General features: G+C 46.0%; 6 protein-coding genes and 1 long non-coding RNA gene across 13 annotated transcripts; 5 read left to right on the top strand and 2 right to left on the bottom strand.

Moving 5' to 3' along the window:
• Nucleotides 1-2,751: 2,751 nt before the first annotated feature.
• UXT (ubiquitously expressed prefoldin like chaperone) lies at nt 2,752-9,579 on the top strand. The gene is made up of 7 exons (XM_012748270.3): nt 2,752-2,894; nt 3,074-3,180; nt 4,144-4,225; nt 4,360-4,427; nt 4,707-4,814; nt 9,232-9,295; nt 9,480-9,579. The coding sequence occupies exons 2-7, from the start codon at nt 3,080-3,082 to the stop codon at nt 9,531-9,533; spliced, it is 477 nt and encodes a 158-aa protein (XP_012603724.1). The 5' UTR covers nt 2,752-2,894; nt 3,074-3,079; the 3' UTR covers nt 9,534-9,579.
• A 1,119-nt stretch (nt 9,580-10,698) lies between these two features.
• On the top strand, nt 10,699-25,324 carry ELK1 (ETS transcription factor ELK1). 2 transcript variants are annotated; one of them, XM_012748287.2, is made up of 7 exons: nt 10,706-10,889; nt 13,009-13,081; nt 18,423-18,666; nt 21,501-21,950; nt 22,654-23,085; nt 23,747-23,848; nt 23,936-25,324. In XM_012748287.2, the coding sequence occupies exons 3-7, from the start codon at nt 18,457-18,459 to the stop codon at nt 24,032-24,034; spliced, it is 1,293 nt and encodes a 430-aa protein (XP_012603741.1). In that variant the 5' UTR covers nt 10,706-10,889; nt 13,009-13,081; nt 18,423-18,456; the 3' UTR covers nt 24,035-25,324. The 2 variants fall into 2 exon arrangements, with proteins under 2 accessions (XP_012603731.1, XP_012603741.1); XM_012748277.2 differs by lacking the exon at nt 13,009-13,081 and having other exon boundaries at nt 10,699-10,889.
• Nucleotides 25,325-29,632: 4,308 nt separating this feature from the next.
• On the top strand, nt 29,633-35,085 carry CFP (complement factor properdin). The gene is made up of 9 exons (XM_012748298.3): nt 29,633-29,797; nt 29,900-30,047; nt 31,289-31,464; nt 31,898-32,068; nt 32,205-32,396; nt 32,583-32,756; nt 33,009-33,200; nt 33,356-33,467; nt 34,858-35,085. The coding sequence occupies exons 1-9, from the start codon at nt 29,719-29,721 to the stop codon at nt 35,021-35,023; spliced, it is 1,410 nt and encodes a 469-aa protein (XP_012603752.1). The 5' UTR covers nt 29,633-29,718; the 3' UTR covers nt 35,024-35,085.
• A 4,327-nt stretch (nt 35,086-39,412) lies between these two features.
• SYN1 (synapsin I) lies at nt 39,413-83,594 on the top strand. 2 transcript variants are annotated; one of them, XM_012748324.2, is made up of 13 exons: nt 39,413-39,927; nt 49,353-49,410; nt 49,513-49,604; nt 50,881-51,037; nt 51,196-51,285; nt 77,830-77,892; nt 78,662-78,804; nt 78,896-78,970; nt 79,066-79,168; nt 80,326-80,472; nt 80,804-80,891; nt 80,984-81,563; nt 82,531-83,594. In XM_012748324.2, the coding sequence occupies exons 1-13, from the start codon at nt 39,551-39,553 to the stop codon at nt 82,556-82,558; spliced, it is 2,001 nt and encodes a 666-aa protein (XP_012603778.1). In that variant the 5' UTR covers nt 39,413-39,550; the 3' UTR covers nt 82,559-83,594. The 2 variants fall into 2 exon arrangements, with proteins under 2 accessions (XP_012603778.1, XP_012603767.1); XM_012748313.2 differs by having other exon boundaries at nt 82,493-83,594.
• TIMP1 (TIMP metallopeptidase inhibitor 1) lies at nt 69,374-73,611 on the bottom strand. Of its 2 annotated transcripts, XM_012748378.2 has the most exons (6): nt 73,456-73,611; nt 72,451-72,579; nt 71,143-71,222; nt 70,858-70,984; nt 70,495-70,619; nt 69,374-69,640 (listed from the first exon to the last, which is right to left on the bottom strand). In XM_012748378.2, exons 1-6 carry the CDS (start codon nt 73,586-73,588, stop codon nt 69,470-69,472), a joined length of 765 nt encoding a protein of 254 aa, XP_012603832.1. In that variant the 5' UTR covers nt 73,589-73,611; the 3' UTR covers nt 69,374-69,469. The 2 variants fall into 2 exon arrangements, with proteins under 2 accessions (XP_012603832.1, XP_075855746.1); XM_075999631.1 differs by lacking the exon at nt 72,451-72,579 and having other exon boundaries at nt 73,456-73,603.
• On the bottom strand, nt 83,587-95,230 carry ARAF (A-Raf proto-oncogene, serine/threonine kinase). 4 transcript variants are annotated; one of them, XM_012748339.3, is made up of 16 exons: nt 95,144-95,230; nt 93,078-93,232; nt 92,811-92,914; nt 91,266-91,368; nt 91,025-91,182; nt 90,814-90,912; nt 89,368-89,524; nt 89,238-89,265; nt 89,008-89,153; nt 88,706-88,908; nt 86,403-86,579; nt 86,265-86,311; nt 85,630-85,748; nt 85,292-85,423; nt 84,390-84,524; nt 83,587-84,157 (listed from the first exon to the last, which is right to left on the bottom strand). In XM_012748339.3, exons 2-16 carry the CDS (start codon nt 93,171-93,173, stop codon nt 84,023-84,025), a joined length of 1,839 nt encoding a protein of 612 aa, XP_012603793.1. In that variant the 5' UTR covers nt 93,174-93,232; nt 95,144-95,230; the 3' UTR covers nt 83,587-84,022. The 4 variants fall into 4 exon arrangements, with proteins under 4 accessions (XP_012603793.1, XP_012603814.1, XP_012603804.1 ...); XM_012748360.3 differs by having other exon boundaries at nt 89,368-89,509; nt 95,144-95,229; XM_012748350.3 differs by having other exon boundaries at nt 91,025-91,179; nt 95,144-95,229.
• A 114-nt stretch (nt 95,231-95,344) lies between these two features.
• On the top strand, nt 95,345-114,007 carry LOC105862206 (uncharacterized). Its single transcript, XR_001149950.2, has 3 exons — nt 95,345-95,834; nt 96,862-96,963; nt 113,076-114,007. It is a non-coding gene; the product is annotated as an uncharacterized LOC105862206 (long non-coding RNA).
• The last annotated feature ends 26,437 nt before the right edge of the window (nt 114,008-140,444 follow it).

Below are 140,444 nucleotides of genomic sequence, written 5' to 3'. Positions count from 1 at the left end.
TAGACTGGGAAAAAAGATTCACAAACCAGACATCTTACAAAGAACTCATATGTACAGTATGTAAGGAACTCTCAAAACTGAACAGTTAAAAAAGCAAACAATCTATTAGGAAAATGAGCAAAGAATGTGAAGACATTTCACCAAAAAAGATATACAGATGACAAATAAGCACATAACAAGATGTCTATAACATTAGCTATTGGAGAAATACAGACTCACCTGGGCCTCAACCATTTCTTGCTCTTCTTAGGAAAACGCAAAGACAGAGATATGTAAGTCAGAGCAGGGGGAGGTATGAGGTAAGAAGTTGGATGGGAGGGAGAGAAGATACAAATGGACATATGAGAGACAGAGTCCATTTCATATCTCAGGCTGAGGCTAGGGACGGGTTGACTGTGTTTCTCATATCTTCCTGTAGCACCAGCCTGAAAAGAGCCACCCATAAGCCAGGTAAGGGGTCACCAGTGGAAACTAGGGAGGCCACGTGGTTATAGCCCCAACATTAGTATTGGTGATTGACATTGTGTAGAGTTGGAATTGGCAAATCTTTTCTGTAAAAGGCCAGATAGTAAATACCTTAGGATTTCCAGGCCATATGGTCTCTTTGGCAACTACTCAACTCTGCCATTGTGGTGTGAAAGCAGTCACAGACAATATGCAAATGAGTAAATGAATGTATGGCTGTGTTCCAATAAAACTTTATTACTGGACACTGAAATGTGAATTTCACATAAGGTTTACATGTCACAAAATATTTTTTCTTGTTTTTACTTTTTTCAAGCACTTAAAAAATATGAATGGTATTCCTAGCTCACAGGCCATAAGAAAACATCAAGGGTCAGCAAACCAGTGGCCATAACTTGCTGATCCCTGATGTAGAGCTTAGATGAGGAGGTTTGTTATTGGGAGTATGTGTACAATTCTCACTTAATACTTGATCTACAATGAAGTGACTTCCCTTAGATCCATAAATTCTACTTATAGGAATTTATCACAAGGAAATAATCATGATTGTGCATAAAAATTTGAAAGCAAAGACTGTTATCCCATCCTGGATTATAACAATGAAAAAAACTGGACATATTCAAACATCCAATAACATACGAGTGGCTCAAAAAATCTGAGTTCATCCAAAGGATAGAATGCTATGCATCCATGTCAACAACTATCCCATGGTCTGGAAAGACAGAAAGCAAATGTGGTCAAATATTAATGGTGAATCTAAGTGCAGGATATACCGGTATTCACTGTCAGCTTTTCTGTAGGTTTGAAAGATAAAAATAAAGTTAGAAATATATTTTTTAAAGTAAAAATTTTTTGTGAAATGTAAGTTAATAGACTTACACAGATCCACCTCTAGCCCATCAGAACTATGTTCTTCCTGTTAAATAAAGATAAGTGTTTTCTCTCTTTTCACAGGAAAATGGTATAGATTAACTAGGTAATATTTATCTACCTAGTGTCTGTTTCAATCACACTAAATGTAATTTTAACTATATGTACCATGAGATTTACAAAAATATGTTTTTAAAACATCAATGTTTCCTTTACAATCATCTTGTTCTAAGCGCAAAGAAAAGCTTAACTTGCTTCAGTTTTGAGCATTTTAAAAAACAAACTTGCTTTCAGGGCCCGGGGCCAGGTGTGGTGGCTTATGCCTATAATCCTAGCACTTCAGGAGGCCAAGGTGGAGGATGCTTGAATTTGATACCAGCCTGGACGACATACTTATTTTTTTCTCAACAAAAAATTAAAAATTAGCCAGGCATAGTGGTGCTGACCTGTAATCCTAGCTACTTCAGAGGCTGCGGCAAGAGGATTGCTTGAGCCCAGGAGTTCCAGGATACAGTAAGCTATGACTGTAACCACTGCACTCCAGCCTGGGCAACAGAGTGAGATCCTGTCTCTTAAAAAAAAAAAAAAAAAAAAAAAAAAAAAAAAACAAAGCCTGCTTTTACACATGAAACACGCAAGTCATCTGGGAAGACTTCCCTGGTAGGGGTACGTAGATGCTCTCTAGGTTCTACAGGTGGAAACAGCGTTTGGAGGATCCCGGCATCTGAGTTCTCCTCCAGGCTCAGGCCTGGACTTGCTGGGTTAGATGCTCTTGTTTGAAAATCTAACATGGGAAATAAATTCACTCAGTTACTGAAGTACATAAAAATAAATTCACAAAAAAGCTTACACATTTAAATAAAAACATAGGAATTATTCCTAACTACAGGATAGCCAATCTTTGGCAGAAGACTTCAGGGACTCTCCATTTGACTATTAAATGAGGTGATTAAACAACAGCGCGTAGTCAATCTCCGCTAGAGCCTCAGTTATGCATTGCGGGCCAGAGAGCTGGAGTCATCAAAGAATTTTAGAAAATCTGTTTAAAAATGTTTAAATGCTCACATCATTCCCATTACCAAGAGTGAAATCCAAACCTCCCATGTGAAAAATCAATATCTAGGCAGACAGATCACACGGGATATAATCCCTTCCTCACAGACCAGAACCATAATCAATTCTTGCCCATCTGCTTCCGAGGCCCTACCTTTTAAATACTCTACCTCTACCAGAGGGTCTCGCCTGCCCCAGAACCCGCCAAATCCCATTAAACCCCACCCCCACTAGCCATGCACGGTCCTCATAGGCTCGGCGCGCCGCTTTCCCAGTCCCCCATTGGCTATTTATTGCCAGATGCTCCTACAGTCCGCTGTCTTCCGCGATCTCCTGGAATTCCGTAAAGTCACGCCTTCTCTTCTCCCCTTTGGCCCGTCTTCTTTCATTCAGGATTGCCCCTCCCCACCTGGCTATTGGGTTGGCCAGTGCGCTTGCTTACGTCATTCGTCCGCGCCACCCGGAAGCCGCAATTGATACCAACCGTTCTTTTTGCCGGCTCTAAGGTAAGGGCCGAGTTTGGGTGTCCCTGGGTGGCCAGGTCCCCGAGTTGGGAGGGGTGGAAAGCTGAACCCCCATCGTGAGCCAGATGAGCCCATTTCCAACGTTGAGAAAGTGGAGATGAACTGTACATGAGGGCAGTATTGGAGTGGTCAACGTGGTCTTCCCCTTCCCCACTTCCCAGGAGCCCATGATGGCGACGCCCCCTAAACGGCGGGCGGTGGAGGCCACGGGGGAGAAAGTGCTGCGCTACGAGACCTTCATCAGTGATGTGCTGCAGCGGGACTTGCGGTTAGTGACAGCGCAGGGGGCGGGACGTTTGGAACATTCACATGACGGGTGGAGTGTTCGGAGTCAGGCCAAACCTTCGGATTGGTGGGCGAGTTCAGAGTCCAGCCCAGTGTTCGAGCGTGAAGTTGCCATCTGCCCTGCGATTTGGCTGAGACGTGGCGTTGGTAGCAGAGGGTGTGTCCGCGCATGCGCGGCCTAGATGTTTAACCGAGTAGAGCTAGGTGTCTAAAGCATTGGTTCTTGGGTTCGCATCCTGCCTCGGCCACTTCGCCATCCTTGTGAACACATTGTACCTCGCCTGACCTTTCTGTGCCTTATAAATTTATTTGTGAGATGGGGGTGTTTATGGAACCTTCCTCATGTGGTGGTTTTTGAGTTTTCAACGTGTTAAATTTAGCATGTACAGAATTTAGGATGGATGCCTGAAACATACTAGAGGCTCAATGAGTATGAAGAGCTATTATTATTATCATTATTAATCCAAGCAGAAAGTAAGGTGTTCAGAACTAAGACTATTCTAAAAGGGATAGAAGATTTTTCTAGGGTGAGGATGGAACATTCTGACTGGAGGGAGGCATTGGGAATAGAGTGTAATAATAGTAATAAACAATAACTAACACATATATGGAGAGTTTACCATTTGGCAGGCATTATTCTAAGTGCTTTGTAGTAAGTGTTTATATAATCCTAAGGACTCTATGAGGTAATATTGTCATTCCTGTTTTATAGTTGTGGAAACTGAGTCCCAAAGAGGTTATTTATTTTCTAAAGTCACACAGCTAGTAAAAGGTAGAGTCCAGATTCAAAGCCAGGCAGTCTGACCTAGAGTCCAAAATTTTAACTTCTGTACTTACATGCCTTTTTAGGGCATGATGACATGCAGGTCTCAGAGGGTCATAATGTGAGGTATCCCAGGAGGGACAGGGCTGCCTATTGGTCACCATTGTACTTTCATCCTATCAGAAAGGTGCTGGACCATCGAGACAAGGTATATGAGCAGCTGGCCAAATACCTTCAACTGAGAAATGTCATTGAGCGACTCCAGGTAAAGACTTCAGGGTTGAGTACCCTTTTTGTGTGGGCAAGGGAGGGAGGTGGGAACAGAACCCAGACCAAAACCTGTCACCTGACCTAAAAGTTGAACACTGACCCCCTACCTCTTTTTCCCTGGCCCCACAGGAAGCTAAGCACTCGGAGTTATATATGCAGGTGGATTTGGGCTGTAACTTCTTCGTTGACACAATGGTGTGAGTGTCTACCCACCCCTCTGAGCCCATAGGGTTCGGCTTCCTCCTTCCTTCATGCAACAAATATTTTTTTTTAGTATCTCTTATGTACCAGACACATATCCCAGTAGGATTTATAAGCTAAGTGCTGGGGATATGACAGTGAATAAAATAGGCAAAAATCCCTGCCCTCCCAGAGCCTTAATTTGGGGAAGGGGGTTGTAAAAAAAACTTAAACTATATGGTATGCTAAACAGTGATAAGGACTATCGCCACTTCCTCTAACCTCTCTTTCCTCAGCCCAGATACTTCACGCATCTACGTGGCCCTGGGATATGGTTTTTTCCTGGAGTTGACGCTGGCAGAAGCTCTTAAGTTCATTGATCGTAAGAGCTCTCTCCTCACAGAGTAAGTCCATTCCATGAGGATAGTGTCTTTAAAACACCACCATTTTCAACACTCTTCTCCCTACTCCCAGTGTTGCCTGGGAAGATACTTAGAGATCCATCTCCCTCCTCAGACCTGGGGCTAAAGAAGTGGAGAGGCAGTACTCAGCCCCCAGTGTAGCACATAATAAGCACCCGAGTGGTCTTTGTATTGTTGATTCACACAGACATTTTGGGGGCATCTTTTGCATGCCAGGCACTGTGCTTGGTGATGGGTGTGCAGCAGTGAACAATACAGAAGAGTTCCTTGAAGGCTTACAAACCTAGAGGGACTGTAGTGTTAGACACAAATATAATTATGACCAGATCAGTGCAGTCTCATCCTGGAAATCAGTAATAATAAAACAAGTTACCTCTGACTTCACCTCCAGCTAGGTTTCCTGTTGATTCACTGTTCTCACCACACTGACCTTCACATGCTTCTTTCAAAACCCCAGGAATGGGCCGGGCGCGGTGGCTCACGCCTGTTATCCTAGCACTCTGGGAGGCAGAGGCGGGCGGATTGCTCAAGGTCAGGAGTTCAAAACCAGCCTGAGCGAGACCCCGTCTCTACCATAAAAATAGAAAGAAATTAATTGGCCAACTAATATATATATATATAAAAATCAGCCGGGCATGGTGGCGAATGCCTGTAGTCCCAGCTACTCGGGAGGCTGAGGCAGGAGGTTCGCTTGAGCCCAGGAGTTTGAGGTTGCTGTGAGCTAGGCTGACGCCACAGCACTCACTCTAGCCTAGGCAACAAAGCGAGACTCTGTCTCAAAAAAAAAACCCAGGAATGGTCCCCCTCAGGGCAATTGCAGTGGCTGTTCTCCCTGTAGTGCTTTTTCCCCCCCAGTACTCACTTGACTTCCTTTCTCCTTGCTCATTGTCCTGCTTAAATGTCACTTCCTCAATAAGGCCTTCTGTAACCTAACTTTAAAATTGCTCCCCCTGGCACTCTGAGTGCCATGGTGTCAGCCTAGCTCAGCAACCTCAAACTCCTGGGCTCAAGCGATCCTTCTGCCTCAGCCTCCCAAGTAGCTGGGACTACAGGCATGCACCACCATGCCCGGCTAATTTTTGTATATATATTTTTAGTTGGCCAATTAATTTCTTTCTATTTTAAGTAGAGATAGGTTCTTACTCTTGCTCAAGCTGGTTTCGAACTGACCTTGAGCGATCCTCTGCCTGGGCCTCCCAGAGAGCTAGGATTACAGGCGTGAGCCACTGCACCCAGCGCCCCCCTGGCACTCTTGATTCCCTTCTTCGGCTTTTTCTTTTTTTCTCTAGCACTTATCACCCCCTAATATTTACTGTGTAATTTATTTCTTTCTCATATTCATTATCTCCTCCAATTAGGATATAAGTTTTACCATGACACTCTGTGTTTGTTGAATGAATCTCAAATGGTATGCTGGAAGAAAATTGAAGTGGATTAAAGCAGATCTGTTTTGGTGGTGATGGGAGGGAAAGTGGGCTGCATTTGAGTTGAAGGTTTTGTGCAGAGAAGGGCAATTGGGAGTGTAGATGTGAGGTTTGACATTTGAGCCATTTGATTGAGTGAACAAGCCATGGGGCTATCTGGGGAAGAGCCTTCCTCACAGGGGAAACAGTGCCAGGCATACTAGAGAAACTGCCAAGATAGGCGAGCATGGCACAGGTGGAATGAGTGTAGAGGCACTGAACAATACAATTAGATTAACATCTCACAAGTGTGAATACCACTGATCTAAACTTCCTTCTTGGTTATGTTTATGTTTATTCATACTTTTCATTTCTTCCAAAGTTGCCTCCTTTAAGGCTTCAGTAATTTTTCTGTCTTCAAACCTGTCCAGGGTCTCAGTGTTAGTAGACCCAAAAGAACCTCATACCTACTGAGATTTCTAAATCTTGGTATATAAACCAATTAGCAAATAGTTTGATTGAAGGGCATGCTTTCATGGTCAACACAATTCTGAAATGGTGGGGATTTAGACCAAGTTCAGTTTTTAGAAGAAAGCTTTTCTTTTTGTTCTAATTTTTTATATTTTTTCTCCAAAATTCATATGTTGAAAAAAAGCTTTTCTTATGTCACAGGATTCCTGGGACTTTCAAATAGATTTTAACTTGTTGAGACTGATGTCTTTCCCCAAAATGAATGTTTTTAAAAGTCAGGCCAGGCACAGTGGCTCACCCCTGTAATCCTAGCACTCTGGGAGGCTGAAGCAGGAGGATCACTTGAGCTCAGGAGTTTGAGACCAGCCTGAGCAAGAGCGAGACCCCATCTCTACTAAAAGAGAAAAAATTAGCCAGGCATGCTGGTGTGAGCCTGTAGTCCCAGCTACTTGGGAGGCTGAGGCAGGAGGATTGCTTGCACCCAGGAGTTTGAGGTTGCTGTGAGCTAGGCTGATGCCACGGTACTCTAGCCCAGGCAACAGAGTGAGACTCTGTCTCAAAAAAAACCAAAAAAATATTGTCAGTGCCTGCCCCCTTGCCTGGTCTTTTGGATAGATTGACCTGGTCTATTAATGTGATGAAAATGTGGTTGACTTATATTGCTTCTTTATAATTAGTAGGACTGTCTAGAAGTTTAATCTTTCTAGGAGATGAGGATTTGAGTCTGTGTAGCTGGCTCTCCAGCTCTCCTCTTTAAAATACTTGGTTAATTGGGACACACTTTGAACTAACTTTCCAGTCGTATTTTTTTAGAGACAGAGTCTCGCTCTGTTACCCAGGCTGGAGTGCAGTGGCCCAGTCATGGCTTACTCTAACCTTGAATTCCTAGGCTCAAGCTAGCCTCCTGCCTCAGCTTCCTGAGTAGGCCACTGCACTCCAGCCTGGTAACAGAGTAAGACTACACCTCAAAAAATAAATAAATAAAAGATAAAAATAAATAAATTGCCCCTTAGGAACTGATTGGAGTTCATTCTTCTGTTCTTTGAGCACTATCCCAGAATATTCTTAAATGTATTCTTGATTTCTGGCAACACCACCATGTTTCATTAATTTCCTATCCCTAAACATAGATTAAACCATCTTTTGATGACTTCCTTGGAGTGGAGTAGTCGTTCACTTATTCATTCCGACTCTGTGCCATACACTGCTGTGGTTCCTGGGGATACAGCAGGGAACAAAATGACCAAATCTCAGCCCTCACTCAGCTGACATTCTAGTCAGCGGAGACAAACAATAAACAAGTGAATAAATAATGTAGTATGTCAGGTGTTGCCAGTGCTGTGGAGAAACAGTATATAATAGAGATCAGCAGCATTGCTTGGGGTGGAGTAGTTATGGTTTTAAATAGAAATGCTGATTGGATGTGAAGTGTGAGAAAAAGGAGTCCAGGTTGTTGGCTGAGCAACTGGAAGGATGGAGTTGCCATTATCTGAGATGGAGAAGATGGGGGAGAGCAGATTGGGAGGGGAAGATCAGGAGTTTCGTCTGGAACCTGTTAAGTATGAGGACCTTATTAAACACTGAAGTAGATTTTTTGAAGATGTAATTAAAACTCCCAAGTCAAGGTCAGGAGAGAGTTCTGAGCTAAAAATACAAATTTTGAAGATGTAGTTGTATACATGGGTTCATGCTACTTTTTTTTCCAATTTAGCATCCTGTCTTGTTGCCATCTCCTTTTCACATAGTACTTAGTTTCATTTACCCCTCAGGCTGACTTCTACAATGACAGCTCAGCACAAAAACTCCAAATTCTCTGTCATGATATCAAGATCTGTGTATATTGAGGGACAACTGTACTTAACCATCTGACATACCATATCTTTTACTCCACTTTTACGCCATCATTTTTTTGTCTGTCTTTTTTTTTTTTTTGAGACAGAGTCTCACTTTGTTGCCTAGGCTAGAGTGAGTGCCGTGGCGTCAGCCTAGCTCACAGCAACCTCAAACTCCTGGGCTCAAACAATCCTTCTGCCTCAGCCTCCCAAGTAGCTGGGACTACAGGCATGCGCCACCATGCCCGGCTAATTTTTTCTATATATATTAGTTGGCCAATTAATTTCTTTCTATTTATAGTAGAGACAGGGTCTCGCTCTTGCTCAGGCTGGTTTCGAACTCCTGACCTCGAGCAATCCGCCCGCCTCGGCCTCCCAGAGAGCTAGGATTACAGGCGAGAGCCACCGCGCCCGGCCTTTTTGTCTGTCTCTTAACATGAATTTGAGCTCCATGAGACTTGGATTTTTGTTATACTTGCTGCTATCTCCCCAGTGCCTAAAACTGCCTGGCATATAGTAGGCAATCAGTAATCTTTGAATCAGTGAAGTCCAGGTGGTGACTAGGCTTCTCCCCACAGGAGCAAGTGGGTGGAGGTCATCAAAGATGTTGGTAGTTATTGAAGTGATGAGAAAGGGTCATCCTTGTAATCATAAGTGGGGCCCACTTTGCCCTTTCTTGTTTCTTTTCTCCAGGCTCAGCAACAGCCTCACCAAGGACTCCATGAATATCAAAGCCCATATCCACATGTTGCTAGAGGTGAGAGCAGCTCACCCTACTCCCAGATTCTGTGTTTGGGGTGATGACCTGAAATGGGGAGATAGCCAAAGAAGGGAAGAACCATTTTTCCCTCTAAAGTGGAGCTAAGGGAGGGAGGTCAAAGCAAGCCTGGGGCATGGCCTGGACCCAGTTTTTGTTCAGTCTCTTCTGTCTTCTTTTTCAGGGGCTTAGAGAACTACAAGGCCTACAGAATTTCCCAGAGAAGCCTCACCACTGACTTCTTCCCTCCATTCTCCAACATTAAAGAGCCTGAATGCCTTTGAGTCACATGGCCCTTCTTTTCCCCTATAATCCCTGTTTCTAGAGCACAAAGCTACTGGGAAACTGAGAGATCCAGTCTGTGTGGAACCTCTAAAGCACCCCAGAAGTCCTTTCTCCAGCCTGTTATCTGGCAGCCACTTGACTTTATGCTCTGCGCTCTCCTGTCACCTTGGCAACCTGGGCTCCCACCTCACTCTTCCTTACATTTCTTTTCCTGGACACCACCATTTGAATTGCCATAGAAAATGGGCCACTTCATGGTGGAAATTTGTTCCCATGGCAATCAGCATTTCATTCTTGCCCCTAAGGTTTACTCCAACCATTCCTCAAGTACCCTAAAGTACGCCCACGCCCGTCTCAGGCCAACCTTGGCGTCGCCTCTGTTTCTAAATGGTTCCAGCTTCCACCAATAGGCGCAGAGCTGGATCCCGCCCTCCCTGGTCGGGCCCCTAGTCTAGGTTAAGTCCAACTGTGTCCAATCAAAGCAGAGCCAGGTTCCGCCCCTTTATAACTGGCCGCAGCTCAACCCAGCCCTTGTAGGCATTTAGTTTCTGTCACTCAACGCTCCTTTGCGTGTCTGGCAGCCATCCTGCCCTTCTACCTCCGCTCCGTTCTAAATTCGTCTTTTCCAGCCAATCACCATAGAGTTACCCTGACAGCCTACGCAGAGCCCGGCCCGACCGCCTCCCAGCCCGCTGCTACGCCCATTTCTATATAAGTCCTGCTTCCGCTGAGCAGCATGGCGTGCAGCACCGCCCCCTTGGTGTTTTGGCAGCAGTCTAGGAGTCCCTCATCCGCCAGTCAGGAAAACAGGACCACCCGCCCCCATTTTTGGAGGCAGTCTGTCTTCCATCAATCCCATTTAAGCCAATCAGCCGAACCTTGTCTATTGCCCACTGTCTAGCTATCCTCCTTGAGCCAATCAGCGTGCAGCACCGGCGAGGCCAAGCACGTCTCCTTAGGACTTGAGTGGCCGTCCGCGGTCCATCATTTCCCTTTGGGCCAATCATGGCATAGTTCTGTGGGGCAGAGCCCGCCCCGCCAACCCCTCAAAGCCGTACAGTCGATCCATGGCACTGTGGCCAATCAACGAGCGGTGGGACGCTCGACTCCTCCTCCATGGGCCCACGTGAGCGGTGGGGAAACGCAGGGGCGGCTTCTAGGTGCTGCTGCCGCTGCCGCTGCCGCTGCTGTCGCTACCACCGCCGCCGCCGCCTCGGAACCCGGGCCTGGGGGGCGGTGGGGCCGCGTATGGAGCCCCCGCCCCCCGGAGCTGCCAAAATTGCCAACGCTGCCGCCGCGCTACGCACAGGTGAGCCCAGGGCCTGGAGGGTGGAGGGCCCAGTCCGTGACCCCACGTATCCTTCCCGCCCCCGCGCGGGGGATGTGGCTTGGCCGGTGGCCTGCTGGTGTTCAACTCCCCACCGCCACCACCACGGCTAGTGGACCTGCGTGTGGCAATGCCCACTTCCTTCGCCCCCGGTTAATGGATCTGACCGTGGCCTAACCTCCTCCTACCGTTGTGTAATGGATCGGTCTGCGTGTTTATATTTCTCCCCACCCCAACTTACAGTGGACTCGTCCATGGTCTTGCCCCCATCCCACTTATAGGGCACCAGTCTGTGTCAGTGTCCAACCCCTTTAATAGTAGATGCATCTAAATACAAATAGGAGAATTTGTATTCTCCTAGCCTCAACTTTCAGGGGACCCGTGTGTGGCCTTGTTTATTCCACCCCTCCTGTTCCTTGTAGGCAATCAATTCGTGGCGCCGTACCCCTCCACACACACACACACCTCTTTAACAGTGAGTGATTCTGAGATTGTATTCCTGCCTCCTCCTGTCCCCCAATGCATCAGTCCGTGGCTTTATCAACCCCTGCCCATTTTACAGTGGATCAGTCTACATGTTTGGATTCACATCCCCCTAGTTATCAGTCCATTGCCCTATCTCGCCTCCCTTTTTTTATAGACTGTCCAGACCTTGAGCTTCTCCCTTTTGATAGTGGGTCAGTTTAGTGCTTTATATCTCCCTATTTTCAATAGCTCAGTTCATGGCCTTGTCCCTCTCTCCTTTAAATCAGACTATGTGATGTCTTTTCTCCCCCTTCACTATGGTGCAGGAGTCAAGAAGCTTTTCTGTTCCCCTTCCCTCGAGTACATGAGCCTTATCCCCACTCCCTTTGTAGTAGATCTGTTCATTGGCCTTCCTGCTAGCCGCATGCTTGCATTCACACCCCCACACACATGCCTTCCTGTAAGTCCAGTGCTTTATGACCCCCTCCCCCAGGAGGATCAGCCTGTGCACTTTTATTCTTGTCCTGTTTTTCTAATGGTGGATCAGTCCATGTCCTTCCTGTCCCCGACCTCTTAATAGTGGGTCAGCTTGTGTGCTTGTTGAACCAAGGGCTTTTTAACTCTAGAATACACTCCCTCATACACTTTTAACCACCAAGACATCCTCCCTCACTACAATAAGCGAATATATTAATGCTAGTGATGATGGTAATGCCAATAGGACCTAACACTTATTGAGCACGTGCTGTATAGGAGGCAAAGTGTTTTATATTAATGAGCTTGTTTAATTCTCACCACAACCCTATGACACAGGTACTGAGGAAACTGGAGCATAGGGAGGTTAAATACCTTACTCAAAGGTGGCCCAGTCAGTACTCAGGGCACGGGATAATTTTTGAGGCTCTCCCACTTAGCCTGTATCCCACTCCACGTGAGGTTGTACTCCTTAAAAAACAAATTTTAGGATCAGATATAGTAGCTCATGCCTGTAATCCCAGCACTTTGGGAGTGTGAGACAAGAGGATCGCTTGCACCCACAAGTTCGAGATCAGCCTGAGCAACATAGTGAGACCCTGCCTCTACAAAATAAATAAATAAATGAATGAATGAATGAATGAATGAATGAATGAGAGAGAGAGAGAGAGAGAGAAAGAGAGAAAGAAAGAAAGAAAAATAGAAAAATTAGCCGGGCATGGTGGTGTCTGTAGTCCCAGCTACTGGAAAGGCTGAGGCAGAAGGGTTGCTTTAACCCAGGAGTTTGAGGCCAGCCTGGGCAACATAGTAAGACCCACATCCCTTAAAAAAAAAACACAAAACTGCCGTATGTAATACACTCTCCTAAAGGCAAGGTATAAAAAATGTCTCTAAGAGTGCTTTAATTTCATTGCACCTGGGTAGTGCTATTTCAGTAAAGAATGTGTTTGTCAAACTGTGATGCTTGGAATATGCTATGCAATGGCACATGTATAAAAAATGTTTCCAAGAATGCTATTTGTAAAAACAAAAGTTACCCCCTCTCTGATCCCCTGAACCTGCACACCTCACAGGGCTCAGGCCCCTACCCTGCGTTGTTTGTCCCTCTGCCCTTTGTCACTGATGCGAGTTTACTTGTTTATTGTCTTCCTCTCTCCATTAGAATGGGAGTCCCATGAGTACTCAGTTTTTGTCTGCTTATTCACTGCTGTCTCCAGCACCTGATAATATACCAGGTATACAGTAGATACGTAATAAGAATTTATTGCATTAATAAATGGGAAAAAATGTCGTTTCAGATGTCAGTGTAGGGGACCAATGGTGAAGATGAAAGGCTGTGAGAGCTAGTTAAGAGGCTAGTTAGTTGGGCCTATTGCTTCTGAAAACCTTTAATGAGCTCCTAGTGAACACCAGGCACTGTTCTAGGTGCTAGGGGATCTGGAAGGGAACAAAACAGGCAGGAATACCTGTCCTTGTGGAGCAGATGTTTATTAAAAGTGGGGGAGATGGATTACATGAAAAAAACAAGTAAAGTTAGATAGTATGTTAAACAAGTGCTAAGGAGAAAAAATGAAGTAGGACAAGTAGGAGTAAAGTGTTGGGGTGGTTAAAATCTTAGGCATCAGGCAGGCAGGCCACACTTGTGACTTTTGAATGAAGAGCCAGAAGGAAGTGAGGGAGAGAGCCATAATGTCTAGGGAAAGAGTGCACCAGGCAGAAAGAACAGCGAGTACAAAGGCCCTGAGGTGGGATTGTGCCTGCCATGTTCAAGGAACATCAGGGGGCCAGTGTGGCTGGAGCAGGATGGTGGTAGAAGGTGGGGTCAGAGAGGTGATGGGAGCCAGGTGGTGTAGGTAGGCCATGGTCACACACAGGCTTGAGGCGGGGGGAGGATGACACATTAGCTGATGGCTAACATTTGCTGAGTGTCTGCCATGTGCCAGAGACGCTTTCCTAAGTCCTTTACGTATATTGACACCCTTAACCCTCACAGAAGCCTTTGAGGGTAGTTGTATTTGTGAGAATATTTGATTTTGAGAGTAAAAATGTTCCCATTTTACAGATGAGGAAACAAGCAGAGGGAAGTTGAGTAACTTGCTCAAGGTCACACAGCCAGAACAGGGGCAGAGTTGTATAAGGCTGAAGACTCAGAGAGAAGAACAGATTTGCAAGGGCAAACAGGTTATTCAGCGCATCGGATCACACTGGGCTAGAGTGCTGGGGTTACTGGGAACTTGATGATTGTGTAATAAAGAATCTTTCATGTGAGAGAAAAGCTCTCCTGGCAGGGAGAACCGTATGAGCATACCTTCAGAGGTAGGGACTGTCCTGGGAACCATAGATAGTTCAGGGTGGCTGCCTCAGAGCCTTTGTATGTGTTGTTCCCTCTGCCTGATATCAGCATGACTTGCTATCTCCTCTCCTTCAGCTCAGATGTCACCTAGGGAAGACCTCCCTGCTCACCCTGTACACAGTAGCATTCCTGTCACCCTCTAAGATCTTACCCTGTTTCTCTCTTCCTAGAGAAGTGGTATAAGGTGGCTAGCATTGCTGACTGGAGCCAGACCGCTTAGGTTTGAAACCTGGCTCTCCCAACTTCCAGCTGTGACCTTCAGCAAGTTAACTTCTACTGTACCACTGTTGCCTCATCTGGAAAATGGGGAATAATAAGATCTACCCTTTAGTGTTGATTTGAGGATTAAATGAGTTAAATGATTCAAACAGGGTGCAGCATACGGTAAAGGCTCTATGCCTTGTTTGTGTTTTTTCAATTACTATTCATAGCACACGTGTAAGTGTCCAACAGGCCTAAGAAGTTGACCATCTCAAAACTGGCCTCCTGATCACCCCTCGAAAGTTCTCCCATCTCAGTTGATCACAACACCATCCTTCCAGGTGATCAAGCCACAAACCTAGTATCACCCTTAGCTTCCCTCTCTCATCTCCCCATATTATCTGTCAGCAAGTCCTCTTCTGTCTTCAGACTTTATCCAGAACTGAAACACCTCTCACCAGTTCCACTGCCACCGCCATCTCCTGTCACCTGGACTATTGTGGTAGCCTCTTCAACCCCAAAGTCTGTTCTCTCAACACCCAGAGGGATCCTATTAAAATCCACCACCCAGGCTGGGCCGGGTACGGTGGTTCATGCCTGTAATCCTAGCACTCTGGAAGGCTGAGATGGGAGGATTGCTTGAGCTCAGGAGTTCAAGACCAGCCTGAGCAAGAGCGAGACTCCGTCTCTACTAAAAATAGAAAGAAATTAGCTAGACAACTAAAAATACATAGAAAAAATTAGCCGGGCATGGTGGCGCATGCCTGTAGTCCCAGCTACTCGGGAGGCTGAGGCAGGATTGCTTGAGCCCAGGAGTTTGAGGTTGCTGTGAGCTAGGCTGACGCCACAGCACTCTAGCCCAGGCAACAGAGTGAGACTCTGTCTCAAAAAAAAAAAAAAAATTCATGTCCCAGCCTGTCACCCTTCTGTTCAAAATCCTCCCGTGGCTCCTGTCTCAGTCAAAGTCCTGACAGTGCCCAAAAATGCTTCGCTCAGTCTGGCCCCTCTTTTCTCCCTCTCACCTGCCAGGCACTCTAGTCTCAAGAGTCTCTCACACCACCTGATCCCGTGGCCTGGCTCACTGCTCTCAGATACTCACAATCTCCATTCCTTGACCTTCTTTAGGTCTTGCTCAGTTGTCACATCCTCAGTGACTACCCCCACCCTGACTACCCTTGTAAAAATAACAGCGTCTTCTCTGCTTTTTTTCCCATAGCCCTTATCACCATCTAACATGTTCTATACGTGTCTGCTTTGTTTCTTGTCTGTCTGCACTAAATGTGAATTCCGCAGGAGCAGGGATTTTTGTCGGGTTTTTTTCAGGGCTATATCCCCAGCACCTGGCCCTCAGTAAGCACTCAATAAATGCTTGCTAAATGAGTGAGCTGAAAGAAGTAAACACATCCAAGTAAGGCAGATTATTAGAACTCTTATTAGGGGTCAAGTGGGAGAAGTGGTAATAAACAAAATACAAAACACCCTGTGTGCTGTTGAAGCTAGAAGCCAACCATCAGATTTCTCTTAGTTGATAGGTTCTGTTGCAGCTGAGAAAGGAGCTGGTACAATTGCCTATCTTCGCCACCAGGAGTCACACTGAACTCTTTGGGTCTCTGAAACAAGCCTGCCTTCAAAATAAACTCAGTGAGGTCTCTCATGACAGGACCCTCTAACAGACATTTCATGGCACTGTGACTTGTATAATAGCCTGAAACCGTGTCTGCTGGATTAACTTTGAAGCAGCTCAGTCATGAGAGGATCATACTGTGTATTTCATTGCAGATGAAAGAATCAAGCCATAAATAATAGAGGTTCTTCAAAACCTTTCGATTTAGGTTTTAGTCTTAACCCAAGGATCCCAGCCAGGTGAACAGTTGCTTGATTAAGGTTCATTCCCTTAAGGAACAGGAAGCCCGTGTTTATTTCCATTCTTCCCTCAGAAAAGAGCAATTATGGGGCAAGAGGGAGGATTCTGTTCTCTGAGGGACATGCTGAGAGAGAGCACATCACTGTGAGGGCCAGTTTGGCCTAATGGTTAAAAGCTTCGACAGCTGGAACCTGACTGCCTGGGTCCAAATGCTGGCTCTGCCACTTACAGCTATGTGGCCTGTGGAAATTACTTAGACATTTTGTGCCTCAGCTTCCTCATCTATAAATTGGTGATAATGAGAATGCCTACTTCCCAGAGTCGTGCTGAGGGATAAATGAGTCAGTGCCTATAAAAGCAACAGTACAGGTGTATATGTCCTTATCCAAAACCCCTGGGGCCAGATATGTTTCAGAATTTTGAATTTTTCAGATTTTAGAAAGGTAACATGGTGCACATACGACGTGTTACATAACAGCCTTAGTAAGCTCTATAATCAGCTACGTTCGTATTTCTGCAGCAAAATGTTTGAACATTCACACTAAGTGAGAATCAATAAAGACCAGAAAGGGCCTTGTTTCATTTCAAAGCAGGTTTTGCTGCCAAAAATGTTACAAAGAAGCTTTCTGTTTTTAGAGCTTTTTGGATTTTGGAATAGCAGATAAGGAATTACAAACAAATCAGAAACTAATATTTATTTAGAGCTTATCATACCCCAGGTATATTATATTTAATCCACACAAAAGCTCTATGAACTAGGTATTATTGTCCCTATTTTATAGATGGGCATGCCATTATCCCTTTTTTATAGGTGAGAAAATTGAGACACAAAGAGGTTAAAGAATATGGCCAGGGTCACAGCTAATACACGGCAGAACCAGGATTCAAATCCTGGCAGTCTGGCTCTAGAGCCTGAGTGGTTGTCCAGCAGGCCATATTGCCTCTCTGCTTAAAATAGTGCCTGGCATGTATTAAGCAGATAATAGATGTTAGTTATTACTGTTACCAAGAAGGAGAACGTTCAGGGACAGTAACAGGGCAGAGAGAGCAGGCCTTCAGTTTCAGGAAGGTGTCATAAAGGAAAGGACCTTTGGGCTGGGACTTGAAAGGAGGAAGGCTGCTGGGCAGAAGAAGGGAGCCCGTGGTGACTGAACAGGCTTTGCAAGGGTTTGACAAAAGGAATCTCCAGAAAAAAATGACACTGATTTGGTAGAAGATACAGATGATAACATTCGGATGATGAGGATTGCTCTAGTATTCTACTCCTGCTGTAATTATCACAAACTCGGCTGCTTAAAACAAATTTATTATCTATATATTTATCTATTTTATTATTTATTATTATTATCTATATATTAACTATAGTTCTGTAGGTCAGAAGTTCAACACTGGTCTCACTGGGCTGAAATCAAGGTGTTGACAGGGTCATAACAGTCCTTCTGGAGGTTCTAGGGGAGAATCTGTTTCCTGCTCATTTAGGTTGGCAGAATTCAGTTCCTTCAATTTGTAGGACTGAGGTCCCTATTTCCCTACTGGCTGTCAGCTGAGGGCCATCCCCAGTTTTAAGAGGCTGCCAGCAGTCCTTGGCTCACAGCCCCCTTCATCTACAAAGCCAGCAATAGCAGGTCAAGTACCTCTCATACTTTGAATTTCTCCTGACTCTTCTCTCATCACATCTCTGAGCTACCTTTCAGTCTCCTGATCTGCTTTTAAGAGCTCCTATGATTAGATTGAGCTCACTGGAATAATCCAGAACAGTCTCCCTATCTTGAAGTCTGTAACTTGAATATCATCTGCAAAGTTTCTTTTTGCTATAGCATAACATACAGGTTCCAGGCATTAGGGTGTGGACATCTTTGGGGCAGGGGTGGCATTATTCTGCCTACCACGGTCTGCCTTCTGACCCCCAAAATTCACATTTGTCCCACATGCAAAATACATTCATCTCATCCTAAGATCTCCACAAGTCTCATGCTATTACAGGGGGCATTCAAAGCTAGATTGGAGTATAGAAGTTAGTCTGAGGATGTTTGGGGAATGATGGTGAGGTTTGGGGACAGAGGTCGAGGCAAGATGACGAGAAAGGAATCCTCCTTCTGTTGACCTCTGCTCCCTCCTATATCCGAAGCCTCTCAGCTCTGAGCTATATGCCCTCCAGGTTCCCCTGGGATGACGTGAACGCTCCCCCAGCAATGGACCCATCTGTGACGCTGTGGCAGTTTCTGCTGCAGCTGCTGAGAGAGCAAGGCAATGGCCACATCATCTCCTGGACCTCACGGGATGGTGGTGAGTTCAAGTTGGTGGATGCAGAGGAGGTGGCCCGGCTGTGGGGGCTGCGCAAGAACAAGACCAACATGAATTACGACAAGCTCAGCCGGGCCTTGCGGTACTACTATGACAAGGTATGGCCTCGAGGACCCGGGACCCCCTGACATTTATATCAAAAATGTCATTTGCTTGTTTTAGTTGCTATAGCTATAACTTTGAAAACAGTATTAAAATTTATTAACCCATCCTCTTGGTACCCTCAGATCAATGGTGGGCCCCCAAACATTTATCTCACTTTATTTTCTTGTCTGACTGCCTCAGCTAAAATATTCATTGCATTATTAATTCTGACTCTTCCTCACTGCAATCTCTGAGATCCCCAAAGTGATACTGGCCTGCCGTGCCCCACATAACATTTCATTTTTGTGCCTTATTTCTATAGCCAAAACTTTGAAAACACTGTTAATAATGACTGGTCCTCATTCTGTCCTCTGGAAGCCCTGAAGATTATTTCATAATCTTCTCTTATTCTATAGTATTTCATATTCTTATTCCTATAATCAAAACCTCCCTGCCATTATTATACTAACCTTTGCTTACTTCATCCTCTGTGACCCCCGACATGTATTGCTTCTTTATTTTTTTATTTATTTTTTTTAAGAGACACAGAGTCGGCCAGGTGCAGTGGCTCACGCCTGTAATCCTAGCTCTCTGGGAGGCCGAGGCGGGCGGATCATTTGAGTCCAGGAGTTCGAAACTAACCTGAGCAAGAGCGAGACCCCGTCTCTACTATAAATAGGAAGAAATTAATTGGCCAACTAATATAGAGAGAAAAAATTAGCCAGGCATGTGGCGCATGCCTGTAGTCCCAGCTACTTGGGAGGCTGAGGCAACAGGATCACTTAAGCCCAGAAGTTTGAGGTTGCTGTGAGCTAGGCTGACACCACGGCACTCACTCTAGCCTGGGCAACAAAGTGAGACTCTGTCTCAAAAAAAAAAGAGAGACACAGAGTCTTACTCTGTAGCCCAGGCTGGAGTGCAGTGGCACAATCATAGCTCAGTGCAGCCTCAAATTCCTGGGCTCTAGCGATCCTCCTGCCTCAGCCTTCTGAGTAGTTGGGACTACAGGCACATGCCACCATGCCCGGCTAATTTTTATTTTTTGTAGAGAAGGGGTTCTCACTTTTGTTGCCCAGGTTGGTCTCAAACTCTTCCCCAACATTTTTTATCAATTACTTTCTTTTCTTCTCTTATTCCTTTAGCTACAAACAACGTGTTTAATGCCAGTTCCACACCCCATCCTCTTGGATTCCCAGAGTAGCACTGGTCTACCCCAATGTTTATACCAGTTGTTTTATTTCATCGTCTTACTCCCATAGCTAAAATTTAAAATTTTCCTCATCCTATCCTCTCAGACTCCCAGACCAGCACTGGACTTTCCCTCCTTCTCAGTAGTTATACCAGTCATTTATTTCTTTAGCTGAAACTTCCAAAACAATATTAATGACTGTTCTTTTTCATTCCTCTTCTGAGAAACACAAGCCCATCCTGTAACATACCTGACCAGCAGTAAGACCTCCCAAGAATGCCCTAGTGCTCCCCCAGACACCTCTTGCCCCCCAGAACAGCCCTATACCTGTGCTGCACACCCTTAATAATTTATGGCATTTATTCCATTTTCATATTTTATTCGTTTAGCCTAAACCTCTAAAACAATAATGAGGCCACCTCACTCTGCCCTCTGAGGCCACCAGAACATCCCTGAGACCCTCCAGACCACCTATCCTGGAATACTCCAAACATGCTCTGTGACCCACCCAAGCCAGCCTTGAGATCTTTATACCAGTATTTTAATGTTCTTGTCTAACTGCTGTCAGTTACTTCATTTTCTTGTTGCTTCAGCTTAAACCTCCACATCAGTATTAAGGACACTATAGAGGACAGGCCTTTCACCCTGTCCTCTATAGTGACCTTGCCCTGTTCCACTTCTATGTCAATAGCTTTAAATAATCCTCTATATTAATTCATCTACCCCATTCGTCTACATTAATTTAATCTCTTCCAGTATTTATATCAGTTACTTCATTTTCTTGTCCTATTGAATTAGCTAGTCTCCAAAACTGTGTCCTGGTGGCCACCCCCAAGGCCTGACCTTGTTAACCCTGGTTCTTGGAGCCAGGAAGAAAACCTGCTCCTGTGCCTACTTCCTTTGATGGCCTCTATTGTAAAGAGGAGCAGTGGGGGTGGGAGAATCACACAGATGGAAATGAAGAGTGACAGGGAGGGAGATGGATGGGAAGGAGACTAAAGAAGGAATTGTGGGCCAGGCGCAGTGGCTCAAGCCTGTAATCCTAGCACTCTGGGAGGCCGAGGCGGGCGGATTGCTCAAGGTCAGGAGTTCGAAACCAGCCTGAGCAAGAGCAAGACCCCGGTCTCTACTATAAATAGAAAGAAATTAATTGGCCCATATATATATAAAATTAGCCGGGCGTGGTGGCACATGCCTGTAGTCCCAGCTACTCGGGAGGCTGAGGCAGAAGGATTGCTTGAGCCCAGGAGTTTGAGGTTGCTGTGAGCTAGGCTGACGCCACGGCACTCACTCTAGCCTGTGCAACAAAGTGAGACTCTGTCTCAAAAAAAAAAAAAAAAAAAGAAGAAGGAATTGTGGAGGGGAGAATAGAGAAAGGGGAGAAGCTGGGGAGGGATACAGAGAGGGGAGTCTAGGGAGGGGAAGGAAAGAGGTAGAAATTGACAGGAAAAGGATGGAGCCCACAAAATGATAAAGAGATAGGTGAAATGGGCTGGGAGGGGTAACCACATGGAGGAGGGACAGTGTATATGTTAAAAGACAGACGGGTAAGGGGGAAGAAAGCTGCTAGGAGAAGAGAAACACTCCACCCTACTCCTCTCCCATCAGCACCCTGCCCCTTTCCTCTAAGGCCCTCTGTTCCATCTCCTCCTTTCCCAGAATATCATCCGCAAGGTGAGTGGCCAGAAGTTCGTCTACAAGTTTGTGTCCTACCCCGAGGTCGCAGGGTGTTCCACTGAGGACTGCCCACCCCAGCCCGAGGTGTCTGTCACCTCCACCGTGGCAAATGTGGCCCCTGCTGCTGTACATGCTACCCTGGGAGACACTGCCTCTGGAAAGCCAGGCACACCCAAGGGTGCAGGAATGGCAGGGCCAGGCGGTTTGGCACGCAGCAGCCGTAACGAGTACATGCGCTCGGGCCTCTATTCTACCTTCACCATCCAGTCCCTGCAGCCACAGCCACAGCCACCCCCTCATCCTCGGCCTGCCTCGGTGCTCCCCAACACTGCTCCTGCAGGAGCAGCAGCACCCCCCTCGGGGAGCAGGAGCACCAGTCCAAGCCCCTTGGAGGCCTGCCTGGAGGCTGAGGAGGCTGGCCTGCCTCTGCAGGTAAGGACTGGAGTATAGAAATTCAGTAAGAGGAGGGGAAGAACAGGAGGGATGGGGAGAGGGGCTGGTAGGAGAAGAGACATAGCAGTCCTTTTAAAGGAGATAATGGTGGAAGGAGGGAATAAAGTCCCCTTGGAGAAAGGGTTGGGGAGGAGAGCTGTGCAAATCCTAAGAAGGGGGAGAATAAGTGTGCTATGATTAGTAGTTACCCAACATACAGTAAGTGCCCTGAATGTGTCTGTTCAACGCACTGGTTCTCACACTTTAGTGCTCATCAGAATCAGCTGGAGGGCTTGTTGAATACAGATTGCTGGGGCCCACTCCAGAGTTTCTCATTATGTGGGTCTGGGGAGGGACCCAAGAATTTGCATTTTTAACAAGTTTCCAAATAAGGCAGCTGCTGCTGGTCCCTAAAGTAAATTTTTGAGAACCACAGTTTTAATGAATGAGGGTGGTTTCCCCTAGAGTCCCACACCCATCAGGTTGTTGCACCCTAGGTCTCCTGCCCTATTTGGAGGACATGCCCTAGAAGAAGCCTCACTTTCTTGAAGAAGTCCCATGTCCTGTTGGAAGACCTGCCCTGATGTGCAGTCGTGCCCACAATACCAAGTGCCACTTCCCAGGGGACTCATTGGGTGGCCTGCAGGAGGAAGCATTTCTGCCCTAACAGTCCTTACCCTCTGTGTACCCTCTCCTCTCCCAGGTCATCCTGACCCCACCTGAGACCCAGAACCTGAAATCAGAAGAGCTGAATGTGGAGCCAGGTTTGGGCCGCCCATTACCTCCAGAAGTGAAAGTGGAAGAGCCCAAGGAAGAGTTGGACGTTACGGCAGAGGCGGGGTTTGTGCCGGAAGCTGTTAAGACTGAGCCGGAAGTCCCTCCTGCGGAGGACGTCCCAGCCCGGCTGCCTGCCGTCGTGATGGAGGCTGCTGCGCAGGTGGGGGGCCTTGGGGCTTCCGGCACTGAGGTCGCCCAGCCACAGAAAGGCCGAAAGCCCCGGGACCTGGAGCTTCCACTCAGCCCGAGCCTACTGGGTGGGCCAGGACCCGAACGGACTCCAGGGTCAGGAACTGGCTCCAGTCTGCAGGCGCCTGGGCCGGCACTGACGCCATCCTTACTGCCTACACACACGTTGGTGAGTGCCTACGCAGGGGCGGGGCTGGCAGCCAGGACTAATGGGTTTGGCGCGTGGCAAGTGACTGACAGGAATTAGATAAGGGCGAATGTGTCTGTCAGTGAAGACGGTGGAGCCTTCTGGTGTGATTGGCTGTTCTGAGGCTTGGACTGGAGGGATGGGGCTGGATTGATGAAGGACAGGTCTGGGGACTTTTGTGGGTGGAACTGAGGGGCTGAGAGGTTTTCTGTGGGACTGTTTCTGGGTTAGGGCGTGGCTTAGGAATCTGAGCAGGGCTTCTTGGTCTGGGATTAGCTTATTGGATTTCCTGTGAGGTACAAGGATGGGACGTAAGAGTTGGGGGCTGACCATGAGCTATTGGGATGGTGACTTGAGAGGTTTGAGAGAAGCATGTGAATAGGGTCTTGTGGGTGGTCTTGACCAATGAGGTCCCAGCACCAGCACCTGGGAGTAGACTCGGGAGTTGGGAAGGGGGGTGTCTATAGAATTTGAGAGAGATTGAGGGCATGGCCTTGGTAGTTATGGTCTGGGTCTGTGAACTTTGGGGGAGCAACCTTGGGGGTCTTGAGTGGGAAATCTGGTAGGGCTGGGACCAAGTTCCTTCTCTTTTCCCATACCTGCCCTCTGCTCACTTGAGCTCCACCCACCCCTTCGCCCTCAGACCCCGGTGCTGCTGACGCCCAGCTCGCTGCCTCCCAGCATTCACTTCTGGAGCACCCTGAGTCCCATTGCACCCCGTAGTCCAGCCAAGCTCTCCTTCCAGGTAGGATCTCCTTCCCCCATCTCAGAGAGGGCAAGAAACCCTCTAGCATGGCCCCCATGTGTGACCTCTCCCTATTTCTGCTTCCAGTTTCCGTCCAGCGGCAGCGCCCAGGTGCACATCCCTTCCATCAGTGTGGATGGCCTCTCGACCCCCGTGGTGCTCTCCCCAGGGCCCCAGAAGCCATGACTACCACCACCATCCCCTTCTGGGGTCACTCCATCCATGCCCCTGAACTTCTCTCCAGCCAGCCATCTCAAGGAGAAACATAGTTCAACTGACAGACTCATGCTCTGGTTGTGGTGGGGTGAGGATTCTTGGAAAGAAGAATCTCTCAATAACTCCTCATGGAAAACACACAACTTCTGTCTTCTTCATCAGTCCCCCAGTGGCCGCCTTCACACGTCTCCTACTTGAGTGGTAGGGGCGGTTTATTTATTTATTTTTTGAAGGCCACTGGGAGGAGCCTGGCCCAACCCTTTTAGGGGGGGCTGGTTAGGATATCTCCCCCATCTCCCTACTTTTTCCCCAAGACAAGACAATCTGGGTCTGGCTTGAGAAGGATTTTTCTTTATTTATTTCTCAGCCTGCCCTTGGGGAGATGAGGTAGCCCTTTCTTCCATTTGGGGATGTGGGTAGAAGAGCTAGTTTGTTTCATTTTATTATTCCTGGCCATATCAAGGATTTAGGAGGAATTTGTACCATTTAATGGGTTGGGAGTCTTGGCCAAGGAAGAATGACACCCTTGGAATAGGAATTTCCACCTCCCCAACCTTTCTTTCAGACACTTTGTCCTTCTTTCAATCAACTTTTTGGCCAGGGAGGAATGCTCCTTTGTTCTTCTCCCCCCTGAGAAGCCATTCCTTTGTCTGCCAAACTCCCTGGGGTCCTGCCTGTTACCTCCCAATGGAGGGTTTTCTTGGGGGATGGTCCCCGTCTGGGGGACCCCTCCAACCAGTACTCCAGGTCTCCCTGTCTCTCACCCCCTGCCATTTTGATAGTATAATCTATTTTTAAATGGGGCTTTTCAATAGGGGAGAGGGGGACATCTCTTCCTATATCTGATGGGGTGGGTGGGAAGGAAGGGATTTGGGGGGGAATCTTCCTGCCACCCCCAAGTGTTTATTTTTGATACCAAACATGTATTTTCAGCTCCCTCCCTCCCTCCCAGCCCCCCAATTTCCTGCGGGCGGGTACAAAGGACCCTTTAAGTGTTCCTGGAGTTGGGAGGGAGGAATGGGGACATAAAGCCTGTCCTGTCTCGATTCCAGGCTGGAGAGAGTGGGTTCAGAAGACTCCTGGACACACCTCCTGTCAGCACTGGCCCAGCCCAGGCCTGGGGACCTAGGGGTTGGTGATTTGGGGGACGGTGCTACACTCGTCTCCACCATTTGTTTTACTTCCCCAAAATGGACCTTTTTTTTCTAAGAGTCCAAGAGAATGGGGAATTGTTCCTGTAAATATATATTTTTAAAGGTGGTGCTGGAGTGGCATTTTTTTTCCTCCTGTTGTCAGGACTAGCTGAGTGTGACAGGCATGGCTGTGTGTGAAGGGCAGTGAGAGCGTGAGGCAGAGGTTGATTGTGAGAGAAATAGTGTGATGCTGTGTGTCAGAAACAGTGATAGAGACTGCAGATCAGTGACCGTGTGTGTGAGAGAGAGAGAAACTGCAAATGTGTGTGTACACTCTTTCGAGCACAGAAATTGTGATCACAGACTTTTGACAGGGTGGCTATGTGAGAAATTGTGGCTGTTTCAGAAAATCACTGAGACTGAGTGGTTAAGATATGGTACAAGAACCTGCAATGGTGTGTATGAAATAATTACGAAAAGGAAACAGGGACTGCAACTCTGTCACTGTTTGACAAGCTGATGGTGAGCAGGACAGACCAAGTGACCAAAACCACATGTGAGAGACTGCGTGGGCACAAAACTGTGGTAGTTTTTATCAGGGATTGTGGTGGGGATTGTGTGAGAAACCTCACTGTAGGTGACTCAGTGTTTGAGAAATGGATTGTGTGTGAAACTTTATGTGAAGCTGTAGCATCAACTAAAGTCTTGGGAGTGTGTGTGAGAGAAGTTTTTGTCGTGTCTGAAAACAGGTCATGAGAGACTGTAGTGAAGGAACAGAATGAAGGGCTGGGCCTGGGAGAGCGTGAAAGGCTGTACGTGTGTGAACCCAAGACTAATAGCAGATCGATTGATAGGTACTACAGTCTGTCCCACAGTTTCAGGGCCTGTGAGAAAGTGTGAGAGAAAGTGGTGGTGAGGCGGCAACTGAAATGATGGGAGAGACCACCTGACCAGGGTTGGGAGGGAGAAACTAGCAGGAGCAATAACTGGAAGTCAGCAACTTTGGGAGACAAACTTAACAACCAAGCAGCTTCCAGGGGTGGGGGTGTCTGAAATATAAGACACTGTAAGTCAGGGACTGTATGTTTGTGGAAAAGCTGTGCAAATGAGATGCTGAGCGATCCCATGGTGTGGCATGTGAGAAACTTGCAAGGCTGTAATTGTGCATGTGACTGTGTGAACAAAATGACAGTGTGCACAACAAAGATGGGCATGCAAGACTGACTGTGACTTATCAAGGGCCTAGTAGCCATTGTGACTTAGTGACCACATAGGTTAGAAGTAGACTGAAGGACAATGATGGTGAGGCTGAGTGGGCAACTGTGTGCCTGTGTGTAAAACTCTTTGCAAGAGACTTTATTAAAGGATGTAAATCAAGGACTGGGTGTGTTGGAAGCTGGTTGAGAAGAAATGTGAGACTAGATGACAAAGACAATGTCTGCAATATGGTGTAGTTGTGTATGCATGTGAAACTCTTCAGAGGAGACCATAGGAGAGGCTATAATTGGGGACCATGGGTATGTGAAAAAGTGGCTTGAGTGTGAAGGGGTAGGAGAGGTGGTGATTTTGTGTGTGTGTGAGAAACTTCATGAGAGACTAGCTAGCGAAGTGACTATAAATCAGTGACTATTTGAGTATGCAAGGAAATGACAGGCCAAATGAGTGGCTGAAAGGTTCTGAGACGAGATGGTGTATTGTGTGTGTGCACGCATGTGTCTGTGAGAAACTGGTGAGGAAATACTGGCGATGTTGACTAAGACAGGCTGTAAGATGTGACTGTATGTGAAACTGTAGGAGGCTGGGGATCAATGACAGAAAATGAGTGACAGAATGTCTGATGTCAGAGCTGTGTGATTATGTATGTGAACCTGTTTGTGAGAGACTATAATAGAGGCTGTGAATCCGGAGCTCTGTGTGTCTAGGTAAAAAATAATAAAATGTGAGAGAAAAAGACCAAATGAGACACTGTATGAGAAACCACAGATTGTTCCAGGCCTAGGAGAAAAACCCTATTGTGTTTGTCCTCTTGCTCTGTGGACACTTCCTGCTCAGTCCCCTGGGCTGGCTCTTCCTAGTTCTCCAAAACCCGAAATGCTGGGATTCCCCGGGGCTTTGTCTGGGGCTCTTCTCACACATCTTCTCTAGGTGATCTTACCCAGTTCTAAGACTTGAAATACTACTTAGCCCCCAGGTGATGCCCAAATTTTTATCTCCAACTCAGACTGTTTCTCTTAGCACTATCCAGAATCTCCACAAAGTTTTGTTTATTTCCTATATTGATTCATTCAGCAGGTGTTTATTGAGCATGTGCTGTTTGCTGGTGCCCATCTAATGCTCCGCAGATCCGGCAGTTAACAAACCAGACAAAACTCCCTGCCCTTACGGGGCTGATAGTGAAGATGACAAGAAATAAGTACACACTTGGCCGGGCACGGTGGCTCGCGCCTATAATCCTAGCACTCTAGGAGGCGGAGGCAGGCGGATTGCTTGAGGTCAGGAGTTCAAAACCAGCCTGAGCAAGAGCGAGGCCCCGTCTCTACTATAAATAGAAAGAAATTAATTGCCCAACTAATATATAGAAAAAAAAATTAGCTGGGCATGGTGGTGCATGCCTGTAGTGTAGTCCCAGCTACTCAGGAGGCTGAGGCAGAAGGATCTCTTGAGCCCAGGAGTTTGAGGTTGCTGTGAGCTAGGCTGATGCCACAGCACTCACTCTAGCCTGGGCAACAAAGTGAGACTCTGTCTCAAAAAAAAAAAAAAAAAGAAAGAAAGAAAGAAAAAAACAAGTACATAGTATCAAGTAGAGATGTAATAATTAAAACAGACAAGAGTCTCTCACTCTGTTTAAATAAAGAATCTGCAGACTCATTTGATTGCCTTAAATGTGTGTGGGAGAAGATGAACATGCTGACAGTTCTCTTCCACAGGGAATCCTAGGAGTATTTATGCAGTTTAGGAACAAAGGAAATACAGATTATGACATTATTACCAAGGCAACAGGTGATTAAATAAAGCAGTCAGCCAGAATCGCAGGTTTGGGGGGGGGGTTTCACAGGATAAGGCAACACTGATGTCTGAAGTCTTAGAATCTTAATAAGACCCTTTGTTCAAAGCACACTTTCAAAGACAGGCTTGTATTACCAGAGAACAGAGTACATTTGGAATGGTTACAAATATTAACACACACCTAATTGCCCATAAACAAAACCAGTATTCTTGAAGTACTTCTGTTTTAACACCTGACCAAATTCTTTTATCTTGTTTAAATTTGCAGGATGGTATTTCTCCCTCCCTGAATGCAAGGGAAATAGGGCATTGCCTTCCTTTCTTTCTTAGGCTCCTTTTTGTTAATTAAAAAAACATTCCTGTTTTTGAAGTGGGCTCTGGAGTTTTGCTAGGGTTTCTTAAAAAGAAAAATAAAGGAGAAGAAAAGAAAATAGGTTTGAGAGCCATTGGGCTAGAGAGTGACAGGGATGCCAGATAAGAAAAGTAGCTCAGAAAGGCCTCTGTGGGGCAGGGGGTAGGGGGAGTGACATTTATTGTTTATCTCTTCCTTTAGAACATAAGTCCCTTGAGGGCTGAGATTTTTGTCCTGTTCTCTAATGCTGAGAACCACATCTGGCATCCAGTAAGTGCTCAGTAAACATTGAATATATTTATTTAACAAACAGAGCACCTACTGTATGCCAAACACCGTTCTAAGAACTTTAAGAAAGCTAAATCCCAATCTCTGCAAAAAAGCCTACTTATGTTGTAAGTGCTGTCTGTGAGCACATTTTACAGAGGAGGAAACAAGCTGGGGGAGGGGGGTGTTACCTGCCGAGAGTGGGGGTTCTCTGGTGGAATATGGGCAAGCTGGTTCCCTCCTAACTGTGCCCAGGCTCCTCCCACTTCTCTTTCTCACTTCCCCTGTGCTGAGCAGCCCCCATGCTGACCGCAGGGAACCTAGCTTTCAGGAAAGAGGAGGGTGGAGGTCAAGTCAGGATGGAGGATGAAGCAATTACCTCGATGCCCCCTCCACCCCATGAGAAAGGACACACTGAGCACACCACACTCATTTCACCCTTGTTCAACACCCCTATGAGGTTGACCTTGTCATTGTGGTAGAGATTATGCATTTTACAGATAGGGAAACTGAGGCTCAGAGGTATAAGTGAACTTGCCCAAGGTCACACAGCTAGGAAGTTGCTGCAAACTCCTATGTTCCATTTCCCTTCACTGAGAATTTGTCCAAGGAGTGTTGACTGAGCACTGAAAAGTTGCTGCGGGGAGTGTGAGGGGGTGGGGATATGGTGACAAAACAGGACCAAGGGTGAAACAGGAAATCAGGAGGGAGAGTAGAGGAGGAGGCAGAAAGGACAGGGGAGAGGTCAGAGCTGAAGAGGCCTGCAGGATGCCCTCTCCTCTCCCCCCGCCCTTCGCCCTCCCAGTTCCTCTTTCTCTGCTGACTCGAGGAACAGGTCAACCCACATAAAGCTGGGCTTCTTCCTCTTGGCACTGGGGCAGGAGACAGTGCTCAACATGACTGCTTGTGCACAAGCCCCTCAGTGGTTGCTGCTGCTGCTGCTGCTGCTGCCATTGCTCACCCTGCCAGCCACAGGTGAGCGGGTGAGGGCTCAGCTGGCCCCCAGGGGTGCTCAGGCCCACCCCATTCCTGACCATGCCTTACCCACCCACCCACCCATCCCTGGCCGCATTACAGGTTCAGACCCCGTGCTCTGCTTCGCCCAGTATGAGGAATCCTCTGGCAAGTGCAAGGACCTCCTGGGAAGTGTCAAGGTAGAAGACTGCTGTCTCAACGCTGCCTTTGCTTTCCAGGAAGATGGCAGCAAGATCTGTCAGATATGCAGGTTAGGGGGAACTTGGAGTGGGGGGAGGCAAAAAGGACTGTCTGTGGGGTGACCCAGAACTGGGCGTTTTCCTTCTCTGGGATTTCCAAGGACGGTCCTCAGGCCTTGATCATGACCATAGCTCAGGGTTTCTTAACCTTGGCCCTATTAACATTTGGGGCTGGAAAATTCTTTGTTGGGGTAGGGGGTGCTGACCTATGTATTGTGGGACATTTTATAACATTCCTGGCCTTCCACTAGATACCAGTAACAACTCCCCTCATCAATTGTGACAACCAAAAATGTTTCCAGACATTGCCAAATGTCCCCTGGGGGACAAAATCACCTCTGGTTGAGAACCACTGCCGTGGCTCACATATGTTGACCTCTTCCTGCATACTGGAAGTGTTGCAGGTAGGCTGCAGCTCAGGTGCTTCTGAAGGTAACTCTGGTGTCCTAATTGTGATGACAGCTCCTATTTATTGAGTGCTTACTATATACGGACATACTGTGGGTGGAAGAGTTTGGGGAATTCTGAGAGCAGCTCCAGGCCCCTAATTATGATACTTCACATCCATTGAGCACTTCCTGCATAAGAGATACATTGCAGGGGTAGGAGGGCTCAGCTTGAGAATTTCTGAGGGTAGCTCTAGTCTCCTAATCATGATTTCCAGGTCACACATATTGATCCCTTACTGTATTCCAGATGTTTTTTCTAATTGCTTATGGTACATTCTGGATATGCTGTGGGCCTGGGGAGCTTGGGGATTTTTGAGGGCAGCTCTGGGCTCCTAGTCACGTCAACAGTTCGCATCTATTGACAGCATACCCAGTGCTATGCAGGAGCTTGGGGTAGATCTGGGGGATTTCTGAGGAGGCCTCTGAGCTTGTTGGGATGATGGCTCCTGTTTATTAAGCACTTCCTGTTTGCCTGCTACTGTGCAGGGTGGTGACCTGGTGATTTTGTCACAACAGCTCCAGGCCCCTAGTCCTTACATTTGCTTCCTGCATCCCTGCTTGTCCTTGGGGGCCTTCCAACTCCAGGTCCCTGATCATGAAGGTAAATGACATTAATCAAGCCCTTACTGTATGCCCACCTCTTCCCATTCAATCCCCTAACATCCCTAAGAGGTTGGTGCTCATCAGTCCATCCCACACACATTCAGCCAGCGCCCCCTTGTGTGCCTGCTTACACTCCGGAGTCCCGAATGCCATCCTTGACAGCCCGCAGCAGGATGGGACACCTATGCTCTTCTCTACAGGTTCCCACGATGGTCACCCTGGTCCACATGGACCCCCTGCTCGGCAAAATGCTCTGAGGGATCCCAGCTGCGGCATCGGCGCTGCGTAGGCCGGGATGGGAAGTGCTCTGAGAAGGCAGTGCCTGGGACCCTCGAGTGGCAGCTACAGGCCTGTGAAGACCAGCCGTGCTGTCCTGGTGAGGAGGACAGCAAGGCGGGCAAGCATTCCCTGCTAACCAGCACTGGGATAATCAGTGCAGGGACACTGAGGGCAGGCCTGTGCCTGATGTTTGTGAGGACCAAAGGAACAGAGTGGTGGGAGGATAGGTCAGAAAGGTGAGGGAGGCCTGATTCTTAGGGGCCATGGTGAGGACGTTGCCTTTTAGTGTAAGTCATCTGTACTGTGGGCAGGGGAGAAATGTGATCTGACTTGGGTTGGGAGGAGGACAGACTGTATATGAGGGACCAATGTGAAGGCTGCTGTGGTCGTCCAAGGGAGCAGTGATGGTGGGTCAAGTGTGGTGGCAGAGGATATGAGGACAGGATTAGCTAATGTGGGGCACACAGGGAAGCAAGGAGCCCTGAATGATACCCTACCTACATCCCATCCCTCTTTCTTCTCTCCCACAGAAATGGGTGGCTGGTCTGACTGGGGACCCTGGAAACCTTGCTCTGTCACCTGCTCCAAAGGGATCCAGATCCGCGAGCGAGCTTGTAATCATCCTGCCCCCAAGTGTGGAGGCCACTGCCCAGGAGAGACACAGGAGTCACAGGACTGTGACTCCAAGCAAGTCTGCCCCAGTGAGTGAGGGCAGCCACAGGACACCAATGGGGGCATCCAGGGTGGGTCTGTGGGGTTACACAGGGAACTGCCAGGGTGAGAAGACTTCAGCACATATAACCACACTTGTATCTCCCTACCCACACCCCGCCACAGCACATGGGGCCTGGGCCACCTGGGGCCCCTGGAGCCCCTGCTCAGGCTCCTGCCACGGGGGATCCCATGCACCTATGGAAACACGAAGCCGCACATGTTCTGCACCTGAGCCCTCCCAGAAGCCTCCTGGGAAGACCTGCCCAGGGCCAGCCTATGAGCAGCGGAGCTGCCCTGGTCTGCTGCCCTGCCCAGGTACGTGGGTATGAGGCATGGGCCTCTTGATTCAGGACACAGATTCTCTGCCATTTCAGCAGGTAGAGTTCCTATACCATGTGACCATGGAGCCCTTCATCTGGAGACAGTCTGCCTCAAGGGTCTAGGGGCAGAGGGGAGGGATTAAGGTGACCTTTCTCCTCACTCCCTTTCCTCCTTCAACAGTGGCTGGGGGCTGGGGTCCATGGGGCCCTGTGAGCCCCTGCCCTGTGACCTGTGGCCTGGGCCAGACCATGGAACAACGGACATGTGATCACCCTGTGCCCCAGCATGGGGGCCCCTTCTGTGCTGGTGATGCCACCCGGACCCACATCTGCAACACAGCCGTGCCCTGCCCTGGTCAGCACCTCAGGATACACCATTTCCATGCCTAAGTCCCCCTGCCCATCTCTGTTGCCCAGTTCCTGATGCTGAGGCCTTGTCCCTGTCTCTGATTCCTCCTTTCCTGGCCCTAATGCCTTAGTTCCACCTCTGATCCTCCACTCCCACATCTGATTGCCCCCACTCCCTCCTGAAGTCCTCACTCCTTCCTCTGAGCCCCCTTGCTGGTTCCCAGCTTTGGTCTGAGCCCCTGTTGCCCTGGCTCTGCAGTGGATGGAGAGTGGGAGGCCTGGGGGCAGTGGAACACCTGCACCCGCCCGAACATAAAGTCCATCAGCTGTAAGGAAATCCCGGGCCAGCAGACACGCTTAAGGACCTGCAAGGGCCGCAAGTTTAATGGACAGCGATGTGCCGGCCAATACCAAGATATCCGGCACTGCTACAACATCGAGGGCTGCGTCTGTGAGTGCCCACAGACTGTGCTGTGAGGGTGGGGCAACCCATGCAGGGACGAGGGTTTTCCAACTCTGCTATGGACCCCATGCCCCTGCAGCCTCTCTCTCACCTTCCCACTGAGCTCTCCAATTCTGACTCTGTGATCCCCACCCCTATTGCAGGGAAAGGTTCATGGGCAGAGTGGAGTACCTGGGGGCTGTGCATGCCTCCGTGTGGACCCGAGCCCACCCGTGTCCGTCGTCGCCTCTGCACAGCCTTGCTCCCCAAGTACCCGTGAGTGAGGGGGCAGAGTGTGCCTGGGAGGTAGTCAGGATACCAAAGGCGGGAGAAATGGCTACCTCAGGCAACTAGGGCTTCCACCACTGGGTCTAAGGTGTCTGCCTTGCCAGGTGCCATCTACTAGCTGTGGGAAGTGGGGAGAAACTAAAGGAAATGATAAAGAAGCTACTGGGGGAGAATTCTTAGCCTCTGTACCCTTCAGTCAGTCACTCAGCCATTCTCCCATTCCCTCGGTCCTTCATGTGTCATTGACTCTGACCTCTCAGTTGCCCATTCTTTGAGTTGCTCAGTCTCTCAGGCCTCCATTCACTTGCCCCTGCAGTCGCCTACACCTCTGTTCACTCACTTGCCATCTCACTGCCCCAAGGCACTCCAAGGCCTTTTCAGCAACAGTTGTAAACATCCAGAACCCAGATCCTATGAATCCACCAAGGGACTTAGCAGGGCCCTGACACAAGGCATGTGAAGAGCGACTGGTGTGTGGAAGAGACACTGCCACCTCAGCCTAGGTCCAGGAAGCTGATCAGGCCTCCCAGGGCATGTAGGGATCAGGAAAGGAATGCCTGACATTAAGACTTTGATCAGAATCCTGAACACAAGTGATTGGCCACCAAAAGTGTTTCCCAGAGACAGAGTGGCCTAGGTATTAGAGGAGGTTCAAATATTCACCCCTTCTTTCCTTCCACATACATCAAGTTACCAGATTAAGTGCACTGTCCCCAGATCGTGAAGACCTGTGATCTGGGAAGGAATCTCCTAGCTATAGGGTTTAGAGTGGGTCCTGAAGATGAGTTAGAGGTGTTGAATGGAGGCGCAAAGGACTTGAATGAGTGAGAAACTGAATGGGGAAGGACTAATCGAGAGAACTGGGGTGAGAGTCAATGAAGAGCTTGCCTAGTGGGAGACGGAACCCAGGCAAAGACCTTTCTGGACATGAGATTGAGTTTGAATAAAAGAGAGAGAGATTGGCATGGGGCAGGGATTGGGTCCAACAAAAAGGCCTTGAATGTCAGGACAAGGCACTTGATTTTTTGCTGGGGGCAGTGGGGAGAGATATAAAGGGTTTAGGAGGTAAGAAAAGGTAGCTCATGTCAACAAGAAACAATCACCAGCATTTATTGAGCACTTACTGTGTGTCAGGCACTGCTCTGAGCACTTTACCTGAATTAACTTATTTATCCTCACTCATCCCCATGAGGTGGGTATTAATAGTATTCCTATTATTCTCATTTTGCAGACGAGGGAAACTAAGGCACAGGGAAGATAAATTGCCCAAAATCTCACAGCTAAAAAGTAGTGTTCAGCACAAGTAGGCACCCGAGAGTCTGTCGAATGCATTCTTGCCTTCCCTAAGTTTCTCCCCTCCATTTCCCCAATGCCCCAGGCCCACCATTTCCATGGTCGAAGGTCAGGGTGAGAAGAATGTGACCTTCTGGGGGACACCACGGGCACTGTGCGACATGCTGCAGGGGCAGAGACTGGTGGTGGAGGAGAAACGGCCATGTCTACTCGTGCCTGCCTGCAAAGACCCTGAGGACGAGAAGCTCTAACACCTTTCCCTTCCACTCTGACCCTCTGATCTCCCAAACCTCAATAAACCAGCCTCTTCGGACTCTTCTAAGATTCCTTAAAGGGGGAAAAGCAACCTATCCCCTTCCCAAGAAGTGGGGGCAATAGCATCCCCTCACAGCACGGGCAAAGTCGCAGCGGCCTGTGTGGAAAGACAGTATTTCCACTGTGGCTGCAGTTTGGCAGGAGGGGAAGTAAGTGTCCAGCCTCAGCCTCCCTTCGCCACCGCTGTTGTGACCCCAATATCTGGGCCCCAGACCCCGCCAGTGCCCTGGGGCCGCCGGACACGTCACTCTGAAGAGCTCCGCGGTACGGGTTTCCTGATTGGCTACTCGTCCAGGCAGACACTTCTTGATTGGCCGGCATGCTCGTTGCCGTCTCCCCGCCTCCTGAAGCTCCCTAGGTGCCCGCCCGCCCGAGCGTCTGCTGACGGATTTGCGGCAGTTGACCGTGAAAGGCAGCAGAGGCGTGGCCGGGGTTGGCGCCCGAGCACCTGCACCCACCCACTCTCAACAAGCTTGCTCCAATGCCGCAATTACGGGCGACAAATAGCTCGGAGGGGGAGGGGGGGAGGGGCGGGTAGAGGAAGTGCCTATGATGTGCTCTGAGCTGGGGCTGGGGCAAAACGAAGCATCTGCCTGGAGGAGCCCCCAAGACAAACCCAGACATACATTCCTCTAGAACTTGTTCATTCATTCAACACTTATTAGCGTTTACTGTATACTAAAGCTAAGTCTGGGCATCTGGGGTGGAGGAGGGCTGGTAGAAGGAGAGGACATCTGAGCGAGGGAACAGACTCAGAATAGTTATTCCTTTCTTTTGAACATCTATTCGACACTTAACGCCTACTGTATACTAACAATAGTGCTGGACATCATGGAGGATAAGGAAGAAGAGGAATCAGAATGGTATGTGTCTCCACAGTGAAGGGGACAAACCCTGATACCAGTGCTCTTAGCATTTGCTCATTCATTCACCACTTACCAAATGCCAGGCCCCTTGTAAGGAGACACATTATAAGAATCATCATCATAATTATGGTAATAGCTAATGCTTAGAAAAAACTGCCTAGTAGTGTCTACTATGATGCCTAGTAGTGTCTTAAGGCTTTCCATAGCATGAACTCATTTAATCTGCAAACAACCTATGAGGGTCAGTATAATTATCCTGATTTTACAAAAGAGGAAACAAGCACAGAAAGGTAGCAGGCTGGACATTTTTGAAGCACCATGGATTATGGTGAGGCAGAAGCAGTGTTCAAGACTTCAAGCTTTGGTGAAGGGGGGACCCCTCTGTGTGGGAAGGTTCGGGTGGGAGGTTTGTGACACCTGAACTCTGCTGGCGCACTCACTTGACTTCTCTGGGTTGCTTTCCCTTTATGTAAAATGGGCCAGTTGATGGGTGGGTAATTACTTGGTCATCTTGGAAGGACTGAGTAGTAAGGGGTTCTGGTTGCCACTACAGAGTATAAGAGGTTTGTGTTTACAAGAAAGTTCGGCTGTGTGTGTGCATTATGAGGTGCATACATATCTTTGTGTGTGTGATATGCAGACCCGTGGGGCTGTGCAAGAATTAAGGATGTATTGAATGTATGTGGAGTGTGTGTGAGGTTACAACTGTGTGTGCGCCACAACAATGTGTGAGTCATGTGTGTCTGTGCACACACATTAAGGGGACATGGATATGTATTTATGTGTTATAGGCATGGGTACAATACTGAATGTGAGCATGTATGTGTGTGTGAGACTTGTTGCTCACCAATGCACAACAAAATCCTTCTTGGAGCCCCTTTTGTACACCCATTCCTGGTGATGAAGATGGAGACAGTGAAGAGTAGTCTTACCTCTGCCTAGGTGAGTTAAGATACTCCTAGAAGAAATCTTCATGCCTCTATAAAACAAGCCACAAAAAAATTAATTTCTGGAAATTGAGCCACCTGGAAAAAGGGAATGGTGCTGGGAGCCACAAGTACTAGGAGCCTGGGAACAGGGCCCCTAGAAAGAGGCACAGTCTGGATCAGATTCCTGAGGAACATGAATTCAGGCCCAGAGTAGCCAGAAAGACCTGCAGCTGCTCCTGTCCCCCAGAGAAGGTACCACGCCCTGCATAGCTTGTTTACTTCTGTTAATGAGCAAAAAACTAAGGAGCACATACTTCAAAATGTTGGAAAATATCTCATTTGTGGCAAGTCCCCATTTGGAATGCCAGAGAGGGCATCTTGGAGGGAGGGGAAGGAATGGCCAAAACAAAGGCTTGGAGGTGGGACAGAAGCTGGCTGGGTTGGAGGAGGGAGTAGAGGATGGTTGGGGAAGTATTTTAACTTGGGGATTATGGGAGCCTAGTGGAAGTGGAGATGGAATCTGAGACCTGGAGATGGGGGACTTCCTGGATACAGTGGCCAAAGACAACCCTTGAGAAAGGGAGGGAGAGGGCATTCCTGGCAGAAGTTACAGCGCATGCAAAGATACAGAGGTTGCCCCTCCACAACCTCACTCCTTAGAGGTGAGTCAGAGGTATACTCTTTTTACACATGAGGAAACCAAATCTTAGAAGGATTAAGTCACTTTCCCAAGGGTATGGTGGAGGCCCGATTTGAACCCAGGCACTGTGACTCCAGACCCCACATCATTACTGCCTCGTTTAAACTAGCCAATGATCTCATGAATGAAGAATGAACAAATGAGTAAGTGGATGATTCACGTGAAAATCCTGCAGGCAAAAAAGACCCCCTACTTCTTGCTAATCTTCAGCCACCTCACCTGGTCCACCATCATCACTCACTATGGCCAAAGTCCTACCCAATCTGGCCCCTGCTAACCTCTGACCCCATCTCCTACACAAGCCCCTCACTTTGTTCCAGCCACACTGGCATTGGCTATTTGTTCTCTCCTCCTGGCACATTCTTAAAAGAAAAAACATATGTATGGAACACAAAGTGAACATAACCCTTTAGGAATGGAGTTCTCAGATTCTCTCATCTATAAAATGGAAATTATGTTATCCGCCCTATAGGATTGTTGTGAAGGTTGGATGAAATGATACATGTAAACAGCTTAGCTAAATGTTGGTTACAAATGATTATTTATGAGTTTGTGCTTTTATTGTCAGGATCTTATAGGTTTGACAGAATGGCTTCCACATCCCACCTCTGCCTGGACTACCTCACTTGCCAATAGTGTAAACACTATTTGGCACCTACTGTATATGCACCCTGCTATGGGCCTGCCTCTGTCTGTGGAAAGTTCTAAGGTGCAGGGGGAGACATCTATGGGCATTGATGACACCAGGCGGTTATTTGTGGGTTTTGGCTGTATCCAGAGCAAAGGAATGGGACATATACACCAAGTGTGTTGTGGTTAGTGGGGAGGATAGACATGCATCAGGGTTAGAGCTGCAGGGAATGTGTATTGCAGATCTGTGTTTTTCCATGATCATCTGTGAGAATGTATTTTGTCTCGGTGTGCATGCTTATGTGAGTTTCCCTGGGTCTGTGTGTGTCAGTGTGTTGCCTGTGTGTGTGTAAGTGTATGCATGCTCTTGTGTGTTGCCCTAGGCTTGCATGTCTGTATATACACCTAGATTGGTGTCTGTTTTCTGTCTGTACATGTTCCTATGTGTTTCCTTAGTTTTTTTTGTGTGTATATATGTATCTCCGTGTGTGTCATTCGCTGTATGCCTCCAGGCCTCCCGACACCCTGGGCAAGAGTGTGTACACCGCTCAAGTGTCCACCTCCGCTCGTCTGATGCTGTCTATGCCACCCCCACTCTCTCTGCCTAGCTGAGCTTGTGTGGACGTAGGAGACTGATTTCCCCGCGGGGCACTGCGTGTGACCCCACCCCTAGCAGCGAGGAGGTTACTTCTCTAGTTTTGTGTCTCTGAGTGTGCTTCCACCCCCACCCCCACCCCCACCCACAAAATACCTTCTGTGGTGAGTATCAACACTGGAAGCCGAGTGTCCGCGGAGAGCCCTGTGTATGGGTACGAGTGGGTATGAGGACCAGGATGAGGCGGGCTGGTGGGTGGCCTGCCTTACTACCGACCCTGACCCTCCAGAAAAGCACCCCACCCCCACTCCCCAAATTGCGCATCCCCTATCAGAGCGGGGGAGGGGAACCAGGATGCGGCGTGGCGCGTGCGCACTTCCAGCTTCAGCACCGCGGACAGCGCCTTCGCCCCCGCCCGCCGGCGCGCGCCACCGCCGCCCCAGCACTGAAGGCGCGCTGACGTCACTGACCGTTTCTCCTCAAACTCCCCTTCCTGGCCGCCTTGGTCGCGTCCGCGCCACCGCCGGCCCGACCGGACTGCACCACGCGAGGCGCGAGATAGGGGGGTACGGGCGCGACCATCCGCTCTGCGGCGGCGGCGACCAAGCGCTGCCTCAGTCTGCGGCGGGCAGCGGAGGAGTCGCGTCGTGCCTGAGAGCGCGGCTGTGCTCCTGGGCCCCGCGCGGTCCGCCCCCGCGGCTCTGGCCAGAGTGTCCCTAGGATCCCTGCCCCAAGCCGCAGCCATGAACTACCTGCGGCGCCGCCTGTCAGACAGCAACTTTATGGCCAATCTGCCGAATGGGTACATGACAGACCTGCAGCGCCCGCAGCCGCCCCCGCCGCCGCCCGCTGGCCCCAGTCCCGGAGCCACGCCTGGTCCTGTGACCGGCACTGCCGAGAGGTCCTCTGCGACTGCCCCCGTGGCCTCTCCAGCTGCCCCTAGCCCCGGGTCCTCAGGGGGCGGTGGCTTCTTCTCGTCGCTGTCCAACGCGGTCAAGCAGACGACGGCGGCCGCGGCCGCCACCTTCAGCGAGCAGGTGGGCGGCGGCTCTGGGGGCGCAGGCCGCGGGGGCGCCGCCGCCAGGGTGCTGCTGGTCATCGACGAACCGCACACCGACTGGTAAGCCACTGCCGCGGACGTCTCCCCGCGGGCCTGGGCCCCCAGATCGTTTGGCGGCGAATGAGCAATTATCGAGCGCTGTTTGTGTGCCTGGCACCTGGCCCTCTCACCCAAGTTCTTTCCCTTTAAATTATTATGCTGAGCGCTTCCTGTGTGCCCCACCCTTGTCCCCCCAAAAACCTTCTCAATGGATACAAGGAGCAGTTATTGGGCATCTGCTGTGTACCTCTTTTCCAGACCCCCTCTCCAAAAGCCTTTGGCTTCAATATATCCTGTGATCCGAATATGCCCTGCCTACTCCCTCAACCCTCGCCCCAAAGACCTGGTCCTCTGATGGATCTTGTGAGCACTTATCAAATACTTGCTGTATGCCTCATCCAAGAGCCCTTCCCCAAAGCCTTTGGCTTCAATGAGTTTTGTGCGCATTTTTTGAGAGCCTGATGTGTGCCTTGTTCTCCTCAACCCTTGCCCCAAGGCCTTCTCTCTAATGGATCTTATGAGCATGTATCCAGTCAGTGCTATGCGTCCCACCCCAGCCCCTTCCTCAAAGACCTTTTAAACTATTCAGTAAACATTGATTGAGTGCTGGCTGTGTATTCCACCCCAGCTTCTTGCCAAAAGCTTTGCCTTTAATGGATCTCGTGATTGAATGTATTCTTGACTGAATGCCTTCTGTGTACCCCAACGCCAGGCCCTCTCTCCGAGGACCTTTTTCTCCAAAGGATCTAGGAAGCATTTATTAAGTGTCTGATATGGGCCCCATCCCCAAGCCCCTTCTCAAGCAAATCGTTTTCCTCCAGTGAGTTCCGTGAGCATTTTTGAGCCTTCTGTGTGTGACTCATCTTCAGCCTCTCCTCAAAGACCTTTTCCTACAATGGATCTAGAAAGCATTTATTAAGTGCCTCCTGTATCCCCTGTTCTCAAGCTACTTCTTCAAAGACGTTTCCTTTGGTGAATCTATCTAGCATTTATCAACTGCCTACAGTGTGAGCCTTCTCTGAAGGTTCTTTCCTCCAATATTTTTAGCAAGCATGTGTTGAGTGCCTGCTGTATACCTCACCCCCAAACCCTTTCCTCAATGCCTTTTCCTCCAGTGGCTTCAGTCTGCATGTATTGAGCACTTTTTGCATGACCCAACCTTAGACCTCTCCACAAAGGCCCATGCCTCAAGTTAGTCCAGTGCTCAGATATCTAGCACTTGCTGTGTGCACCATTTCACTCTTTCCAAAGACCTTTTCTTTTAAATACTCCTTGGAGTATTTATGGAGCACCTAATGTTTGGCTGATTCTGTGCCTTCTCCACAAAAGCTTTTCTTCCCATGGATGAAGAATCAAGCTTACATAGATCAAGTATCTGCATCCTCATTTCCCCTCCCTGAAGGGCTTCTCCTGCAAGGATCCAGTGAGCATTTATCAAGTGATTGTATGCCCATCCCTAACCCCCCTCCCCAAAGGCCTTTTATTTTATGAATCCAGTGAGCATTTATTCTTTTTCTGCCAAGTTACTCCATTCTAATCACCATCCCCTAAAGACCTTTCTCTCCAGTGGCTGCCATGATCATTTATGGCATGCCTTCTGTGTGTTCTGTGTATTCACACCACCTCCCCATAGTCCCTGTCTTCCAGCGCATGCAGTGAGTACATGCGCAGTGCCTGTTATATGTAGGGAGTACATTCCCCTTCATTACCCCTAAGAGAACCTTCCCCAATCACAAGGCCTTGCCCCAAGATCCTTTCCTTTGATAAATTCAGAGTGCAATTTATAAGGATTACCCTTTTCTCACACCCTTCAGTCACCCTAGGATTCGCTCTCCCAACCTTAAGTCTATACCCCAAAGGGCCTTTAGTCTATTTAAGCTGGTAAACAACTTCCTCTTTCCAAGTCTCTGGAAGTTCCTGCCCCTGCCTCAAGAACTCTCCAGGGGTCTACTTCAGCCTAAATTTGTCAGTACCAGCTATTTACTGCTTAGATTACTCATTCCCCCCCTTCGAGGGGCCCTTGCCCAGCAGCCTTTTTCTCTATTCAGAACCATTTATTCATTCTCTATATATATTTATTGCAGACTTTGCATGTGTCAGAGTGTGGGAGGCATTTATTAAACACCACTATATACTAGGAAGAACCCTCCTTCAATTTCCCTTCCTTCTAATGCCAACCACCAGCTGGCCTCACTATACCTTTTCCTCCATTCAACCCCACAATCATTTAATGAGCACTTATTGTATACTACTAAGAACCCTATATCCAATGCCTCTTCTCCCCATAGGTAGTCTTAATTGCCCCTTCAACAGTCTCCATCCTGGCTTTCACACTACGCAATCCCGAAAGCTCATAACATGTACTCTTTTCCATTTATTCTGAGTAGGCCCCTTCCCCCACTTAGTGGCCATCTTCCCAGCTGTCCTTTCCTCGCCCAATTAATCCAGAAAACACTTATTAATCTCTTACTGTATTCTGTTCTCATCCTTGCAGCAGGCTTCTCCACTCTTTTCTCCATCAATCCATAAAGCATTTATTGAGCATGTGCTATAATTCCTTCACCAATGTCCACTCACCGTGGTGCTATCTTCCTGGTTAAATTTGCTCCATTGAAGTCAACAAATGTTACTGAGGCCCCTGCTGGATATTGGTAACCACCCTCCTTTACACTTCCCTTCTCCACTTCCACCCTCCAGGCAGGTTCTTTGCTGCTTTTTCCTTGTTCCATCAAGCATTTATTATCTACACAACACTGAGAAGTCCCTTCCCCTCCCCATAACTGCACCTCCAATGTTTTCCATTTTTTCTTCTAATCTGTCCACCAAGCATTTATTGAGCACCTGCTGAATTAAGTGAAAGATCTGTCCCTTCTGGCACCCCAGAAGCCCCCCTTTATCCCAGCAGCCCCTCTAGTCTTCTCCTCCAGTCAATCTAGCAAATATTTATTTAGTGTCTACTACATGTGGGGTGGGGTGGATAAAAGGAGAGAGCCTGTGTACATCACTCTCAGCATGAGGAGCAGAGACCTGCTTCACCAACTTACAGACCTTCAGAACCATGCAAGCTTTAGGGATTTCAGCCAGGAATGGAATAGGAGTTGTGCAAAGTCTGTAATGCAACCTACACTAAGTACAGCCTGATGCCTTTCCAACCAGACCTCACCACTCTCATTTCTTCTTAGGTCTCAATCCCTCCATGGTTTAAAGTTGCAAACTCCGAGTTGAGACTCATCTCCCCCTTTTAGAGCTAATTTAGTCTGGTGTTTTTCAAACTGTGGGTCACCTATTGGCTTATGACCAGCATTTCACTTTCTTCATGAAGTTGGATAAATAAAAATATAAAATAGCAATATACTGCACATAGTAAGTGGAATCATTGTTTAACAAAACTGTTATTCCAATAAAACATATGATCTGTAATGTATATTATACATGGTATAGACTATATAATACATGTGTTATGTTATGGCTTTATAGTATATAATATGTTTTTCTTCATGAAATGGAATAAAATAGAATAGGAAATATCAGACTGCATTGCACATAGTAAAGATAATTATTTACTGAAACTTTCTTTCCAATATGTATGTATACATTCTATACATTCTAGATATATATATACATAATATGTAATATATAACATTTATATGTTACATATTATATAAGACATATTCTATATTCTCTTATATTTGTTGAATGTCTTATATAATATATATTACATATATAGGATGGGTTATATACATATGTATGTAGTGGGTTATATAAACTATATTTCTTATTGTGGCTTCTTTTTTGAGATAGATTTCCCTGGAAGCAGACCCTGAGACTGAGATTTGCATTCAGGAGATTTATTGGGGAGAGCTCTTGAAAACAACACCTGTGGGGGAGGTGGTGTGGAAGGGAGGACTGGGCAGAGGGAAAAGTTGAGCTATGATGAAACTACAACAGAGGCCTCAGCCAGTCCTCTTGGAAGTTCTGGTGCTGGGATGGCCCTTTAGAGTTGTCCCAGCTGAGGAGGCCACCAGGCTTTGGTATTTCTGCGTCAGTCATTGACCATCGGCTGGCCCCTGGGAGGAGGCATAGCTTTGGGTGAGGCAAATCCCGGCTGCAGAGGCCAATTCCCAGTGAGGGACATGCCTGTGAACTGTCAGCGGCAGATATCCTAGAAGCTGGGGGCTAGATGTAAAGGCCTGAAGTGGTGAGGTAAGGATCTGGGGGGAGCATATAGTCCGCCCTTTGTACTACTGCTCAGATCCACTTGCTTCTCAAAGTAAGTTCACCCTTTCAGGGAACAGCATTTCCAGAATGCTAACATTTTGTTTTCTGGGGAAAACTTGAAAGGGCAGAGCAGTGGGATGAAGCACAGCCTCTGCTGCTACAGTTGATTTCAAGGCCATAAATGATATTCATTGTCTCCTCCTGTCATACATTCTAGATTCCCCTCACCCCCAGCTAGCACCTCTGTTGATCTCAATGACTCACCTCATCCTTGAGGGATCCTTGAGCCTTAAGTCCCGTGCCCTTGTCAGGCTGTGGTTGCTGTGCAGAACCCCACACTGTCTGCTTACTGTCAAAGGTGAGCAAGGAATATCAGCAGATGCCCAGGTGGATCACCCAGGTGCCAAACATACTCCTCCCTGCCCCCACTGTGCACCAGCAGCTCTACCTCCTCCTGATGACCCAGGTCAGCAATGTCCCCTGCCAAGACAGAGTGACTCCTCTTCATGTCCCTCGACATGAGAAACCTGAAGTGCCCAGGTGGCAATCATGGCTTAGCATTTAATGGGATTCTTGCTGTATCCTCTGGTAGCAGTGTTCCCCCTTGGAGAACCAGGACCTCTAACCTTGCAGAGCCCTGAGGGAACAGGAAGCACAAATTCCAAAAATGGATCACTGGGATTGCTGGTAAGCTGGGCCACTCCTACTTTAACCTCTGTGTTTCCAGACCCATGTATTCTACCTGTTAGGAACACAGCACCTGCAATGGTCATTGATTTAGGGTTTATACTGTGTTTTGAAGGATGGTGTTCCCATTCTTGCATGTTATCACCTCCAGGCTGGGGTCTTAGCTATGGCTGCAACAAATTGCTCCATCAGGCCAGCAGCTTCTGGGCAGTGTGGTATGTAATGCTATTAGTCGATTCGACGGTCATGAGCCCACTTTCGCACCTCCTTTACTTTGCTGTAAAGTGCATCTTTTGGTTTGAGCCAGTGTTATGTGGGGTCCCATGCTGGTGGATCAAACATTGTGTAAGCCCTTGGACCACGATGATGGCTAAGGTCCTGCATTTAGAAAAGGCAAACCAATACGTGGAATATTCTAGTCAAAATAGATCACTACACTTTGCAGGGTGAAAGGGGCCAAATGTAGTCAGTGTGCTACCAAGGGTTTGGTTGGTCTTCTTGAGGGACGGTGTCATATCAGGGATTCAGTGTTGATCTCTGTTGCTGACAGGTTGGACATTCAGTACTGTCCAGCATCTCACTGCTGCTATTGCCACTTCATTCATGTGCCCATCTGCTAGCACTGTGGTGGCTGGTCAGAGAGTCTGGCTGACATCATCAGGCTGACTCATCCTGTCTACCTGGCTGCCTGGTACCACTTCCATGGTGAATGATGTCTTGTAGGTGTTAACACACAATACAGAGATCTCCACTCCTCACTTTTTGCCCACTCCTGTATGCCCACCTACATTTCTGTATCCCAGCCTTTCCTGTCCTGCTTTTCTAATCTTCCAGGCCCCTGACCACCCAGCCAAGCCATTCACCACTGCCCATACGTGAAAAAAGAAAATTATATATATATATATATATATATATATATATATATATATATTCTAATCTTAAACCACTTCTCTTTTGACACAAAGTAGATGATGAGGTGCATAGTCCGAAGCTCTGCCCACTAGGAGCTCTGCCACTGTCTTTCAAGGTCATCCTGAGTGGGGCTACAGTGGAGCCATTGGCTACTTTTTGGCTTCCATCCACATACCAAGACAATCCATTTGTTAACCAAGCTTAGGCTTTTTCCTCTTTCATCCGCTCATTGTAACAAGCCCCCTTATCTGAGGGACAGGCACTAACTAGCACGTCAGTGGTGGAAGACATGGAGATCTGCGTTAGCTGCTCATGCACCTTGCTTGGTCCTATCTGGGCTCAATTGTGTCTGCTGGGCCTGTCTGACTTTATTACTTGGTGGGTCTGGCAAGACCCAGCTCATAATGAGAGGTTCTGGATGCGTGGTCACTTGGTACCCCGTGGTCTAGCATTCTGTCTCTGTCAGGACCCTGTACTGCAGTGATATTTGTTTCTCAAAAGGCGTATGATTCTCTGCTGCAAATGGCATGGCCTTGCTCCAGAACCCTGAGGGCCTCCCACTCAGGCATCCCATAAGCTCCACATGGCATCTTTCCCTACTGCTGACACCTCTAGTGTCATAGGATCTGCTGGATCATATGGCCTAAGTGGCTGGACTGCTCGTACCACATAGACTGGACCTGCTACAGAGCCCTTTTCTGCTCTGGTCCTCGCTCAAAGCTGGTAGCTTTACATGTCACCTAGAATTTGGGTTAGGGCAGTGTCTACAGGTATGGAATATGCTGCCCCCAGAATGTGAAAAGGCCTACCAGGTGGTGTGCTTTTCTCTTCACGGCAGAAGGTGTGAGATGTAGCACTGTCCCCTATTCTTTGGAGGAGCTGTCGTAGCATATCCTGGACCACTGGATTCCTAAAAATTTTGCTAATGTGGTAGGCCCCTGAGTCTTTGTACCCTGTGGAGTGCATGTGTCTTCTCAAGGCAATGTGTTAATCATCTCTGGCTAGTCTTGCACAATGCCTGATGTAATCGATACAGTGGTCCAGTGTGATATTCTGTAGGATGTCCAGATGGCCCAGGTTCCTTTGGACTATATTATGATGCAGACTGAGAGAGTTAACATAGCCCTATGGCAAGACCATCAACAAATATTATTGTCAGTCCCATGTGAGCATGAACTATTTCTTTTTATTTTTTTATTTTTTTTTGAGACAGAGTCTCACTTTGTTGCCCAGGCTAGAGTGAGTGCCATGGCGTCAGCCTAGCTCACAGCAACCTCAAACTCCTGGGCTCAAGCAATCCTGCTGCCTCAGCCTCCCAAGTGGCTGGGACTATAGGCATGTGCCACCATGCCCAGCTGATTTTTTCTAGATATATTAGTTGGCCAATTAATTTCTTTCTATTTATAGTAGAGACGGGGTCTCACTCTTGCTCAGGCTGGTTTTGAACTCTTGACCTTGAGCAATCCACCTGCCTCGGCCTCCCAGAGTGCTAGGATTACAGGTGTGAGCCACCGCTCCCAGCATTTAAGGAATAGTCACTCAAGTCTGGTTACCATTTCCCTCACACCTGTCAGGTGCCAGGGACATTTCATCAGCCAGTATCTTCCCTTCCACCAGAAACGCATCACAGCCACCATCAGGAAAAGGCACTGCTGCACCCAAACCTCAGGGGCCTGTGCTGTACTCTCCCACGAGAGAGGAGAAGCCCCACACGGCACCTTTCCCCACTGCTGACACCTCCAATGTCATAGGATCTACCAGATCATATGGCCTAAGTGGCATCCCGCTTGCACCACAGCCTGGGCCTGCTGCAGAGCCCTTTGCGTTGCTCCAGCACGTCAGGGACTGTCTGTGCCCTGCCTCTCACCGCTGGGGGATCTTCACTGCCATCTGGCTACTGGGTGACACAGCCCCAGAACTGCATTAGTGTCTTTGTAGGCTGACTTCTGTGGTCCACTGTTTCAGGTTGGGTTCCCTGGAAACAGACTTTGAGGCAGAGATCTGCATGCAGAACGTGTACTGGGGATGTCTTTGGGCTCGACACCTGTGAGGAGGGTAGGGGCGAGCGGAGGGAGAGGCTGGTCCATTATGTGGTTGCATCAGAGGCCTCAGCTGATTCTTGGGGGAGCTCTGGACTTGGATGGTCCTTCAGAGCCAGCCAGGATCGAGGCGAGCAGGCCTTTCTGCCCCCCAGAGACCAGATATAAGCCATGGGCTGCCCTCACGAAGTAGGTGTCACCTTGGCCAAGGCAGTTCCCTGTGACAGAAGATAGTTCTCAGTGGGGGAACAACCATGAGCTGTCAAGCAGCTGATATTCAAGGTACATTGGCCCTGAAGAGGAGAGCTGAGCAGAACACCATAGTATCCATTCCACTTACGGTTGGAAAAGTTTTAAAAACAGTGATATGCACTCATCATCCTCACTCATCAGTTTATAGATGAAAAATGTACAAGTTGGTGAGAGATTCCCTTCTGACACTTGTGAGGGGACGGTGTCAGTGATGGGGTGTGCGTGTGTGTGTGTGTGTGTGTGTGTGTGTGTGTGTGTGTGTGAGAGAGAGAGAGAGACAGAGACAGAGACAGAGACAGAGACAGAGACAGAGACAGACAGACCAAGACAGAGGGGAAAAGGAAATAGCTGAACTTCAGGTCTCTTACACATGTCAGTCAAGTCACCAAGGTCCATTTGTGTGGTGAGGATGTGTCAGAGCCCCCCAGTGTGTGCATATCAATGACCAGTGGCGCTGTGAGTGTCTCGTCCCCTCATCTCCCTTCCATGAGAAACATGACTGAGGATGAGATTCCATCTGTGGAGAAGCCTGTTGGGTAGAAATCCCGGGCCTGGAGGAGGAGGCCACAGGAAACTAAGCCCAGCTGGGGATGGGCCTGGGGACAATGACATAGCAGTTCCTGAGCAGTTCATGATGTGCCTACTGCTGCTCCTACTCCTTTTCCCTCTTATGGCTTTCCCTCATCCTCAGCTGTGCTCCCCCACCCCCATCATTGCCAGCGACACTGGCTTCTTTAGAACCTTCCAGCCTGCACCCCTCAACCCGTTTGTCCTTTTAGGATGCAGCCGCCCACCCACGGCTGTGTCCCTCACAGCACGCAACCACTCATGGTGATGAATGTGCTCCTCCTTGTGGAAGGGCCAGAGAGCAGAGAGATGCTTCAGGCCACACAAAACAGACACAAGCACTAAGACAGACACGGGAACACCTCATAGACACGTATTTTCCAAGGTCCTTTGCCACTTACAAACTTCCTTGCAATTTCAAAGTGTGTTCTAATTTACGTACCCCTACTCATTTTGCAAAGCTTTTCAAAAACATTTACAACAGCAGTGTGAGGAGCAGACTATACTTTGGGAAATGCCTACTCTCTGTGGTTTAAGGAGAATTTATGCTTTGCAATGTCCTTTAACATTTATGCACCTCCATTAGGATTACAACAGACTTTATTGTTCACAAAGCACTGTTGATTTTTTCAAAGTATTGCAACACTTATAAAGCACTTTATGGTTTCTCTAGTAGCACTAAAAGGGAAAGAGGTCAAGGGACTGGCCTGGGTTTTGTCTTCCATCCTGAGATTTGAGCATTAACACATGTGCTCTGTTTTTCCTCTCCAGGGCAAAATACTTCAAAGGGAAAAAGATCCATGGAGAAATTGACATTAAAGTAGAACAAGTAAGTTGGGGCAGGTGGACCTGGAAGCCAACTGTCCAGACTGCAAACTGAGCGATCCTTTTTGTTGATGTGTTCGAATCACCAATTTTCTCTCCTTCCCAGGCTGAATTCTCTGATCTCAACCTCGTGGCTCACGCCAATGGTGGCTTCTCTGTGGACATGGAAGTTCTTCGGAATGGGGTGAAGGTCGTGCGGTGAGTATGAAAAGAGTACCTTGGTGTTGTGGGAGAGACATAAGGACTCCCTGAGAGCTGGGGGAGAGTCCTTACCTCCCCACCCATCCTTCTGTGATCAAGAACTTAGATGCAGAATATAAAAAGAAAGCTTTTCTTTCTTTCTTTTTTTTTTTTTTTTTTTTTTTTGAGACAGAGTCTCGCTTTGTTGCCCAGGCTACAGTGAGTGCCGTGGCGTCAGCCTAGCTCACAGCAACCTCAAACTCCTGGGCTCAAGCGATCCTCCTGCCTCAGCCTCCCGAGTAGCTGGGACTACAGGCAGGCACCACCCTGTCTGGCTGATTTTTTCTATATATATTAGTTGGCCAATTAATTTCTTTCTATTTATAGTAGAGATGGCATCTCGCTCTTGCTCAGGCTGGTTTTGAACTCGTGACCTCGAGCAATCCGCCCGCCTCAGCCTCCCAGAGTGCTAGGATTACAGGTGTGAGCCACTGTGCCCGGCCGAGAAAGCTTTTCTAAAGAAGAAGAGCCAAGGACTCCAGCAGACTACAAGCCAAACTTTTCAATTATTAATTAAACAAACATTTGTTAAGCATCTAACTGCATGCCCGGTGCTGCTTTCAGCACTTTCCATTCAACAAATATTTACTGAGCACCAACTCTGTGCCGGGAGCTATTCTACATGCCGAAAGACAAGAAAACCTTGCCTTTATGAAGCTTACATTCTACTGTGGGATATACACAATAAACAAATAAATTTTAAAATGCAAGAGAGCTAAGAAAAATATAGTAGTAAAGCTGATGTAGGGATTGTTAGATGGTGGTGGGGTCTTCAGTTTGGATAGGGTGGCCCGGTAGCATGAGAGACATTTGAAGAAAGACCTGAAGGAGGTGAAGGAGTGATCCATGAAGACATCTAGCAGGGAGGTGCTGAAGGAGCAGCCCTTGTAGAGGCCCTGAGGTTAGAATTTATTCTGGGCAGTGCACTTTGAAGACAGTTGGTAGTCTGAGAGATTGTGACCAGGGAGCTGTCAGAGCTGAGTGGGTAAGCTGCAGGCTGACCATGGTGAGGAGGGGAACAGGTAGGAAAGGCTTAAAGGGGGTGACCAGGTCGGGAAAGGGTAGAAGGGGTGCATGAGGCAGACGGAACAGCTTGAGCTTGTACACAGAGGTTAAGAAACCATTTTGCAATTTCTAGGAGCTCTGAATATTTAGAGACTTGGTCTTTGCTCCAAGGGTGGTAGGGAGCTTCAGGGGGCGGGCACCTTCAACACTCCTACTCCTGCCACCCCAGGTCTCTGAAGCCAGACTTCGTGCTGATCCGCCAGCACGCCTTCAGCATGGCGCGCAATGGAGACTACCGCAGTTTGGTCATCGGGCTGCAATATGCTGGAATCCCCAGTGTTAACTCCTTACATTCTGTCTACAACTTCTGTGACAAGCCCTGGGTGGTGAGTGACAGAAAGGGTGCCACTGGCATAGGGAATAGCTTGTGTATGCATGTGGGAGCCTGAAACCACTCTGATTTGGGGAAAGTGAGGACGTCCAGATGCTTAGAGACTCCTTCCAGGTGAAGGACTAACGGACCTGTCTCTCCTGGTTCTCATAGTTTGCCCAGATGGTTCGACTGCACAAGAAGCTGGGGACAGAGGAATTCCCTCTAATCGATCAGACCTTCTACCCCAATCACAAAGAAATGGTGAGTTTGGAGGAAATAGAGTGGGAAGGAGGGAAAAGAGTTATAAGTACTGCAATAACATTACTGATGTGTGTGTTACCAATGGTGTGATATAGGAGAGCACAGCCACTGTGTGAACGTGGAGGCATGAAGTTGCTTTGTGATGAATTTCCTTACAGTTACAAGTGTGAATTAAATCATCAATCCCAATATTTATCAGATCCTATTGCTCATATTATCTATTTTTGCCAGTATTAAAAATCAATTTCTAAATTAACAGAATTAATATAATGAATCAGATTATATTACATATAGAAGAAATCAAATAATTGTTACTAAGAGTATCAAATATTCCTCCTGTTAGAAATTTTACCCATATTTCTAGCCAGGCATGGTGGCACACACCTGTAGTCCCAAGTACTTGGGAGGTTGAAGGAGGAAGCTCGCTTGAGCCCAGGAGTTTGAGGCTGCAGTGAGCCATAATGACACAACTGCACTCTAGCCTGGGCAACAGATCAAGACCTTGTCTCAAAAACAAAGAAAATAAAAAGTTGTTTTAAAAAGGAAATCTTACTTGTATTTCAAATTAAGATTGCCAATATAAATTATCAGTAGAAATGTTATAAATTGTTTACAAATAGAAATTAAATTGTTAGTTACTATATCATAAAATATAATCACTAATATTACAAATTGTCACCAATACTGCAATTATTACTGATGTAAATTATGAATACCTGTTATGAATTAAATTATAGTTCCTAATAGAAATCAAATAATCATTACTAGTATCATCAAAGATTATATTTTACAGGCCGGGCGCTGTGGCTCACGCCTGTAATCCTAGCTCTTGGGAGGCCGAGGCGGGCGGATTGCTCAAGGTCAGGAGTTCGAAACCAGCCTGAGCAAGAGTGAGACCCCGTCTCTACTATAAATAGAAAGAAATTAATTGGCCAACTGATATATATATATAAAAAATTAGCCGGGCATGGTGGTGCATGCCTGTAGTCCCAGCTACCCGGGAGGCTGAGGCAGAAGGATCACTCGAGCCCAGGAGTTTGAGGTTGCTGTGAGCTAGGCTGACGCCACGGCACTCACTCTAGCCTGGGCAACAAAGCGAGACTCTGTCTCAAAAAAAAAAAAAAAAAAAAAGATTATATTTTACAAATGATTATTGACATTACAAATTATGCTCTAATATAAATTGTAAGTGTCTGTTTTGAATGATATTATACTTAGAAATTGAACTATTACTAATATCATCAAATGTAACAACTAATATTACAATTGATTACCAGTGTTACAAATTAAGTTTACTAGTATAAATAATTAGTACCTACATTGTGAATTAAGTTATAATTACTAAAAGAATTAAACTATTAATACAAACACTATAAAATATTCTTACAGATGCAAATTATTACCAACTATACAAATTAAGACTACTAATATAAATTATGAGTACCAGTTTTTAATCAGATTTTAGTTACAAGTAGAAATTGAGTAGTTTACATTAGTTATTAGAAATTAGAATTTAGTCATTAGAAATTTAGTTACAAGTAGAATTGAGTCATTGTTAATGCCATCAAATTTTACAACTAATTTTGCAAATTTTTACTAACATGACAAATTATGTTTATTTATGCAAATAACCACCAATTTTGTAACTAAAATTATAATTAAATATCAATACTAACCCAATATTACTAACTTCATTAAATAAACATTGATATTAATGTTATAAACTCTCATCAGTATTACAAATTATGGTCACTGATATGTTAACAGTATTATGAATTAAGTTTACTTACAGATAAAGATTGAATCATTAGTTCTAAGGAAACCCAATTTGTTTATCATTATTTTTATCCCACATTCTTGGAGAGACAGTAGAGCAGAATGTGAGTAAGAGCATGGACTCTGTAGCCAGAATTTCTGTATAGTAATCCTAGCCCCACGACTTATTAGCTGCCTAACATAGGAAAAGTTACTAAACACTCTGTACATACTTCCATAGAACTAGTGTAACAATGAGGTTACTTAATAAATGTAAAGTGGTTAGAACGATGCATCTAGCATATATTAACTTCTACCTAAGTGTTGATGAAGTCCTCCTTCTATTCCTAGTTAGTTGAGTGTTTTTATCATGAAAGGATGTTAGATGTTGTCAAATGCTGCTTTTGTGTTTATTGACATGATCATGTGGGTTTTGTGCTTTATTCTACGAATATAGAATACATTAATTACATTACATTAATTGTATTACATTAATTTTTATTTAACGTATATAATTGTATAATGACATTGAGTTTACATTATTACATTAATTACATTACATTAATTGAGTTTTATGCAAGTTGATAAGTTCATAAGTTTGTTTACGGTACGTCTAGGTGTAGACACCTGCATTCTTTTTTTATGAGACAGGGTTTTGCTCGGTCACCTAGGCTACAATGCAGTGGCATCATCATAGCTCACTGCAACCTCAAACTCCTGGGTTCAAGCTATCCTCCTGCCTCAGCCTCCCAAATAGCTGGGACTACAGGCATGCACCACCATGCCTGGCTAATTTTTTTATTTTTTGTAGAGACGGGCTCTCGATTTTGCTCAGGCTGGTCTCGAACTCCTGACCTCAAGCAATCCTCCTGCCTCAGCCTCCCAAAGCGCTAGGAGTGCAGGCGTGAGCAACTGGACCCAGTGCAACTTTCATTCTTGGGCTAAATTTCACTTGGTCATGGTGTAAATCTTTTTTATATGTTGTGGGATTTGGTTTGTTAGTATTTTTTGAGGACTATTATATCTATATTCATAAGGGACATGGGTCTGTAGTTTCTTATGTCTTTGGTTTGGGTATCAGGGTAGTACTGGTCTCATAGAATGAGTTGGACAGCGTTTCCTCCTCTTGTATTTCTGGGAAGATTTTGTGAAGATTGGTGTTTAATCTTTTTGAACATTAAATCTTTTTAAACATTGGTGTTAAATCTTTTGAACGTGAATTCATCAGTGAAGACATCTGGTCCTGGGCATTTCTTTGTAAGAGTTTTTTTTTATTGTTATTCCTAATTCGATCTCTTCACTTGTTATAGGTCTATGCAGATTTTCCATTTCTTCTTGAGTCAGTTTCGGTAGTTTGTGTCTTTCTAGGAATTTGTCCATTTTGTATGGGTTTTCTAATTTATTGGCATACAATTGTTCATAGTACTCTCTTATAATCCTTTTTATTTCTGTAAGGTCAGTAGTAATGTCTCCTCTTTCATTCCTGATTTTAGTAATTAGAGTTTTCTGTCATTCTTTCTTAGTCTAAAGGTTTGTCAATGTTGTTGATCTTTTGAACAAACCAATTTTTGTTTCATTAGTTTCTCTGTTGTGTTTCTATTCTCCATGTTATTTACTTACACTCTACTCTTTATTACTTCTTTCTTTCTGCTTGCTTTGGCCTTAGTTTGCTGTTCTTTTTCTAATTTCTCAAGATGAAAGATTAGGTTATTGATTTTCATATCTTTCTTCATTTTACATACAGATATTTACAATTATGAATTTCCCACCAAGGACAATTTTAGCTGCATCCCTTAAATTTTGGTCTGTTGTGTTTTCATTTTCATTCATCTCAAAGTATCTGCTAATTTCCCTTGTGATTTCTTCATTGACCCATTGGTTATTTAGAAGTGCATCGGCTGGGCATGGTGGCTCACGCTTGTAATCCTAGCACTATGGGCAGCCGAGGCGGGCGGATCGCTCAAGGTCAGGAGTTCAAAACCAGCCTGAGCAAGAGTGAGACCCCGACTCTCCTATAAAATAGAAAGAAATTAATTGGCCGACTAAAAATATATAGAAAAAATTAGCTGGGCATGGTGGCGCATGCCTGTAGTCCCAGCTACTTGGGAGGCTGAGGCAGCAGGATTGCTTGAGCCCAGGAGTTTGAGGTTGCTGTGAGCTAGGCTGACGCCACGGCACTCACTCTAGCCTGGACAACAAAGCGAGACTCTGTCTCAAAAAAAAAAGTGCATCATTTACTTTCCACATATTTGTGAATTTCCAAAATTTCCTTTTGTTATTAATGTCTAATTTCATTCTATTGTGGTCAGAGAACATACTTTGTATGTATTTCGATCCTTTTACATTTATTGAGATTGATTTTCTGGCTTAACATATAGTCCTGGAGAATGTTCCATGTGCACTTGAGAGGAATGTGCATTCTGCCATGGTTAAGTTATTCTATAGATGTCCATTAGGTCTAGTTGGTTTATAGTGTTGTTCAAGTTTTGGGGTGTTTTTGTTTGTTTGGTTGGTTGGTTGATCCTCTGTCTAGTTGTCTTATCTATTTCATTAAGTGGGATATTGAAGTCTTCAACTATTATTGTTGAATTGTCTATTTCTCCCTTCAATTCTGCCTGGTATTTTGGGGCTCTGTTGTTAGGTGCTTATATGTTAATCATTGTTATATCTTTTTGATGGATTGACCCTTCTATCATTATGAAATACCCTTCTTTATCACTAGTAACAATTTCTGGGTTGTCTTTCTTCGTTTGTTTGTTTTGTTTTGTTTTGTTTTGTTTTGAGACAGAGTCTCACTTTGTTGCCTGGGCTAGAGTGCCGTGGCATCAGCCTAGCTCACAGAAACTTCAAATTCCTGGGCTCAAGCAATCCTTCTGCCTCAGCCTCCTGAGTAGCTGGGACTACAGGCATGCACCACCATGCCCGGCTAATTTTTTTCTCTATATTTTTAGTTGGCCAATTAATTTCTTTCTAGTTTTAGTAGAGTCGGGGTCTCGCTCTTGCTCAGGCTGGTTTCAAACTCCTGACCTTAAGCGATCCACCCACCTCGGCCTCCCGAGTAGCTGGGACTACAGGCATGTGCCACCATGCCTGGCTAATTTTTTATTTAATTGTCCAGCTAATTTCTTTCTATTTTTAGTAGAGACAGGGTCTCACCTTCCCTCTGGCTGGTCTCGAACTCCTAAGCTCAAATGATCCTCCCACCTTCGACTCCCAGAGTGTAGGATTACAGGCATGAGCCATCGCGCCTAGCCAACAATTTCTGTTTTAAAGTCTATTTTATCTGATATTATTGCCATTCTAGCTCTCCTTTGGCTACAGTTTGCATAGTAAATCTTTTTCTATCCATTTACTTTCAATTTATTTGTGTCTTTTTTTTTTTTTTTTTTTTTTGAGACAGAGTCTCACTTTTTGCCCAGGCTAGAGTGAGTGCCATGGCGTCAGCCTGGTTCACAGCAACCTCAAACTCTTGGGCTCAAGCAATCCATCTGCCTCAGCCTCCCGAGTAGCTGGGACTACAGGCATGCGCCACCATGCCCGGCTAATTTTTTCTATATATATTAGTTGGCCAATTAATTTGTTTCTACTTATAGTAGAGACAGGTCTCGCTCTTGCGAGAGGTTGGTTTCGAACTCCTGAGCGCCAACAATCCGCCCCCATTGGCCTCCCAGAGAGCTAAGATTACAGGCATGAGCCACCACACCTGGCCTTTCCTATGTATTTTTTAAAAATTATTTTCTTAGTGGTTTCCCTGGTGGTTACAATTAACATCATAATTTATACCACTCTAGTTAAAATTAATATCAAATTAATTTCAATATTATAAAAACTTTGCCTGTATATAAGCATTTCTTCACCCCTCCTTGTGCTGTTACTGTCAAACAAATTACATCTTTACACATTTTCATGCCTATAATCCTAGCATTCTTGGGCCAAGGCAGGAGAATCGCTCGTGATCAGGAGTTCAAGACAAGTCTGAGCAAGAGTGAGACCTTATCTCTACTAAAAATAGAAAAATTAGCCAAGCATGGTGGCGCATGCCTGTAGTCCCAGCTACTCAGGAGGCTGAGGCAGGAGGATGCCTTGAGCCCAGGAGTTTGAGGTTGCTGTGAGCTAAGCTGACAACATGGCATTCTAGCCCAGGCCACAGAGTGAGACTCTGTCTCAAAAAAAAAAAAAAACAACAACAACAACAAAAAAAACACATTGTGTGTCCATGAACATAGACTTATAGTTATTGCTTTATGCAGTTGTCTTTTGATTCAGATAGGAGGAAAAAATGCTATAAATTTTAAAATGCATTTATACTGTCTTTTACATTTATTTATGTAGTTATGTTTACAGGTGCTCTTTATTTCTTCATGTAGATTTGAGTTACTGTCTAGTGTCATTTCATTTCAGCCTGAAGGACTCCCTTTAGTATTTCTTGTAGGAGAAGCATGTTAGTGATGAATTATCTCAGTTTTTATTTATCTGTGAATATCTTAATTTCTTCTTTATTTTTGAAAGATAATTTTGCTGGCTGTAGAATTCATGGTTGACAGTCCTTTTCTTTCAGCCTTTTGACTATGTTGTCCTACTGCCTTTTGACGTTGGGGTTTTTAATGAGAAATCAGCTGCCAATCTTATTGAGGATCTCTTGTACATGATGAGTCACTTCTCTCTTACATCTTCCAAGATTCTCTCTTTGTCTTTGTCTCTCATATCTCTTTGAATTCATCCTACTTAGAATTTAATGAGCTTCTTGAATGCATAGGTTAATGTTTTTCATGAAATTTGAGGAGTTTTTAGCCATTTTTCCTTCAAATATTCTTTCTTGCACCTTCTTTTCTCTCTCCCCTCTCCTTCTGGGATTCCCATTTTGTGCATGTTTATATGCTTGATAGTGTTCCACAGGCCTTTAGAGCTCTGTTCATTTTGTTTATTTTTTTCTTTCTCTTCTTCAGATTGGATTATCTCAACTGACTTATCTTTAAAATTCACTGATTCTTTTTGTGTGTGTGTGACAGAGTCTCACTCTGCTGCCTGGGCTATAGTGTCATGGCATCAACCTAGCTCAGAGCAACCTCAAACTCCTGGGCTCCAACGATCCTCCTGCCTCAGTCTCCCTGAGTAGTTGGAACTACAGGCGCTCACCAAAATGTCTGGCTAATTTTTTGTTTCTACTATTAGTTGGCCTGCTAATTTTTTCTATTTTTGGTAGAGACAAAAGTCTCACTCTTGCTGAGGCTGGTCTCGAACTTCTGATCTCAAGCAGTCCTCCTGCCTTGGCCTCTCAGAGTGCTAGGATTACAGGCGTGAGCTACCATACCTGGCCAAAATTCACTGATTCTTTATTCTGTCAGCTCAAAGGTACTATTGAAACCCCTCTAGTGAATTTTTTATTTCAGTTATCATGCTTTTATCTCCAAAATTTCTTTTTTTCTTTTCTTTTCTTTTTTTTTTTTTTGAGGCAGAGTCTGTTGCCCCGGCTAGAGTGCCGTAGCATCAGCCTAACTCACAGCAACCTCAAACTCCTGGGCTCAAGCAATCCTGCTGCCTCAGCCTCTCAAGTATCTGGGACTACAGGCATGCACCACCATACCCGGCTAATTTTTTATATATATTTTTACTTGGCCAATTAATTTCTTTCTATTTTATAAGTAGAGCCGGGGTCTCGCTCTTGCTCAGGCTGGTTTTGAACTCCTGACCTTGAGCGATCCGCCCACCTCGGCTTCCCAGAGTGCTAGGATTACAGGTGTGAGCTACCATGCCTGGCCAAAATTCACTGATTCTTTTTTCTGGTAACTCAAAGCTACTATTGAAACCCCTCTAGTGAATTTATTTCAGTTATGATGCTTTTATCTCCAGAATTTCTTTTTTACATAATTTCTCTTTATTGATAGTCTCTATTTATTAGGACATTTTCATAATTTCCTTTATTTCTTTAGACATGATTTCCTTTAGTTCTTTGAAAATATTAAAAATCACTGATTTATAATCTTTGTCTATTAAGTGTAAAATCTGGGCTTCCTCAGGGACAGTGTTTGCTTTTTTCCCTGTTTTGGGGCCACACTTTTTGTTTCTTTGCATCTTTCACACATTTTTGTTGAAAACTGAACATTTTGTTAATATAATGTGGCAACTCTAGAAATCAGATTCTTCCCCCTCTCCAGGGTTTGTTTTTGCTGCTTTTTGTTTGTTTTTTAGTGCCTTTCTTGAACTAATTCTGTAAAGTCTGTACTCTTTGTCATGTGTGGCCACTGAAGTCTTGGCCCCATTAACTTAGTGATCAGCTAATGATTGGACAGATATTTCTGTAAACACCTGAAGCCAGTAAGTTTTCCAGCCTTTGCTGATTAGCTCTGTGTAGATATTGGAGTGCACCTTTAATGCTCAAGCAGACTGTTTACAAATTGGCCTTAGCCTTCACTTCCTGCTTGTGCAGAGCTTTGAGGTCAGCCAGGGATCTTAGCCATGCACACAGCCCATGCATATTTGTGGCTTTCTAGATTCCTACAAATATGTCAGAGCTTTTCAAGGCTCCTATTGACATCTTACAACCTAGATTTTCATTTTAAGTTTTTTGGTCAGCTTGTTATTTGTCCTAAATGTTATCTGTTTTGTGAAAGGGCCATATATGCAAAGTGACCCCCAGACACAGAAGGAGCTGAGAAACCAAAGAAAAAGACAGACAAATCCAGTTTGTCAGTGGAGGGTGATTTATTCGGGAACTTGTGGATAGATACGTGGTCTTGGGCAGCAGCAAGACAGCTAGATCTTTGCACTGTTAACCCGAGACCCAAGGCTTATATACTATAGGAAAAGAGTATACATGCTCTATAGGGAAGGTACAGAACAATTAAAACCAACCTTCCAGGAAAAGACAAGAATGAAAACAAAAACAAACCCCAGAGAGGGGGAAGAATCTGATTCCTAGAGTTGCCACATTATATTATCAAAGTGTTCAGTTTTCAACAAAAATTTATGAGACATGCAAAGAAACAAAAAGTGTGGCCCAAAACAGAAAGAAAAAAGCAAACACTGTCTCTGAGGAAGCTCAGATTTATGTATGTCATAGCCTGTAATTTGTACCACGATAACATCAGGTTGTTTTGACCTATGGGCAGGAGTTATGATAAACATGTGCCCTTACACAAAGAAAAGCAGATAAAGTGGCAATCTTAGGGGAATTCCTGGATCTGGGAGTTATCTAGAAGTCAACAGAGCAGATTAGCATCTAAGGTGGAGTTACTTTAACCTCCACATTATCACTGCCTCAAGCAGCTGTTAATGTCAAATAATTGTTGCTGGTTGTTTCTGAAAGGCACCCCCAAGAGAAAGTTGCTTGTACCAGATTAGCCCTGTGGGGATTTTCCAGAAAAGTGCCAGACAGGTCAAATAAAGATAGTTCTTTGGGAATGGGGTCTTGGGAGGAATTCCAACCCTGTTCTGCCTCCTCCAGTGGTTGAAGCTGCTGGTTTGCACTGGGTTTGCAGAGCTGTTGGTTTCCAGGGCTCCTGCAGAGGTGGGGAGAAGAGGGTGGGTACAGGGAAAATTCAAATGCCACAAAGCTTACTATTCTTCCCAAGATTCAGCCATTTTTCTTGAATAAATGCTTCCTGAATTGTAAACTTTGGTCAATTTCCAGAGTTCTGACAAAGTTGGTTTAGACAATTTTTGCCAGCGTTCTCATTGCTTTTATGGAGGAAAGGATGTTCCTAGGCTCTTACACTGACATTTCCACTGACATTACCTCCAGACATAGCTTGCTCTTTCCCAGCTCCAGCCCTATTTAATAGTATTTTAAGCCAACATCTGGGAGCTAGATGTACTCAAAGCTTCTGGAATATCCTTGTTTCTAGGCTCTCTCATTGTACAGAGCTAGGAAATTTCACATCTATCTATCTATCTATCTATCTATCTATCTATCTATCTATCTATGTGTTGTCCTCTAATTCAGTTCAATTCTGACATAATCTACCTGCTAGAGGTAGTGTCAGATCACACAGGTTAAGGATGCAGATCCACAAGACTAAGCTATCCTTCCAATGCCAGTTGCAAGCTGCAGGTTGTTTTACTTGTGTTTTTGACCAGCTGGCTATAAATCAGTGTCCACAACCTCCTCCTGGGGTGTCACAATGTGTGTGTGTGTGTGTGTGTGTGTGTATATATGTATATATATAATGTCATATATGTATGTGTGTGTATATATAATTTCATGTGTATAGTTTTATATATTATATATACATATATAATGTGTTCATACTGATACCTCTAGTTCTAATCGAACACATCATAGAGTTCATTCTGGCCTCCCCCCATTCTATATTCATATTTCCCTTTGTTAACAGCAAGAACCCTAACCTCCAGCATCTTCAATATATTCAGTCATTTGCTCAATCCTACAATACACAGGAAGATTTTTAGAATGGCAACACCTATATCACTAGGGAAAGCAAACTCACTAAGCTAAAGCTTGAGATTTGTTTGTCCTTTTCATGTCTTTAGACTGAGGGCATGCAGTCAAAGTACTGGATTCAAAAGTTACTTGGTTTAGTTCACTTAGTTCACTTTATTTCTCATTCAGCATGGTTATGTTATTCATTTTATTTCAGATGCAGTTTGTTTCTCTTAGTATTAAATTTTAGTTTTTTCCCTATCTATGCTGATTTATATTTTTTAATGTAAGACATTAGCATGGTTCTAAAAGTCAAAATATAAAAAAGCACAAACAGATAAAATTGAAAGCCTAGATGAAAATGCATAATTTCCTGGGGAAACACAGTTTACCAAAATTTACCACATTAGAACTTCACAGCCTAATTTCCGTAAAAGAAAGAGAAAGTTATTAAGGAACTATCCCCTAAGAAGGATCAAGCCCAGATAATTTCACAGGGGAATTCTACTGAACTGTTAGAGACCAGTTAATCTCAATGCCACATAAATTATTCCAGAGAATAAAAAACAAAGAGAAACTTCCCCATTATTTTTTCTTAAGCAATTGTAACATTAATAGCACAAAACCAGGCTGGACACAGTGGCTCATGTCTGTAATCCCAGCACTTTGGGAGGCTGAGGCAAGAGGATCACTTGAAGCCAGGAGTCCAAGACTGGCAACATTAGTGAGACCCTGTCTCTACAAATTTATTTATTTTTTTTTTTTTAATTTTTTTTTTTTTTTTTTTTGAGACAGAGTCTCGCTTTGTTGTCCAGGCTAGAGTGAGTGCCGTGGCGTCAGCCTAGCTCACAGCAACCTCAAACTCCTGGGCTCGAGCGATCCTTCTGCCTCAGCCTCCTGAGTAGCTGGGACTACAGGCATGCGCCACCATGCCCGGCTAATTTTTTATATATATATATATATCAGTTGGCCAATTAATTTCTTTCTATTTATAGTAGAGACGGGGTCTCGCTCTTGCTCAGGCTGGTTTTGAACTCCTGACCTTGAGCAATCCGCCCACCTCGGCCTCCCAAGAGCTAGGATTACAGGCTACAAATTTATTTTTTTAAAGCCAGGCATGGTGATGCTCACCTGTAGTGAGGTGGGAGGCTGAGGTAGGAGGATCACTTGAGCCCACTAGTTTCAGGTTGCTGTGAGTTCTGATGATGCCACTGCACTCCAGCCTGAGCAACAGAGCAAGACCTTGTCTCAAAAAAAAATTCAGGAAAAAAATTATGTCTGTACCAAACATGCACAGAACATTGGATTAGGTATTATAACTAATCTAGAGGTGATTAAAGTACACGGGAGGATGTGTGTTGGTTATATGCAAATACTACGGGTGTTTCTTATCAGGGACTTGAGCATCTGGGGAGTTTGGTATCCATAGGAGGTCTTGGAACCAAGCCCCCTGGAGATACAGAGGAACAACTGTATAGCATGACCAAATGAATTTCCTTCTGAGAATGCAAGACTGGCTCATTCTAAGTAATGCATTAATATAGTATAATTTATTAAATAATCGAAGGAGAAAAATCATATGATTATTTCCATAGACATTTAGAAAGCCTTTAACAAAACTCAACACCCATTCTGATAAAGGTATCCAAAAATAGAAATCAACTGATACCTTCTTACCATGATAAAAGTTTGTATACCTCAACCCTTAAGTTATCATCTTAACTTAATGGGACAATGCTGAAGGCATAGCCACTAAGATCAGGAAATAGCAAAGTGTGCACCATCTGCACTTCTTTTCAACATTGTACTGGAGTTATTGAACCAATGCAATTAGACTAACAAAAATAATTGTAGGTGTAAGAATGGGTAAAGAAGATGTAAAAACATCTCTATTTATAGATGATATGACAGTATACCTGGAAATTCCCCCAGAGAACCAATAATAAAGCTAATTCAAACAATAAAAGAATTCAGTAACAGCAAAATATAAAATCAACATACAGAAATCAGTAGTTTTCATATATACCAATAACTGGATGGAAGATATAATGGAAGACAAAACATCATTTACAAAAACAACAAAAGAAGATAAAATACATGGGGATAAAGTGAGCAAGGGATGTGCAAACTTGTATGAGGAAAAGTTTAGAACACTCCTGAAAGACACACAGGTAGACTTAGGCAAATGGAAAGACAGTCCTTGTTCTTGGATAGAATGAATCAACATCTTAAAGATGTCAGTTTGCCTTCTCAGGTCTTTAATTTATAAATTTAGTGCTGGGTAAGATGGCTCACACCTGTAACCCTAGCACTCTGGGAGGCCAAGGTGGCAGGATTGCTTGAGCTCAGGAGTTCAAGACCAACCTGAACAAGAGTGAGACCCCATCTCTACTAAAAATAGAAAAAAGCTAGCCAGGCGTGGTGGCACATGCCTGTAGTCCCAGGCTGAGGCAGGAGGATCGCTTGAGCCCAGGAGTTTGAGGTTGCTGTAAGCTAGGCTGACGCCACATCACTGTAGCCCAGGTGACAAGCAAGAATGTCTCAAAAAAAATTATAAGTTTAATGCAATCCCCCCAAATATACTTAAAAACTTATATCTAGAAGTGGACAAGTTGATAAGTAAAGTTCTTATGGAAAGGCAAACATGCAAGAAAAACCAGGAAAACCCTGAAAAATAAGAGCAAAGGGGGGGGGACTGAACCTCACAGACCGTAGGGAGTGTGACACCTCTGCCACCAGGCATATTATGAAGCTTTTATTGTTTAAACAGTCTGATGCTGACTCATGAACAGACACACTGACAGATTAAAGGAAGAAAAATTAAAAGCCCAGGTATAAATCCATGTACATATAGAATTTTCATATATGGTAAAAGTAGTGACTCAAGACACTAGGGCAAAAAGGGACATTTTATTAATAGTAAATCTTTGTTTTTGACACTTAAATTCTTCATTCATCTGAAATTGATTTTCATATACAATGTGAGGTAGGTAGGGATCCAGATCATCTTTTTCCTTATAGGTCACTCTTTCTCCCCACTGAGCCGGTATGCCACCACTGTCGTACACTGAAATTTCATAGACGCATGAGCAGCTTCTAGACTCTCTGTTCTATTTTATTAGCCACTTTCTCTCTGCCTGTACCAGTGCCACACTATCTTAATACCTACATTTTCTCATTAATTCCTGATGTCTGGAATTAATGTTGTACCTCCTGGCTATTCTGTAGCTGTGTAGAGGCTATTTTTGTCAGGGGACAGAACAGGACTTTGGAGGCCAGGAAGAAGGCAGAGTTAATAATGGTGGGTAAGGGAGGAGCAGGTGGCAGAGGCCTTGGACTCCCTGCAGGCCGGCTTGCCACCGCTTTTTCCCCTTTTGTCCTCCATCCCCACCCCCACTGTGTGGCACAAAGGGGCAAAAGTGAGGCTTGGATTAGCAGGAGCAGCACTGTGAAGCCCTGGTGGGAAGGTTGTGGTGGGAGACACATATCAGGACTCTGGCACCGAAGCTCCAGCTATTCCCTTCTAGGTCGCAGGCTGCCTGAAATCCCCTCAGAGCTGCTCAGCTCAACTGCATCTAAATAGCCACCACTGAGCATGGGGCAGACATGGAAGATCCTGCTCACCCCAACTCCCCCAGCCTGGTGGTCTGCCCACGTCGACTTGCTCGTGCAGACCTGGGGGAGGGCTGCCGTGGGAACAGGGAGTCACCCCCCACACTTGCCACCTCCACTCGAGTTATAGTGCAGCAGATATTTATGGAGGGCTCACGCATGATGTGGCAGCTGGAGTCCAAGCCCAAGGCCTTCTCTGGGCCCAGGATTCATGGTCCTTGGGGAGTGGAGAAAGTAAGGGGGCTTTGGGGAGAGAGCAGGGCAGGGCCGTGGGACTTGTGCGAAGGAGCAAGGGCAGGAGTGAGTGAGGAGCTAAAGGGGGGCGCAGGGCAGATGTTAACAGGGTAGGGCGTTTCTTTATTGAGATATAACAACTTCAGAAAAGGGGATAGAGCATGAAAGCACAGCTTGTTGAGTTTTCAAAAAGTGAACATATTCCTGTCGCCTACACCCCCATCAAGAAACAGAGCACGACCAGAACTTCAGCACGGTTAGCAGCTGATGGTCTTCGGGAAGCTTGGGGCTTTGGCTGGGGGCTGTTGAGGAGCTTGCGGAGGTCTGGGAGTTTGAGGAAGGTGGAGAGCCACCAGCTTACTGTGGCCAAGTAGAATTCTGGGCCCGGGGCAGGAGGCTGTTGCGTGTGAAGGTTCAATAGCAGACATCAGGTCACTAGAGAAGGCAGCCAGGTTTGGGGCTTCATGTTCTTCTTGCCAGTGCTCAGAGACGCTCATGTCACCCCACACACAGACATGGACATTGTGCAAGGTTGGGATTTAGGTATGTGGCTTTGCGGGAGGCAGGGAACCCCTGGAGGCGGTCGAGGTGCCGCACCACTTCACATGCTTCTGCCAGTTTCTGCTCCTAGAAGAGAAGGACAATGGAGGCCAGGGCACAGTGACACTATACAGGGGACAGTAAAAGGGAGTCACAAATGGAGAGGAAATGGCTAGAAGCAGAGATGGAGAGTAGGGAACATGCAGAAGGAGCAAGGGACAGGGAACAAGGACTTGGAAGAGGAAGTGGGGAGCAGGAAGAACAGGGACTCCTGGGGAGCCACTCGATGTCCAGTTGCAGCCTTTCCTGTAGAGTCATGAAGGCCCTTCTCTGCTCCACCCTGAGCCCCCTCCAAGGACACACCCCTGCATCTCAGGAAGTGCAGGTTCCCATCCCTCAAAGAGCTTAGAGGGCAGAGGCCATGCCCTGAGGGTCAGTAAAGTGTGACCGTATATCCCTTGACTAGGACATACTGTGATCCCTAGGGAACCAATCCCAAAGATTCAGGACATCATGGGCTGGCTACGAAATTTGCTGTGCTGGGATAAAATTGTTTCCTGGGGTGGGGTCTCTTGTGGGGGCAGAATGCCCCAGAGATGGGGATTCTTTGTTCCAGGGTAGAGGGAGGCCTGGGGGTGAGGAGTCATGCAGGATAGGGACAGGTTGGCTTGTGATGAGGAGCCTGAAGGGGAACCTGTCCTCATGGATGCCAGCACAGTCGTTCTGAGTGGGCACATAGGTGGCTCTAACCACATCACTCTTTATTTTCAGGTGCTTCTAACAACCAGAGGTTCAGGACCCCATTAAGGAGCTTTGATTGTCTGTGAAGGGTAAAATGGAGAGGGACACAGGGCTTTTGCATCTCAGAGACCTACCCCATTCTTTTAGCCAGAGCAGGGTGAAGGGTTTATATTTTGGTGAGAAAACAGGTGTTGGGGGGATAATGGGCATTAAATTGCTGCTACTAATCTTATACATTATCTCTAATATTGTATATTATCTTTCCTAATATCAAACATTGTTTGCAATATTGTAAATAATCACTACTGATAAGAATTATCACTACTAAAGTTATAAATTAAATTATAGCTACCGTAACTACCACTAATAACTAATATCTATAAGTGCTATATGCCTAGAACTGTTAAATGACCTCATTTAATATGTACATTGTCCCTTTGGGGTAGGCATTCTTTTCATCCCTAGTTTTACAGAGGAGCTGAGGGTCAGAAAGGTAATATGATTGCCCCAAGGACACAGAGCTAGGACTTGGAAGGGGCAGGGTTTGAATGTAGATGACCTGGCTGCAGGGTTCATGCTCTTAATGACTATGCAACACTGCCTGTCTAGAAATTAAGTCACTGTTGGTAACATGACACGTTATTATTATGGGAGTTTCATGTGTTTTGCCCCCCCCAAAAAATCCAAGGGGCAAAGACACCCCATAATCATCCTCCAGACCTCTGGAGGATTCTGGATAGGGACTGTGATGCCCATTTTTAGAGAGAAAATGACTGAAGCTCAGGTGAGGGAGTGGCCAGTCCCCAGGTTACCCACCGAGCTAGGCCTCATGCTGCACACCTCACACAGCTGTGACCCCTATGTGATGCCTCTTGGCTGTCAGAATGTCCCAAACAGAGGTTCACACACAGGCACACTGAATGCTGGGGGTGCAGGATACTTACTTTACTTGCTTTAATGGGCTTTCTAGAAGAGTGATAGGGGATATGGGGAGCCCAGGGCTACAATTCCTGCCAGAAGCTCATGGCAGGTGTCTGGGGAGGTAACCTTGTATGCTGTTCTGGACCTTGTGGTGTACCCCAAGATACTGGTGGGCCCTGTCCATGCTGCACGGGGTCCTGGTACAGGGCCCACCTGCATGCAGGTGGACAGGTTGGCAGAATGGCCTCCACACTGGGTTCCATTCTTGCACTGCCACCTGCTACTTCATCTTCCTCCCAGGGATAGAATGGCTGAGGGCTCAGAGATTGTGCCCTGAGGTCAGAGAACAGTTTAAGAGTGTAGGAGCTGATACTAGGGTCTCGTGAATTGCCAGCAGCTGTCAGACTCTTGCAGGCAGCTGAAGGAATAGTGACAAGGTCACTGGGGTCAAACCAGGGCCCAGGCCTTTTCCCTTGCAATTGTGCCCATCAGCAAAGGCTGCTACTTGCCCCTTTTGGTAGACAGGGTCAGACTCTCCTGGGGCATAACCAAGTGTAGACGTTGGCATAGAAATTGTTGCTGAAATGTGCATTCCCTGCCCAGTGGATAAGTACTGGGTATTCCAAATCTGCCCATTCTGATCCAGGAGATAATTTGGGCCCTGGGCAAACCTCCCAGGAGTGAAAAAGGCTCTGGGACAGGACCACAGAGAACCCAGGGGACTGCACTTGGTGACCTAGAATGCCCTGGAGACATGGGTTCTTATTGGTAGGAGCAAGGGGTAGTCTGATCAAAGGCAATCTGAGGCGTCCTTTTCTTCGCCAAAGATACATTGGGGCCTTTTTTAAGCAGGTTCAGGTGAACAGGAAACTTGGATGCTCCACTGAATGTTTGTACCAATCTGAAATTCTGGTTACCAAGGGCCTTACTTGAGTCAGGACGTTTGAAGTGAGCAGGGGCCAGGGAGCAGGAGGGCCTCTCACTCAGCTTTTATGGAGGAAGATGAGCCTGAAAGGTGAGAGTCATGTCTAGAGACCCCAGGTTGGTTGAAAAAACAGCTGGGTGAGGGAGTGTGTGGAAGGTACAGGCTGGCATACTTGGCTTGTCCTGATTTTGAACCCTACTACATTTCATTGCTGTCAATATTTCCTTCAGAGTTGGCCAGAGAACTGAGGGAAGGTGATGCAGGGGAGGGGGGAGGAAGGCAGGGCTTGGGGACTGTGAGGTCATACCTTCTGTTTGTCCCACCTCTCCTATGCTCCAAACAACCCCTTCCAAGGACTCTCCTGCAGGCCATGGGTGGGGAGCCACTGATACCCCATCTTCTGGAGTCCCCAGTGGGGTTATGGGGGACTCTGGGTTCCCTAAAGGTTTCCTTTTCACACAAGTCAGACTCATGATACAAAAACCTAAGGGTGGGGGCAGTAATACCCACAGATTTGGATGAAGCATCCTCATTAGACAACATCAGGATAATGCTTGAGGCAATGAGAACCATTTGCCAATCGATAGGGCATCTGTCAATGAGTTTGTCAGCTGGCAAGATTTGTGAATGGAAAATTCCAGTAAGGCCGTGACTTGTCAGCAGGGGAAAATTTATTAACTAGAGAGCTCTGGGCAAACAGCAATTATAAATTAATATAGAAAAATGTTTTAAAGTATTGACTAGAGCAATTGATTCAACAAGTTGTAATTGATAATGCAGGGTAAGTGGCCATTACCGATGCTGCAGTTCTCCAGTGCTAAGGCCAATGTTGAGAATTACTACCAACACATCAGATTTTATGTAAAATATAACAACCCAACATTTGTCATTTCTCACCCCCTCAGCATTGGTCCCAGGGAGCTTCCACCACGTCATCTGAGACATGGGTTTGTTCCCAGGCACTACACAGAGACAGTGTCTGCTGGTGGCAGTTTTTACTTCATTGTCTAGGAGAAGGATAGGAGAGGGAAAGGGGCAGACACTGTGCAGGCTTCAGCATCCACCGGGGGCAGGATTCAAGCCATTCGGGACCGCAGGGACTGCCAAGTGCACATCCCTGGCTCCCGTGGCAGGCAGGCGAGGTGGCGGCTCTGGAAGCCCTTCTCAGAGCCTTGGAGGAGCTGGTCTGTCCACAAGCAATGAGTGTCACTCTCCAGTTTGCAGGGGATGGATGAACAGGGAAACACCTGGAAGGGAGGGAGGAGGCACATCTCTGAGGGCTTCTTCTCCACCTCCTACCTCTCCTCAGCTATCACCTTGAGCTGCTGTGGAGCTTTGGTGTCAACCCACCGGAGTACATACCCAAGAACATCCCCTCCCAACTGGGGGGGGGGGACAGTCATTGGGTTCTGTGGGGTGACAGTAAACCAGGAAAAGGATCAATGTCTTGGAATGGTGGCTGGGGAACAGTCTCTGGGGGTCAGTCAGCCAAGTCTCCTGGGGAATTGTCCCATAGAACAGGGAACAAACTGCAGTAGCAGGGAATAGTTGGTGGGTGGGGATCTTAAGCATAGGAATAGCCAGTAGGCCTCTGAAACAGTCACTGGGGTCAGTGGACATTCAGGGCCATCAGAGAATGGTCTTGAAATAGCCAGAAGTTGAATATAACACCCTCTGGTGTCTGAACAGTCAGAGCTGCAGAGCAACAGTCAGATGTGCTGAGGAAGAGTCAGTGGGATTGGGGGAAAGCACTTTGGGTTCTTGGAGAACATTCCGGGTAAGCAAGAAACAATCCCAGAGGCTCAGGAATGGACAGTGGGATTACAGAACAATCACGAGGGGGAGTTAGAGGGACAGGGAACAGCAGAAGGTCCAGGGATCAGGCAATGTCAAGGTATGAGACACAGGGCAAGGGAACAACCAGAATTTCAAGGGAGCAGTCTCAGGTTTGGGGGAATAGCAAGAGAGAAGAGGGAGGGCCCCAGGGTTTGGGAGCAGCCACAGGGACAAGGAATAGCTGCAGGGAGCAAGAAGCCAGCTGCTGGTTTGGGGAGGAGCCCCAGGAACGACGTCTAGGTGGTGGGCGGGGCTGGGCACTCACAGTGCATTCCTCACAGCCGCCAGCGTAGGTCTTGGTGAAGCCTCGGCGCTGAGCATGGCTCAGACCGTGCCAGGGAGCCAGGAAACTGCAGGTGTTGATGTGCAGGAGCCCGTCTCGCAGTTTTCCTGGGAGGAAGGGGGAAAGTCACAAGCAGCTTCTGATTGGCTCGGCCGGCTGGCTCCTGATTGGCGTCATTGGCTCACAGACCCCACTGGGCAGAGGCCCGGCCTTCCAATAGGCTGAAATCGAGCTGGTCCCTGTTTCAGCAGAGACTGTTCCCATCAGAGCCTCGCCCCCTGACGGCTGCAAGGCCGCGCCCAAGGGACGGGTTGGCGTGGCACAGGGCGGGGAACGGGGCCTCACCAGCGATGAGAAACTCCTCGCTGCGGTTCTGGGACTTGTGGAAGTATCCGCAGACGCTCTCCATGGCGGGGGTGTAGACGAACCGGATGTCAGCGGCATCTCCCAAGGCGTGGAAGCCTTTGTACATCTGTTGATGGATGGGGGGAAGTGTCTCCTTTACTGACATAATCCTCCCACTCCACGTTCTTCCCTGAAGTCATATAACCTCGCCAAACCGTGGCCAGAGGTTTCTACTTTGAAGAGGAGGCAGCTGTAAGGAACCGCTGGGGAAGGGGCGGGTAATACCTTGGTCATCTTGATCTCATAACGCTGGTGTAAGGTGGTGTGGTTGACTTCTGCGGTCCCCACAAACTTGGCCCTGATGACTGCAGGGAAGAAAACGAGTCAAATGGGCCCATAAAAAGAAAATAATTATAATAATACCAGCGAAGTACATATGTAAATAGGGATTTGGGGGTACCAGACAGCTTACTAAGTGATTTACATTTGTTAATTGATTCATCCATATATGGAGTCTCTACTCCTTGCCACACACTGCTTTAAGCCCTTTTTCATATATCCCTTCGTTCATTGGCTCAACAAATATTTTAGAGTGCCCACTGTGTGCCAGGCACTGTTCTGGGTGTTAGGGACACAACAGGGAGCAAAACACAGAAATCCCTTCCCTTGTGGAGCTAACATTCTAGCCAGGAAGAGACAGACTAAAAACAAACAAAATAAATAAATATATGGAATGTTAGGAGATATTAAACGTCATGGGGAATTACAGAGCTACATAAGGGAGTGACAAAGATTCTTCACTTGACCAAACTTTAGTGAGGCTCCTGAACCTTCTCCTAGGCTCATCTGTGTGTGCACGTCCTTGTAAAATTCAATTAGCAAAGAATTTGCTAAGTCAGTTTAGCAAGAAAGCCCCTATCTTCCATATCTTATCATCCTCCGTATCTGATCCCACTTGTTATCTGATCAGGTTCCTCATCCTGCACTACCCCGCAGGTGATGTCTAACCGGTCTTTAGCAAGAGTCCTGTTAGGTCGATTTAGCCAGAATCCCCCTTTACCCCTGACGTTTCCTCTGAGTGATTTTCCAGCCACTGACCACCCCGCCCTGCTCCCACTGGCCCATGCTGTATTTGGAGTTGAGCCCAATCTCTCTCTGCCACTGCAAGGCAGCGCTCCCTATCTATAGCTATTGCGGTCGTACTGGACAAAGTCTGCTTCACCATGCTATTAACAAGCACCACTGATGCGCTTCTCTTTAATAGAGGATCAGAAGTACTAATGATCAGGGGTTAAGATTTTAAACAGGGTGGTCAGGGAAGGCCATTCTGAGAAGGTGACATTTGAGGCAGTCAGCCACGTGGATACCTGGGGGAACAGTGTACTAGGCGGAGGGAGCAGCCAGCACAAAGGCCCTGTGGCGGGCTTGGGCCTGGCATACTCAGGGAAGCATGAGGAAGCCAGTGTGGCTAAAGCAGAGTAAAGTGCAGGGGTAAGTGGGCCCATCCTAGAGGTAAGTGACATTGGGAGCCCTGTCGGGCTAAGAGAGGGGGAGCAAAGCAGCATGTGTGGGCAGAGTGGGGTCTAGACTCACCGAGGTCAGAGTTGCAGAAGGCTGTCTGCGGGTGGGGCGGGGCGCAGGTGCAGGCTCGGCTGGGGGATGTCAGCCACAGCAGCAGCAGGATGCTGGGGACCAGGGGCGCAACGGGGGCCATGACAGGTTCTGTGAAGGGAGAGGATGTCAGGTGGCCCCAGCCCTGCTGCTCTGCCTGTCCCATCCCACCCCAGAGCAGCAGGGGTGGGGGCAGCATTAGGGGACTGGATTTGGGCTTGAGGGGTTGAGGAGTTTGGGGATTTTAAGGGGGTTGGGGAGCCCAGAGGCGTTTAAGGGTTTAGAGAGTTGAGAGAGTTTAGGAGTTTGTAGAGTTTAAATGATTGAGGGACTGAGTGAGCTGGGGGCTTTTGGGGGTTGTGGCATTGCGGGAATAAGAGGGTTGGAGAAGTCTGAGGATTTAAAGTGGCTGAGGAAGTCTGGAGGTTGAGGAATTTGGGGTTTGGGGGCTGGCAGAGTTTAGGGGAGGTTGGGAGTTTAGGGCTTGTGTATATTAAGAGATACAGGAGGCTGTGGGAATTTAGGGAGGTTGAGGAATTTGGAGGATATTGGGGCTTTAGGGAGCTGGGGAAGTTTAGAGGTTCAAGGGTTTGGGAGATTCAGGGGCTCAAGATGATGGGGGTTCTTGAGGGATTTGGGGGCAGAGGAAGTTTTGAGGCTTAGGGAAATGGGGATGGAGGAGTTTGGGGGATTTGGGAGCTGGGAGAGTTTAGGGAGCTGCAGGGGCAATGAGAAAATTTGGGGGATTGGAGGCAGTAGTGGTATTAGGGGGCATAGGTTTGCAAGAGTTAAGGATGGATGTCAGGGGTTCGAGGAAGTGTGGAGTTTCTGGGTTGGGGAAGAACTTCCAATCCAGGCCCCATTCCGCCTTGACCAGCCCCGGGTCCTGGTACTCACAGGCCAGGCCAAGAAGACGGGCATCTGGCCCCAGCGCACAAGCTCCAGCCCTGCCCCAGGCCCTGCTGGGCCACCCAGGCCCCTGCTTACCTCTGGTGTCTCTCTCGGCACTGGATCTGTGGCGATGGCGGCAGGGCCTGAGCGCTAGAGGATAAATGTCCACGCGAGGGGCGGGGGTGGCAGCGGTGCGGAAACCACAGGCCTCCAGGCTTCCTGGATGCATTACTCATCCGCCCACCATCAGCGCAGAAGCCAAGGGGCGGGCCGAGCGCTGAGAGAAGAGATACACCCTCCTCCTCTCCCTCCCCCTGGCCAGCCCCCTCCCCCAACTCCACTTCGGCCAGGCCACCGGCTCCTTCAGGCGGCCTCAGTGGAGAGCATAGAAGCAGGATTCCCCCAGTTCAGTCCCCTAAAGTCTCCAGATCCTACCAGTCACCCACATCCCCAGGTCCCCATGGCTGAAGCCCGAATTAGTTCATCCCTTCAACATTTATTGCACATCTACTGTGTGCCAAGCACACAAAAATCCCTTTCTTGGTGTGTCTGACATTCTGATGAGGGGGGGCAGAGGGGAAACAAGTAGACACAGTGGAGGGAGATGAGGCAGGTGAAGGAGGAGGACTACAAGGAAGGGAAACTGAGGCACCAAGAGATTAAGCGACCTATCGAAGATCACAGAGTTAATATCTGGCAGAACTGAGACTGGAACTCAGATGGCCTGAAGCCAGAGCCTGAGTCTCAACTCTTCTCAAAACACATGGGCAAATAGCCAGCACTGACTGTGTACCAGGCACTCAACATAATCTATCTTATTTAAAGCTCATGATAAGCATCTGCGGTGGGGACCGGTATTATTCCCATTTTACACATGAGGAAATTTGAGGTGTAGAGTGATGGAAGAACTTTCCCAGGATCACAGGTCTTGACTGGGATTCGAGCCTCCGCTAACTGGCCCCGGGATCCTAACCCAGGAATGGCACAGTGCTATCAAGGCAGGAATGGTGTAGGTGAATTAACGAGCATTGGGAGGGGGGTGAATGGTGGTGAAAGCAGCAAGTGAGTCAGTAGAAAACCAGTCCACACCCCATCCTGCCCTGCCCCTTCCCCACCACCATCCCACGCCCCTGGTGGGGGGTGGGGTGGGGCAATCCCTGCTCACCAGTTTCCTGGTGATGCTGGAATCTTCCCTAGGTTCCTGATTAACATCCTTGGTTAATTCGGGGGAGGATAGACCAGTAATAATGATGATGATGGTGATGATGGCAGCAACTTATTGAGCACTTACTGTGTACTGTATGCTGAAGTCTTTGTATAAATTGTCTCACTCACTCTCCCTGTTACATCTTTTCTAATTAATAGCTTGATTAACTCAGGGATGTTAGCTCAATAACAACAGAACACAACAGAAACTACTACCAGCACTTACGGTGTATCAGGGACTGTTCTAAATGGTTTGTATATGTGCATTACCTCGTGGTTCATTAATGTTTGTTAGTTAAGGAAGGGATGCTAAAGCAATGGTAATAGTAGTACTCAGTGCTCTTTGAGGATTGAGGCTTCCCGTGTGCCAGATATTGTGCTAAACGGTTTTCCAGAAAGAACTAATTGATTCCTCACAACATCCCTGTGAGTTAGACACAGCTCATATTCTCGTTAAACAGATGAGGAAACTGAAACAAAAAGGGGTCTAGTGACCTGCCCAGGAATGAGAATGCAGAAATGACTCTGTTGGAGGGACCAAAAAAGGAGGAAGGGAAGTAAACCAAAAAATGTGAAGCAGCAAATTGTGAAAGTGAGGGAGTGAGAGTGAATGAGACAGGGGGCTGAGTAACAGGGTCTAGGGAGAAGCGAGGGCAGGGAAAGTCCTGCCTCAGCCCCTTGCTGACCCTGGTTCTGACGCCAGCTCTCTAACTCTGAAACCTGAGTCAGCACAGAGTTTTGCCGACTGTTTACGTGTGAGGAGTTGTGTGTATCTGGGTTATTGTGCAGATTTAAACAGGCAGCGGCGGGGGGGGGGGGCGGGGGGGCATGGAAGGATGCCTGGGTGTGTGACCACCTGGGAGCCAGATGGGTGGGGGATCGTGGAGGCCAGCTGGCACGTGCAGAGCAGATACCTGACGAACCCCACAGCATACCAGGTGCTTGGGCCTCATTGTGCCCTTTGTACAGATCCGGAAACTGAGACCCAGAGAGGGATCAAGTGACCTGCCTGGGGTCCCACATGGTCTTAGGAAGAGGAGAGGCCAGATTCAAACCTAAGGCTTTCTAGGGGATCCTGGAGTCATAGTCCGAAGCTCCCTGCAGGCACACGTGTGCAGGCACACACTTACACACATGCACAGTGCTGTGTTCAGGCTCAGGTCCAAAATAAACACGGGTGGTTCATGAAAAGAGGGACCTAGAAACCTCGGGGGGTGGAGGGAGGTATGCGTGCGTAAGCACAGCTCTCCGGTGTGCTGTATGTCCATTTCTTTTTCTTTTTTTTTCTTTTTTTCTTTTTCTTTTTTTTTTTTTTTGAGACAGAGTCTTGCTTTGTTGCCCAGGCTAGAGTGAGTGCTGTGGCGTCAGCCTAGCTCACAGCAACCTCAAACTCCTGGGCTCAGGTGATCCTCCTGCCTCAGCCTCCCAAGTTGCTGGGACTACAGGCATGCGCCACCATGCCCGGCTAATTTTTCTATATATATTAGTTGGCCAATTAATTTCTTTCTATTTATAGTAGAGACGGGGGTCTCACTCTTGCTCAGGCTGGTTTCAAACTCCTGACCTCGAGCAATCCGCCCTCCTCAGCCTCCCAGAGTGCTAGGATTACAGGCGTGAACCCCCGCGCCCAGCTTGTATGTCCATTTCTGAGAGGCAGGTGTGTGCCTGTGTCTTGTGTGTTGCTTCTGGACTTCTGTATCTGCCTCAGTCAAGCAGGCTAGGTTGCATAAGTGACTGTGAATGCCTTGTTCCCTTCTGTGCTGTGTGCATGACTGAGGGGCACTGCACAGGCCCATCTTGGCATTGTTTCCCTGGCACGCTGCCCAGAGGACCCTCCCAACCCCTTGTCCCATCGTCATGCCTCTCAGCCCCCACTATAATGACGCCAGTCATTTGGGAAATGAGGAAGGGGGGTGGTGCAAAAGGAGGGCAGGGCCTGAAGGTCAATCGGTCACCCTGAGTCTGCGGGCTTCCTGTGCCTGTCGGGAACTGGGAACCACCACCGCCCCAGCAGCCCCTCCGGGAATGCCATCTCTCTACCTTGTCAGCGAGAGGGAGAGCCAGAGGCGCCCTGCACATGCAGATGTGCTATGGTGGGGCTGGGGTTGTCCAACCCAGTTCCCCCTACCCACCCAGGGTCAGGGGAAATTCGATATATTCTTATCCTCCACCTCCACCTCCCTCTCCTCCTCCTCCTCCTGAATGTGTGCTGGGGGCAGTGCCCAACAGTGTTGTCTGAACACTTAGGAGAGCTGTGTCTCTGGTTGTGTTGTGTGTATGTGTCTCTATGTTGTATATACAGCAAGGTATTGTGTGAGTGTGTCTAGATACACTCTTTGTGTGTCCTGGAGTGTGGTGTGGGTCTGTTATGGATCTCAGTGGTGATGTGGACACTTGAAAGTGCACACCTCTGTATGTCGTGTAGGTCCTTCTGTTGTGCGTGTGCCTAGGAGTGTTGCATGTGTGCTTGTGTTGAGTAAGGGTCCAGCTGTGTGTGCCTGTAGAGCCGTGTGTGCCTCGGTATTGCACGGGTAATCCTTTGTGTTATGTACAACCCTGACTATTGTGTGGGTCTGGGCAAGAGGAGGGAGCCTGTGTGTGTTCTCAAAAGTGTTGATCATATGTCTAAGTGGTGAGTGTGTGCTGCCCAGGAGTGCTGGCTGCTGTCCCCTGCTATGAACACCCAGCTGGCTGAATGGCTGCAAGGGTCTCTGTGCAACCCCAAAGCTAGGTGTGCTTTGAGCCTGTGTTGGTTGTCAGTCTCAACATGATGGGCTGTTTAGTGGTGTAGATCTAAGTTCCGAGGGTTCCTGTGTCCCTAATTGTTTATTTGTGTGGATGGGGCTGACATGCAAGGCTTGGCTGAGGGGTCCAGTTGCTACATGCTCACCACCACATCCGCATACACACACACACTCACCTCGTTATCATCCATTCACTGTAAAAACAAACTTTCTCTTTTCCAGAAAACTCCCCCACCCTCAACTCATGCCGCTGCCCAAGAAAGCAGGGGCGGGAAGTCTGGGACTCAGGGTGGGGGTGGGGGGTGCAGGGAGGAACAGGCAGGCAGGGCTCTGGGTTTGATTCTGGGCTCAGGGGTGCTGTGTGACCCCTAACTGCTGTCTGCCCATCTCTGACCCACCTCTTCTGGAAAATGGTTCGTAATGTGGCTTCCACTGGATAGAGTCCCCTCAACACCACTCCCGGCCCTGGAGGTCAGCCCTCTTGCCCTAACCATGCCTTTTCTGCCTTTGCCTCCATCAGCTCAGCAGCACAACGTACCCTGTGGTTGTGAAGATGGGGCACGCACACTCTGGGATGGGCAAGGTGAGTCTGTGGCTAGGGTGTGTGCGTGCGTGTTTGTACAGTGTGTGCTCCTGGCACTGCGAGTATGTAGGTAGATGTGTATTTGCATGACACACACCAGTAATTGTGTATAATTGTGTGTCCTGGGGTGTTTTTATCTGTTTGGATTTTTGTTTTCTCACATTCAGCTGAGTTTGTCAGGCCATTTTTCTATTGTGCATTCAGGTAATTTTGTGTATCCTGTTATTTTGCTAGTGTATCCAGCATTGGGTTTCTGCATACACCCATGCCTGTGTGTTGAACACACACAATACAACCTTTTATATTCCAGGGTCTTGGGGTCCTGCATGCTTTCCATCCATCTGATTTTGTCTCTGTGCGTACATAGAAAGCAGACTTGTAATTTGTTTGAAAGTGTCTAAGCTTCTGTGCGTTTGCATATAGTGTGTACAACTGATTGTGTCTGGGTACCCATATGTGTATACTGTATAGACAGTTATTTCACAGCTTTATTGAGATATAATTCATACACCATACAACTCGCCCATTTAAAGTGGACAATTTAGTGGTTTTAGTATGCTCGGAGTTGTACACACCCAACTTTGTGTTCTTGTGTACATGTACAAAACAGGAGTCCCACAATCATGCATGCTTGAGTGCCTTGGCATGTCCACTTAAGTTTTGTATACTCACTTCACCTGTGTGTACTGTGTACATGCCCCCAGGCACCCCTGGTCCCCACTGCTGCCCCATCCAACCAGGCCCTGATCCCCACCCCCACCCCCCACAGGTCAAAGTGGACAACCAGCATGACTTCCAGGACATTGCAAGTGTTGTGGCACTGACCAAGACCTATGCCACTGCCGAGCCCTTCATTGATGCCAAATATGATGTACGTGTCCAGAAGATTGGGCAGAACTACAAGGCCTACATGTGAGTGGAGAGACCAAGGCCCAGGGAAGGGTCCCCTGTCCTGCCCCAGGCAGCCAAGGACCCCCTGAGCCTCTGCCCCCTTTTCCCCCAGGAGGACGTCAGTGTCAGGGAACTGGAAGACCAATACTGGCTCTGCGATGCTTGAACAGATCGCCATGTCTGACAGGTGGGTGGCCGTACTCAGGTGGGGAAGGGAAGGGAGGCGAGAGCCTGGCTGCCGGGCAAGGCACTGACAGGTTTCCCTGCCCCTCTTCTTGGCAGGTACAAGCTGTGGGTGGATACGTGCTCGGAGATTTTTGGGGGACTGGATATCTGTGCAGTGGAAGCACTACATGGCAAGGATGGAAGGGATCACATTATTGAGGTGGGAACACCCGGGGATCACTGGGACACAGAGGGAGGAATGGGTATGAGGCAGCAACACTGCAAACTGTGAAATGCTCCGTGACTCGGAAGGTCCTCAGCAAACAGCCATGTGCTTAGTAAACTGTAAAGTACCTTGTGAACGTTACAAGGGGACATCCATGGCAAATGACAAAACACTTGGTAAACTCTAAACTGCTCTGTGATCTTGGACCTCCTTGGTGAATATCAAAATGCTTGTTAGACTATAAAGCGCTCTGTGAATAGAGACATCTTGGTGAATGGCAAAGCGCTTAGTAACCTTTAAAGTGTTCTGTAAACTGGGCCAACAGCAAAGCACTTTGTACAGGACAAAACGCCTAGCAAAGTATAAAGTGGAGATCAGCAAACATTTTCTATAAAGGACCAAACAATACATATATTAGGTTTTGTGAGCCATACAGCCTCTGTTGCACTACTCAACTCTGCAAAAGCAGCCATAGACAATATGTAAAAAAATGTAAGTATGGCCGTGTTCCAACAAAACTTATTTCATGGACACTGAAATTTCAATTTCAGATCGTTTTCACGTGTCATGAAATCTTTTGATTTTTTTCAACTGTTACGAAATAAAAACCCCATCCTCAGCTCGTGGGCCATACAAAAACAGGTGGCGGTTGGCTAGGCTTGGTGGCTCACGCCTGTAATCCTAGCACTCTGGGAAGCCAAGGCAGGAGGATTGCTTGAGGTCAGGAGTTGAAGACCAGCCTAAGCAAGGGTGAGACCCCGTCTCTACTAAAAATAGAAAACATTAGCCAGGCATGGTGGTGCATGCCTATAGTCCCAGCTACTCAGGAGGCTGAGGCAGGAGGATTGCTTGAGCCCAGGAGTTTGAGGTTGCTGTGAGCTAAAAGGCTGACGCCATGGCACTCTAGCCCCTGCAACAGAGCCAAGGCTCTATCTCAAAAAAAAAAAAAAAAAAAAGGAAGTGGGCTGGGCCCTAATTTGCTGAGCTCTGCTCTGAAGCACCTTTTAAGCTGTAAGGTATCTTGGGAAAGAAAAACCTTCCTCACAGTGTACAATCAGTGCCTCTCATAAACTGAAGCTCGCTTCCATTATTACTGTCTCCCCACGCACAAGTCCTGCCTCTCCCCTCACTGATCCCCCTCCCTCCCCCAGGTGGTGGGCTCCTCTATGCCACTCATCGGTGACCACCAGGACGAAGACAAGCAGCTCATCGTAGAGCTTGTGGTCAACAAGATGGCTCAGGCCCTGCCCCGGCAGCGACAGCGGGATGCCTCCCCTGGCAGGGGCTCCCACAGCCAGGTCAGGCCCCTTGGTCATGCAGTGCCATGGAGCAGATAACCAGTAGGCTAATAGCATTGCCCTTATGCACACACAGCTGTGACTTATGTACACACGGCTGCAATTGTCAGTTGTTTAGAAACTTGATAAACAGCTGCTGCCCAGACTTCCCTGAGTGCCTTCCTATCCCTCCCCTGGGAGCAAGTCCCCCACCCCACAACCCGACATCCCCTCTGCTCTGCCACAAATGGGACACACCCAGCACACAGGGAACCTGTGTCATTATGACCAGCTGATGCTCCACTGGCTGGTAACTATTTTTAACCTCTCCTGTTCGATTCCTCTGCCACAGACTCCGTCCCCAGGGGCCCTGCCCTTGGGCCGCCAGACCTCCCAGCAGCCCTCTGGGCCCCCGGCTCAGCAACGACCCCCTCCACAGGGTAAGTGAGGGGCCGGCTTTCTCCGGGCTTGGCCCACCACCTCTCACTTGCTCCACTCTTATGTGCGCTCTCTCTCTCTCTCTGTCCCCCAGGCGGCCCTCCACAGCCGGGCCCAGGCCCCCAGCGCCAGGGACCCCCATTGCAGCAGCGTCCGCCCCCGCAGGGCCAGCAGCACCTTTCAGGCCTTGGGCCCCCAGCTGGCAGCCCCCTGCCCCAGCGCCTACCAAGTCCCACATCAACGCCCCAGCAGCCAGTGTCCCAGGCCCAAGGTCAAAGCCGCCAATCCCGGCCGGTGGCAGGAGGCCCCGGGGCGCCTCCAGCAGCCCGCCCACCCGCCTCTGTGTCTCCCCAGCGCCAGGCGGGCCCCCCACAGGCTACCCGCCAGACATCTGTCTCTGGTCCAGCTCTGCCAAAGGCCTCTGGGGCCCAACCGGGTGGGCAGCAGCGCCAGGGCCCGCCCCAGAAACCCCCTGGCCCCACTGGCCCCACACGCCAGGCCAGCCAGGGGGGTCCCATGCCCCGCACTGGGCCACCCACCACGCAGCAGCCTCGGCCCAGCGGCCCGGGCCCTGCCGGACGTCCTGCCAAGCCACAGCTGGCCCAGAAACCCAGCCAGGACGTGCTGCCACCCGCCACCGCTGCTGCCGGGGGACCCCCGCATCCCCAGCTCAAGTAAGAGGATCCCTATAGCAGCCCTCAAGTTGCTGCTCACAGAGCAGGCCCCTGCCCACTAGGGCGGCCCAAGTCCCTGTGCTCCTCAAATCCAGGTCCTATCCGGCTCCCAGGAACTCTGCAGCCTGAGCCAACCCGCTCCCCCAAGCTTTCACTTCACCCCTCCAGCCCCATTGTTTGGTGCCAGAATCCCAGAGACACTCCGCTTTGGGTTTGGATTCGGGTTCCTCCCCGCAGGCCCTGGGAAAGTCTCCTCCTCTCTGCCCACTCCAGGCACCTCGTAGGCCCACCTTCAGTACCTCCCAGCCCATTCCCACCTCCTGTCATTTCACTCCTCTCAGTCCGTCCTCATACTTTCCTCAACAGTCTGGGGCTGTTTTCCGGTCCATCTGCAGATCCTTCTGGCCTGTCCCACTCTCCCCACAAATCATCCACCTTTCTCTCTCCCCGCCTCTTCTGGTCCATTCCAAACCCCCCCCCCAGCTCAAAAGTCCTCCCTGCCCCACCCAGATGCTCCCACTTAGGTTGACTTGCCCCCACCAGCCTGTCCTTGGTCCAAGCCCCTCCCCTACACTTAGACGGGAAACCTCTCTGCTCCTCTTCCCCTTTGTATCAAACTAGAAAGCAAAGAGAAGATTTTGGCTAGGACTCTTCGCATTAATCCCACACTCCACCTCGGATCTAAGCTCCCCCAGCCTGTCCCAGATCCCACCTCCCCGGCCCAGGACTCCACTCAACTCTGAGTCCTCCCAGCCTTGAGAACCTGTCAGGGTCCTGGCCCAAGGTGTTGGGTGGGAAGGTCACAGGCACAGCCCCAGGATCAGAGGGGCAGGGCTGGGGCTGGGCCTGGGGTAACATTGTGTTTTTCTCCCCTTCCTCCCCTTCCTCTTCTCCCCTTCCTCCCATGCCTCTACCTTGTCTCTCTCTAGCAAATCCCAGTCTCTGACCAATGCCTTCAACCTTCCAGAGCCAGCCCCGCCCAGGCCCAGCCTTAGCCAGGACGAGGTGAAAGCTGAGACCATCCGCAGCCTGAGGAAGTCTTTCGCCAGCCTCTTCTCCGACTGACACCCCACCCTGAGAACCCCCAAATCCCTGGGCAACCCCTCTCTGGGCCCTGAATCCACTTCTCACTTTTGGAATCTCCAGATCCCTTGAGAACCCCTCTACTGGTTCTCTAAGATCCCACTTCTCATTCCTCAAGAGCCCCAAGTCCCTTGAGAAACCTCACTCCTGGTCCTAAATCCAATTCTCACATTTGGAATGCTCAAGTCCTTTTAGAACCCCACTCCTGGTCACCTCGAGATCTACTTCTCAGTTTTAGAACCTCTAAATTCCTGGAGACCTCTGCTCCTGGTCCCCTCAGAGGGTGCTTTCCTTCCTGGAAGTGCCCAAATACCAGGCAACCCATTTGTGGCCCCTAATACCACTGAATCCCCTCCTGGAACCCTGAAGTTCCTGGAAAATCCTGTTGCTGAATCTCTCCAGCACACCTTGGTCTCCACGAAAATTTTCCAAATCCTCAAGAAATTCCTACCTTTGAGCCCCTTCACAGGGATCTCCCACTCTCTGGAGATCCACAACTCAAATGCCACCCACCACCGCAAGGATTTCCCTTCACCCACTCCTCTCAAGCCTATTCAATACTTGGGAGCTCTTCCCACTTCCAGGACCCCTTGGTTTCCCCAGGGACCCCCTCGCCAGTTTCCTGCCTCTGACAGCTGTCTTTAAATATGCAAACTCCAAACATCCTCCCAGAATCCTTTGCACATGGAAGGCCAGTGGTCTCCCACTTCCCACCTTTTGCTGTGATGTCTGTGTCTGTGACTGACGTGGCCTCCTCTTGTGCCGTGCTTGGCATATGTGGTCCTCGTTCATCGTGCCGCCTGTGGTGATGCGTGCAGTGACGCTGTTTGTGTGGTCCACACCTCCCCCTGACCTCCACTCCTTGCCTGGATTCACCCCTACCCCTCAGCGGCTCTGAACCCCAAGAGAAGAGTCGGGAAACAAAATAAACAAGCAAAGGCCCAGCAGAATTCTGTGCTTCTTGATGAAGAAAGAAGGGAGTCCTTGAATGGTGGGGGAAAACACAATGGGGACCCCCAAATCCACATGGGGTGCTGGGAACCCCCAAATACAGTGGAAGGCACATCAGGCACAAATTCCAAAGAGGTTCTGGGTGGAATCCCTGCCACAAATCCCAGCCATTGGAGATGGAGGAGCTCCCAAAATTTAGAAGTATCTCCAAAGCCAAGAGAGAACCAAATTATGGAAGAGGCAGGAGTCTCGGTCTTTGGGGGGGTCTCCCAATTCCAGAGGAACTGAAAAAGCACACAGGGACCCCCTCATCTCCCAGGGTGGGGGATGGGAGATCTTGAGGCAGTATCAGGGCAGAGGCGGAACATTGATTGGTTGGTGGGCAAGGCTCCTTGGTATGGCTCCCTGGTGGCTGGGGGTGGGGCCTAAGGCACAAGGCGGGCTGCACTGAGTAGGCAGGCAGGCAACTCATCAGCCTGGGTGCGGTGCAAGGAGGGTTCCGAGGCACTCCGCTCAATCTTGGGAAGTGACCGTTGCAGCAGCTCAATTGTGGCCAGGATCTGGGGGCAGATGGGAGTGAAGAGGGGTGTACTGACCCATATGGGCATCCCAACACCCCCAGACCCCAGCCTAATGGGGAAACAAACACACACACACACACACACACACACACACACACACACTACATCTCTGAGCTTTGAATACAGTTCACATTCACAGCTGCCACCATCTCAGTCTTCCTCTATATATGAGTCCCCCACCAAAGGTATCCAGCCCTCCTACCCAGCCCACCTGGGGGAAGAGGGGTCGCTCCTCCCGCTGGAACTTGAGGCAGTCAGATAGCAGGCGCCGCATGGCCTTGGGGCAGTTGCTGGAGATTTTGCTGAGGTCCGGGGACAGATAGCCACGGCCCACCATAAAGATAATCTGTCAGGGGAGGAAGGGGGTGATCTGGGGTCCAGGGCTGGGAGGCCCAGGGAATTCAGTCTTGAGGGACTTAGACAGCTCATTTTTGAGGAATTGGGGTACTCTGGGTATTGGGGCTCAGAGGATTCTGGGTTTCTGAGGACTTGGGAGGATTCTCTGCTTACAAAACAAATGGATTTAAGTTTGGGGTTATTAAGGATTGTAGGTGTCTGAGGCCCAGAGGATTATGGGTTCACAGGTTTCTAGGGGGCTTAGAGGCCTGGAAAGTACTGAGTCTCAGGGAAACATGCAGTTCTGGGTCTGGGGGAAGCTTGCGTTTCTGTGGGGATCTGGGACCTTGAGGTCCATGGGTCCATGTGGCCTGTAGGACTGTGAATGTTCAGGGCCCAAAGACTTGGTATCTAGAGAATCCAGAATTTCTGAGGGTCTGGGAAGTTCTGGGCCTTGAACTGGGAGAACTGTTGAGAGTCTGGGGCCTAGAGTATTATAGGTACCAGGGCCCCGAAGCCTGCTGGATACCCAAGGCCTGCGTGATTGTGGGTATCTGTGAATATTCTGGGAGCACAAAGGGATTCTGTTTCTGGGAGAAATGGGATTCTGGGCTTTGGAGGATTTTGAGTATGCAGAGCAGAGGACTGTAGGTGTCTAGGGGTCTAGTGGGCTTCTGGGTATTTGCAGGCCTAGGGGCATTCAGGGGATTCTGGACTTTATGGAGGCCTGAGGTGATGCTTCAGGCTGGAAAACCATGAGTAAGGTGTGCGGCTCACCTGGTCACGACTGCCAATGTGGCTGTAAGGCAGTGAGCCCGTCATGAGCTCATAGAGCACAACCCCATAGGCGTAGACATCCGACTGGAAGCTGTAGGGGTTCGGGTCCTGCATACGGATCACCTCAGCGGCCTATGATAAGCCAGACCAGGCATGAGGACCACAGGGGTCAGCAGTTGGCTGGCCCATAGTCCCAGATCCCAATGGCCACACTGGGAACAACTCATAGCCACCCACACCTGACACAGGCATAACTGTCCCTACCCAGCCCCACATGTCCTAATCCAGGAAGGAGCCCATGTCCTCATGTGGCCTCTGTCCAGGTTGGCCCAACTCACCATCCATAGCACGGAACCTGAGGGCTGTTCCAAGGGCTGTGCCCCACTCCACCGCGTCTTCACCGTGGCCAGGCCAAAGTCACCGATCTTCACAGTGAGCCCCTCGTGTAAGAAGATGTCCACCAAGGTCAAGGACCACTACAGGGACTCCTAATAGCCACGCCTCTCATCTTGACTGAGAGGTTCCCATTAATGCCCCTACACCGGTCATGCCTTTCACCTTGACCAGGAGCCCCCCAATGTCACACAAACTCTCCACAACCTTGACTTGGGTGGAGAGCTCCAACTAATGCCCTCCACACTTGACCTCACTGTGACTCCTGACCAGGAAGCCCCTCTAATAGCACCCAAACTCACCATGCTTCTAATGTGGATCAGGAACCCCCATAATGCCACACCTCAGACTCTAACCAGAGTCCCCAAGAATAGTACCTGAACCAGCCACACCTCTGACTCCTAACCAAGAGACCCCCATCAAAGCCCTCCACCAGCCATAGCTCTGCCACCTGGCAAGGAGCCATGCGACACATATCCCTCCCTCTTCATCTCCAGAAGCCCCCACAAACGCCATCTCTCTAAGCCCTCACCCTGTTTGATGCTCCCACCCCAATCCCAGCCCAGGGACAGGCAGATACTGTTAGACTTGAGATCTCGGTGGATGATGTTCTTGGCATGAAGGTAGCTGTGGGGTGGAGGCAGTGGCGAATTGGCTGGGGGCTACCTCATCTCCCCCACCCTTTTCCCCCTCCCACTCCCCAGGACGGGAGGCTCACTCCATGCCCTGGGCAGTCTGCCGAGCCACGTCGATGAGCTGGACCATGTCGAAGCGTGTATCAGCCACGTGCAGGTGGTGGTAGAGGCTGGAGCCCTCACACCACTGTGTGATGATGGCAAACCCCGGCCGGGTCATGAAGCCCATAAACAGCAAGATGTTGACGTGTCGTGTCTTCCTACAGGAAGAAAGGGCAGTGTCAGGGTGGGGAGGAAAATCAGCAACTGTCATTGACTTTCGGAGCATCAGGAATGGCGCTATACACTGCCTTCTGCCATTCATTTTCACCCTGTCTTTGGGGGCACTCAGGACCAGATCATTGCCAAATACCATGAATTTGTGAGATATGTTTGCTGGGCTATGATTCTCTGCTAAGGGCATATGTATGGAGCTTCCTCATTTGAATCTCCCAATAAAAGCAGGAGAGAAAGATTGCTTCCTCCACCCTCTCTGCCTATCAGTAGCACCTCTACTCATTAACACTACCCCCACCTCTGACTCTGAACATTCCCCGGGGCCTGTGACCATTTTACAGATGAGAAAGTAGAATGTCAACAACCTTCTTCATTGATGTATCAACATAATATTGATGTAGGGTAAAAATACTGGTGGTATGGGAAGATTATAGCTTGTTAATCACCACAAGAAACTTAGAAGTAGATAGCTTGGGGTCTAGACTCATGTTATATCCTGTGTTCAAATCCAGACTTTACCAGTTACTACTCACTGTGCAACCTTTGATAAGACATTTAGTCTCTCTGGGCCTCATGTTCCTCAACTGTAAAACTATGATAATTACATTAGCTACGTTGTGGGGATGTATGTCAGGAGGAGTAAGTATCTGTAAGGTACTTAGAATGGTGCTGAATACACAGAAAGTGGTCAGAAAATTTGCTGTCTTTGCTCCTGGGTACCTGGGTCTATCTCATGTAGGAATCGTTTTCCCCTAGTTTATGAGAAAACTTCTTTATGGAAGAAGTTAAAACTTCTTTATGGAAGTTTTAACCACAGGTATAATGGTAACACAAATGCAAATAACATCAATGATACTCTGTAATTGTGTTCATGTCAGAGAGGATAACAGAGCATATGAGGACTTTTTTTTTTTTGAGATAAAGTCTCACTCTGTTGCCCAGGCTAGAGTGCTGCGCATCAGCCTAGCTCACAGCAACTTAAAACTCCTGGACTCAAGCAATCCTTCTGCCTCAGCCTCCCGAGTAGCTGGGACTACAGGCATGCACCACCATGCCCGGCTAATTTTTTCTATATATATTTTTAGTTGGCCAATTAATTTCTTTCTATTTGTAGTAGAGGTGGGGTCTCGCTCTTGCTTAGGCTGTTTTCAAACTCCTGACCTTGAGCAATCCTCCCACCCTGGCCTCCCAGAGTGCTAGGATTACAGGAGTGAGCCACCGCGCCCGGCCACACATGAGGACTTTTAACAGTGGTTAGAATATGGTTAAAATACTAACAGGGTGGAAAAATAATGCGCTCAAATCATTGCCATTTCACAAAGAGAAATTAGGAATAAAAGTTTTCTTCCTGTGACATATATTATGAGGATAAATATTAAAGCTCAAGTAACTGTGATGACATCGACTCTGATAATTGTGCCCAGTTAACAGAGGGCAAAAACCCAAGTCGATATCCCCAGGAGTGGTAGAGGCTGTACATACATAGTATGCAGGGATAGAGTACTATGTTACACGGTAATTATAGTCCCAAAAAGGGAACACCTGAGCTTCTTAGCATGAATTAATATACCATTAATTACATAATTATAGCAGTTATAATAATCAAGCAATGATTACATTATGGTGATAATTATAATAATACTATTTTTTAAATTAAAGTATTATTATAATTAATGAATAACAAGAATGCAACATGATAAAAATAACATTAATGATGTAGTACAAGCAGAAGGGAAGGACACAGCCTTCCTGGTGACAAGGTCCACTAGCATTATGCTCTTCATGCAAGTGCACGTAAGAACATGAATGATGGCCTACCCCCAGCCCAGTTCACAGCACACAAATGAGAAGACTCACAATTTGGAGGCAGAGCCATTAATTAATATCAATATTAACCCAACACAAACAATAGCATCATCAGAGGTCCTCTAAACATATCCATTTCCTAGAGGGGAAAGCGACTTTCTGGAGAGACAAACAACTTTGGATTATGGTTCTAACACCAGAAACGTAGGTGACATTCAAGAAGCGCTCTAAGCATGGCCTATTCCTAGAGAGGCGCCAAGGCCCTGCCTGCCACCCCCCAATCCAGTCACACGTGCAACCTCACCTGAGAACCTGCATCTCGTTCTTGAAGGCCTGGGCCTGCTCAGCTGTGGGCTGGGCTACCTTGAGCACCTTCACGGCCACATCACCATGCCACCGCCCTCGAAAAACGGTGCCAAACGAGCCTGTCCCGATCCTCTTCAGCAGCTGCACCTCACTGGGTGGCACCTCCCAGTAATAGCCTGAGTCCCGGTACCCCAGGTTCTTCTGTGGGCCAGATGGGTGGCATCTGAGGGGCCAGCCCACATCCCTCATCCCACATCACTCAGCCTGTGGTGTCCCCCAAAGGTTCCCCCTTGAGCATACCACTTTCTTCTTCTCATCAGCTAAGGACTTCCGTTCCCGCTGCTCCGATGGCGACTTAGAATGTGGGGACTTCCTCCCCGAGGACACACTGACTGGGCTGGGGCTCCCCCGGGGGGCTCCATCACTGCCACCTTTACTACCAGCAGCTGCGGTTGTGGAGAGGATGTGAGTGAAGGCAAGTGGGGAGGCAGGGATTGGCGGGGGACAAGGTGGAGGCATGGGGGGCTCACCATCAGTGCTGAAACTCTGGGCAGTGAGCTAGAAGAAGAGGGACAGGAGTCAAAGAGAGGATGTGGAGGCCAACAGGAATGCTCTCCCCTCTGCCCAGTGGTCCCCTTCATTCCCCCCCATGGCACCAACCTGGATGAGGCTGGAGTCCATGGGGGCTGTGGTGCTGACCATATGGACGTTGGGAGTGGATGTGGAGCGGATGCGCTGGAGGGGGACGTTGGCTGGGGCAGGGAAGGGGAAGTGCTTCGGGTCACAGTGCTGGGTGCAGGGGCTGACGGGGGAAAGGCTGTGAAATCACTGTTAAATGAATCAGAGAACCAAGAAAGCCCCCCAACCCAACCTCCAGCCATGAGCGGACATTTAGCTCACACAGAGCCAATGTCCACTGGTAGTACTATTATTCATTACTTTAAGAAACATTTATTGAGTGCCTGCTGTGTGCCACATACCATTCCAGATGGTAGAGATAAAACTGTGGACAAAACAACGGTTCATGCCCTTGTGGAGCTGATATTCCAGTAGAGGGTAAGAGGGAAAAAAAAGAAATATATAATATGCCTGATGGTGATTGGTGCGATAAAGAAAAATAATAAGGTAAAATAAGGAGACAGAAAGTGTCCCTGAGGGTGTCAGGAAGGGCTTTTCTGACGAAGTGACATTGGAGCAAAGGCCTAAAGGAGGGACAGCAAGTCACACAGTTGGTGGGAAAAGGGCAATATGTAGTGTTTTATAATCATATATTATAATTACATGTACTATTCAAATACATTTTATATAATATGCATGATCTATATTAAAATGGCACTGTTTTAAAAAATACATATTATGTTATATGTTATATACACATTATACATATGATATGTTATACATATTATAGTGTTACAAAAATATTTCTTAATGTGCCCTTCACTATCCTGAAATGAAAATCAGAGGTAATTAATCTACATACATCCATAATTAAAAATAATACCCTTACCTTTTCATATATTATATAAATATGTATGTTTTATATAAGATTATTAATATAATACATGATACAATAACATAAATATGCACATTATAAAATGTACAAATATATTAGGGCAATAATATATTTCAATATAGATATATTATTGTGTTATACTATTTAACATAAAAGAAATAAAAGGGAAGTAATTTATGATAAAACAATATGGATTTCAAAATGGAAAGGCTTGAGTATGGTTACACTGGAAGAATTAACAAAGTAGTTAGATACATATATATATATATATTTATAATTTATGAGTTGAATTGATTATTTACTCTGTACCAGATCCTATTCTAAGCACTCCACATGTCTTAACTCATTTAATCCCTACCAAAAACCTATGTAGTAGATAGTGTTATTATCCCCTCTTTACAGATTGAGAAAACTGAGGCCTAGAGAGATTAGGTGACTTGCCCAAGGTCCCACAGCTCCATGTCCTTACTCACACTGGTAGGTGTTCAATAAATATTTGTCAAATAAATAAATGAATAAAGTATGGCTTGTGGTCTACAGGGGCCCCCAGATCTTTATCGATCCCAGTAGCCCTTTGGGTAAGTCATCCCTACCTGGGACCCTGAGGGGTTAGCGGCTCATTCAAGGGGTGGTTCGAGGGAGCCTCATGCTGTCTGGACCCTCCGGACAAATCCTGGACACTGTGGTAGAACCTTGAGGACATTAAGAGTATAAAGGAAGGGGACATGGGTCAGCTGTTTATAAGGGCCTCATAGCTGGACTACTGTCTTCCTCCTCCCCCCACCCACCCCAGGCTGAGCTCACTGTCGGCGGTTGGTACTCATGTCGACACAGACTGTGGGGACCTTGGAGGAACAATGCTGGTGGAACTTGTAGCCACAGGTTTGGCAGCGGAAGCCATTGAACAGAAACTTAAGGCAGAAGTCACAGAACGCCAGGCTGAAGAAGGTCTTCCGTACCTGCTGCCAGAGCAGGGAAGGTTGAGGTCTGGTCAAAGACCCTCCCCTCACACACAATGTGCCCCCACTGTCCACCCTGCACTCACAAAATTGTGCATGGTCAGTGGGACGTCTTCAAGGACCTCGACAATGAGTTCCTCGCCATCCAGGGGGGCAATGGCCGTGTCCCAGGCAGTGACTGTCTTTCTCCTGCAGAGGGCATGGGAGGGAATGAGTAGAAGGATGGACAGAGGCCAAGAAAAGACAGAGAGCCCCCAAAATCCCTCCAAGCCTGCCATCAATGGAGTAATATTTGGCATGTTCAATTCTCATCACAGCAACTCTAGGCATTAGTCACTCTCCTTGCCGCTATTTTACAGATGAGAAAACAGGCTCAGAGGGATTAAGTGACTTGCCCCAGGCCATGAGGGTAATGAGTGGCAGAACACTGTGAAGAGGCCATGCTCTTAAACACAAGGTGAAAAGCAAACCAAGCCAAACAACTAAATCTTAGAAGTGATGAGTGAGCTCCTGAAAGGGGGGCTGATGAGGCACTGAAACAACAACTAAATGCAACATGTGAATTGAAGAAAAAATTTAGGAACCCCAGAACAGAGGAATAAATGGAAGGGCAGCAAGGCCCAACTCAGCAGACAGAGAATGGGGACTCTGAGGAAGGAGAGGGGTGACAAATTAATCAATGGTGAAAGAAGAAAATAGATGAACTCTGGAAGGAAGTGATGGAGCAGGGTGAGGACTTGGGGGCCAAAGAGAAAATGAGTCGCTGACCTTATAGGCCAAGAAACGAATGAAGTGACCAACCAAAAGATGGATGGACTCAGATTAACTGAACTACAAAAATCCCCCCTTATCTATGCTTTCACTTTCCACAGTTTCAGTTACCCACAGTCAACCATGAAAATATTAAGTGGAAAATCCCAGAAATAAACAATTCATCAGTTTTAAATCGCACACCATCCTGAGTAGCGTGATGAAATCTTGTGCTGTCCCACCTAGGATGTGCATCAGCCCTTTATCCAGCAGATCCACGCTATCTACATGGCCTGCTGTTAGTCACTTGGGAGCTGTCTCAGTTATCAGACGACTGTCTCAGTATTGCAGTGCTTGTTCAAGTCATCCTTATTGTACTAAATTATGGCCACAAAGTGCAAGAGTAGTGATGGTGGCAATTCAGATATGCCAAAGAGAAGCCATATAGTGATTCCCTTAAGTGAAAAGATGAAAGTTCTTGACTCAAGGAAAGAAAAAAAAATCACATGCTGAGGTTGCTGAGATCTATAAGGATGAATCTTCCATCCTTGAAATTGTGAAGGGAAAAGAAATTCGTGCTGATTTTGCTGCCGCACCTCAAAGTGCAAAAGTTACAGCCACAAGGCGTGATAAGTTCTTAGTTAAGAAGGAAAAGGCATTACATTTGTGGGTGAAAGACATGAACAGAAATGTGTTCCAATGACAGTAACAGAGTTTGGTACTATCCGCGGTTTCAGGCATCCACTGGGAGTCTTGGAGCATACTACATATAAGGAGAGGACCAGAGACTAAGGGAAGATGAATGGAAGACTTCATGATGACCCTGAGGAGGGGATGGGGAGTAGGGCACTCAGTGGGTACACATGGGCTGCCACACTCACCCCTTGATGAGTCGGTAGACCACGCAGCAATCTTGATTGAGACCCCGCACCTTGAGGGCCTTGTCTAGAGAGTCATAGACACTCATGCCATCCCGGACAGTCACCTGTGTGTGTGCAGATGTAAAAGTTCTCAGTGTCCAACAGAGGCCCCAGCTGATACTCCCATCCCTCTGCAAAGGCCTTCCCCCAGCCCTTGTCACCCTTCTATTCCCAGAGTTACAACTGGGTCCATCCACAATCCCTGACGGTTTTGCTCATAGGACTCACCACCGTGCGCTGCTTGTTGGGCAGGTACACTTTGACTGTGCCCACTGCCCGGGACGGCTCAGCCCCATTGGCAGGGGAGCCCCTTGGTGGCTCCATGGAGCCTAAGACTTTGTCAAGATGGGCTGAGGTGGGGCTGGGCAGGTGCCATGGGGCTCCTAGGAGAAGGCAGACAGAAGAAGAATTCAGAGGTCCAATAATGATAGTCTGGAAGCAAAGTGGCAGGGACAAAATAAAATTCAATCTCCAGCTATCCATGAATGAACAGATAAAGGAAATGTGGTACATATACACAGTGGAATATTATTCAGCCATAAAAAGAATGAAATCCTGTTATTTGCAACAACATGGATGAAACTAGAGGACGTTATGTTAAGTGAAGTAAGCCAGTCACAAACAGATAAATATCACATGTTCTTATGCATATGTGGGAGCTAAAAAAAAATTGAACTTATGGAGATAGAGTAGAATGATGGTTACCAAAGGCTGGAAAGGGTAGCAGGGAGGGGGGATGATGAGGAGATGGTTAATGGGTACAAAAATATAGTTAGAGAGAATGAATAAGATCTAGTGTTCAGTTGCACAATAGGGCAACTATAGTGAACAATAATTTATTGTATATTTCAAAATAACTGAAAGAGTAGAAATGGAATGTTCCTAACATAAAGAAATGATAAATGTTTGAGGTGATGGATATCCAATTATCCTGATTTTATCATTACACATTGTATGTTTATGTCACATGTACCCCATGAATATGTACAACTGTTTTGTATCCTTAATAATTAAAAATTTAAAAAAAAATTTTAAATTCTATCTCTAGGCTCTCATCAGCCCCTACAGCCTAATTTCCACACAACAGCCCAAGAGATATTTACACCTGAGATTCATCCAGTCCCTCCTCTGCTCAGACCTTCCTGTTGCTTGTCTCACTATTGAATGCCCAGGTCTCCAATACACCTTCATGGTACAGGGTGGGGAGGGAGGGCATGGGGGACACAGTGGGAGGCAGCACACACTGTCCTGGAGGGTACAGGTGCACACAAGACTCTGCTGGGGCCGCATGGGGAAGTCAGCACACACTGCACTGAGGTGTCAGGTACATAAGGGGCAAGAATGGAATGTCCTGGCTTATTAACGGAGAAAGGAGTAGTTACAAAACACTGTGGTGAGCAAGAAGTCACAGACAGTGTGGTGAGAAACAGAGGATCATCACATATTGCCCTTAGTTTGGGGAAAATGGAGGCTGCACCAAACATGTTCTTAAAGGGTACTGTGGGCATCCCTAAGCCTTGCGGTGTAATGTTGATGACAGGACCACAGACACTGTGTTAGGTGACTAATGGAAATTACAAGACTGTGATGAGGGACTCATAGGGGGTCACCAGACACTATGCTGAAGGGAAATGTAATAGGGGTCACTAGGGAGTATAATGGGGAGAAGGGCAGATAATGGGGGTCACCAGACCTTGAGCCAAATGGAGGTGGTAAGGGTGGATCACTAGACGTTGCTCATGGGGAAAAGGAAAAGGAAGGTAATAGTGTTGAGGTGAGAAAAATGGAGGTAAAGAGGAAACTCCAAAATTCTCCCTGACAACCAATGAGGGGTCACAGTCGTATTACTGGTGTAAACTGAATGAGGGCTCCTGGAAGGGGTTGGGGAGGGCTGAGGAGGAGTAACGGGGGAATCCTCAGACATTCCCCTAGCGGGTCAGACACTGATCTATAATAAGGAAACCAAAGAGAGAGCCGCGTCTGCACGCGCTCCCGGAGTTGATAAGGAAAGGTCATCAAACACCTTAAGAGGGTTAAGACGGAATCGGGGCACCACACACCCCAACCCAAGCCCTACACGGCAGGGTCCCGCCTACCAAAGGGCTCGCGGCTTTGCGCAGGCGCGCTGCCGCTCCCGGCGGGCGAACCGCCCCAGGTCAAACCACTCCTCCGGTTCCGGGCGGGAGGCGCCGGAGCCTAGGCGCAGCCATCCTGGAGCTGAGCTTTCCGTTCGGGCTCCTTGCCCGTGCCCAGCGGCTGCTCCAGAAACCGAGCTCTACCAAGCCCACCCTCACCTGTCACGCCGCTACTGCCACCGCAGCCTCCATCTTGGGCCTGTCTTCTTGTTTCCCCACAGGGTCCGCCTCCACGGCCCCTCGGACTTTCACCATTGGCTTTGTGGGACCCAGCCCTCCATCCTTATTGGATGAAGGTCACGCCTGTCAAGGCAAGACCAGCGGAATGTGGGTCCTGTTCCGGATTAGGAGAGGCTGCCTGAAACGTCAGGGTCTGAGGCAAGTTCGCACGTCCGGATTCACGCAGGCGCAGTCGGGGCGAGACCTGCATGCCGAGAGCTTTAACTCCAACAGTGCCGTGGAGGAATAAAGCAGGACTTTTTTTGGTCATTTGGGGCTCACCTTAGAAGTTTAGGAATCTGGGTGGGGAAATTCTTAACTACCCTTTTTGGGCCAAGCACCCTTTTAGGGTTTTCCTGTCTCAGTTTTACCATCTTTGAAATGGATTTGAATCAGACCAAATGATCTGCAATGTTTACCATCTCTAGGAGACTACAGTCACAGTTTTCGGTGACAGTAGGTTTCTCATGTGGCAAGGCTGGGCCTCTGGCCCTAGAGGGAGTGGCCTGCTGTTCTGGAAGGTTTCTTTAGGAACGGGGTTGATGAGGGTTTTGAAAGACTGGTCTAGGTGGCCAGGTAAAGAGGGAAGTGTGGACCTGGAATGGAGCAGAGTCCCGGTCAACGTGTGGAGGTATTGTAGAGTAAACACGAATTTTTAAAAATTGAATTTTCCCTGCTGTCAAAACAGAGACTTTCCCCTTTCCTTTTTCTTAGAGCATTTCCTTTAGAAAACTTGTCATTGCAAGTTTTTTCTCTGTCCCTTTGAGATATGTGTAATTTTGTTTTTCTTAGAGACAGTGTCTCACTCTCGCCCAGGCTGGAGTGTAGTGGCACAAACATAGCTCACTACAGCCTGGAACTCCTGGGCTCACCGCAGCCTGAAACTTTTGGGCTCAAGCAAGCCTCCTGCCACTACAGGCACGCGCAGCCACATCCGGCTGATTTTTTTATTATCATTATTTTTTTATAGAGACAGATCTCGCTATGTTTTGTTGCCATGTTGCCCAGGCTGGTTTCAAACTCCTGGTCTCAAGGGATCCTCCTGCCTCCCAAAGTGCTAGAATTACCAGCGTGAGCCACCAAACCTGGCAGTAAATCTTTTTAAAAGCTAAATAGATTTCTTGTCAGTTTTACAACCCCTGTCCCTTTGGGTTTTTGTTTGTTTTGTTTTGTTTTGATTTTCTTAAGAACCTTGGAGCCATCTCTTTGAAATGTAAACATCAATGAAAACAGAACCCCTGTCTCCTGTTTCCATGGGAATTTGGTCTAGGTACCTGGTTCTGAGTTGTTACATGCTTGTTATAGAGATATGAGTTTTAGTTTTCCTTTGGATAAAGGTAATTAACTAACACACATGGTCACCCCCATTACCAAGTGAATTTGGGATGAACTATGTGTACCAAATGGTGCTGTCACGTTCTCTTACTTGAGCACAAGTTTATTTTGAGAATATGTATGTAATGTGTTGTATCTGCCTACTATATATAAAAGGATTAGATTTCTTTCTGACTTCAAAATTTCTTTAGTGGATTGCTTGTGATGCACATCCCAGTCTGGTTTGATGCTTATTCAGTAATAAAACTTTTTCATTCTTTTCTACTTTGTGGAGAGAATTCCCTGGGTTGGCATGAGATTTTTCTTTTCAATTATTTCCCCAGCACTGTGAATGGCCTGTTGTGTTTCAAGTGACCACATTCTCCTGTTTGGAAATTCAGCATCCCTCTGCAATGAAATGGGAACAATCAGAGGAAGGTCACCAGGTGAGGGGGCCTCAAAATGCTTCAACGTGTATTAATTGAGTGCTTTCTCTGCCTACAAGAAGAGAGACAAAAGTTCTGCTTACTGCACTCTCATGTAACCTCCATTTCCCATCTCCTCGATTCTATTTGGATCTTCACCATTCAATGGCTAAAATTAAAAAGACTGACAATACCATGTATTGATGAGAATGTGGAACAACTGGAACCTTCATACATTTTTATTGGAAGTGTAAAATGGTACAAGCACTTTAGAAACAGTTTGGCAGTTTCATATAAAGTTAAACATAGACCTACCATGCAATCCAGCAATCTCATGCCCAGGTATTTACTCCAAAGAAATAAAAAATGGGCCGGGCGTGGTGGCTCACGCCTGTAATCCTAGCACTCTGGGAGGCAGAGGCGGGAGGACTGCTCGAGGTCAGGAGTTCAAAACCAGCTTGAGCAAAAGCGAGAGCCTGTCTCTACTATAAATAGAAAGAAATTAATTGGCCAACTATTATATATAGAAAAATTAGCCGGGCATGGTGGCGCATGCCTGTAGTCCCAGCTACTTGGGAGGCTGAGGCAGCAGGATTGCTTGAGCCCAGGAGTTTGAGGTTGCTGTGAGCTAGGCTGATACCACCGCACTCACTCTAGTCTGGGCAACAAAGTGAAACTCTGTCTCAAAAAAAAAAAAAAAAAAAAGAAATAAAAAAATGTATATCCAGGCCGGGCGTGGTGGCTCACGCCTGTAATCCTAGCTCTCTGGGAGGCCGAGGCGGGCAGATCGCTTGAGCCTAGGAGTTTGAGGTTGCTGTGAGCTAGGCTGACGCCACGGCACTCACTCTAGCCTGGGCAACAAAGTGAGACTCTGTCTCAAAAAAAAAAAAAATGTATATCCAATTATCCAATTGTGTGCTGGTAAGTGTTTAACAACCAGCTCTCCAGGAAGAAAAAAGCTTTAGGCTGGGCGCAGTGGCTCATGCCTGTAATCCTAGCACTCTGGGAGGCCAAGGCAGTCGGATTGCTCAAGGTCAGGAGTTTGAAACCAGCCTGAGCAAGAGTGAGACCCCGTCTCTAATATAAATAGAAAGAAATTAATTGGCTAACTAATATATATAGAAAAAATTAGCCGAGCATGGTGGCGCATGCCTGTAGTCCCAGCTACTCGGGAGGCTGAGGCAGGAGGATTGCTTGAGCCCAGGAGTTTGAGGTTGCTGTGAGCTAGGCTGATGCCACAGCACTCACTCTAGCCTAGGCAACAAAGCGAGACTCTGTCTCAAAAAAAAAAAAAAAAAGCTTTAATTTGTAGCATTTTCCAAGTGTGGTATAAATACTCCCACCATGGCTTATTTCAGCTACCAATATGATACCACTGAACCAGATTTGAGAAGAGATCACAAAATATGCTGTGGTGAGTTGGCCACATCATGCTACTGTAATATGTCCACACAAAAACTTGTATGCAATGTTCAGATTAACTTTATTCATAATAGCAAAAACTGGAAACAGCCCAGGTGTCCAACAACAGAATTGACACTAGAGGGTAATGGAATACTACACAGCAATGAAAGGGGACAAACTAATGATACATAGGAACAGCATAAATGAATCTGACAGACATAAGGCTGAGTGAAAGAAGCCAGACACAAAAGAGAAATACCATATTCCACTTGTATGAAATTCTAAACGAAGCAAAACTAATCTATAGTGAAGGAAATCAGATTAGTTGTTTTCTTGGGAGAGAATGATTGGGGAAGGTCATGAAGGAACTTTTGGAGGTGACTATAATATTCTGTGTGAATTTTTGAAAACTCTTTGGACTCTATACTAAAAATGGGTACGTTTTATTTTATGTAAAACATACATCAATAAAAAACTGCACGGCAAAAAAATGGCTTTAAACATAATTCTAAACATATATATATTTTTTCATTTAGAGACAGGATCTCACTCTGTCACCCAGGCTGGAGTACTGTGGCACGATCTAGCTCACTGCAGCCTTGAACTTCTGGGCTCAAGCAATCCTCTCGCCTCAACCTCCTGAGTAGCTGGGACAACAGGTGCACCAGAATGCCCAGCAAATGTTTAAGTTTTTTTGTAGAGATGGGGTCTCACTATGTTGCCAAGGCTGGTCTGGAACTCATTGCCTCAAGTGATCCTCCTGCCTCAGCCTCCCAAAGTGCTGAGATTACAAAGGTGAGCCACCATGCCCAGCCTAAACATTTTTATTCTCATAAATTCTTATTGCTCAGAGAAATTTTTTTTTTAATTTTCTTTTCTTAAATTGAATTCCTAGGCCCAGAATCCCCATCTCACAGTGCAGGTGGCCACTGGCCACCTCAGGGCCAGTGAGGTCAGGAACAACTCCTGTTGGAGCTCAATGAGGGGCTCCAAAATGCTTTGAGAGAGGGGCTAGGGGAGTGCATTTGGCATTTCAATTCGCTTACATATTATTTAATTTGATTTAAAACTTTAATTTCTAGGCAGTATTTGAAGACAGACTTTTGACTCTGTTGCCCTGCATTTACAAAAAGACAAGCAAAATTCCAGTGCAAGCTCACTGCACAGGTGCTGTGGGGACAGGGCAAGCAGCCCACTCCAAAGCAATCCTTTCTCTCCCAAGGACTCAGACTCACCCCAAACCCAGCCCAACTGGCACAACCAACTTCAGCCAAGTACCTCACAGGTACTTGATAAGACATGAAAGCCTTTAAAGTGATTTGGGTTGTTATTATCATCATCATCATCATCACATTAAAACCATTAGAAGTACCATGTGTTAAAACAAAAATTAAAACCCGAGCTAGTTGATTATAGTTTTCTGACATCCCCTTGTAATTATCCACTTGGACATTTTTAAAAAGATTTTAAAGCATTGTATTTGTTGGTTTTTAGCATTGTTAATTTAAAATTCTCAGAAACATCTGAAAAAAATTTAAAATCTAAAGTGTTCACCGACTGCTATTGTAATGCTATACCCATTTTACAGCTGAGGAAATTGAGGTTCAGGCTGCCCTAACCAGAAGGACAGAGGAGAGTGCTCCAAGAATTTAAGTTTAATAAAAAGTGTTTATCACAGTGGGACATGGTGGTTCATGCCTGTAAACTCAGGACTTTGGGAGGCCAAAAAGAGAGGATTGTTTGAGGCAGGAAGTTCAAGACCAGCCAGGGCAACATAGTGAGACCTGTCTGTACAAATAATAATAACAACAACAACAACAAAAATAAAATTCCATGGACAGTGACAAAACACCTCTGGCCCTCCCTGGTAGCTTTCCTTGGTAGGGATTGCAATTCAGTATGTTCAGCAATTATTTTTATTTTTTTAATTTTTATTTATTTATTTATGAGACAGAGTCTTACTCTGTCACCCCAGCTAGAGTGCAGTGGCATCATCATAGCTCACTGCAACCTCCAAATCCTGGGTTCAAGCAATCCTGCTGTCTCAGCCTCCCAAGTAGCTGGTACTACATGCCCACACCACCACGCCCAGCTAATTTTTTCCATTTTTGGTAGGGGTGGGGTCTTGTTCTTGCTCAGGCTGGTCTCAAACTTCTGACCTCAAGCAATCCTCCTGGTTCAGCCTCCCAGAGTGCTAGGATTACAGGTGTGAGCCACCTTGCCCAGGCCCTGCAATTATTTTTAAATTCAATTAATTAAAGGAACAAAAAGCAATTTCCCCAAAGCAAGCTATTCTGAAATGTCTACTTTTGGTTTTGATCAGAAATACATTTTGTAAAAATTTTCTCAAGGTTAACACATTTATTCGAAGCACATGTACACCAACTCCTCAGTGGATTTTACTACCCATCCTAGGTGAAGAAAAAAGTTTAATATCTGTTGGTTTATATCACACATACCTAATAAATTTCTATTCGATTTATAAAATAATTATAAATGAAATTTCAGATAAACATACTCTAAATAATCCTTATTATTTCTGTATAAATGAACCACATGTTGTCTTTGCTATATCATTATTGATACACTATACATATATAGTCCTTTCTATATACCATATAAAATAATTTCTAGGGGGGGAAATGGGCATTTATTGAAACCTTAAAATCTGTACCCCCATAATATGCCAAAATAAAAAAAATAATTAAAAAAAATAATAATTTCTAATACTTTTTGTGACATTTATGTAAATGTTGCATACCATCATGTGATATGAGAAAATGAATTCTAAAGTTATCCAGAGGCCAGGCGAGGTGGCTCATGCCTGTAATCCCAGCACTTTGGAAGGCCAAGGTGGGAGGATTGCTTGAGGCCAGGAGTTAGAGACTAGCCTGAGCAGCATAGCAAGATCCCATCTCTACAAAAAATTAAAAAATTAGCTGGGCATGGTGGCATGCACCTGTAGTCCCAGATACTCAAGAGGCTGTGGCAGGAGGATCGCTTGAGCCCAGGAATTCAAGGCTGCAGTGAGCCATGATGACACCAATGCACTCCAGCCTAGATGAATTCATTTTTCTCACACTACATGATGGGTGACAGAGCAAGACCCTGTCTCTAACAAATAAAATAAAACGAAAGTTACCCAGAATGCCTTAGTATTTGACCACTTATCTAGATAGAATGTGTGACTATCCCCATGTCTTGCTTTGTAACTGTGTGACCTTGGACAAGTTGTTTCTACTCTTGTCTCAGTTTCCTCATCTTTAGTAATTTTTAGAGTATTTCTACCATAGGGTCCTTGTAAGATTCTCAGAACTAATCTGTATCAAACTTCACACAATGCCTGCTGCATAATGACTGTGTAGTAATTGTTAGTTATTCCTGTTATCACTATCATCACCACTGATATTATTAAAGTATCAAAACAAAGATCTATGTCCCTTGGCAGAACTTATTGAATGATCCAAAGTCAAGGACGCCGACAGGATTACAAGAGATTAAACACACCAAAGAATCCAATATGAAGGTTAGCTTCATCTCAGAAGTTTCTGTTTTAGCATTGATAGATGTTTTAGGAATCCTGGTGGCCTGCAGATACCCAGCTCAGCCAGTGCTGGTCAGTAGTGTTTGCTACAAACTGAATTGTTCCCCCCCCCAAAATCATACGTTGAAGACCTAACCCCTTAATGTATTTGGAGATAGGGCTTTCAAAAGAGATAATTAAAGTTAAATGAGGTCATAATGGTGGGGCCCTAATCCAATAGGACTGGTGTCCTCATAAGAAGAGGAAGAGACACCAGGTGTGTGAATGCACAGAGAAAAGGCCATGGGAGGGCACAGGAAGAAAGCTGCCATCTGTAAGCCCAGGAGAGAGGCCTCAGGAGAAACCAAAGCTACTGACACCTTAATCTTGGACTTCCAGCTTTCAGAACTGTGAGAAAATACATTTCTATTGTTTAAGACATCCAGTCTGTGGTATTTTGTTATGGTAGCCCTAGCAATCTAATACAGTGTTGTTCATGTCTACCACATCTTTGTTGATTTTTTGCTTACTCGCTCTATCAGCTTTGGAAACAGGAGAATTGAAATCTCTATTTCTCCTTGCAGTTCTATCAGCTTTTGCCTCATGTAACTTGAAGTTCCGTTAATAGATACGTAAGTGTTCAGCATTGTTATGTTCTCTTGATTGACTGCTTTATCATTATGAAATTACCTTCTTTTTCTGTGATATATTCTTTGCTCTGAAATCTACATTGCATGATATTTATACAGCCACCTCAGCTTTCCTTTCCCTAGTATTAGCATAATGTATTTTTTCCATTCTTTTATTTTTAACCTATTTCTATTTATTTATTTATTTAGAGACAGGGTCTCAGTCTGTTGCCCAGGCTGGAGTGTAGTGATGCAATTATAGCTCACTCTAGCCTCAAACTCCTGGGCTCAAGAGATCCTCCTGCCTTGGCCTCCCAAGTGGCTGGGACTACAGGCATGTACCACATGCCTGGCTAATTTTTCTTGTTCTTTTTTTTTTAAAGATGGGGTCTCACTATGTCGCCCAGGCTGGTCTTGGATGCCAGGCCTCAAGTGATCCTCCTGCCTCAGCCTGCCAAAGTGCTAGGATTATAGGCATGAGCCACCATGCCCAGCCTGTCTTTATACATAGAATATATTTCTTGTAGACATTTAGTTGAGTCTTGCTTTTTTAACCTAATCTGACAATCTGTACTTTTTAATTCTAGTGTTTTTCTAGTGTATTCTTTTTTTTTTTTTCTTTGAGACAGAGTCTCACTGTGTTGTCCGGGCTAGAGTGCCGTGGCGTCAGCCTAGCTCACAGCAACCTCAAACTCCTGGACTCAAGCAATCCTCCTGCCTCAGCCTCCCAAGTAGCTGGGACTACAGGCATGTGCCACCATGCCCAGCTAATTTTTTCTATATGTTTTTAGTTGACCAATTAATTTCTTTTTATTTTTTAGTAAAGACAGGGTCTCACTCTTGCTCAGGCTACATTCGAACTCCTGACCTTGAGCGATCCACCCGCCTTGGCCTCCCAGAGTGCTAGGATTATAGGCGTGAGCCACTGTGCCCGGCCTGAACATCTTTCTTGTGGGCTATCATCACTTAATAATTTATTGTGACTGTCTAACTCCCTATCTTTCTTTTTCACTTTCTCATTTTCCTCATGCAAGTTATTGTCTATCTTAAAATTTTTAAGGCTCTTAAAACCAGTAATTGCTAAACCTAGACGCCTTTACTGTACCAAGTGTTTCCTAAAGTGCGGCCCTCTAGTGGCACTATTGAAATATTTCAATGGAGACAATTATATTGCACCAAAAATTTCTATTTCAAAAGATGCAAATATTTCACTCTGGTATCAAATGTTTCCATTTGGATTAATCTTAAAATGTACGTCATAGCAAAGTATAAGAAACAACAAAAGCTAAGATGATGAAAATCATTTTTATCCTCATCCCAAGGTTTTATTTTTTATTTTATTTTTTTATTATTATTTTTTTTACCGAGACAGAGTCTCACTTTGTTGCCCAGGCTAGAGTGAGTGCCATGGCATCAGCCTAGCTCACAGCAACCTCAATCTCCTGGGCTCAAGCGATCCTACTGCCTCAGCCTCCCGAGTAGTTGGGACTACAGGCATGCGCCACCATGCCCGGCTCATTTTTTTCTATATATATTAGTTGGCCAATTAATTTCTTTCTATTTTATATTAGAGACGGGGTCTCGCTCTTGCTCAGGCTGGCCTCGAACTCCTGACCTCAAGCAATCCGCCCGCCTCGGCCTCCCAGAGTGCTAGGATTACAGGCGTGAGCCACCGCGCCCGGCCTATTTTATTTATTTATTTTTTTTGAGACAGAGTCTAACTCTGTTGCCTGGACTAGAGTGCCGTGGTGTCAGCCTAGCTCACAGCAACCTCAAACTCCTGGGCTCAAGAGATCCTCCTGCCTCAGCCTTCCGAGTTGCTGGGACTACAGGCATGCGCCACCATGCCCTGCTAATTTTTTTTTTCTATATGTTTTTAGTTGGTCAATTGATTTCTTTCTTTCTTTTTTTTAGTAGAGAAGGGGTCTCGCTCTTGCTCAGGCTGGTTTCCAACTCCTGACCTTGAGCAATCCTCCAGCCTCGGCCTCCCAGAGTGCTAGGATTACAGGCGTGAGCCACTGCACCTGGCCCATCCCAAGGTTTTAATTCAGATAAAATTCTTAATTTCTAGAGCACTATTTTTTTCCCAATTAATGGGCAGGTTTTTATGTTTAATCCAACAGTCTGAGCACCTTAGTATTTGGGCAAACTAATAGAAAACTAAGCTGAGTTAAAAAATTGTTTTCCATTTATATCTTCATTCAAAATGCACACATTTCACAGTAGGCTGAAGCTTTGCAACTTTGGGTGTAATCTAGATATATAATATTAACTGTATGTTATATAATAGGTTTGTTGGGTACCTTAAAGTCAAAGACTCATCCATCTAATCAGGCAGTTGTAGTGTTTGTTATTTCCTTTAAAACCTAACAGCAGAGGCAGCAAGGTAGGTGGTATTACAGGTTGGTTTCTCTAATCAGCAGGATCTGCAATGGAGTTTAGTGCACAGACTGTTTACTAGGGAGTGTTCTTGCTATCAGTACATGTGGAGGAAAGGAGAGGCAGGATTGGACAGAGGGATCATCAAGCTGTTATGTAGTCCCTAGGACAGCCTTGGCTGATCCTGCAGGAAAGCTCTGAAGCTAGGTTGGTCTATCAGAGAGTTCCCTAGCTTGGCTGAAGATGACGAGGCCTTTGTACCCCATCATTGATCAATGATGAGTGCGGCCTGCCCTGGGGAGGGCATGCCCTTGCACAAGGAGGCTTTCTGCAGCTGAGGTCCCCCGAAGGGGTGGACAGCTGAGGACTGTCTGCTCACAGCACTATCAGTACTGGAACAAGTGCTTGAAGAAGGGTCTGGGCAGCATATCAGAGTGTCTGCCATAGGTGAGTTGGTCTTAATTGACACCCAAAAACAATGAATGAGTCCTTCTAATTGAGAATTCCCACACCATGGACAGTGAGCTAACCTTAGATCAGAAAGGCCTCACTCTAGAAGGCTACTACTTGGTTGTTCATCTGCCATTATCTCTGATCAACACTCGAGGCTTTGCTAATTTGTATAATGAGTATTTTAAATGACTTTTCATTTGTGAAATTAGTGCTTGTTACTAGCATGTTTACTAGAAACGGGTTCCCACTGGTCAAATTACTGGGGTTCAAGATATGTCACCAACTAAAATATTTGGAGAAATCCTGCACTGGCGTGAGCCATATGGCAAAGGGATGCCTCCCTGGGCTCAGCCTGACGTGTGTTTGCATCTGTGGGTCATAGAGAGTGCATATCCTTTGTAGGGGTGAAGGGCACCCTTTGCCTTGGAAGGTTCACTGAAAAATTAACTCATAAAAGAAAGATTAACTGGAGAAAAGGCACGCAGCAGCCTTCAGAATGAAGACCAAAAGATACAAGGGAAATCTTCCATTTTTATGCTTAGGTTCAACAAAGTATGGACAGCTGTGTAGAAATATGATTGGACAAAAAGGGTATGATCTAGGCCGGGCGCGGTGGCTCAAGCCTGTAATCCTAGCACTCTGGGAGGCCGAGGCGGGCGGATTGCTCGAGGTCAGGAGTTCAAAACCAGCCTGAGCAAGAGCGAGACCCCGTCTCTACTATAAATAGAAAGAAATTAATTGGCCAACTAATATATATATATAAAATTAGCCGGGCGTGGTGGCGCATGCCTGTAGTCCCAGCTACTCGGGAGGCTGAGGCAGAAGGATTGCTCGAGCCCAGGAGTTTGAGGTTGCTGTGAGCTAGGCTGACGCCACGGCACTCACTCTAGCCTGTGCAACAAAGCGAGACTCTGTCTCAAAAAAAAAAAAAATAAATAAAAGGGTATGATCTAATGCTAATAGAATGAGGGAATCCAGCAAGGCCTGTCTGTCTAGATTCTTATTGGCCTCTCTGAGCATGCATTCCTTGCTTATGGGTGTGGGGCAGGACCCTCTCTGAATTGGGGGTCTTATGACCCACAGTCAAATAAGGTAGGTCAGATAATTTCCTTATGGCTAGTTTTTACATAGATAGAGCCAGAGGTGAAGTTAGAGTAGTATTTTTAGGTTTTATGGTTGGCTTTGGGGAAAAGGCGTTCTGGTTTCTATAACATGACCCGCCTTGGGGAAGAGGGATTCTAGGTTCTATGGCTAGCCTTGGGAGAGAGTGGGACTGAGACAGGAGGGCAGGAGAAGGTCAGAGAAAAACTTATGCTTCTGAGGCTGCTTCTGAGGTCTTCGTTTCGGGGTATTGTTTTGTGAGTCCCAACACCTTAAAGTTATTAGATGATGCCAAGCTGTTTCCAATGATGATGCACCTATTTACAGTTCCATCAGACTTTTAAATGTTTGACAATCTTATTGTGGTTTTAATTTGCAATTTCCCTATTTCTAGTGAGATAGAGCCCATTTTCACATGTTTAGATGCCATCTGAACTGCCTCCATTACGAGTTGCCTATATTGCCCCTTTTTAATTGGGCTTCTTGTTTTTATATTGATTTGCAAAACCTCTTTTTACATTCAGGATAAGAGGACTTTTATTTTCTCCCATTCTGTGGCTTATCTCTTTACTCAAGTATAGTATAATTTTTTTTGTTTGTTTGGTTTTATTTTTTGAGACAGGATCTCGCTGTGTCTCCCAGGCTAAAAATGCAGTGGTGTCATCATAGCTCACAGAAACCTCAAACTCCTGGGCTCAAGTGATCCTCCTGCCTCCCAAGCTGTGATCAGCCTCCCAAGTAGCTGGGACTACAGGCAAGCATCATGATGCCCAGCTAATTTTTCTATTGTTTGTAAAGACAGAGTCTTGCTGTTGCTCAGGCTGGTCTCAAACTCCTGGCCTCAAGTGATGCTCCCACCTCAGCCTCTCAGAGTGCTAGGATTACAGGTGTGAGCCACTGCACCTGGCCAAATTATAGTATAATTTGATGACCAAAAATCCCTTAACATAGTAAAATAAATCACACTTTTATTGAAGATTTATGATGTTGGGTTTTTGTTTAAGAAGAAATTCCTGACTGCCAAGTCATGAAGTATTACCCTAGCTTACTAAAGGCTTTATAGTTCAGTCTTTTATATTCAGATCTATAATGCCCTGTGAGTTGATGTTTAGTGAATAGTGTGAAATAGAGAACCATTTTTAGGTTTTTTTCATATAGAGAAACAGTTGGTCCAGAACCATCTTTCGAAAAGTCTTAACCTTCCCCATTGCTCTGTTATAATACCTTGATCACGGACCAAGGGCATACTACGTTGGGCATACTTCCGTGCTCTCCATTCAGCTTCATTTATCCGTGTGTCTATCCCTGCATCACTAATTACCACACTGCCCTAATTTATGTACATTCTGACATCTGGTGGAATAAGTCTTCCAAACTTACTTTTCTTTAAGAAGAATATCTACATAATTCTAAGCCCACCCCTAGTAGATTCTGAAGTAAGAATGCAAATAGAGGCCATATACCATATATATCAATATTTAAAAGTTATAAATAAAACTAAAAATCTTAAGCCAGGTTTGGTGGTTCAAGCCTGTAATCCCAGCTACTTGAGAGGCTAAGGCGGGAGAATTGCTTGAGCGTAGGAGTTTGAGACCAGCCTGGGCAACATAGTGATATCCCATCTCTATTTAAAAATATATTAATAGAAAAATTAGGGTTGTAGTCCTAGCTACTTGAGAGGCTAAGGCGGGAGGATCTCTTGAACCCAGGAGTTTGAGATTGCAGTGGGTTATGTTGATGCCACTGCACTTTAGTCCAGATGACAGAGTGAGACCCTGTCTCAAAATAGCTCATTCCTTCTTATCACTGAATAACATTTCATTGTATGAATCTACCACAGTTTGTTTACCTATTCATCTATAGAAGAACAATTGGATTCATTTTAGTTTGGGGCAATTATGAACGAAGATGCTAAAAATATCCATGAGCGGGTTTTGTTTGGACATTAGTTTTCTTTTTATTTCATTTTATTTAATTTATTTATTTATTTGTTTTTTGAGACAGAGTTTCACTCTGTTGCCCGGGCTAGAGTGCCATGGCATCAGCCTTTTAGCTCACAGCAACCTCAAACTCCTGGGCTCAAACGATCCTTCTGCCTCAGCCTCCCAAGTAGCTGGGACTACAGGTATGTGCCACCATGCCAGGCTAATTTTTTGTATATAATTTTAGTTGTCCAACTACTTTCTTTCTATTTTTAGTAGAGACGGGGTCTCACTCTTACTCAGGCTGGTTTCAAACTCCTGACCTTGAGCCATCCTCCCACCTTGGCCTCCCAGAGCTAGGATTACAGTCATGAGCCACCGCACCTGGCCCCGGACATTAGTTTTCTACTGAATTGGGCAGTACCGTAAGACTGTTTAGGTTTGTGAGAAATTGCCAAGCTATCTTCCAAAGTGGTTGTATCATTTTGCATTCCCACCAGCAATGAACAAGCAGTCCTGTCACTCTCCATCCTCCCTAGCATTTGTCAGTTTGTTTGGATTTTAGCCATTTTAATAGCCATGTAGAGGTATCTCATTGTTGTTTTAATTTACAGTTCCCAGATAACATGTAATGTTGAATATCTTTTCATATACTTATTTGCCATCTACATATCTTCTTCTTTGACGAGGTTCAGTTCAGATATTTTGCCCATTTTACATTGAGATATTTGTTTTCTTATTGTTGCATTTTAAAAATTCTTTGTATATTTTGGATACAAGTCCTTTCTCAGATATGTGTTTTGCAAATACGTTTTCTGAGCCTGTGGCTTCTTTCTTGGTTCTCTTAATGGTGTCTTTTTCAAAGCAGAAGTTTTTTGTTTTTTTTTAATTTTGATAGAGTCCAATATCATTATTTTTTCTTTCATGGATCAGGCATTATATTTTAAAACTCTTCACCAAAACCAAGTTCACCTAGACTTTCTTCTATGTTATCTTTTAAAAGTTTCATAGTTTTGCATTTTACACTTAGGTCCAAGATCCATTTTGAGTTAATTTTTGTGAAAGGTGTAATGGCTGTGTCTAGATTAATTTTTTTGCACATGATGTCCAATTATTGCAGCACCATTTGTTTAAAGGATTGTTAAATAAAATTATGGGAAACCATTGTTATGGACTGAGCTACTGCACCAGGCCCCAGCAGACCAGACCAAACCAAAATGGAGTCAACTCCTGCTAAATGCCACATAGTCAAATTGAAATTTTAGGGAAGCAGATAGATCCCCAACAGACCAATTTTCCTAAAAACCAGAGATTCCAATCTACCTGAGTAAGCGTAATAAGGAAATCTCCACTGCTTTAACCCTTATAAAAAAATAACCTGAAGTAATCTGATATTAACCAATCAACTATTTTCTATTATTCTGTTCCCACCTAAAAAACCCATTGTTCTGCCATTGCCCAGTGGGAGGTCTCATTCTATTTTATAGAATAGAGGCTGCCCTCATTCGTGAATCATAAACATAAGCCAATTAGATCTATAACTAAATTTGTTGTACTTTTTTTTTTGAGACAGGATCTCTCTCTGTCACCCAGGCTAGAGTGCAGTGGTGTCATCGTAGCTCACTGCAATCTCGAACTCCTGGGCTCAAGTGATCCTCCTGCCTCAGCCTCCCGAGTAGCTGAGACTACAGGCGCGTGCTACCACACCCGGCTAATTTTTCTATTTTTTGTAGAGACAGGGTCTCGCTACATTGCCCACACTGGTCTTGAACTCCTGGCCTCAAGTGATCCTCTTGCCTCAGCCTTCCAAAGTACTAGGATTACAGGTGTGAGCTACTGCACCTGGCTAATTTTGTCTTTTGAAAAGACTATCCTTCTGCCATTGAATTGCCTTTGTTCCTTTGTCAACAACATATTGAACATATTTGTGTGGGTCTATTTCTGGGATCTGTATTCCATTCCATTGATCAATCTGTCTATTTTTTCACCAGACAGTAGAATACAATTATTAAATGTAGAGAAAGTGATAGAGTTAGAAAACCACCATTTTCCCCACTATTCTTGATTTAGGCAAGAATAATGAATGAATACTAAATGGGAGGGAGGAGTTTAAGTCTATAAAATATCCTATTTATCATCAAAGTAGCTCCCTACAAGATACTTATTAATTAGAAAGAGAAAAACAGTAACTTTACAATAGAGAAACCTGGCAGTCATCACCTTAACCACATGATCAAAGCTACTGGGGACAAATCTACTTTTTCAGATTAAAAGTGAGTAAAAAGAATATGACAATTAAATGGTATGTGTGATTCCTGGATTATATCCTAGACTAGGAAAAAATTGCTCTAAAAGGTATTATTAGGAAAATTGGCAAAATTTAAATAAAGACTGTGGATTAGGTAATATTTGATTTAATGTTAAATTCCCTGAATATGATAACCACATTTTTTTTTTGTTTTTTTTTTTTTTTGAGACAGAGTCTTGCTTTGTTGTCCAGGCTAGAGTGAGTGCCATGGCGTCAGCCTAGCTCACAGCAACCTCAAACTCCTGGGCTCAAGCAATCTTTCTGCCTCAGCCTCCCGAGTAGCTGGGGCTACAGGCATGCGCCACCATGCCCGGCTAATTTTTTATATATATATCAGTTGGCCAATTAATTTCTTTCTATTTATAGTAGAGACGGGGTCTCGCTCTTGCTCAGGCTGGTTTTGAACTCCTGACCTTGAGCAATCCGCCCGCCTCGGCCTCCCAAGAGCTAGGATTACAGGCGTGAGCCACCGCGCCCGGCTACACATTTTGGTTTTGTAAGAGAATGTCCTTGTTAGTAGGAGATATGCACTGAAATATTTGATAAGTTTTTATTTATTTATTTATTTATTTTTGAGACAGAGTCTCACATTGTTGTCCAGGCTAGAGTGAGTGCCATGGCGTCAGCCTAGCTCACAGCAACCTCAAACTCCTGGGCTCAAGCGATCCTCCTGCCTCAGCCTCCCGAGTAGCTGGGACTACAGGCATGTGCCACCACGCCCAGCTAATTTTTTCTATATATATTTTTAGTTGGCCAATTAATTTCTTTCTATTTATAGTAGAGATGGGGTCTTGCTCTTGCTCAGTCTGGTTTCAAACTCCTGACCTTGAGCAATCTGCTCGCCTGGGCCTCCCAGAGTGCTAGGATTATAGGTGTGAGTCACCAAGCCCGGCCCCTATTTTTTTATTTTTTCCAGACAGGGTCTCACTCTGTCACCCAGGCTAGAGTGCAGTAGCATCATCATAGCTCATAGCAACCTCGAATTCCTGGGCTCAAGCGATCCTCCTGCCTGAGCCTCCCAAGTAGATGGGACTACAGGTGAGTACCACCATACTAGACTAATTTTTTCAATTTTTAGTAGAGCTGGGGTTGGTCTTGCTCAGTCTGGTCTTGAACTTCTGACCTTGAGCGATCCTCCTGCCTCAGCCTCTCAGAGTGCTAGGATTACAGGCGTGAGCCACAGAGCCCAGCCTGGTACAATTTTCTCAGTTGTTTCCCGAAAAGAGATCTGTGCCCTCTGGACATAGATGGATGCTTCCACTTTTTAGCTGAAATGGTTCAAATGACTATTTAGATAGAGGCTAAATAAATCATTTTCCTGTTTATTATTTTATACTAAAAATTCTAAAAATTCTTTGTTTCTCACTCTGTTGCTCAGACTGGAGTGCTGTGGCGTCATCATAGCTCACCGCAGCCTCAAACTCCTGTATTCAAGCTATCCTCCTGCCTCAGCCTCTCGAGTAACTTTTTGGTTTTTGTAGAGACAGGATCTCACTATGTTGCCCAGGCTGGTCTCAAACTTCTGGCCTCAAGTTTATCTTCCTTCCTCGGCCTCCTAAAGTGCTGGGATTACAGGCCTGAGCCACTGCACCTGACTAAAAATTATTTTAATAAATATGTTTAAAAATTGCTCCAATTGTTTTGAATCTTTTTTTATAATTCTCCAAACTGTTTCAGATTGAATCTTTTTGATAAGCAAATATATATATTTCCTATCTCTTGCTTTTTCAAACTTCTATATTTTCTCTTTTTGAAAATGGAATATTCATGCACTCATTGCATTGTCCAAAAAAAAAAAAAATGAAAATGGAATTTTCAAAACAAAAGAACCAGGGCACAGTGGCTCATGCCTGTAATCCTAGCACTTTGGGCAGCTAAGGCAGGAGGATTCCTTGAGGCCAGAAATTTAAGACCAGCCTGAACAAAAGTGAGACCCTCATCTCTACAAAAAACCCAGAAAAATTAGCTGGGTGTGATAGCTTGTACCAGTGGTCCCAGGCTACTCTGGAGGCTAAGGCAGGAGAATCACTTGAGCCCAGGAGTTTGAGGTTGCAGTGAGCTATGATGACGCCATGGCTCTCTAGCCTGGGGAACAGAGCAAGACCCTGTTTCAAAAAAAAAAAAAGCCATTTAATGGTGTAAAATCTGGAAAGTAAAAGTATATAGCAAAATCAGCCATAATCTCTTCAGTAAGAATCATGATTTACCATTGTGATGTATTCCTTTTTAATGTGTTTTTCTTAAGCATTTATATGTCTCTATATCTGTTAAACACATTTTTAAATGAGAATGGGAATCCTAGGGGAATAAAAGCTGTAATATAAAATACTTGCATGCTAATCCACACAATGGGAATCTTTCCCAGAACCACTGGTTATTCTTAGAAACCATTGCTACTGTCTCCTATCTAAAAGGAAGTGCAGATGCCATCGGTTGTTAGCTGACCTGCTGGAACTGGAACCTGAGCCCCGTGGGTGGAGTGTGTCAGAAAAGGAGTCCTCGTTCTGGATTTGCTGATTGCTGTCTGCAGTATCTTCTGTGTATGCCTGATTGCGGTTCAGAATGCAGGGCCCTCTGCTGGGCTGTGTGCAAAATTCTGTCCAGGGAATTTTCTGGAAAGAAACAAGCCATGGAAAATGTAGGGGAAATATTCTGAGAACCAAAGAAAACAACTAAATATTCATTTGATTTGACACAAGTTGGAAAGTGCTTGGAAGATATAATATTTAGGTGGTCAAATTAGAAAGTTCATGCCCCTCCTTTTTTCATTAGCCACACCTGAAAAGTATTGATGTGTTAAGTTTATTTTTAAAAGCTAATAACTAAAATGGGGCAGTTTAATGATCACTCTGGAAAGCAACACTATGTAATTTTCCATATCAATAATTTTATTGTCTTCAGAAACTTAATGAACTTTTGTGGGTTTGTTTTTAATCTTAAACTTCTTAACACTTGGGGAATATAAAATATGTCTGTGACTCAGCATTTTTCTTCTCAGAATCACTTGTCTCCAGCCACAGCAGAGGAAATCATGAAACCATTGGTAATAGACACTTGAAACCCTTTGGTTAGAATCTTTACATATTATTAGTGTTAGTGTAAACTCATTCTTTGCTCCTCATATAACTTAGTTAAGATATTAACAAAGAGGGTAATATCTAAATACATTATAGAAGTTCATATAATGAGGTACTAATACATCCATGAAAACAAATGTGCTCTTTTGGAAAGGTGCCATTATTTTATTGCCAAGTGAATAAAAATAACTTGCAGAGCAATAAGTACTCACTGATCTCATTTTCCTTAAAAAACTTACCTTGGTATAAGAACAGCAAAATGCTCAGAAGCATATGGAAACAATTAAAATTTCAGGGGGCCTAATTCATCAAATCTTTTTCATTCATGACTGCTATATTTGTCAATTATAAAAATATTTACCCTTGTTTCAATACTTTTAAGTTGGTTTTTTTGGTCATTGTTTAGATTTTGTTTTTTTGTTTTACATTTAAAATTTCTATCCAGATGAAATTGCTTTTGGTGTGAAGAGTAAAATAGATATTGAGGGTTTTTTTCCTCCAAGTAACTACTAGGGCACCCTAGAAATATTTGAAAGTTATTTGAATTTCTCAGAAAAATAACACATAGGGAAAATGGTGGAAACTTTTAGTGGAAGAAAATTTTCAGAACCCTTTAAATTCTGCAGTTTTATAAGTAGTGAGATGTAGAGGAAGAAAATGCCATAGAACAGACAATTAAACTAATCATTACCAAAAATAGAACCATGTCAGGACATTGAATAGAGAAAAGCCGCAGCACCTTGAACTTCTGGTACATGCTATTTTGGCATCAAAAACTCCAAGTTCGTAAGGCGAAAAAGGCTTTCATTTCCTTCATCTTAAATTTGTAAGAGATGAGTCATTTAAAATAATTAATAGGGGCCTGCCAAGGCAGGGGGATCACTTGAGGCAAGGAGTTTGAGACAAACCTGGCAACATAGTAAGATCCCCCATCTCCACAAAAAATTTCAGGACCTGCTAAATTTATTATGCCAAGGGAGAAATTAAGCCCTGGAGACTAAGCCGCCTAGCGTATTTGCAATTCTGCTTCTAGATTATGGATTAATTCTCTTCCTCGTTGCTCTTGTTCTGTAAATGACTAGAAGAGACCAGAGACCAGACATCCCTGCCTATCAATCACTGATATTTGTTACAAATTAACTGCCTCCTTTATTGTTCTGTGCCTACCTCAGACGAGAAGGTGCAAAGGACCCTATGTCTGTTACATCTTCAGGGTGGAATGTTTTGGGTTTTTTTTGTTTTTGCTTTTTTGAGATAGGGTCTCACTCTGTCTCCCAGGCTGGAGAGCAGTAATGTGACCACAGCCTCACTGCAGCCTTGAACTCCTGGGCTCAAGTGATTTTCCTGTCTCAGCCTCCCAAAGTGTTGGGACTATAGGCGTGAGCTACCATGCCAGTTTGGAATATTAAATATACCTTTCCTGAAAGAAAAAGACCATCTCAACTAATCAGGTCATTGTAACTATGCATTAAGCCTTACATAGAAAGATGTTGAAATTCTGTTAAGCTCCCTAAACTTGTCCATATAAGCGATCCCAAACTTCCTACACTTTAGAACACTGACTTCCATTCTTTGGAATCTATGCTCCCCAGACGGCCATCCTTAAACCTCGTTCTTTAATAATCTCTCTTTCGGCCAGGCGCGGTGGCTCACGCCTGTAATCCTAGCTCTCTGGGAGGCCGAGGCGGGCGGATTGCTCGAGGTCAGGAGTTCGAAACCAGCCTGAGCAAGAGCGAGACCCTGTCTCTACTATAAATAGAAAGAAATTAATTGGCCAACTAATATATACAAAAAATTAGCCGGGCATGGTGGCACATGCCTGTAGTCCCAGCTACTTGGGAGGCTGAGGCAGGAGGATCCCTTGAGCCCAGGAGTTTGAGGTTGCTGTGAGCTAGGCTGACGCCACGGCACTCACTCTAGCCTGTGCAACAAAGCGAGACTCTGTCTCAAAAAAAAAATAAAATAAATAAAATAATCTCTCTTTCAACTAGATTCTGACCCTTTTGATTATTTTACATTGACAGGATCACAGCTGACACCCCTATAACAAAGACAAGTTAACAAGAGAAAAGCATGACAAATTTATTTGATCATAGTTTTACATGACATGGGAGCCTTCAGATCGAAGACCTAAGGATGTGGGGGAAAGCATCCATTTTTATGCTTAAGTTCAATGAATGGACAGCTGTGTAGAACTGTGATTGAACAAAAAGGGTATGATCTAATGGTGTCATAGACTGAGTGGGGAAATTCAGCAAGGTTTGTCTGTTCAGATTCTTCTTGGCCTCTCTGTGCAGCATTCCTTCCTCCCCAGTATGGAGCAGGACCCCCCCTCCTGGAATGTGGGTTTTGTGACCTACAATCAGACAAAATAGGTCAGAGAATTACTTTGTGGCCACTTCTTACACAGAAAGGTGGGGGAAGGTTAGAGTAATATTTTTAGGTTTTATGGCTGGATTTGGGGAAAGGGATTCTGGGATCTATGACCCACTTTGGGGAAGAGGGATTCTAGTTTCTATGGCTTCCCTGGAAGGGGGAAGAGGATGAGGAGTGAGTGAGACAGGAGGGCAGGAGAAAGAAGGTCAGTAAGAAACTTTGTTTCTGGGGCTGCTTCTGATGCCTTCACCTTGGGGTATGGTTTTCTGAGCCCCAACAATTTCACAGGTTTCTTAGTATTGGAAAATCTCTAGTATTAGACTAATTGCATAGTGACTACCATACTTGGTATTCAAGAGGTTGTATTAATGAGGCTGAACATCTTTTATATGATTATTTGCCTCTTTTGTCAATTGCTTCTTTAAATTTCTTGCATGTTTTTCTATGTAGTTTTCCATCTTTTTTTAAATGCTATTTTATATTCTGGATATTAATCATTTGTCCATTATATGCCTAGAAACTATCTTCTCCCAATCTGTGGCTTTTCTTTTCCCTTTTTGATAGTTTTGATGAATAAATTTTGTTTTGTTTTAATAGTTTTCATTTAATAGTATTAATTTTATTTTATATACAGAAAAGATGCAAGTATAATGAAAATACCTTTTTTATTCTCTTTTTTTCCTCAACCATTTGAAATTAGATTGCCAACCTGATGTTCCATCATCCCTGAATACTTCAGTGCTTTCTGCAGATAAGAACCTCATAACTTTCTTTCTGATCAGCTCTTAGTAGGAAAAAAAACAAAACACCACATAACCACAAGATAACCAGCAAAATCAGGAAACTCATATGACTACCTCAGACCCCATTCAAATTTCACCTATTATCCAAATAATGTCTATTCCATCAAAATGATCCAATTTAGGATTGTGTTTAGCATTTAATTGTTGTTGCTTTAATGTTTAATCGGGAAGAGTTCTTCAGTCTTTCTTTGTCTTTAATAACCTATTGAAGATTACAGGGCAGTATTTTGTACAATGTCCTTCAATTCGGATATGCCTAGTATTTCCTTATGATTAGATCCAGGTTATATATCTTTATCAGAGATATCACAGAAGTGACATCTATGTCATAGAAGTAATGCTGTGTCCTGAGTGTGGCCAATCAGGTGGCCCGTGATATCAGTTTGGCCTACCACCAGTGGCAGTCCCCATGATTACTTGATAAAAGTAATCATGGGGACTGCCATGGCTTCTCCACCATAAAGTTACCATTTTCTCAGTTGGACGCAGTGGCTCATGCCTGTAATCCCAGCACTTTGGGAGGCAAGGCAGGAGGGTCTCTTGAGGCCAGGAGTTCAACCCTAGCCTGGGCAACATAGCAAGACCCCCATCTCTACAATTAAAAAGAAGTTAACTCTTTTCCCCTTTTAAATTAATAAGTAGTTTGTAGAGAGGCACTTTGTGATCATGTATTAATAAATATCCTGTTCCTCATAAAATTTTCAATTTATTTATGTCAGTATGGACTCATGGGTCCCTATTTAATTCCATGGGTTATAATATGTTACTGTTATTTTTTATTTTTAATAATGCATATTACTTTTATTACACAAATTCAGATAAAGATGGAGAAGAATGAAGTAATATGGCAAATCTGAATAGTCATACAAATGATTTTATATCATATATGTTAGTTATCCCCAGAGCATGAATAGTGAAATCTTATGAGTTAAATATTCACGTGATGTGATTTTACAGTATTACTTTAAGAAGTAAGCTAACGTTTCCAGTTAAGCACGTCCTTCCTAGGTGAAATAATAGAAATGACAACAACCTCTTGAGTGCTAACTACATATCAGGTGAGGCTCTAAGTGATTTCTGCATATTAACTCACCCACATTTCACAGATGAGGGGAGTGGGGCAGAGAGGAAGGAGGTAACTTAGCCAGGGCTGTAGAGCAAGCATGTGTCGGAGCCAAGATTCGAACCCAGGCAGCGTGGCTCTCAGCACCATGCTCTTGCTTGTTCTTCCCTTCTGCCTCCAGAACATTCCCTCCCAGCCCACCTTGTTCTCACCATCCTCTGGTTACTAGTCTGTAGGCACGATCTAAACTAGATACACAACTGTTCTGTGTGAGCTGTGCATTTTAAAAAATGAAACTTTCTGATTTTGAGATCAGTGTAGGTTCTCATGCAATTGTAAGAAATAATACAGAGAGGGTCAGGCACGGTGGCTCACGTCTGGAGGCTGAAATGGGAGGATTGCTTGAGGTCAGGAGTTCAAGACCAGCTTGAGCAAGGGCGAGACCCCATCTCTACTAAAAATTGAAAAAATTAGCCAGGCATGGTGGCATGCGCCTGTAGTCCCAGCTACTCGGGAGGCTGAGGCAGGATTGCTTGAGCCCAGGAGTATGAGGTTGTAGTGAGCTATGATGACGCCACGGCACTCTAGCCTGGGTGACAGAAGAAGACTCTGTCAAGAGAAAGAAAGGAAGGAAGGGAGGTAGGGAAGGAAGGAAGGAAATGGAGAGATTCCAGGTACCCTTCACTCACACCTGCTACCCTTGCACCCTCCACATCCTCAGCCCATGTCCCTAACCCCTGATGCTAATCTGTTCTCTAGCTCTAGAATTTTGTCATTTCACAACTGTTACATAAATGATATCATATATCTGTGACCCTTTGAGTTTAACTTTTTCCACTTAGCATAATTCCCTGGAGATTCATCCAAGTTGTTGCATATATCAACATTTTATTCCTTTTTTAATGCCAAATAGTATTCCATAGTGTGGATATACCACAGTTTGTTTACTCATTCACCCATATTAGGATAACAGGATTATTTTCAAGTTTTCAGTATTACTAATGAAGCTGCTATGAACATGTATGTACAAGTTTTTGTGTGAACATAGGTTTTCATTTCTCTGGAATGCAATTACTAGGTTACATGGCAATTACATGTTTAGTTTATAAGAAACTGCTAGACCATTTTTCAGAATTTACCATTTTACATTCCCACCTGCCATGTATGAGTGATCCAGTTTCTCTGCATCTTGGACAGTGTCTGGTATTGTCACTGCTTTTCTTCTTTTTTTTTTTGAGACAGAGTCTCACTCTGTTGCCAGGGCTAGAGTGCTGTGGTATCAGCCTAGCTCATAGCAACCTCAAACTCCTGGGCTCAAGCAGTACTCCTGCCTCAGCCTCCCAAGTAGCTGGGACTATAGGCATGCGCCACCATGCCTGGCTAATTTTTTCTATATATTTTTAGTTGGCCAATTAATTTATTTCTATTTTTAGTAGAGATGGGGTCTCATTCTTGCTCAGGCTGGTCTCGAACTCCTGAGCTCAAACGATCCTCCTGCCTTGTCCTCCCAGAGTGCTAGGATTACAAGCGTGAGCCACCATGCCTGGCCTTGTCACTACTTTTTATTGCAGCCACTGTAATAGGTGTGTAGTGAGTGATAGCTCCTTGTGGTTTCAATTTGCATTTCTTCTACTAGCTGATGATACTGAACATCCTTTCGTGGGTTTATTTACTATCTGTATGTCCTGTTCAGTGAAATGTCTCTTCATACCTTTTGCCCATTTTCTAATGGGATTGTTTGTTTCTTTTTCTTTTTTAACAGGCAAGTTGAACCATAAGGATTGTTTGTTTCTTACTGTTGAGTTTCGAGAGTTCTTTATATACTCTAGATACCAGCCTTTTGTTGAATATGTGGTTTACAAATATTTTCTCCCAGCTTCTCTTTTCACAGTGCAAAAGTTTCTATTTATCAAATTTCCCTTTCATGTATTGTACTTTTGGTATCCAGTCTAAATTCTTTTCTGCCTAGCCCTAATCCCAGAGATATTTTCCTAGGTGTTTTCCCTAAAAGTTTTATAGTTTCACACTTTACATATAAGTCCATGATCCATTTATTTTGAGTTAAGTTTTGTATAAAATTCAGTTTAGGTCCAGGTTCTTTTGTGTGTTTGTTTTTATTTTTGTTTTGCTGGTGGATGTCCTATGACTCTAGCATCATTTGTTGAAAAGACAACTTCGTCCACTGAATTGCTTTTGCACCTTTGTCAAAAATCAGTGGGGCACATTTGTATGGGTCTATTTCTGACTTTTCTATTTTTGTTCCATTTAATCTATGTCCCTCTTCCAATACCATACTGTCTTTTATTTATTTATTTATTCTGAGACAGAGTCTCACTCTGTCACCCAGGCTAGAGTGCCATGGCATCAGCCTAGCTCACAGCAACCTCAAACTCTTGGGCTCAAGCAATCCTTCTGTCTCAGCCTCCCGAGTAGCTGGGACTACAGGCGTGTGCCACCATGGCCTGCTAATTTTTTCTATATATTTTTAGTCGGCCAATTAATTTCTTTCTATTTTTAGTAGAGTCAGGGTCTCGCTCAGGCTGGTTTGAAACTCCTGACCTTGAGCGATCCTCCCCTCTCGTCCTCCCGGAGTGCTAGGATTACAGGCATGAGCCATCACACCTGGCCCACCATACTGTCTTGATTACTGTAGTTCTATAGTAAGCCTTAATAGTGAGTACAGTGATTTCTCCCACTTTATTCTTTTTTCAAGATTGTTTTAAATATTCTAGGACCTGTGTCTTTCCATATAAATTTTATAATAAGCTAATCTGCAAAAAATCTCACTGGCATTTTGATAAGAACTGCGTCAAACCTATTAAACCTATTACAGATCAATTTTGGGGAGAACTGACATCTTTCCTATGTCTTTCAATCCACAAACATAATATATCTCTCCATTTATTTAGGTCTTCTTTGATTTATTTAATCAGCATTTCAAATTTTCAGCATACAGATGCTATTCATATTTTGTTAAATTCTTTTCATCTGTCCTCAAGTTCACAGATTCTATCCTCTAGGCTCTCACTCAACTATTGAGCCCATCCAGCAAGATTTTGATTTCAGCTATTGTATTTTTCAGTCCTATAATTTCCTTTGAGTTCTTTTTTGTAACTTCTATTTCTTTGCTGGGATTTTTTATTTTTTCCTTTGTTTTGAGATCATCTGTAATTACTTGTTGAAGCATTTTATGGTGGCTATTTAAAAATCCTTAACAGATAATTCCAACACATGATTTATGTCAGTGCTGCTGACCGTTGATTATCTTTTCTCATTCAAGTTGTGGATTTTCCTGGTTCTTAGTATGACAAGTGATTTTCGATTGTACCCAGAATACTAGATATCATGTTAGAATTTAATCTTTTGGGGGGATATTATATTGTGAAATTTAATCTTTTTTTTTGGCCAGTGATTCCCTCTGTTGAAGTGTAGAGTGAAGAGGGCCAGGCAGGCATGCATGTTCAATTTCCTACTAGGCCTCTGGACACTAGCCAAGCAAAGATGGAGCGCTTACACTGCCTCATTGTAGATGGATGGGGTGGAAATTCATCTGCCCCCTCAGTCTGCTGACAATTTCCCAGCAAAATAAATTGGCACCATCTCCTTACTGGCACTCCTCTGTGTAGGGGCGTAAGCTTACCTCCCCTGAGCCCTGCTGACATCAGAGGCAAGGGGAGCCTGGAATCCCAATTAGACCTGACTCATGCTGCCTTGTTTAGTCTGTTGATGCCCGCTGGGGTGGAGCACTGGTTCACACGCTCTGCTCTGGGCGTGGGGTGGTGTAGAATATCAGCTCCCTGCTCCCCTGATGAAACCATGGGAGTAGGGTGGGTGGGGTTTGGTGTTTCTATAGCTGTTTGGCTAGCGTAGGACTGGTATTATGCAAAAGGTTTTCTGTTGTTAGGCTACCCTTTTTCCAGACCTTTGACTAAAGGCTTTTCTTGGACCTTTATTTTGGTCTGTGCCTGTTGGCAGCTTCGGATAAGCAGCTCCTGCAGGATATATGGGAGGCAATGAGGGAGCTGAGGTAACTCACCGCCATGTCGTTCCTCAAGCCCTGAGATCCCCAGGCGTCCGCTTTCTTTCCGCCCCCCCCCCCCCAGAGTCTTCCTATGTTTGTTTGTTGTGCTGTGTACACGGCCTCCAGCTGTAAGAGGGAAGACTCCGGAGGAATGAGACTACTTCACTCTGGCCAGGACTGGAAGTCCTGTTATTACTTATTTTGGTGCTCAAATTATTCATATTTGGCCCAGCGAAAGCCTCTTCCAGCAGGTTCCTGTATCATTTTGACATGGCCTCTTTGTTCTTTGAGCACTTCCTTACTTTCTGGCCCAAAATGTTCCAGGCTCATCTTGTCTTTCCCTGCCCCAGCCCTGGAATCAGCCATTTCTCCAAAGAGCCCTGTATCCTTCAGTGGTATCTATCTATCTATCTATCTATCTATCTATCTATCTATCTATCTATTTATTTATTTATTTATCTATTTTGAGACAGAGTCTCGCTTTGTTGCCCAGGCTAGAGTGACTGCTGTGGCGTCAGCCTAGCTCACAGTAACCTCAAACTCCTGGGCTCAAGCAATCCTCCTGCCTCAGCCTCCCAAGTAGCTGGGACTACAGGCATGCGCCACCATGCCCGGCTCATGTTTTCCATATATATTAGTTGGCCAATTAATTTCTTTCTATTTTACAGTAGAGATGGGGTCTCGCTCTTGCTCAGGCTGGTTTCAAACTCCTGACCTCCAGCAATCCGCCCGCTTCAGCCTCCCAGAGTGCTAGCTTTAGTGGTATTTAGAAACCATGATGGGTCTAGCGGATACCATCCTCGTGCTCCTCTGGCTGCAAAACTCAGCTTTTCCTAAGAGAAGGTGTGTGAAACACAAGGTTAGATGTGACTCCAGTCACAGCAAAGGCACCTCTTTGTAGCACCTGAGGTCCTCACCAGGATGACTTTGGTCATTAAGAAAGTATGGGCTTGGCCGGGCGAGGTGGCTCACGCCTGTAATCCTAGCACTCTGGGAGGCCGAGGCAGGCAGATTGATCGAGGCCAGGAGTTCGAGACCAGCCTGAGCAAGAGTGAGACCCCATCTCTACTATAAATAGAAAGAAATTAATTGGCCAACTAATATATATAGAAAAAATTAGCCAGGCATGGTGGTGCATGCCTGTAGTCCCAGCTACTCGGGAGGCTGAGGCAGGAGGATCGCTTGAGCCCAGGAGTTTGAGGTTGCTATGAGCTAGGCTGACACTATGGCACTCTCTCTAGCCTGGGCAACAAAGCGAGACTCTGTCTCAAAAAAAAAAAAAAAAAGTATGAGCTTGCCTTTGGGGGTCGGCTTACACTTGGCCAACTGCAGACATAGCTGGAGGGTTCCTGAGAAATCTCAGAGCTGGACCAATGCACACCTTAGTTTGCTCTGTGGATGAGCAAGGAACCTGATCACGCCGTTGGTGTGTTCCTGCTGCACCCAGCCACGCACTTGCACTCTGTCAAGTCACTGACAGTGTTGGGCCCTAAGGGGTGTGGCATGGAACAGCAGAGACACCCCCTCTTCCCGCACCCACACCTTACTCCAGCCCTGAGCACCAGGTTCTCCCCCTCCAGCACCTCCCCTGTCTCGCCACTCTGCCACCCTTTCTCTCCCAGCCTCGAGGTCTCTTCCAGTGTTTTGGCTGGCTGTTTATCAATCACCCAAGTTCCTCCTTTCCAGGACTCCCCATTCCCTCCCTGACTCAGGCAGAGCCCCCCTCTTTGGTGCCACCTGCAGCTCAGAGGGCCCTAGGGCACTTCTGGCTGCCCTCTTGGCATTTTTGCCCTTGGCAACAGGGGCAGGTCAGTCAGTCCTTATCTCTTAGTTCATAAATGGGAAAGTACTGAAGGCTTAGAAAGTGCCAGCCACTATCTGGGCACCAGATACAGTGTCTGCATTTTGGGAATGAGGACACCAGTTGGAGGATCTGTGGTTCTTGGCAAAGCCAGGATGAGAACAGCTGCCCACCAGGTGCCCTGGGTGTGCAGAGGGTGCCCCTGACAAACATTCTTCTCTTAACCAAACTTTAATCAGGCTCCTGAACCTTCTGTTAGGCCCATCTGTGCACTCGTTTGCAAAATCCAGTTTTCGCAAAGAACTCTGCTAAGTCAGTTTGGCCAGACCACCCTGTCCTCCGTATCTGATCATCCTCTGTATCTGATCCCACGCAATATCTGACCAGGTTCCTCACCCTGCACCACCCCACAGGTGATGTCTGATCCCCCTGTCCTGCCTTCAGCAAGAGTCCTGTTAGGTCCATGTAGCCAGAATCCCCCTTACGCCCAATGTTTCCTCTGAGTGATTTTCTAGCCACTGACCCCCACCATGCTCCCTGGCTTTAGATTCTCACTGGGGTCTACACTGAGGTCTCTGTCTTCCTATTGCAACAGCCATGAATAAAATCTGTTTTGTTTTGTTTTTTTACCACTTTAACAACTGTCCAGCTCCAGTTTTTCTTTGACACACAGAAGATGCAACAGGTTAGGTGGGGAGAGGTTGGGGGAAGATGGGAAGGATCAAAGGACCTGCTGGAGTCATTGAGGCCTCTTTGCCCCCAACGAGGTCAACATGACTCCACATCTTCCCTGGGCACCCCCCGACCACCAGTGATGGAAGCCCCAAGGAACTACAGTCACCTGGGCTGGAGGTTTTTGAGTATCTGACTCAGAGGAGAACCCTAGACACCCACCCTGGACGTCTGCTTGGGGTGAGGGGACACATTCCAAGGAACAGACTTCCCTGACATAGTTGTTTCTCTGCATTCCTTTTCTTTTTTACACTTTTATTAAATTTGTATGAATCCTTGAGCTTAGTATTTCTGCAAGCATTTAAACTTTATATAAATGGTGTTGGCATCTATATTCTCATGCACTGTGCCTTATTCCTCTCAACAGATTTCCTAGAGATCAATCCTTTTTTGGTTTCATTGAAATAACACTCCATGGGTGGTATTCGTCACTTTTGAAAAATGATATGTTTTGATTAACAAACATTTTAAACTTGAATATCAAAGAATCAAATAATTCTTTCCTGTGTAGTTTGTGTAGTTGTATGTAATTTAAGGAATTCTTTTCCATCCTGAGTTTATAAAGCTATTCTCTTAAAATATCTTCTATTATTTTTTTTTGAGACAGATTCTCATTGTGTTGCCCAGGCTAGAGTGCTGTGGCATCAGCCTAGCTCACAGTAACCTCAAACTCCTGGGCTCAAGTGATCCTACTGCCTCAGCCTCCCGAGTAGCTGGGACTACAGGCATGTGTCATCATGCCCGGCTAATTTTTTGTATAGATATTTTTAGTTGGCCAATTAGTTTCTTTTTATTTTTAGTAGAGATGGGGTCTCACTCTTGTTCAGTCTGGTTTCGAACTCCTGACCTTGAACAATCTGCCTGCCTCGGCCTCCCAGAGTGCTAGGATTACAGGCGTGAGCCACCGCACCCGGCCCTATTTTTTAAGTTTTGGGTCTCACATTTACGTTTCAATCCCCCAGACCTGATTTGTATGTAAAGTGTGGAGTAGGAATCTGATTATATTTTTCTCTCATGTGGATGCTTTGTTGTACCAACTGTTTATGAAAATATCCATCCTTTCCCACTGATCAGCTGTCCACCTCTATCATAAGTACAGTGGCTCATACAGGTCTGTTTCTAGGCACTCTTCTTTTTCTTTCTTTGATGTTTGTATTTCCTTTGAACAATATCACTCTGCCTTGGTTACTACATCTTTGTAATAAATCTTGAGCTCGGTGCAGTGGCTCATGCCTGTAATCCTAGCACTCTGGGAGGCTGAGGTAGAAGGATTGGTTGAGCCCAGTTTGAGCAAGAGCAAGACCCAGTCTCTACAAAATATAAGAAAAATTAACTGAGTGTGGTGCTGTGCACTTATAGTCCCAGCTACTTGGGAGGCTGAGGCGGGAGGACCACTTGAGCCCAGGAGTTTGAGGTTGCTGTGAGCTAGGCTGGCGCCACGGCACTCTAGCCTGGGCAACAGAGACCCTGTCTCAAACAAACAAACAACTTGAAATCTTGTAGTCAATTTCCTCCATCTCATCCTTTTTAAAGACTGTCTTAGGCCCTTATATTTCTCAATAAATTTTTTAAGTTAGCTTGTGAAGTTCCTCAGGAAAGCTTTGTAAAAGACTTTGCCTGAAATTGCATTGAATTTAAGATTCATTTGGTGAGACTTGACATCTTACCTGATAGTGATTCTTCCGGTGGATGAATGTGACATAACTCTTAATTTCTTTAGGGATAATTTGGCCTGGAGATAAAAATAAAAGTTGACTCTAGGGACAACTGCGTGAGTCCAATCCGGTGTTTGATCAGGAGAAAGTCCCTTCATGTCAGTGCCACAGTATACTCATCTGCCAATTGGGGATAATAATAGTACTTATTTCATAGGACTGCTTTGAGGAGTAGACATGAACATAATGTGCTTGGAGTAGTGCAGGCCACAGTAATGATTATAATTATTTCATAGTTTTTCCCAGATTTATTTATAGATCCTCATATTTTTGGCTGTTATTATAGATGCTATTTTTAAAATAGAATTTACTTCTTAGTGTAGTTTTAGGTTCACAGCAAAATTGAGAGGAAGGTACAGAGATTTCCCATATACCCCTCCCCCACACATGCACAGCCTCCCTCACCATTAACATCTCCCCCAGAGTGGTACATTTGTTACAACTGATGAACCTACATTGGCACATCATTATCATCCAGAGCCACAGTGTACATTAGGGTTCACTCTTAGTGTTGTACATTCTATGGGTTTGGACAAATGTATAATGACATATCCTCACCATTATAGTATCATACAGAGTAGTTGCACTGCCCTAAAAATCCTCTGCACTCTGCTTGTTCATTCTTCCCTTCCCTAAACCCCTGGCAACCACTGATCTTTTCAATGTTCCCATAGTTGTGCCTTTTCCAGAATGTTATATAGTTGGTGTCATATGGTATGTAGCCTTTTTTTCTTCTTCTTCTTCTTTTTTTTTTACATCAAATGACATGAGGGAGGTATGTAGCCTTTTAAGATTGGCTTTTGTCAACGGGACACAGTGGCTCATGCCTGTAATCTTAGCACCTTGAAAGACCGAGATGAGAGGATCGCTTGGGTCCTGGAGTTCAAGACCAGACTGTGAAACATAGCAAGACCCCAACTCTACAAAAAAAAAAAAAAAAAAAGCCAGTTGTGGTATACACCTGTAGTCCCAGCTTCTTGGGAGGTTGAGGCAGAAGGGTTGCTTGAGCCCAGGAGTTTGAGATTGCAGTGAGCTATGATTGCACCATTGCATTCTAGCCTGGGCAACTGAGAGAGATCCTGTCTCAAAAAAAAAAAACAAAACAAAACAAAAAAAAAACAAACTGCTGTGAACATTTATCTACAAATGGTATATAGTAGTTTTATTTCTCTGATCATTCTTGTGAGTTAATATGTGAGACATTGCATTTGAAGAACAATATCTAGTTGATTATAGCATCTGTTCCAACACCATGTACAAATATTTTTTGTTGAAGTTTTTAATCATGATGTTGCAAACCAAGTTTAAAAACCTTTTAGAAATAGTTCATTTTTTAAAGTCACTGAAGTCAATAACACAGAAGAATGATATTTTTGAAGTGAGGCACAGGAGAGGTAAAGGAATCAATCCCATGGCCTCTGGGACACTGAGCTCCTGATTTTACATATACCTCTCTTTAAGTAGCTCATTCAACATTTTATTTAGGCCGGGTGTGGTGGCTCATGCCTATAATCCTAGCACTCTGGGAGGCTGAGGTGGGAGGATCCCTCAAGGTCAGGAGTTCGAGACCAGCCTGAGCAAGAACAAGACCCTGTCTCTACTAAAAAAAAAAAAATAGAAAGAAATTAGCTGGACAATTAAGTATATATAGAAAAAATTAGCTGGGCATGGTGGCACATGCCTGTAGTCCCAGCTACTCAGGAGGCTGAGGCTGGAGGCTAGCTTGAGCCCAGGAGGTTGAGGTTGCTGTGAGCTAGGCTGACACCACAGCACTCTAGCCCAGGCAACAGAGTGAGACTCTGTCTCCAAAAAAAACCCAACATTTTATTCATCAAATAATTATAGAACAGCTACTCTGTGCCAGGCACTGTTCTAGGTAGCTGAGTACATAGCAGTGAGCAATCAGACAGAGTCCTTGTTCTCACAGATCCAACATTTCCATGGAAGGTAGCTCCTCCTTTAGAATTTTTAAAAAGTGAAGTTCTGATACTAAGTAGTCTTTATATCTGAGGGTTCCCTCACCTTCTGTTCTTGAACTTCTGTCTTCTCTCTACCTGATTTCCTTGGGCAATTACCTCCTTGCTCATTGTTTTCAACTTCTGCCTACATGCTTTTCAATATCAAATATGTCTCCAGGCTCTAATCTCCTCTCCTGCTTGACCTATGGGAATGTCCCAGAGATATTTTAAGTTCAATATATCTGGAATGATCTTGTCACCTTACAGTCTGATCCCCTCCACTCCCCTCCCCTGTCCTCCTCCTCTGTACTAACACTCAAATAACTCTGAAATGGAGGTACCACAAACCTAGAAGTTGAACTCTCCTTCCCCCACATTTCATGAAATAGCAAGACTTGTGGATTTTACATCCTCAAATACATTTTGTTCTAGTCTCTCTTTTTTGTTTGTCGCATCATGGCTCTAGTTCAAGTCCTAAGCTCCTAATCTATTCTTCCTCTTTGTCATGGGTTGATGTGTGTCCCCCGCACATTCATATGTTGAAGTCCTAATCTCCAGTACCTCAGAATATGACCTTATTTAGAGATACTGTTGTTACAGAGGTCACCAAGTTAAAATCAGCTTAGTAGTGTGGGCCCTAAACCAGTCTGACTGGTGTTTTTATACAAAGCAGGACTCTGGACACACACATACACAAGGAGGATGCCATGCAAAGATGAAGCCAGAGATCAGGGTGATGCTTCTACAAGCCAAGGAATGCCTAAGATTGCCAGCAAACCAACAGCTCTGGCTGAGAGACATGGAACAGATTCTCCCTCACAGCCCCCAGAAATAACTAACCCTGCTGACACCTCGATCTTGAACTTGCAGCCTCCAGAACTGAGAGACAATACATTTCTGTCGTTGAAGCCTCCAGTGTGCGGTACTTTGCTATGTAGGGCAGCCCGAGCAGACCAAGACACCCTTCTGTTCAGGATCCCTCTCCCATTCACTCTCAATATTGCAGCCCCCAGAATCCATTCTCAAGACAAATATTCCCATATCATTTTCCTGCTGAAACCCATCCAATTGCTCTTCCTCATCTCCAAAAAGTGGCCCAAACTCCTTCAACTAGAGTTCAAGGATGTTCTTATTCTGGCCCCTTCTAACCATCCTATCTTCCCCTCCCTTCCCACTCCAGCCTTTTCATTCATCTGCCTGTGGTCTCCTTATTGCCTGGCTGCAGGTCCATGTCCCCAGGCCTTGATTCCTGCTACTCTTTCTGTCTGTAAAATTCCTCTGTGTTTTCTTCTGTGGGTTCATTCTTATTCTTTCAATGCTGATTTCATTTAGAAATAATGATGCTCAGTGCTGAAGATGGACTGTACTGCAGGTTGGAGTATAAAGCAACTCACTAGGAAAGAAATTTGGCAGCTGAATAAAAAACCTTAAGGAGGGTTATGCCCTTGAGCCCAATAATTCTTCTTCTGTGGCCACGTAGCTAAAGGGAAAAATGGAAAAACAGAAATTTTTAAACACAAAAGTGAAGGAGCTCTTACTCTGACTGCAGCAGGAGTGTTCATGTCCTGGCCTGACCCTGGGCCATCCTGACATGGGATCCTCAGGCACAGAGAAGTCTGCTGTTCCTTCCTTGTGATTCCAGAGCCCCAGAAGACAGACTCGGGACTGAGGCCTGGGACAGCAGGACCCTGGAGCTGGAGGCAAAGGATCAGCAGGAGCTCAGGGTGACTAGGTGACTATTGGAGAGCTGGTGTGACACCAGCTCAGGGTGGGGAGGGACTGGCATGTCTGCAAGCTATGAGGACAGTACCTGGAGCTGGGATCACACATGTTACTGCATCCTTCTCCATTGGACAGTGAGGCAGGGAACCTATGCAGGATGGGGGCAGGGGGACCTTTCTTTATGGTTGGGAGGGTAGTGAGGAGGAAGAACCAAGGAGAAAGGACAAGGAGGCAAGCTAATGTTGCCACACTGGCCCAACCTCAGGCTTACTCTCCACAAGTGAGAGCAAGGACAAGGCCCCAAGTAGCAGCCTGTGCCCAGGCTATGGTCACTCCAACTGAGGTCAGGAAGGCCCTGAGCAGTTACAACAGAGGAGCCTCTGGCAGGCAAGTGGGGTTGGACAATCCTATCTCTGAGGAACTTGGACGAGGCCTTCATCCTGGCTTATCCACACAAAGAACAGCCATGCACCCGCTTTCTGACAGAGCTTGCCTCAGGGTGGGGAGGGTGGCAGCCTAGCACTTGACACCTATGTGCCTGGTGCCATGTTGGCTGCTTTTCTGTAGGTTAACTAACTGAAAATTCTCCAGAAGCCTGTCAGGGAGTGTGAGGCAGCTGCCATCCCACACTTCCTGACTTCATTCAAGCCTTCATTCAAGACTTCATTCAAGCCCCTGTCACCTGAATTGTGATTTTCATTTCCTAATTGTTCTCTTTGCTTCCAGACTTTTGTCTTTATGGACAAAGTTACAGCATTTCAAACTTTAGTGCACAAATGGCAGCAAAGCATACCAACAGGTGACAGGCATAGCACTTAATAGTTGGGTCAAAGGCCGTGAGGGAGGTCTTGGGTGGCTTCAGTCCTGCTATTACTCCCTCCTCTACACCTTGCTGTCCCCCTTGAGATTGGTTAAACATGTGTAGGAACGAAGTCACTTTTAAGGAGGTTGGGCTCTACCTCATGACAAGAAGCATCAGTACCTTGGATTCTGAGGAAACACAGGAACTCTCGAGGTGCCAACATGCTCCTTGGGCCTGGCATGCTCCAGCCCCGGCCCCTCAGTTACCCAGGTCCTGCCTGGGACCTGAGACAGGGGAAAAGACAGACACTCTCCACTCAGCAATAATGTCAAGCTAGAGAGATTGGGGTCACTGACCAGATGAGACCCCCAAAACGGCAGGAAGAACTCTGGGTAGTCATCAGCCTCTCCAAGGAGAAGAAATCTCTAAAGAAAGAACACCAACTTGACTCACAAATGGCTTGAGTCAAATACTTCCGCAGAAATCCTAAGGAGTGACTCATCCTCAGATTCCCGGAGCATTGGAGTATTTTTAAATTGTCATTGCGTTGCACTGAGGTGGGGGGGGAACTTGGTGAAAAACAGTCCTCAGAAGGCAGAAACATCATCCGTGTCTATTTCAGGACCCCAACAGCAGACTGATGTCACTCCTTAACCCAGCCCTTATCTTGCTGCCACCCGAGGTGCCCCCTCCGGACTGCCAGTGGTCAACCTTCCCAAACACCAGTCTGACTAAACATTTCCTCTACTCCTCGTGATATGGCCACGTTCCAGATACTGCCCCCTAGCCCACTTCCTCTGTTCCCAGGCAGCCTTGGATGTGACAGCTGGAACACACCCTGGGGTCACTGCACACCTTCTTTCCTTGCCAAGAAAGCCCAGCCCTTTCCCCATCTACTGGGCAAATCCCTTCTCACCTCCCACAGCTTAATTCTAAGGTGACTTGGCAGCAGCGTTTTCTGGTGCCCTCTTGCCTCTCTGATGGAACTGAGCAGCCCACCCCAGTGCCCCCAGCTTCCCTGCACATGCCTCCCACAGGCCCCTCAAGGTGTCTCACTGCATTTGGCTGTAATGTCAGCTTCCTTCCTTCCTACCCCAAGTGCCTTCCTATTCTCTGGGGAGCTCTACATACAGCTAGCTCTGCTTCCCCATCCAAAGGTTCAACCAACAGAGGATCAGAAATATTTGGGGGGAAAAACGATAAAAATAATACAAATAAAATGATACAGTATAACAACTATTTACATAGCATTCACAGTGTATCAGGTACTGTAAGTTCTCTAGAGTTGATTTGGAGTATAAGGGGGGTTGTGTGTAGGTTATATGCAAATACTATGCCATTTTATATTGGGGACTTGAGCATCAGCAGATTTTGGTATTCATGGAGGCCCTGGAACCAATCCTCCACAGATACCGAGGGGTGACTGTACTTGGTCAAATGTGTAGCTAGGAGAATAAATGGAAAAATATGCGTGCATCTTGAGACTTCGTAAGTTTCAGTTATGTGTCTAAACTCCAAGATGTAAGCTTTGTGAATGAATCGGTGGCCCGGCTGAAATCACTGGGCTCCAGTGTTCATTCTCCTCCTCTTCCAGGAAACCCTCCCAGGGAATTGGCTCTGCTTGTGAAGTCTGTGGGGTCCCTGGGGCAGGAGTTGGGTGGGTTCTGGAATCAACCCTCATGTCTGGCTGCTAGGGGGCTGGGGGTCATCTTCTGCTGGGAAACTATTCCTGGAGACTTGGGTCAGTGATCCAGTCCCTGGTCTGGGACTGCAGGGTAGATAGCCCGGTCCAAGCAAACAGAGGCAGGCAGAAGCATGGCAAGTGGCGATTCCGGGTGAGACGGAATGTTAATTGGATCCCACTTGGGGTGACTTGATACAGGGTTTGTGGAGGGTCACTGAGGTCCCTCCTGGCCCCGCGTGGATTCACTCAGCCTGGTAGTTGGACCAAGAGAAGGCCCTACTGCCAGGAGCCTGGTTTGGATTTGAGGTTATTCTGAGTACGGAGGGTGGGTAAGTGGGGGTTCGATCCCTGGCAGCCCGAGCTCTGGAGATCTGCAAAGGGTGCAAAGGATGCAGGGCGGTGGCTGCCTCCTGTCCCCCACAAGCCCCTCCACCCACTCCTGAACAGTTATCCCCTTGTCTCAAGGTGCCACCCTCGGACATTTTCAGGGTCCTGGGCCAGGGAGTGCCAGGTCCCCAGCCCCGGAGACCCGAGGCCTCTGGCCCTCACATCCCTCTTTCTCTGCCCCTAGGAGGGGACTGGGGGCCGCTGTGCGGTCCCCCAATTGCACCCAGGTTCAGTCGTTTCTGGCACCTCCTCCCGGGACCACAGAGAGTGAGAGACCCAGAACCACCGCGAGGAGCTCTGGGCCTAGGAGAGTTGGGGCGGGGGCTCAAGATTAGCCCCTTCTCCCACCGCAGCTCCGGGAGGAGCCTGGAGCCCGGGGCCCCTCGGCCTGCTGATTGCCGGGGGCCTAAAGACGGCAGCTGGTGCCACAAGGGGCTCTTCAGGCTCGGACCCTTAAATTAACACGCGGAGGAGTGGAGAGGAGCAGGGGATGGAGGGGCGTGGCAAAGGCTGTGGAGAAGCAAAATGGAGGAGGAGGCGGAGAAGGGAGAGGGAACTGAGTAGCTGCTGGCTCGGCCCAGCTTTGCGGTGGGAACGGCAGGGGGCGCCAGAGACCGCCTGAGGCCAATGCCAAGCGCCACTGCGGCACCACGCAGTCTGCAGTGTGAGGGCGGGGCCCCCGCAGCCCGCGGGCAGGGTTGTGTCGCTGCCAGGACCGGTTCGCCACGGGAAGGAGCAGCCCTCCTCCCTTCCTCCCCGCCCTCCGCCTCCTCCATCTTCTTCCGTCGTCTCCTCCATCTTCTCTTCAATCCTCACCTTCTCTTGGTGAATGATAGCTGGATAGCAGGATGTGTGCATTATTCGTAAAAAAGGAAACGTTTGAAACCAAATCATACTTAGGGAATAAGGAATTAAGGAAACCCAGGTAACAAGTCCCTCTAAAAATATAAAACCAGGCCGGGCGCGGTGGCTCACGCCTGTAATCCTAGCTCTCTGGGAGGCCGAGGCGGGCGGATTGCTCGAGGTCAGGAGTTCGAAACCAGCCTGAGCAAGAGCGAGACCCCGTCTCTACTATAAATAGAAAGAAATTAATTGGCCAACTAATATATATAGAAAAAATTAGCCGGGCGTGGTGGCGCATGCCTGTAGTCCCAGCCACTTGGGAAGCTGAGGCAGAAGGATCGCTTGAGCCCAGGAGTTTGAGGTTGCTGTGAGCTAGGCTGATGCCATGGTACTCATTCTAGCCTGGGCAACAAAGTGAGACTCTGTCTCAAAAAAAAAAAAAATATATAAAACCATTTAAAAAATTATTTATCAAGACTACGTAACATCATGGGAAAAGGATTTTCATATGCTACTCAAGTGAAAAATTTAAGATAAACATGGATTTCCATGTAAAAATGTCGACCACACACAGAAAAGAAATAACAATCAAAACTCTCTCCAAACCTGAACAATGGTTTTCTATAGGTATGGTGATGCTTTTCCAGGTCTTTCAAATTTGGAGAGTGTAGATAAATTCATAGTAAAATAAAGTGAAGTTTTCCCTTTTTACAAGTGAAGGGACGAAAGGTGCATTCCGTCTGTGGCAGAGCATGGCAGAGCAGGAAGAGCCAGGTGGGGCTGGAGGAGGGCACCAGGGCTCCTCAGTAAGGCTGTGTGCACTGTCACCCAGACGACTGGGTCTATCCTCCACATCTGTGCTCCCCTTCCCCTTGTGCCCAGGTGTCCCTTCTTAAGTATCCCAACCCCTCAAACATATACACAGACACCCCAAACCTAACATCTTACTCCATATGCCTCTTAACATAATCTCCTGTTAGCATTTCTCTGCTCAAAATAGTTAAGACTTTCTCAGTTGACCTAGTGAATCGAAGAAATCTGTCCCTGCCTGTCATTAGAAACATGCACATGTTTACCTTGCTTTACAGTTTCCCAGAACTATAATTCTTCCCATATGTGTATGTATCAGACAGACAAGGCAGTTTCCCTTTCCTGAATCCTCCTCCCCAGCTGATGGAGCTGTGTGCAATCCACACGGGGCACCTGGTGGGTAGAGGTGGGCCCAGAAGCTTTTGGTGCAAAGATGGAAGTGAAGGAAAAAGACACATAGGTAACATGTGCCAGAGACACATCTGGTGCTCGATACGTCTTTGTGGAATAAAATATTAAAATGCCACCTCTATAAGTTAAAATACAGGCAAGCTGACAAGCCAGGTTTTAACATACACATTTAAGGCCAGTCTAGTGGTGATAAACTCCCTCACCTTTTGCTTGTCTGGGAAAAACTTTATTTCTCCTTCATTTTGGAAGGATAGCTTTGCTTAAGACACAGAAAGAAAAATATTGCATGATCTCACTTATGTGTAGAAGAGCTTTTATTTATTTATTTATTTGTTTATTTATTTTTTTTTTTTGAGACGGAGTCTCGCTTTGTTGCCCAGGCTAGAGTGAGTGCCGTGGCATCAGCCTAGCTCACAGCAACCTCAAACTCCTGGGCTCAAGCAATCCTCCTGCCTCAGCCTCCTGAGTAGCTGGGACTAGAGGCACATGCCACCATGCCTGGCTAATTTTTTCCATATATATTAGTTGGCCAATTTCTTTCTATTTATAGTAGAGACGGGGTCTTGCTCTCGCTCAGGCTGGTTTCAAACTCCTGACCTCTAGAGATCTGCCCACCTCAGCCTCCCAGAGTGCTAGGATTACAGGCATGAGCCACCACACCCAGCCTAGAAGAGCTTTTAAAAAGAGCTTAAGTACACAGGCTCAGAATGAAATAGTGGTTCCCAGGAGTGGAAGTTGTGAAGAAAGGAATTGGGAGGCATAAGTCAAAGGATACAAAATAGCAGATACGTAAGATGGACAAGTCTAGGGAGCTAATGTGCAATGTGAGGACTAAAGTTAACAAAACTGTATTGTATTAGAGAGTTTCCCTAAATAAGTAGATTTTAGCTGCTCCTGTAACAACAAAAAGGTAACTATGTGAGAGGATAGATACTATGTTAATCTGCTTCACTGTTGTACTGTCCTTATGGATCTATGTATCTGCATCCCATAGCATCATATTGCAAACCTCAAATATACACAGTAACATTTATTTAAAAACAAAATACACACAATTTCAAAGTGCATAATACACATTATAGTCACTTTCAGGCACTGCCGGGGCTATGGCCCCTCAAAATAACTTCCAATGGATTCATTGGGCCCAGGATGGCAGGAGAGGAATTCACATTCATCTCTGACCAAGTGCCCCCAACGGGTGCAGGGGGACAAATTTGGCAGACAGCACCATATGGAGGAAGACTGACACCTTCTGTTCAAATGTGAAGGGGTGCTCTGTCTTTGTCCTTGTAGTCAACTCAGATAGGAAAGGGTGAGTTACAGCTCTGGCTATGGTGAGACTCAACATTTGTCCTGCTGGAGCTGCTGGAAGAACTGCCATATTTTCCCCCTAGATCACAGCTGCCTACTTGGCCTGGGGTCAGTGGAGACCTGGGCCCTCTGGGAGATGGGGTGGATACAGCAGCAAATTTAACTTTGGGAGAGAAGGTGAGAAATGGACGCTGTCCCCATTCCATTCCCCTCACTCTCCTCCCTAATCAGGGCCTCTCCTCCTGTATTCTCTGCACCTGATGTGTCCCTTCTCTTCCAACTTTTCACTGTGACAGGACTAAATGGAGGGATGAGTCAGGACCTGGCAGTGACTCTGGAGCTGGAAGGGAGGGGCTGGGCCTCTGTAGCTAGTACTTCCTGTTATTGGCAACAGGGCTGGAGACAAGTTAGACCCTGCTTTCAGCTGCTAGACAGGTGGCTGGGAGGAGGGCAGTGAGAGGACCAAGAGGTGACATTTGTCATTTTCCTTCTTCTCTCCAGCTTTCTTTGACTGATATTTCTGTCCTATGTCCCAGGCTTCCCTGACACCCAGCACTGCTGCCCTACTCCCTCCAGGACTTCTAGCCCCACCCATCCATCATACATCAAATTCTTCTCCAGAATGTATTAGGATGTGAAACATACATATCTTAGAGTCATGAACACGTGGTGTTTCTCTAGTTGTCAAAGTTAGGGTAGAAATGGCATTTTTGAGGCCCATCTACTTAAGAGAAGGAATCTAACAGACATTGATCATAGTTACACCCTTCCTTTTCCCCATTTCTTGATCATTTTTAATGTAATATAGGGTTTAGGATTCATATGGTTATCAATATGCTACTTTATAGAAAAACCATTTGGTTATATATTGACATTTGGTTTTATAACTGAATGTAGAATTTTACAAACCATGATGTTTAACCTGCTTCAATCCTCACTGCCAGGCCCAGTAGTGTGTAGCAGAAATACAATGTAAGCCACTTACATAATTATACATTTTCTTGTAGCAAGTTTATAAAAAGTAAAAAGAAACAAGTGAAATTAATTTTAATCACACATTTTATTTATTTAACAATATATCCTAAATTGTATCATTTCAACATTTTTATACACACACACAGAGACACACACACAAGAGACAGGGTCTCACTCAGTTGCCCAGGCTGGAGTGCATTGGTACCATCACAGATCACTAACCTCAAACTCCTGGGCTCAAGTGATGCTCCTGCCTCAGTCTCCTGAGTAGCTGGGACTACAGGTGCATGCCACCACTCCTGGCTCATTTTTAAAAAATTTTTGTAGAGATGAGGTCTCAATTTGTTGCCCAGGTTGGTCTTGAACTCCTGGCCTCAAGCAATCCTCCTGCCTTGGCCTTCCAAAGTGCTGGGATTACAGGCATGAGCCACCACGCCTGGCCAATGTAAAATATTAGTGAGATATTTTACATTCTTTATTTTTGAAATCTGACACGTATTTTATGCCTCTCAATTCATGTGGCTAGCAGCTACTATATTGGAGGGTACATGTCTGTGAACTCTCCACTCTTTTATAGGCAGGATGAGGAATCTTACATTAACTTAATTTTAAAATGAAATGCTGGTACGTCATTTTCAACTATGCCGTATTAGAGAAGAAGCACTTCTAGTCACAGAGTCAAAATCATTGTAATTTTTCTTTATGTTGTAGGTACAGTGTGTTGAAACAAAAAGCAGCAGATGTTTATGAACTAGGTAAACTATATCTAATTTTTTATTATTCATCTTAATGATGACCATTTATTAAGCACTCACCACCTGGCAGCTCCTGTGTGTTTTATGCACCTCTTGGAAGCACATTGTTAAGAACGTAGGGCTCTGGATGCAGACTGCTGTAGAATTCATCTTGGTTGGATCATTTATTAGCTGTGCCACTTTCGATAAGGGTACTGACCTGTCTAATTCTGTTTTATCACTTGTAATATGGGGACAGTAATAATGTTTACTGCATGGATATTGTGAGGATTAAATGAGATAATTTTTGTCAAGAACTACAGGAGGCCTCATCAATGAATGTTCACCTGTTACTATTATTATCATACTCAATCCTTCTGACAACCTCCAACCATGGCAGGCAGGTATTGTTATTTCTATGTGAGAGGTGAGGAAGCAGGTTAAGTAGCTTTTGTGAGATTAAAGGAGCTGTTAGACAATTGAGCTGGTATTTAAACCTCTGTCAACCTGACCCAGAGGCCAGAGTTTTAACTCCCATGATACCTCTGTCTGGGTCTCAGTTCTCATCAGCAGCTGCGTAAGCAGAGTAATTGGTTACATATGATTTAGAATCTACTCAATACAGAGGCTTCTTGTAAGGTTTTAACGTGAAAATTGAAAATAGGTAATTGCAGAAACTTTGGGGAGCAAAACCTTTGGGGAACAAATTACACCAGAAATTACATAGAACAATTACATACACGTATTTTGTATTGGCAGGACTTTTGCATATGGTTTTTAAAAATGTGAATGGCTGTAACTATCTGTTCACAAATCCATGTCTGTTAATTCCAAATATTCAGAGTAAACAGAATAGCATGTAGCATTTTCAAAGGTACTCATATTTCATTACCCAGATAAAATCACCGTTAACTTTTGTGTAGGCTTGCCAGTCTTTTTGTTTTGTCTGGATATTTGAAGACTAACAGAGAAACAGACTGTCTTTCTGTTTGGGCTGCTATAAGAAAATACCATAAACTGGGTAGTTCATAAACAACTGAAATTTATTTCTCACAATTCTGGAGCCGAAAAGTCCCAGCTCCACGTGCCAACAGATTGTGTCTGGTAAGGGCCCATTTCCTGGTTCATAGGTGGTGCCTTCTTGCTGTGTCCTCACCTGGTAGAAGGACAAGGGAGCTCTCTGAGGCCTCTTTTATAGGGGCACTAATCCCATTCATGTGGGTTCCTCATGACCTACCCACCTCCCAAAGGCCTTACTTCCTTTCCTTCCTAAAAACCATCACATTGGGTGTTAGGTGTCAGCATATGAATTTTGGGGGGACAGAAACATTCAGATCATTCAAACATTTAAACATATGTTCACATTTATTGAAAGAAGAAGGAAAAACAAATAAAAAAAGGAAAAGAAATAAAGTAAAATTTTTAATTATATTTAAAAAAAAGAAAAAAGTAAACATAATACAGAGCAACAGAGAAAGTACATATAGAGATGGAGCTGGAGAGACTGTGTGTGTGTGTGTGTGTGTGTGTGTGTGTGTGTGTGTGTGTGTAAATTTTTATCATACTGGGACTATAGCATTCTAGAAACTGCCCTCCTGCATCGTCAATCTGGTGCTGACCTTCCCAGGTTTGGAGTTCAGCAAAGCTGCAGGGCTTGGCCTGGGGACAAGAGCCCATGGGAAGCAGGGGCTAGGCTGAGAGAGGCACTGCAGAGACCCCTGGAAGGGGCTGGGCAGATGTGGGTGCCTAATGTCCCCACATGTGCTTGCTATCTGGTACCTGGTGGGGTTTAGTCAAGGCAGTGTGTCAGGTCACAGTGGGGTGACCTGTGCTTCATGCGCTCACACTCCCAGTTCCTGGCAGGTGGCCCTTGGTTTTGTCTCCCTCCCCTCATCCCTATAGGCATGAGCTGGTCCTCAGGGGTTCCCAGAGCTTTCAGATCCAGTGTGTTATACACTCTTGTATGGCTTTCCTACTCCTACACACACTTTTGTCATCTCCTCACATTATTCCTTTTGATGGGTACCATCTGTTTTTTGCCAGGACCCAGACTGGCAGGATAGAGCTATCCCAAAAGCATTTTTATTGTTCACATTCCCGTCTCATATTTATTTCACATACCTACTTGGTATATTGTGTTATCCTCATGCGACTGTCCGAAAAGTGTGGCATATGTCAATAACATGCACTGTCCCAAGATGCTCTGCAAAGTCCCATCCTCATGGCCCTGACCTTTGAGAAGGTACCTGAGTCCTGGCATTGAGGGTAGCTGGCATGGCTAGAGGGCTCTGTGCTGGGACAGCTTATAGGTGAGCCCCAAGATGATGGTGTCTTGTATTCACACCAGCTTTGGCCAGAGAGTTGAGAATTTCAGCAAAAAATCAGGTGATGCCATTGCCTTCCATATTTCAAGCCACATCTCCATACCAGCCATCATAAGATTCCTCTTTTCAGCCAAGACCTTTCTTCTTAACTTCAGTCTCCTTCACATTGTTATTTGAATATTTTGCTGCTTTTGCAGACACCTAAAATTCAACATTAACGTCCATTATCTGGCT

This window comes from Microcebus murinus, chromosome X (assembly GCF_040939455.1).
Source record: "Microcebus murinus isolate Inina chromosome X, M.murinus_Inina_mat1.0, whole genome shotgun sequence".
NCBI lineage: Eukaryota > Metazoa > Chordata > Mammalia > Primates > Cheirogaleidae > Microcebus > Microcebus murinus.
The sequence above is the reverse complement of the archived record's forward strand: the minus strand, read 5'-3'. Positions and strand labels throughout refer to the sequence as shown.

What these genes read in the sequence shown, in the direction of transcription:
- UXT (XM_012748270.3), top strand. Translation starts at nt 3,080, where the DNA reads ATGATGGCGACGCCCCCTAAACGGCGGGCGGTGGAGGCCACGGGGGAG. An exon ending in GTGCTGCAGCGGGACTTGCG is followed by an intron (nt 3,181 to 4,143) that starts GTTAGTGACAGC and finishes TCATCCTATCAG; the next exon opens with AAAGGTGCTGGACCATCGAG. An exon ending in AAGAGCTCTCTCCTCACAGA is followed by an intron (nt 4,815 to 9,231) that starts GTAAGTCCATTC and finishes TCTTTTCTCCAG; the next exon opens with GCTCAGCAACAGCCTCACCA.
- ELK1 (XM_012748277.2), top strand. Translation starts at nt 18,457, where the DNA reads ATGGACCCATCTGTGACGCTGTGGCAGTTTCTGCTGCAGCTGCTGAGA. An exon ending in TACTGCCTACACACACGTTG is followed by an intron (nt 23,086 to 23,746) that starts GTGAGTGCCTAC and finishes CTTCGCCCTCAG; the next exon opens with ACCCCGGTGCTGCTGACGCC. An exon ending in CAGCCAAGCTCTCCTTCCAG is followed by an intron (nt 23,849 to 23,935) that starts GTAGGATCTCCT and finishes TTCTGCTTCCAG; the next exon opens with TTTCCGTCCAGCGGCAGCGC.
- CFP (XM_012748298.3), top strand. Translation starts at nt 29,719, where the DNA reads ATGACTGCTTGTGCACAAGCCCCTCAGTGGTTGCTGCTGCTGCTGCTG. An exon ending in AGACCAGCCGTGCTGTCCTG is followed by an intron (nt 31,465 to 31,897) that starts GTGAGGAGGACA and finishes TCTCTCCCACAG; the next exon opens with AAATGGGTGGCTGGTCTGAC. An exon ending in CTCCAAGCAAGTCTGCCCCA is followed by an intron (nt 32,069 to 32,204) that starts GTGAGTGAGGGC and finishes ACCCCGCCACAG; the next exon opens with CACATGGGGCCTGGGCCACC.
- SYN1 (XM_012748313.2), top strand. Translation starts at nt 39,551, where the DNA reads ATGAACTACCTGCGGCGCCGCCTGTCAGACAGCAACTTTATGGCCAAT. An exon ending in GACGAACCGCACACCGACTG is followed by an intron (nt 39,928 to 49,352) that starts GTAAGCCACTGC and finishes TTTCCTCTCCAG; the next exon opens with GGCAAAATACTTCAAAGGGA. An exon ending in AATGGGGTGAAGGTCGTGCG is followed by an intron (nt 49,605 to 50,880) that starts GTGAGTATGAAA and finishes CTGCCACCCCAG; the next exon opens with GTCTCTGAAGCCAGACTTCG.
- TIMP1 (XM_012748378.2), bottom strand. Translation starts at nt 73,588, where the DNA reads ATGCATCCAGGAAGCCTGGAGGCCTGTGGTTTCCGCACCGCTGCCACC. An exon ending in TGCCGAGAGAGACACCAGAG is followed by an intron (nt 72,580 to 73,455) that starts GTAAGCAGGGGC and finishes CTCCCTTCACAG; the next exon opens with AACCTGTCATGGCCCCCGTT. An exon ending in CTTCTGCAACTCTGACCTCG is followed by an intron (nt 71,223 to 72,450) that starts GTGAGTCTAGAC and finishes TCTTCCCTGCAG; the next exon opens with TCATCAGGGCCAAGTTTGTG.
- ARAF (XM_012748339.3), bottom strand. Translation starts at nt 93,173, where the DNA reads ATGGAGCCACCAAGGGGCTCCCCTGCCAATGGGGCTGAGCCGTCCCGG. An exon ending in CCAGAGTTTCAGCACTGATG is followed by an intron (nt 89,154 to 89,237) that starts GTGAGCCCCCCA and finishes CCACAACCGCAG; the next exon opens with CTGCTGGTAGTAAAGGTGGC. An exon ending in CTGATGAGAAGAAGAAAGTG is followed by an intron (nt 88,909 to 89,007) that starts GTATGCTCAAGG and finishes TCTGGCCCACAG; the next exon opens with AAGAACCTGGGGTACCGGGA.